General features: G+C 51.4%; 4 protein-coding genes and 1 long non-coding RNA gene across 11 annotated transcripts; 3 read left to right on the top strand and 2 right to left on the bottom strand.

The window, feature by feature from the left end:
- Positions 1-555: 555 nt before the first annotated feature.
- Positions 556-52,999, top strand: AKT2 (AKT serine/threonine kinase 2). 6 transcript variants are annotated; one of them, XM_012531185.4, is made up of 16 exons: positions 588-744; positions 3,413-3,557; positions 12,313-12,392; positions 21,626-21,755; positions 27,697-27,825; positions 29,740-29,851; positions 44,051-44,204; positions 44,761-44,892; positions 46,076-46,141; positions 47,202-47,270; positions 48,092-48,214; positions 49,204-49,332; positions 49,473-49,687; positions 50,100-50,187; positions 50,303-50,405; positions 51,401-52,999. In XM_012531185.4, the coding sequence occupies exons 4-16, from the start codon at positions 21,710-21,712 to the stop codon at positions 51,478-51,480; spliced, it is 1,446 nt and encodes a 481-aa protein (XP_012386639.1). In that variant the 5' UTR covers positions 588-744; positions 3,413-3,557; positions 12,313-12,392; positions 21,626-21,709; the 3' UTR covers positions 51,481-52,999. The 6 variants fall into 6 exon arrangements, with proteins under 6 accessions (XP_004474098.1, XP_058136238.1, XP_012386643.1 ...); XM_004474041.5 differs by lacking the exon at positions 3,413-3,557 and having other exon boundaries at positions 556-744; XM_012531189.4 differs by lacking the exon at positions 3,413-3,557 and having other exon boundaries at positions 587-744; positions 44,051-44,201.
- A 7,771-nt stretch (positions 53,000-60,770) lies between these two features.
- Positions 60,771-64,211, top strand: CCNP (cyclin P). Its single transcript, XM_058280248.1, is given in 9 exon segments — positions 60,771-60,820; positions 60,822-61,053; positions 62,306-62,395; positions 62,476-62,493; positions 62,495-62,632; positions 63,203-63,361; positions 63,441-63,592; positions 63,953-64,007; positions 64,009-64,211. Coding segments are annotated over 9 exon segments (1,005 nt in total). The 3' UTR covers positions 64,120-64,211.
- LOC139436874 (uncharacterized) lies at positions 61,308-62,632 on the bottom strand. Its single transcript, XR_011646353.1, has 2 exons — positions 62,537-62,632; positions 61,308-61,841 (listed from the first exon to the last, which is right to left on the bottom strand). It is a non-coding gene; the product is annotated as an uncharacterized lncRNA (long non-coding RNA).
- A 2,169-nt stretch (positions 64,212-66,380) lies between the features above and the next one.
- On the top strand, positions 66,381-69,057 carry TTC9B (tetratricopeptide repeat domain 9B). Its single transcript, XM_004474028.4, has 3 exons — positions 66,381-67,083; positions 67,696-67,878; positions 68,845-69,057. The coding sequence occupies exons 1-3, from the start codon at positions 66,669-66,671 to the stop codon at positions 68,952-68,954; spliced, it is 708 nt and encodes a 235-aa protein (XP_004474085.1). The 5' UTR covers positions 66,381-66,668; the 3' UTR covers positions 68,955-69,057.
- A 186-nt stretch (positions 69,058-69,243) lies between these two features.
- Positions 69,244-85,208, bottom strand: MAP3K10 (mitogen-activated protein kinase kinase kinase 10). Of its 2 annotated transcripts, none has more exons than XM_058280247.2 (10): positions 83,968-85,208; positions 80,003-80,183; positions 77,120-77,151; positions 76,350-76,525; positions 75,566-75,812; positions 73,869-73,985; positions 71,800-72,010; positions 71,593-71,705; positions 70,544-71,239; positions 69,244-69,841 (listed from the first exon to the last, which is right to left on the bottom strand). In XM_058280247.2, exons 1-10 carry the CDS (start codon positions 84,650-84,652, stop codon positions 69,519-69,521), a joined length of 2,781 nt encoding a protein of 926 aa, XP_058136230.1. In that variant the 5' UTR covers positions 84,653-85,208; the 3' UTR covers positions 69,244-69,518. The 2 variants fall into 2 exon arrangements, with proteins under 2 accessions (XP_058136230.1, XP_004474083.2); XM_004474026.4 differs by having other exon boundaries at positions 77,003-77,151; positions 83,968-85,206.
- Between the last annotated feature and the right edge of the window lie 36,688 nt (positions 85,209-121,896).

Below are 121,896 nucleotides of genomic sequence, written 5' to 3'. Positions count from 1 at the left end.
CACAGCCCAGTGGCATAATATGATGATTCTCGTGTTGTAGATGTGGAAACTGAGGTACGGAAAGCGGTTAAGCCTTCTGCCGACCGTCACCAGCAAGGAGGAAATTAAAATCTGGCTTTGTTTGGCTTTAGAGCCTGATCTCTTAACCATTACGGACAAGGGACCCCTCTAAACACCGCTCCAATGATCTTTAAGAGCCTTGGAACTCGGAGTAAGGCAAGAGCAGACCAAAATGGGATCAAGATCAAAGCATATGCAAATAAGGACATGCGGCTGCCGGGAAATAATCAATGCGGCTAGCCTTTAGGGAAAGCAGGCATCAGAATCCCACTGCGCTTGCGCAGCCCTACCTCTTCTTTCCGTCCCGCGCGTGCGCGAGGCCTCTCCCTTTACCCGCACAGGCTCAAACTTGCCTAATGTACGCAGGCGTCCTGCTCTTAGTCCGGCTCTGTCCCCCACCTGCGCTTGCGCTCTCGGATTCCATCCCTTGTTCTTTGTATGTCAGTTCCGGCTTGTGGCGGGAGAAGGCGGTATTTCCGCCCAGAGGGTGGGAGGGGGCGGTAAGCGGGGACTGGGGGGAGGGGGCGGGGGGGCCGCGCCGCTGGAGCCGTTGGGCCTGGCTCGGAGAAGGCGTCGCCCCTGCCGTTGCTTCTGCCGGGGAACACAAGAAGCGTGAGCAAGCGCAGCGTGGCAATGGGCGGGAGTAGAGCCTCGCCGGAGAGGCTGGGCGGCCGCCGGTGACAGGTGAGTGCGCCAGCGCGTGTCCCCGAGCCCCCCCACCCCATAATGGTCGCGTCCAGGCCCCCCACAGAGCCGCGCTGGGCCGTACCACCAGTGCCCGCTGGACGGGGATCGCGGTCCTCGATCCCCTCCCCCTCTTCCCGGACTGAGTGGGGGTGGCTGGCGGGGCGGTGGGACGAGCCCTGCCTGAGGGGCCGGGGGCGGGGGCGGCGGGCCGTACCATTGAGGCGGCAGGGGGAGCACACCGAGGGTGCGAGGACTGAGCCGCGGAGGGGCTGAGCCAGTGGGGGTTGGGGGGAGATCGGGTCTGGTGTGCGAGGGCTAAAGCGAGAGGACGCGCTGTACCAAGTGCAGGGAGCTGTGCCTTTTTGCGCCTCTGGGAACCGTTCCTAGAAGCCTTTAGATGGGTGGGGGCTTTTGGCTGTACCAAGTGTGACTGGCAGGGTCGTCTGGGTTACACACACTGAGGCGCTCGCGGGGAGGCGCTCTGTCAGGGCTGTGCTGTTTATATTATTTGAGAGACTGGGGGCAAGCCCAAGAGGGTATTTAGGGGCGTTTTTTGGGAGGCCTGTAATGCTCTGTGATAGGGAGGGGCTTATGCCTCGTGTATTTGGGGTCGGGGGGGTTGGGGGTTTACACTGAGCTGCTGTGGGGGAGGCACGCCCATTATCGAACTTCTCAGTGACTTTGAGGGGAACTGGGATGGTCCCCGTGCTGCTACTGTTGACCTCAGAACCCTCTCCGATTGTCTCACCTTATTTTAAGGTGTGTGGGACACCCCTCTGACAAATTCTTTCCTTCATTCTGAGGAGAGGGGAAGTGTCTTAGAAGCTAATGTGTGAGGTTCTCTGAGCTTTAGGCTCCATGATGCACCATATTAGGTAGGGAAGAGGGTATCTGGCTTGGATTTCAGGAACTGTGCTCCTGGATCTGCTTAAAACTTGGAGGAAAATAATGTTTGGAGGGACACTTCTTCCCCATAGCGAGATGGCTGTGGACATCTTAATCCTTAGGGTTCTAAAGACCCCCTTCCTCTCATTAGGAGGTGGCTTGGGGCTCCCCAGGAGGCCTGAGCTGGAATAATTTGGGCCTCTGATGTCCTGCCTTTAACTTTGACCTGCTTTTCCCTTCCCAGAGGAGCTCCCAGACTTCAGTCCTAGCCTGACCTTGGTTGGTGACTGGCTTGAAGGGGCCAGGCACCAACCCAGACCACTGCAGACCCTAGCCGTGAAGCTCTGTGTGTCTCCCTGGTTACCAGTCGATCCCCATCATGTTTACTCCCTCCTAGGCAATAACAGTTGGCAATAACAGTGAGGCTGAGCGCTGTTTTCCCAGCTGTTAGTCTCTACATAGGCCAAGGGGACTGGGGGTGGGGGCGGGGAGGGGAGAAGAGGTATGCCCCTGACCCAGCCAGGCCCAGGGGGGAAGGCCACTCTGAAGGGTTTGGGACAGCCAGATCCCCCACGGATCTGGTTTCTCAGTGTGGTCACTGGGTGGGCAGTTAGTTGGTGGAGCAACCAGTCCTAGACTTGTGGCCACTGTCCCTGCTTCCCAAACCAGCTTGTGACCTTGGCTTGCCCTGTAACCTTTGCCCTGGGTCTGGAGTTCCTGGAGGGCTGGCTGCAGTCCCTGGTGGACCCAGTTGATATGATGATGTGATGAAAGGGCAGACCGTTGTTTCTGGTACGCAGTGCCCAGTTTCGCTTTCAAGCTGACTGACTTCCAGGGACCATGGTTCCTGGAAGGAGACTTTGTATGGCAGGAGTAGCTTTGTGGAGTTTTTCTCCACTAGGGATTATGGTCCTCTGGTTTCCTCCTCCTAGCTCTTAGAGGGTCTGCCTGATGGTGGGGTTCACAGCAGCAATAACAACGTTCATGGGGGAGTGGTTGTAGCTCAATGGTTGAGTGCCTATTTCCCATGTAGGAGGTCCTGGGTTCAATCCCCTGTACCTCCTCAAAAAAAAAAATTTGTCATGAAAATGACGACTTACATTTATTTGAGCACATTCTTTATGCCAGACACTGATTGGAGTATTTTATGTGGATTAACTCACTGAATACACACTTCCTAAAGAGGTAGGTACTATTCACATGATCACCATTTTAGAAGGAGAACCTGAAGCAGAGAGAGGCAAATCATTTCCATACCATTCACCCCATGCCAAGTCCTGTGACAGGTCTTTTGTGCACATGATCTCATTTAAATCTCAAAATATACCTATGGGGTAGGTATGGCTATGCCCATTTTACAGATTCCTGTGAGGTAGGTAAAAGTTTGATACCCATTTTACAGATGTGGAAACCGAGACATTCTCTTTGAAGTGAGTTGACCTTCTTTGAGGTCTCAGCTGGAAGTGGTAGAGTTGGGGTGTGAACCCGTGGTGGGTTTGGCCTCAGAGTGATCAACCCCTTAAGGGGTAACCGGAACAGTGGCTTCCGTTTGTGAACACATACTCTTTGCCCAGTCCTGGGCTTGGGGCTTTGCACAGCCTGTTGCACCCAGGGGTAGGTAGTTTGTGTCCATTTTGCAGATTCAGAAGTTAAAGCTCAGAGCAGGAATTGCCTGGTCAGAGGTTTCTGCACTCCTTGAACCTAGGTCTGCTTGCCCCAGGTGCCACGTGCTCCTTGTCACCAGCTGCACCCTGGGCATTTCCTTCCCTTCACCCCCTAGGTGTGAGCAGTCTGCCCACAGGGGTCCAGTAGTCCTTCCTCGGAGTCAAGCCATCTTTTAATCCTGGGCATGGTGTGTGCTGGGAGCAAGAGGAAGACAGCAAGAAAGACATGCAGGGGTGGGCTCCTGAAGGCAGGATGGTGTCGTGAGTATGCACGTGGGTTCTGGCACCAGGTGGCCTGAGGCTTTCATGTCCTGGCCTGTGACCCTGAGCCACAGTATTCACCTCCTTACAGTGGGACTCAGAACACCCCTGTCCTACCGTCCTTTGGTGGGGGGGTGGGTGTTGTGAGGGTTAAGTGAGTTAATCCATGTGAAGCTCTTAGAACACCATCTGGCGCTGTGAGAATGTTCAGTCAGCAGTCAGGATTAGGATGTTTTGGGGCCAAGGCATCTGTCCTCCCCATTAGCCGCCTCACAGGCCCTGGTATCCTGCCCCTAGCCTGGCCCAGCCAGGATCCAGGAATCAGGTCCTGGAAGGAGCTGTACTGGGGATCCAGAGCACAGGATTCAGATCCATCCCCACTTTATTGGTGGCGTGGCCTTCAGCAGGTTCCTTAACATTTCTGAGTCTTTTCATCTATTTCATGGAGATGGTAATTCCAACCTGATGGGGTTATAAAGGTAAAATGAGTTAATTTGTGGAAAGCATTTATAACTGGTGGCATAACAGTAAGCGCACAGTACATGTTTCCTGTTCTCACTCTTTTTTTTTTTTTTAAAGATTTCTTTTTATTTATTTATTTAATCCCCCCCCACCCAGTTGTCTGTTTTCTGTGTCTATTTGCTGCGTCTTGTTGTCTTGTTTCTTTGTCCGCTTCTGTTGTCATCAGCGGCACGGAAAGTGTGGGCGGCGCCATTCCTGGGCAGGCTGCACTTTCTTTCATGCTGGGCGGCTCTCCTTACAGGGTGCACTCCTTGCATGTGGGGCTCCCCAATGTGGGGGACACCCCTGCGTGGCAGGGCACTCCTTGCGCGCATCAGCACTGGGCATGGGCCAACTCCACACAGGTCAAGGAGGCCCCAGGTTTGAACCGCGGACCTCCCATGTGGTAGATGGACGCCCTAACCACTGGGCCAAGTCCGTTTCCCTGTTCTCACTCTTTAACGAGTGCCTGACCCATGGTGAGCTTTCAGTGTATTTTAACAATTGTGGTTTTTAAGATTTCTGCTAAGATTTCGAAGGTCCTTGGCAGTTTACAGAGCCTTGTCTGATAATACCAGGAAGGTGGGGCCAAAATTAGCTCCGTTTTCCAGATGTCAAAATAGAGGTTGAAGGGAGCAGGGACATGATTTTATAATCAAGTAAAAACTGACAAATGCAGCTCCTGGGACCCTTCTCTCTCCCAGGTAGTTGCTGCCCCTGAGTCCCTACCAGGTAGAAATTCTCAGCCTTTCTAGATGTCAGGCCCAGTGCTAAACCCCCATCCTCTCTGTGTTTTTATTGACTCTCATCCATAGCTCAGGGAGTGGCGGGAGGGCCTTGACCCAGGCCCAGGGAACAGCACATTTGACGACTGTGAGGCAGAAGGGTTGGCACGAGCAGGCGCAGCAGCAGAATTGCCTGTGGGAGCTGCAGTAGTCAGCAGGGCTGAGTTACAAAGGCCTGGGGGGCCCGGGAGAGAAGCGTGAATTTGATACTGAGGCAGTGAGGAGCTGGGGCAAGTTTCTCATCCATCCACCACCATTCATTGAGCTCCTTCTGCGTGCCTTGCATTGCTCCAGGTGCTGGGGATTAGGTGGTGCACCCGGCAAAGTCCCTGCCCTCCTGGACTAAACCAGGTGAATAAAGGAGGAGCAGGTTGGAGCCGAGGTGCTGGGTGGTGAATTAAAATAAGGCGCAGGGCTAGAGACTGACCAGTGTTTCTTTAGTTGGGGCGTAGGGGAAGGCCTCCAAGCAGGTGCCTCTGAGCTGATCCCAGAACGACAAGATGAGTCAGTGACGTGGGACGCCATGAGCAGGAAGAGCCTTCCAGACAGGGAACCGCGGTGCCAAGGTCCTAGGGCAGGCCTGAACGTGGCGAGGCCCAGGATGGACATGGAGGTCTGTGTGGTGAGCAGGGTGAGGAGGGGAGGGGGTGAGGGGGGAAGCTGAGGCTGAGGGGAGAGGCTGAGGCTGAGGGGAGAGGCTGAGAGGGGCTAGAAATGCGGGCCTGCCAACCGCATGAGGAGGAGTTTGGAGTCTGATTGGGAGTCACTTGGTCAGATCTGGGGTGGAAGGCAACTGTGCCGTAAGGGAGGTTCTCAGGGTTTTGCATGGGGTGGGGGTCAGGGAGTTTCCCAGGCCTCCCCCTCCCCTCCTAAGTGAGGGTCACTGCCTTAGAACCAGCGGAGGCCCCAGCGGTTGCCTCCCCCTTCCACAGCTTTCACACGACGTTCCTGGGAGCCCACGCTCCCACGCTGTTACCTTTAGGGAAGGGGGCGGGGGCTCAGTGGGCTGTTTTCTGCTCTTCCTTTCCAGCCCATGGGGCTGGACTAATGACAAACAACACAGAGCAACCCTAATACCTGATAAAGAAGGGACTTGCTGACTGTGCCTTCCATTCAGCTTGGGTGCCTGAGGGCCTGTGGCATTTCTAGTGCCACTCTAGGAAGACCAGGCCTTGGGGGCTTACCAGACCGCTGAGGAACATCAGGTCCTGATCCATATTAGGGAGACAATAAATGGGGAGGAGAGGGGGTGAAATTATTATTTTACCCTTGGCGGTCAGGGAGGGCCTTCCTGAGGAGGTGGCCTTTGAGCAGAGACAAGAATGTGGTGAAGGCACTCTGGGAGTGATCTGGGAGAAGACCCTTGAGACCGAGGTGGAATCTGCTGTGATTCCCACTTACAGTGGTGCACACGAGGCCAGGAGGGCCTTCGTAACCTGGGCCATGCCCCCCACTGCAACCCCAGGAAGTGCTGGGGATGGGATCTGAATTTGGGCAGCCTGAGTGCAGAGTCCTCCCGTCACCCGGAGGCCCTGGTAACTGTTGGTGAGGGTTACTTCCACTCCCGCACAGTCACCCTGTGCCTAAGTGCTTCACACCATAAGCAGGAGCCGGGGCTGCTCTTGTTCTGGGGCTTCTCAGAGGAAACCTCCTGGGGTCTCCAGAAGCCCCCTGGGACTCAGGATGGGAATGCGTGTCTTTTGCGGCTGATCTCCAAGCCGCTGGGGGACTGAGGGCCACCCCTCCCCGGGCCTCTCCTCCCCCTGGCTCCGCCACGGCCCCCGGCCGCACGGTGGGGTGGTTCCGTGGCAGGCTCTTCTGGACAGCCAGCCAAGCAGTGAGAGGCCCAGGCGGGGGAGCAGGACCGGGAGGGAGCGAGCTAGCGTGGGAGGGGCACTGGGTGGGATCGCGGCCTGGCCCCCTGGGGTAGGACCTGCTGTCAGCTCGCCCCTGCCACCCCCACGACAGGGCCCTGGCAGGCTGGGTGCGTGGAACGGGCAAGCAGCAAGCTGGGGCCGGCCAGGGGGAGACTCCGTCCATGTCAGAGGTCCCTGCAGGAAGTTCCTTGAGCCCAGCCGTCCTGCCCGGGAAGCTCGTCTGCAGATGTTGTTTCTAAGGGTGAGGCCAGCTTTCCTTGGTGTGCCCCATCGTGGGCCCTTTTCTAAGGGCCTGGGGTGGCCGCGGGCCCCTTTGCCCTCCCTGCTCCCCACCCCTGCCCGTCCCAGCCTGGCTCATGGTTTTCATGGTCTGGTGGCTTCTCGGCCTGCTTGGGGTCCAGGCTAACCCTGCTCCTGACTTGTCCGTTGGCTGTCGCGGAACCCTGGGCACTTTATTTCAAACTCTGAGGTGCTGTTGGTGGAGCTGAAAATGGGAACCCTGTCGTCTGGTGGGCTGCGGGAGGCTCGGCACGCCCTGCTGAGGCGGTGCTGCCGCTGGAGACTGAGTCAGGCTGGGTGTGGGTGGGCACCTGAGCAGAGCGGGGGCTCTGGGGGCAGCCGGCCTGGGCCTGTTAGTTGGCAGCATGGGTGCACGTTCGGAGCCTGGGGCGAGGGTGGCGGGGCCGAGGGCGGAGAGTCCCGCCCAGGCGGGCTCTGGACAGGAATATTAACCACTCCCCCCCACCGAGCCCCGCTCTGCTTGGGCCCTCACAGCAACCTGTGAGGTGAGTGGCAAATTCCACCCCCCCCCCCCAGCTTGGTAGAAAGGAAAACTGAGACACAGAAAGAAGCAAACAGCTCCTATCCCCTCTTCCAGGTGAGGAGTCAGAGGCACAGGAGGTTACTGGACTTGCCCACAGAGTGTTAGTGAGTGTCAGAGGTGGAGTTTGAACCCAGCTCTCGCTGGGTTCCCTAGTCTGCCTTTTCACAGCAGGCTTCCTGCCTCTGATGAGCAGCATAGCCACTGTACCTGGAGTCGTTGCTGAGCTATGACTTGTTACTTGCTTTCTCTTCTACACAGAGCTGGCATGAAGGAGGCCTCAGTTGTCCCAGGAATGACTGGATTTGCACCCCTTGGTGCCCTCTTGGGTGGTGGGTGTGGCTGCCCATTCTTATTCCCTTGGCCAGTGCCCTCCTCTCCCCGGAGACCAGGAGGAAAGGGTGAGGGTGGCAGGCACTCCCACCCTACCTTGGGATCTGACTCCTCAGTGGCCTTTGGGCCACAGGAACCAACCCTTGGATGCTGACTTCGGTCTCGTGTGTATTCTCTTCGTTCAGCTATTTATCAAGTACCTACTCCACGCCATGTGTGGTTCTGGATGCCCAGGAGTGGCACCCCGTTTGGTAGAGGAGGCAGAGATGTAGTGTTTGTCCTGCAAGCATCCGATGCAGCTGAGGACGGGAACAGAGAGCTAGCTGGACTTGGGCTTGGGGAAGGCTCCTGAGTGGGGAACATGTCAGCTGAGACCTGAGGTCTGGAGGAGGCACCAGGCTGGGGCACAGTGTGTGTCTCGGCTCTGGGGTGGGAGCCGCCCAGTGTGGCAGGACTGGTGTGGGGGTGGTAGGGCCCCATCCGGCAGGACAGAGCACCATGGTGAGGAGCCAGGATTGTAACCCCAAAGACAAGGGACACATTTGTGGGCCTTTGAGCAGGCAGTGAGTGGAAGGAGGCACATTTGGGGCCTAAATTGGGGCCCTGGGATCTGGGGAAGTGGGTGGGGAGGAACTGAGAGGTAGAGGATGGGGTAAGGGGGTGGTCAGGAGGAACAAGGGGTGGGGAGCAGACTATATTCTGCTTTGGGAGTGGGGTCCCCGGCACTGGTGTCTCCTGCTCTCTGAGGGTGGGAATCATATGTGTTTTGGGGTGGTATCTGCAAGTTGTTAACTTCTTTTAGCTAAGTGTTTTCATTTAGATGATACCCTCAAAAAGTTAATGTAAGCATTTTGTGAGTCATCTGGATGTTTCCTTTATAACCAGGTAATGACTCTATTGACTAAGCTGCTATTTCCAGAGCCCCGGCTGATGCTCAGGATGCCCCTTGATTTTGGAGTTTGCCTTTGTATACCTGCTGATCATCTTCCTAGGCACTGGCTTTATCCCCAGTTGTATACAAAGTACATCTTACTGGGCTCCTGCTGCAATCCTGGGCTCTCAAAACAAACGAACAAATGTATCTTCTGAGATAAATGTATGTTTAATCAGGTAAGATCCCGGCTTTTTAGGGGAACAGATGTAGCTCAGTGGTTGAGTGCCTGCTTCCCATGTACGAGGTCCTAGGTTCAATCCCTGGTACCTCCTTAAAAAAAATCTCATTTTACAGATGAGGAAGCTGAGGTTCAGAGAAATGAGTCTTGCAACCTGTAAGTGGAAGAGTCAGGATTCGAGTTGATCATACCCCTTACCAGGATGTGAGGTGCAAATTTGAGCCTTCTCAAAGTTCCATCTTTCTGGGGTGAGCTGAGTTGGGGTGAGCTGAGTTGGAAAAGTATGGAAGCTTTTCCTTGGCAGCCTGGGGTGATCTAGCCCCTCTCAGGCAGCTGAGAGTCATGAAGCATCCATGGTGCCTGCCTCACCTCCCCCACCCCTCCTCCAGCCTTCAGGCTCTGGGTTATTTTATTTTACTTTAATTATTAATTTTTCTTTTTAAAGATTTATTTTTATTTATTTCTCTCCCCTTCTCCCCCTCCTCCACCCCAGTTGTTTGTTCTCTGTGTCCATTTGCTGCGTGTTCTTCTTTGTCCTCTTCTGTTGTTGTCAGTGGCACGGGAATCTGTGTCTCTTTTTGTTGCGTCATCTTGTTGTGTCAGCTCTCCATGTGCGTGGTGCCATTCTTGGGCAGGCTGCACTTTCTTTCGCACTGGGCAGCTCTCCTTTCGGGGCACACTCCCTGCGCGTGGGGCTCCCCTAAGTGGGGGACACCCCTGCGTGGCAGGGCACTCCTTGCGCGCATCAGCACTGTGCATGGGCCAGCTGCACACGGGTCAAGGAGGCCTGGCGTTTGAACCGCGGACCTCCCATGTGGTAGACAGATGACCTATCCATTGGGCCAAGTCTGCTTCCCTAATTTTTATTTTTAAAGAAACTTTAGATTACATAAATGTTACATAACAAAATAGGGGATTCCCATATGCCCCACCCCTCCCACACTTTCTCTCATTAACAACATATGGTGCATTTGTTGGAATTTTTTTTTTTTAAAAGATTTATTTATTTATTTCTCTCTCCTTCCCCTCCACCCGGGTTGTCTGTTCTCTGTGTCTATTTGCTGTGTCTTCTTTGTCCGCTTCTGTTGTTGTCAGCAGCACGGGAATCTGTGTTTCTTTTTGCTGCGTCATCTTGTTGTGTCATTTCTCCATGTGGGTGGTGCCATTCTTAGGCAGGCTGCACTTTCTTTGATGCTGGGCAGCTCTCCTTATGGGGTGCACTCCTTGCGCGTGGGGCTCCCCTATGTGGGGACACCCCTGCGTGGCAGGGCACTCCTTGTGCACATCAGGGCTGTGCATGGGCCAGCTCCACACGGGTCAAGGAGGCCCGGGGTTTGAACCACGGACCTCCCATGTGGTAGACGGATGCCCTAACCACTGGGCCAAGTCTGCTTCCCCATTTGTTGGAATTGATGAACACATACTAAAGCCTTGCTGTTAACTATGGTTTACAGTTTACATTACAGTTTGTACTCTATACCACACAGTTTTATAGGTTATGACAAAATATATAATGACCTCTATCAGTCATTACCTTGTCATGCAGGACAATTCCATTGTCCCAAAAATGCCTCCATATTGCACCTAATCTTTCCTCTCCCTCCTCTCAGAACCTCTGGTGGCCACTGCTTTTATATCAATGATAAAAATTCTTCCATTGCTAGAATAGTAATAAATCTATAATAGAATAATGAGTCTCCTTTAGTCTGTTGTTCATTCCCTGATCTTGAGGATTTGGGGATGGTGATGCCCACTCTGTTTCTAATGGAGAGAGGGCTAGTGTACAGATGGATGGAACTATCTTGCTTGCAGTTGCAGACACTCTGTGTTCCTTGGGATGGGCTTAGTCCATCATCATCCCCTTCTTGGTTGTCCTAGGTGAGTCCAGTGAACTGGAGAGTAGCTGTTGCAACTCTGCTGAGATTCAGGGATCAATTCTGGCACATGGATATACCAAAGAATTAAGTCTTTGAGACATATATTTAGCAAGTATAATGCTAATTATAGGTCCAAATAAAAGGGGCAGAAAAGCCATGTGTAGGGAAACTATAAATGAGTCTAACTCTGTTACACTGGGGAACATAAATTCCAGAGTAAGACCCACTGACAGGGTGCCAAATTCCTGAGCTTGTCTGCCCTGCTTATAGTGTCTGGATGTCTCTAGAGCCCTCAGGAGCCCCACCATTTGAGGCACTGTTTACTGTGGCAGTCAATGAGATCCTTTTGAGACGTGCGTAACCGTAACCTCTGGAATGACCTCCCAACTCACTTTGAAATCTCTTAGCTGTAAAATCTCATTTGTATTTAATATTTCCCCCTTTTGGTCAAAGTCTTTTTCTAGATGCATTGCTAGTTGGCTCTTGTAATAATCCCTTGGTACCAGGTAGACTCACCCCAGGAGTCATGTCCCACGCCCGGATGGGGTGGGGAAGGTAGTACGTTTACATGCTGATTTTAGCTTAGAGAGAGGCCACATTTGAAAAACAAGGAGGTGTTCAGGAGGTAACTCTTAGGCAATCCAGATTCTTTAGATCTTCCTTGTCCAGTGCGGTAGCTACTGGCCATGTATGGGTATATAAATCTTAATTAAATATTAAAGTCATCCTAGCCAAAGTTCATGTGCTTAGCAGCCACATTTGCATCACCACAGAAAGTTCTGTTGAGCCCAGTCCCTGCATTCACCTGAGTGAGACCTCGGGCACGTGGCTTCCTCTCTCCAAGCCTCAGTTTCTTCCTCTGAAGTGTGGGAGTAGTGACAGCATCTATTGCTGGCTTGGCCTTGGGGTGAGCCTAGGCTTGGCCTGGTATGCTGTGAACTTCAGTAAATACTAGCCTTGCTTAGGGCCTGCAGCCTACTTGCCCCTAGGAGCCGGCAGGGATTTGGTAGGGACTGGGGTCCACAAGGCCCTGCCTGAGGGCCCCTGGTGCAGAGGTGGGGGGTGGAGAGCAGGCAGATGATGGAGCAGCGCATCAGGTGGGTGCCATTGAGCCAGCTTTGGGGGCAGCCCAGGTCTGCAGGCCTCAGGGGTGGCATCTGCAGGTGTTGGAGGTGCAGCCATGAGAACGGATGTGGAAGAGGTGCAGGGTAGTCTCCACTCAGCTGTGTCCTAGCTGCCCTGCCTTGGGAGCTTACGTAATCCTTCCCAGGTCCCTGCATGGCCCACCCATCCCTTTTAGGCTTGTGCTCAGATGTCACTATCTTGGTGAGCCCTTCTTCCACCACCCTACATGCCGAGGCCTTCATACCCCTAACCCCCCATATGCTTTGGGTGTGCGGTGATTTCCTTATTCACTTTACTGTCTGTCCTCTCCCCCACCTCATTCCAGGTAAACTCCCCGAGGGCGTGGAATTCTGTTTTGGTGTCTGCTAGCCTCCCAGAGCAGTGCTGACCCAGAGTTGGGATTTAGTAAGTACATGTTTGTGGAATGAATGAGGAGAAGGTGCTGTGTTTCAACTTCTGGCAGAACCCTAGACTCAGAACCTGTGGTTAGGTTTGCCACTCCCATACTGGAATTCACTTCTTCGATTGATCTCCCAGTGTTTTTTGCCCTCTCACTTTGGGCCAGGCTCTGTGCTGGGTGGTGCTGGGGACACAGTGGGGGCCGGGGCAGACTTGTCCCGGCCTTTAGTGTTCCCATTCTGCTGGGGGAGACATTCCCCACTGTACCAGGGACTGAGCACAGTAGGGGTAAGTGCTATGAGGGGAGGCGAGGATGTCTTCTGAGAGTCCAGGAATCGTAGTGGGGGGAGCAGTCAGATAGGGCTTCCCTGAGAAGTCATCCTGTCAGCCGGAACCGGAAGGGTGAGGAGGATTTAGCAGGTGAAAGTGGGGAACGGTGCGCTGGGTGGGAGAATAGCATACGCAGAGGTCCTCCTCGGGTGAAAGAACAAGGAATCCTCAAGGGACTGAGGGGGGAGGGATGCGGTGCTGCTGGATGAGGCTGCAGAGTGGGCAAGGGCCAGGCCAGGTGGGCCCTTCCAAGGCCTTGGACATGATCCCAGGGGCACTGGGAGCCAGAGAAGGACAAAATGCACCTGGCCAAACTTGAATATTTGGCATGAGTTCTGTGGGAGCCACTAGGCCCTGGATGGTGGCATGGTGGAGTGGCTGCGCAGGGGGGCAGGGAAGAGAAGAAAATCTGTTTCGTGGCTTATTTTTGTCCCAGATTCTTCTGCAGCCTGCCCACGTCTTCAGCCTGCCTCCCGTCCTACCTGCTCCAAGTAGACAGATGGAGGTGATTGGGGTGGGAGAGTGCATGGTGTTTAAGAGGGGAAAAAGTATCTTTAATGCTGCCTTGTCACCAAGAAGGTGGAGTAGGTAAAAATTCCCGTTACAGAAATATATAGTGTAGGAAGTGCAGTTTCCCGGTGACCCCACCCCCAGAGGAGATCATAGAAACGCCCAAGTATTGAGCAGCTGCCCTGTCAAGCTCTGTTCTGAGGGCTTTGTGGATTGACTCATTTAGTCCTCACACCACCCTTAAGCTATCTGTACTATCACTATCCCTGATATACAGGTGCAGAAACTGAGGCAAAGAAAGGGGAAATGACTTGCCCCATGTCACATGGTCAGCACTTGGTGGGGCTTGGGACCTGAACCCCAGCTTTGGTTCCTGCGACCACCTTTACCGCTGCCCCCAGTGCACTGCCTCTCTTCATTCTTGGGCACAGATCATCCAGATGTTTTATCTACATATGTGATGTTCAAACATGCACGTTCTTGTGCTCCCAAGCCTAAGACACTGTTCCTTGTAATACCCATTATGGATTGTGTACCTGCTTATTGGAAAAGGATGTTGCAGGTGAAATTTAAAGGTAGTTTGTGAGATGCATGTCAGTTTCAATAATGTCAAGGTAAAAAAATAAGGATATTGTAGAAATGAGGTGTTGGCATTTTAGTGTTTCAGAAAAGGGATGATGTGGCGCGTCTGTTGTGCAGTGAACCTCTGTCAGCGATGTTGGTAAGTTGAGGTAGTTTTTGTCCTTAGGACGCCTGTGCTGTGTTCCTTTGAGGGGACAGACACTGCCCATGGGCTGAGTGCTGCGCTGAGCCCTTCCCACGTGTATGCTGTAAATGGAGGTGCTGCCCTCGTCCCCGTTGCCCAGTGGAGGAAACTGAGGCTTGGGGAGGTGATGAAGGGGTTGGGCAGAGTCTGCTTGACTGTAGAGCTGGGTGGCACCGTGTATGGCAAAGCTGGGACCCGGTGGCCAGGCTGCCCGGGTTGCATCCCACTGCCATACTTCTTGACCACATGGTGGGCCAAGTTGTTTAACTTCTGTACCTTAGTTTCTTTACCTTTAAAATAGGGACAATAAAAGTACCTCCCTCCTTGGGCGGCTGTGAGGGTTCTGTTCATATGTCCGGAGCACTTACATGGGCCTGGCGCGAGGGAAGGCATTAGCTCGTTCGAGGACAGTCATCATGCCAACATCGTTATACCAGGCCTGTGTTGTGGCCTTTTGGTTTGTTTCCAGCATTTCACTCTCCCAGCAGTGCTGCTTGGAATGGTTGTGCTCAACCAGGGGTGCTTTTGCCCCCAGGGGACATTTGGTAATATCTGAAGACATTTCTGACTGTCACAGCCCCCGGGGGTGTGGGAAATTGCTACTGGCTTTAGTTGGTAGAGGCCAGGGATGCTGCTAAATATCCTGCAATGCACAGGGCAGCCCCCCAACAAAGAGTTGTCTGGGCCAAAATGTTAGTAGTGCTGAGGTTGCAAAACCCTGCCCTGGAAACCGTGTGTACCAGCATGGGCATTTTCTGCGGGAGAAATTCCTCAGAGGGCTTGTGCATTTCCATTTTATCAGCTTTGCTAAAAATCCCTCCCATAACGTTGGAACTACTTACAGAGTCAGGAATGGCGAATGAGGGAGTTGTTTCCCTCCATTCTCATCCCCTGGTTGGTTGTGGGTTTTTTTTTTCTCTCTTTAGTTTATTTGTATTTATATTTTGTAAAAACAGTCTTACACGTACTGTATCACCCATATTCATATTTCACATAAGGTTTCACTGTGTTACACTGTCTCAGGTTACATTTTTTTCTGCTTTTCTTCTAGTAATGTACATAACCTTAGACTTTCCTTTTCAGCCAGTCGTACATTAGCACTGCTAGTTACAAACACTGTGATGGGCTTTCACCATTTCTATTCATTTTCAAAGATTTCCAAACAATCTTTTTACCACGTCTGCACAGATTAATCCTCAGCTTCCCATTTTCCATCCTCATTCTGTTTTCTGATAACCTGTATTTTAATTATTAACGTCATGAGATTCCACAATATTATTAGTTCATAGTGGTGCAATCGTATGGTATTTTGTCCCTTCGTGTCTGGCTGGCTTCACTCTGCATCATGTCCTCCGGGTTCGTCTTTGTTGTCATGTGCTTCACGACTTCATTTCTTCTTCCAGCTGCATAAGCCTCTTGTGTTTCTAAGCCTTTCCCTTCAAATCCCCATGCGATGCTGCCTGTCGTGCAGCAGGTTTCTGTCATCTTTCAGTTGATCTCAGTTTCAAGTCCTCCTATGGGAGCTGTAGGGAAGGCGCCAGTAAATGGCAGGGACAGACTCCTGTGAGGGAGCGGTGGGGGATGGATGGGAGGGGGCTGCTGCCCCCTTGCTGAGCCTCAGCAGTGCCTGGAAGGATCCCCCACCCCCTCTGTCTGCAACTCCTCCTTGTACCCATCTGCCACCCTTATCCAGCTGCACTATCTGGCTTGGAAACCAGGTCAGTGAGAGGCAGGAAGAGAAAGAGGACTTAAGTGGCATGGAAAGGAATTTAATTTCGAGACTTCACTGTATATGCATTCATTCCATTCATTTGTTAAGCACCCACTGTGTGCCCGGTGCTCTGTGAGGCTCTGGGAATCCAGCAGTGACCGAGACAGGCAAGAGGCCCTGCTCTCGTGGTGCTGACCTTCTTGTGGGGAGAGGCGGATAGTAAGCCGATGAATAACGAAATGTGTACAGACTCTCAGTGGTGATAAGCACGTGTGAAGAGGAGTGAAGGGTCAGGGGAGGTATGGTGGGATGCGGTTTTATCCAGGGAGGTTGGGGAAGGCTTCTCAGAGAAGGGGACACGTGAGCAGAGACTGAAGACAGTGGGCAGGGCCCAGCAGATCCCAGAAGAAGAGTGTTCCTGACAGAGAGCAGTGCACAAGCAAGGGCCCTGGGGTGCGGTGTCCCATGTCGGAGGGGCTCAGGAGGCAGGCTCCACTGAAGTGGAGAGAATTTGGAGAATGAAGGGGGGATGGTGCAGACCACACAGGGTCCTGAGGCTCCTCTAGGGCCTTTGGCTCTCGGTCTGGATGACGGAGGGCACGGGAGGATTTGAGCAGAGGATGGATGGGCTCTGGCACGAGTGTGCACAGGGTCCTAGACTCTAGGAGGGGCAAGGACTGATCACCAGAGCTCACCTAGGCCTCACAACCCCACCCCCCAGAGGCGGCTCCACAGCGGCCCTCGTTTTACAGGTGAGGAGCCTGAGGTGGAGAAGGGCGCAGTCCATTCCTGAGGCGGTAGGACAGGGTCAGCCCTGGGCCTCTCCACCTCCCTCTGCCCCTCAGGTGCCAGCTCAAGCCTTGGGTCATCGTCATGCTCTGCCCGGCAGGCACCTGGCCCCAGCACTGTGACAGGGACATTCTGAGGGGGTCACAGTGTGGAGACCATTGAGGAATAAGACCCAACAGTCAGACAGACAGAAATAAAAATGTCTTAACGAAATGTTAGAATAATTTACTGGAGTGTTTGAGACATGAAAGTAGAGTAAGTTGGGAGTGGGTATGGCTCAGTTGTTAACAGTCTGCTTCACGTGTACGAGGTCCAGGGTTCAATCCCTAGTACCTCCTAAAGAAAAGAAAAGAAAGGGAGTCAGTCAATGATACCCCTGCTCGCAGCAGCGCTATTTTAAACAATAAGGCTTTGTCAGTGCAGCGCGGGCCCTGTGGGTGCCCCCTCCCTGCCCAGCTGACCCCCGAGTGTGGTGCTTCTCCTGCCCATTCACATCATTTCTGATACCTGAGGGTACACGTGGCTTTGGCCTGAGGCCACAGTGGAGCACTCCCCTACCCTGCGAGTTCAGCAAGTCTCCCACAGGCCACCCTCGCCCTGGTCAGAGCCGCGGGGCTGGAAGTGGGCCTCCCCCCTCCCTTCTCCTTCCTCCCTCCGGAGCTCTGAGGCACTCAGAGGGTGTCGCCTGCCCAAGGCCACGGCGCCAAGGATTAATCTGACTCCGGATTCCTCCACCTTTCCCACAGGGGTCCCAGCCTACTCAAGGGGTAAGTTGAGGCAGGTCAGCCTTCCTGGGCTGGGAAGAGCCCTGCTGGGGAGCCAGGAGGCTCGCTGTCAGCTCCACTGTGTCCTCTGGACTCCTGAACCCTTGTTCTTTTTACAGTCACTTCTTTTGCCATAAGATAGAGAAAAATGTTAAATACACTTTACACAGTGCAGTGGAATGAATCACCATAAAGGAAAGCCTTGTGTAACTGCCATCCAGGTCAAGAAATAGAATTTTGTCAGCTCCTGAAGACCCCTTCTTCCCACTCCCAGCCACACCCCTCCCAAATTTAACCACTCTCCTGACTTTGAGGATTTTTGTTTCCTTAGTTTTCTGCATAGTTTTACCGGCTAGAGAGGCGTCCCTAAATAAACAGCTGTTTTGAACTCGCCGTGATGGCCTCGTACTGGGTATGCTGTTCTGTGGCTTCTTTCTCCGTGTGCTGTTCTTGCTTTTCTGTCCCTGAGCGGGTGTGTGTGTCAGGAGTTCTCTCGGTGGTACTGAGCAGCGGTCCCCTGTAGGAGCTCCCCATGGGGTGTTTGGACGTCCATTCACCTGCTGGGGGGCTCGTGGGCTGTTTCTGGGTTTGGGGTTTCTGTTAGTATTGCTACTGTGGGCATTCTAGTAGTCTTTTGGTAAACAAGTCTGTGTTTCTGCCGGGGGGCCTGTGGAATTAATTGCCGGGCCGTCAGGTGGGCCTGCACTGAGCTTTATTAATTCTTACTGCCAAACGGCTGTCCACAGTGGCTGGTCCACTTGACCCTCCCACCAGTCAGAGATGAGAGCTCTGCTTCCTCCACATTCTTGCTAGCACTTGGTGTTGTCAGTTTTAAAAATTACAGCCATCCCTATTGGGCAGTTTCAGTATGTATTTCCTCAGAACTAATGAAATTGTGGGCATCCCCTCCTGTGAAGCAAGCACCCTTGGTCTTGTCACTTGTCACATTGCCTCCCAGGCGGCTTGCTTCTAGCCTTGCACCTGCAGCTCAGGCCAGGCCCTCTGTAGCCCGAGGCCCCGGAGATCACAGTCCCATCGAGCAGGGAGGGGGCAGTTAAGTGCTCCCCGCCATGGGCTGTGCTGGCACGCTTCCCCCAGCCTGGGTGTCCTCCACGGCAGCTCCCCAGCAAACAGGCCATCCTCTTGGCTGCCACGGCTGGTATTTCATCATCACAGGGCTGCGTCACAGACACCTCAGCTGAGGCGCCACCCTCAGTGGGAGGACAGAGCAGGATCCAGTCGGACACAGGGGATCTTCAAGTTCCTCCCCTTGCCGTCGCCTGAGCGGCTGCTGGCTTCTCTGTCACTGAAATAAGAGTCTAAAAAGTGCCTCTGGTGTCCTGAGAGCAGCCAGGGCCTCCATCACTTCTCAGCTGGGAGAGCCAAGGTAAATAAGCCTTCCCCTCTCTGAGCCTGTCCACACCTGGCTGGGATCACGGCCCCTTGGTGGGGTGGTTGGGAGCGTTCAGGAGCAAATCCAAGGAAAGCGGCCTGCACCCTGCTTGGGGCACCCACCTGGCGAGCGTCTTTTGGACTCTGGACCATGACCATGCCAGGTCCCCCTGCTGCCTTTCGGTCTTTGTTTTTAATAATGGCAGCCACGTGTTTGAGTGTTTACCCGTGTCAGGCCGTAGCCTGGGCCTGCTGGAGTTGCAGAGGCCCCGGGAGGTGAAGCTGTGGGCCGTGCAGGAGGGGAGAACGGAGGCTGGACACCAGGCCTCTGTTCCTTGCCTTCCATACGTGCCCTTCCTTGGGGCCCTGAGTTCTCCATCCTATCCCTTTGCAAAGTCATCTGAGCTGAACTCGTCCCAGGGGAAAGTTTGGTGTCAGCCCCCGTGTTGAGGGGAGGAATTCCTGACGTGTGGCTGCAGCCTGCAAGGCCCTGCATGTGCTCCCCTGCCTCCTCTTACCTGGCCGTTGCCCTGCAGCCACGCGACCTCTTACAGTTCTTCCAGCTCGCCACACTCCTTCCTGCCTCAGGCCTCTCTCCATTGGCCTCTTCCCTCCATATCTGCGTGGCTCCTGTCGTCTCTGAATTTAGGCATCTGCTCATGTGTCCCCCATAGGGTGCAGTTAAAGCAGCACCCTGTTCCTCGTCATCCTTTCACCCTGCTCTGTTTTCCTTCTCAGCACCTCTCCACCCCGGGCATGGTCATAGGTTTGTTTGTGCACTGTCTGCCCCCCTGTCCAGAGTGTGAACTTCATGAAGGCAGGACTCGGTCTTAGTGACTGCTCTCCTCCAGCACCCTGGGCAGTGCGTGGCACTCAGGGTGTGCTCCAGAAAGCTTGGTGGCAGGACTAGACTCTGGAAACATTTCCTTGCTGTGTCTGATCCTGGCTGGGTGCCTGTTGGGGGAGACCTGGATTCATTCACTGGGTACTCTATAGACGCCTCTCCGATGCCTGCTCAGGGCCGGATGCTGCTGGGTTATTGAGGAGTAGCTGCAGATGTGGGGCGAGGTGCCCAGAGAACACCCAGCACAGCCACTGAAGTCAGGAAGGCTCCCTGGAGGAGGCGAGTAGTTCAGCTGAGACCCCCAGGAGGAGGGGGATGAGCCTGCAGAACGCGCAGGGGGAAGGGCCGGGTTACTGAAGCCTGGAACGGGGGGCAGGCTGAAAAGAGGGGTAGTGGCCAGCTTGTAATGGTCATTGTCTTGGTTGCTCACTTTTATCGAGGGCTTCTAGGTGCTAGGTACCGTGCTGTTAGTGCGCCGCTCAAGCAGGGCCTCCTGATGTTGTAAGGGCACGGGGACTGAGAGTGTGGATCAGAGGGGTAGGGAGCAGAGGTGGGAACCAGGGAGCAGGTGGGGGTGGGGGGCAGTGAGCCATTCAGGAAGCACGGTGGACAGGCCACGGGGACTGATGGCTGTCAGGGGATGGGAGGCAGCTGGAGTGAAGGTCAGCCGGGGCCAGATCCTGAAGGGCCCTGAATGCCAGCGGGGGAGCTTGGCTTTCTGGCTGAAGACAGTGGGGAGCCACGGAAAGGTTTTGAGCAGAAGGACAGGGTCAGATGTGATGGTCCCTCTAGCTGCTGAGTCAGGAGCAGGTTGCGGGGGGAGGCCAGGGAGGAGGTGGGCTAGACCCTAAGGGAGGAGCGCAGTGCTGGCCCTGGGCCTGGCGGCAGGGTGGGAGGGAGGAAGGGCGCTATGGAGCACGATGCCACCTTAGAGAGAGGGCTGGGCGGCAGGGTATTCAGGAGCTAGGGCTCTGACGGGCCTGAGATTGGGGTGTCAGCTGTGAGCCCCATGGGGGGCCATCATGTGCAAGGCGTGGCCTTTGCAGCTCCGAGTCCAGATGGTGATTTCTCACCCCCGGTCTGCTTCCCTGTCCCTGTCCATTTTGTCTTCTCTCCTGCTTCCTCCCACTCACCTCCCTTCCCTCTGCCAGGGCCCGGGCAGCCTGCCACCGTCACATGCCAGGCACTAGTGTGTCCGGCCCACCAACTCCCCTGGGGCACGGGAGAAAGCTGATGCCCACGGTGTCCCTAGAGCCAGCTGCCGCTTCTCTGGGGGCCCCCGTAGCTCCTGACCTGCTGTCCGCAAATAACCCCAGGCCGGGAAAGGCGCAAGGCGCCTTGGGCTCCAGGGCCCCTGTCCAGCCCGCAGCTCCAGGTAGGGCCCAGCTGGCGGCTGCCTCATTCACACCCTTCTCCCCTCTGCTCTGGGAACCTGAGACGAAGCAACAGCGTTGGCGTCCGTCAGTCTGTTGGCTGCTGGTCCCTAAGGACAGAAGTGGGGGTTTCAGGGAAGGGACCAGGGCCTCGATTGAGCCCCTGGAACTGGCTGCTGAGCCCCAGACAAGTGTGAATGCAGTAGGTTGCTTTCTCAGTTAAGATCCCGGAGCGCCTGAGGTTTGTCAGAGTCCGGCACCTGGTCGGGGCAAGGAGGGGACAGGCCGAGGGAGTGACATGGGGTGGGAGGGGTACTTGGTTTGTTGAAGGTGGCAGGCTGGTGGCTCCTTGGTTTGGAAAGGGGGTGGGGGAGAGAGAGTATGTGTGTGCTGGGGGTTGCGGGGGTGCAAGTAGCTGCCCGTGGTTTGGGGCACCTCCCTTGGGTGCCAGAGCTGCCTGATTCATCTGGGGTTACCTCAGCATTGGGGCATGGAACTGACGCCGGGGTGGAGCCAAAGCCACCTTGACGCCTTTCCAGTCAGAAGTAGAGGTGGGAGGAGGGGCTGCCTCTGCTCATCCTGCGCCTGCCCAGACCAGGGGGCTCTGCTCCCCTAGACTCTCGCCACCCTCATTGGCACTGCCCGGTGCACAGCAAGAAGAGCAGCCAGAGGGGCTTGAGAGCCTGGGCACCCTGAGGGAAGGCACTTGGGTAGCCCACCTCCCCCTCCCGCTCTGACAAGTTCCTCTTTTGTCTTGCAGGCTGTGCTCTGTCCACTGCGCCTCCTGCATGTCCTGCTGTCCTGAGCTGCCCCAAGCTAGGTGACAGCGTGTCACGCTGCCACCATGAACGAAGTGTCCGTCATCAAAGAAGGCTGGCTCCACAAGCGTGGTAAGGGGTGCCTTGGCCCACCGGGTTGCATAGCTCTCTTCCTGGCAGCTGGTGCTCTGAGGGCTGGGACTTCACTAGCCTGGGTGAGGAACCAGCATTCCATGGCCCCACCTGCCCGTGTCCAGGCCAGTAACTACTTGCAAGCCCAGTTCATGGAATTCTGCAGAGGTCTTCTGGGAGGGGCGCTGTGGCTCTCCCTGGGGCTGGACACCCTGTCCGAGCCCACAGAGTAGGGCTCGAGCTGTCTCTGCATTAGTGATCTCTTTTGTAGCCCCATTTCATAGACGAAGAAACTGAGACTCAGAGAGGAAAAGTCACTTACCTGAAGTTCCTCAGTGAGACGATTTTTTACATTCATTCATTCCTTAACTGTTTATTGAATGTGTGGTGTGCCTGCCTCACCCAGGCGCAGGGGAACGCTGTTGCCCTCACAGAGTTTATGTCCTAGTGGGGGAAGCAGGTGATAAACAGCAAATGGATAAATAACTAGACATGTCGTATAATGTCAGGTGGTGGTAGATGCTGTTGTGAAAAACAGAAACTAAGAAGAGGCTGGAGAGACAGGGTGGTCAAGGGCGGTGACCCTGAACAGAGGACTGGAGGAGGTGAAGGGGCCACACAGATAGCTGGGTGTGCCAGGGAGAAGGAGCAGCACAGAGGCCCTGAGGTAGGATTGTGCTGTGTGTTCTAGCAACAGGGAGTTGGCCACTTTGGCGGGAACAGAGCAAGCGAGGTTGAGAGGGAGGAGGTGAGGAGTCACGTGAGAGGAAACCGTCAGGCCTTGCAGGCTACTGCAAGGGCCTTGGCTTTCACCCGCTGTGTGGTGGAGAAAGCCCTGGAGTGTTGTGAGCCAGAGCTTGGTGTGATCTGATTGTACAGAGGAGGAAAACTGAGGCCAGCTGGAATGAAATCATTTACGGGGAAGAGAGTCGCCTCCCAGGGCTGTCTCCCGAGGCAGCGCTCCTGATGGGTAACAGCTAACGGCTCTGCTGCTGTGCCGCTGTGTGCCACCAGCGGGCAGCTGGGGAGAAGCCTGGGCTGGGGGTCTGCTTTGTCCGTGGTACTGGGAGGGGAGGAGATAATGTTCTGGTTTTTGTGGATCTTCCTTCTAGTGGGGAGGCGTGCCAGGCCGGGGGGTAACTCTTTTCTGTACACTCGCAGTCAGCAAACATCGATTGAGCACCTCCTGTGTTCTAGGCACTGGGGATGCAGCAGCGAACCAAGTGGGCGGGAATCCCTGTTTTTGCATTGCTATCTGACATCCTAGTGGGGAGGACAGATACCTGGGCCCAGGGCCAGGCTGTCTGAGGAGGGTGGTGGTGTGGGGCAGGGGCTGTCCTGCGGCTGCTCAGGGAGGGCTTTGCCAAGAAGATCCTTTGCTCAAGGATCTTGAATAAAGATCTGAGTGAGTCAAGGGAGGGAGCCACGTGGTGAGCTGGGGGCAGAGCGTTGGGGGCAGAGGGCACGGCAGCTCAGGCCTGAGCAGCCACAGCTGAAGAGGAGCAAGGAGGCCGACCGGGCTGGCCCTGTGTGACCGGGGCAGTGATGCAGGGTGAGGTGGCTCCTGGAGACCAGGCTGCCCATCAGCCGAGAAGGGGAGACCCGTTTCCCTCTGCCCTTCCTGGGCAGGTATGGCTGGAGTTTGGGACTGTCTGTGGAGCTTTCTCTCCTTCTCTCCTTCCCTCCCTGCAACCCTGCGCTGCTCTTTCCTCTCTGTAACTGTGGGCAAGTTCTGTCATGTCTCTGAGCCCAGATTTCACATCCGTAAAATGGATTAGCAGTACAGGCCCCAGTGTCAGCTCCCTGAGGGCAGGAATTTTGTCTGGGTTGCTGACTGTGGTGAGAAATGTGCCTGGCACACAGCGGTGCTCCATAACCGATTGTTGAGTTAATGGGATTATGTGTGTGGATTGTGCAAGTGTATTAGGGTATGCAAGGTTCTCAGGGCTCAACCTGACTTTCCTGAGGCCCATAGCGTGCAAAGAGCACTGGAGTCCACCCTGGGGGTTAGGGAACTTCTCTAGTCCAGGCCCAGCTCACGGGGTTAGATAGGCCTTGGCTTGTCCCGGGTCTTCAGTGTCTCCATCTGCGCTACGAGGGAGCAGGTGAGCGGGCCTCAGGCTGCCCTGTCTCCTGGGGTGGCTGGCTTTCGACACACCCACCTTTGGTTTGCATTGCATGCATGCAGCACGAGGGCATGCATGCAGCACGAGGGCATGCATGCAGTCCTGGGCCTGCGTGGTGCCTCTCTCTCTGAGGGCCAGCTGGCAGAGGTGGTGAGGCAGAGCAGTCCCTGCTGGCTTCAGCTGCCTGGCCCCTGTGCCATCCCACCCTCCCCCTGCTGGTTGTAATAGTAGTGGCTCCTGCTTGCTGAGTGCCCACTCCATGCCAGGCACTGGGCCCTGCTCTCAGCGAGCCCGATTTCATTGAATTTCATAGATGCGCTGTGAGGCGGGTCTGATCTTAAGGCCCAGGAAGTTGAGGCTCAGAAGGAAAAGCGACCTGGCTAAGATCGCCAGCGAGTGGCTGAGCTAAGTTTTGGGTTCAGGCCCCCTGACTCCCGAACCAGTGCTCTGAAGGCCTGGCCTCCACACTGCCGCTAGCTTAGTAAGGAGCAGGTGGAGTGAGAGCAGGACGACTGAGTCACCCTCGCTGTGCGCCGGACCTGCTTCCGACACAGCCTCAGCACCCCTCTCTCAGTGATGCACCAGCCCCGTATTCATTTGCTGGAGTAGGGGCAGAGGGCACCGGGCTCAAGAGTGTGGGCTCTGGACCTGGATGGAGCCAGCCTGGGTCCCCATCCTCAGGAATCAGCTCTGAGCCCTGGGCAAGTAACGGAACTGCTCTGTGCCTTAGTTTCCTTATCTGTAAAATGGGAACAATGACAGTATCTGCCTCATAAGATTGTTGTGAGAATGTTTTTCTCACTTAGGGTTCTTGTTTGTTACTAAAGGTATAAAGCACACAGCCAGGTGCCTGGAGCATAAACTCATCCCCATTCAACCAGCACCCACACCAAGAAAGAGACCAGGACAGCCCCTGGAAGTCCCTCCACCTCCTCCCACCCCCAAGCAGGAGGCACTTTTCCTAACTTTATGAGTATAGATGAGTTTTGCTAGTTTTTTTTTTTAAGGAGGTTCTGGGAATTGAACCCAGGACTTCTTAACGTGTGAAGCAGGCACTCAACCACTGAGCTACATCTTCTCCCAAAGTTTTGCTAGTTTTTTGAACTTTATATAAATAGAGTCACTTAGTATCTACATTTGAAAGAGTTTAATAGTTTCAAACCTGTAAGATACTTAGGAGAGTGCCTGACACAAAGGAGTCTTGTGCTGTTAGCAGCAGCATCGTAAGTATCAGTATCGCAGCCATCAGTTAATAGAGATCCCCCAAGCGGAACAAAGGCTCAGAGAAGTGAAGCGACACGGCAGGTACAGCTCAGAGTCTGTCTGCCATTCTGCCTCACTGTGTGCTGTGTAAGTCAAGGGCCTGGCACACTCTTCGATGATAAAGAACATTTTTATGCACCTATGGTGTGCTGGGCCTTATGCTGTGTGCCTCCTGGTTGCCATCTCTCTCTTTTTTAATAGCTTTATTGAGATGTAATTCCCATACCACATAATTAATCCATTTAAAGTACACAGTTCAACAGCTTTTAGTATGTTCATGGGGTTGTGCATCGATTGTCACAGTCAATTTTAGAATATTTTCATTACCCTCAAAAGAAACCCAGCACATCTTAGCTGTTACCTCCCCTGCAATCTCTCTATCCCCCTAACCCCTGCAGCCACTAGCCTCCCGTCCACCTCTTCTGATTTGCCTTTTTTGGACATTTCATAGCAAGGGAAGCATGCAATTTGTGGCCTTTTGTGTTTGGCTTATTTCACTTGGCATGATGTTTTCAAGGTACATCCACATTGCAGCATATATTACTGCTTCATTTCCTTTTTTTTTTGAGGTACTGGGACTGGGGATTGAACCCGGGACCTCATGTGGGGAGGCCAGTGCTCCACCACTGAGCCACACACAGTTGGCTCTCCTGAGTTGGCTCCCTTGTCGGTTTGCTCATTGTTTTTGCTTGTTGTTTGCTTGTTGTTTTTGCCCGTTGTCTGCTTGTTGTTTTATTTTTTTCTTTAGGAGGCACGGGCAACTGAACCCTGGATCTCCTGTGTGGGAGGAGGGCGCTCAACTGCTTGAGCCACATCTGCACCCTGCTTCATTTCTTTTTATTGTCAAATAATATTCCATTGTATGAGTAGATCACTTTTTATTTATCCATTCATCAGTTGATGGGCTTTGAGGTTGTTTCTATTTTAGGGCTTTTAGTAATAAGGCTGCTTTGGCTGTTTGTGCACAAGTTTTTGTGGAGATGTATGTTTTACCAACTGGTTGTGTTTTTAATCAATTTTAGTGATACATATTAATAAAGTAGCCAAAGTGTACAGTCCATCCAAAACTAGCAAAACTTGGGGAGTAGATGTAGTTCGAAGTGTACAATAAATCGTGTTTTGTGTAATCACATAGTTATGCATTCATTACTTCAGTTGTTATTGGGTCATTTTCATTATTCCAATAATAATAACAAAAATTCTACCCCTTAATAATTACTGCTCAATTTTTCTATGCTTCCCCTGCCATACAGAGCTGCTATTGTGTTTCTATCTTTCTCATTTATTTGTATTTATATTTTGTGTAGATGGAGTCAAATAATATGTAGTACCTTTTGTCTAGTTTCTTTCACTTAGTATATTTCCTTTTTTTTTTTAACCTTTAATGGAAGATTATTAATATAATATTATACACTACTGCCCATATTTTGCTTTGGCTATATTTTTGTCTGATACCGACATCTTGTAATATTAAGGTACATTTGTTCAGTTTCAAAGAAAGATGGGCTTATATATGCACTCTTACCATATTCATATTTCACATGAAGTTTAGCTATGCTGTACAGTCCCATGTTAACCTTTTTTTTTTTTTTTTGAGGTACCGGGGCCGGGGATCGAACCCGGAATTTTGTGTGTGGGAAGCCGGCACTCAACCACTGAGCCACATCAGCTTCCCTGACTTGGTTTTGTCGTTAGTTTGTTTTTTGTTTTGGGGAGGTACTGGGGAAGCAGGCACTCAACTGCTTGAACTACATCTGCTCCTCCGTGTGACATTTTTTAGCTTTCTCACCACCTGGTTTTAATTCTTAACAGCCCCCTGTGGAGTGGCTCATGTGTGCCCTTGCGTGTATGTGCCCGTGCGTGTGTGCCTGTCACACAGTGCTTGAATACTCACAGTCAGAGTGACAGAGCCCCCATCCAGTCAGAGCACCAGGACCAATCCTGGAGACCCCTGCTGGGCCTGCAGGGGCCCTGGGGCTCTCAGAGGACCGGGGCGGCAGCTCTGTGCGGCTCGGTACCGTGCTCTGATACTGGGTCTCCTGCATGGCCGGCCGCGTTGGCGCATACCAGCTCTCCTCCGAGACAAAGTCCCCGCCTGTGATTCTGCAGTTAGGAAGCGAGCCTGAGCTTCTCTGCTCCCTCCGCTTCCATCTCTTGAGGTCCCTCTTCTCCCCCTTCCCCTTCTTCCCCGCTGGGGTTTGGCCTGACAGGGCCACAGGGCACATGTGTTTGGAAGCCTGGGCCTCCCCTGGGTCTGGGCCACTCATTGGCAAGGCTGGCTTGCTGGCCACGCACAGAGGCAGCTGGCGCCGTGGGGCACTGTGGCAGGCGCCTTCCTGCCAGGCATGACCTCTGGATCACTAGGCCCGGCCCAGTGCTCCCTGCCTGCGTCAGCAGAGGCCGCCTCGAGGGTTTTCTGGGAGAGGCACACTCCTGCCCACCCTCCTGCCTACCCTCCTCCCACTGTGCTGTCCCTCGTGAGGCACTGTCACACCTGGGACCCAGCCCGACCTTGCTGTGACCTCCCTCCCTCCTTTCCTGCCTCATTTCAGGCGAATACATCAAGACCTGGCGGCCCCGGTACTTCCTGCTGAAGAGTGACGGCTCCTTCATTGGGTATAAGGAGAGGCCCGAGGCCCCTGACCAGACCTTACCCCCCTTAAACAACTTCTCTGTGGCAGGTGCGTCCCACAGGAATGGGCTTGAGTTCGGGTGCTTGGAATGGCCTGGCAGGTCTTGGGGGCCACATGGGGCTTGCGCATTCTTGAAGAGCTGTGGGGCTGTCCCAGGGCTTTCGGCCCTCAGATCCATTTCCCGCCCTCTTCTGCTCTGCTGTCGTGCCATCTGGCCTGGAGGGACTCTGCACTGATGGGTAGTAGAGGGCAGGAAGGAGCGAGAAGCCGGGGTATTTCCCACAGCCCCACCTGGGGCGGTGTCTGCTGGGATCAGGTGCCCGCAGCCCTCTTCCCTCTCTCTCTAGTCTGCAGGCACTTGGGGCCTCCCACCCTGACCAGCGCAGGGCTGAGCTCACCCTCCCTCCCCTTGGTGGTGCTTGAAGTGCTGCTTGTCTTTCTAGCCTGACTGATGAAAGCTTCCCAGGCCCAAAGCCCTCAGCTTGGGCTTCTCCCAAGGCCTTGCCCTATCTCTGTGCCACTGAGCCCCTCGATGGAAGGAAGGAAAAAGAATGGTAATAAATAAAAGCTGCTGTTAAATGAGCCCTTGTCCATGCCAGACACATTCTGAGCCCTCCTGCTGGGTTGCAGTGTTTAGTCCTCAGAGCACCCCGTTGAAGCCCGAATGCTTTAGCCCGTTTTACAGATGACGTGGTTGAGGCTCGGCAATGTGGAGCCTGGAGCTCTCCAGTCACTCAGTGGCAGGGCTGGCCTGGAGCTGGGAGTCATGGTCTTGCCTTCCAGCCCTGCCTCCCTGCCGCCTTCCCTCCTTGCTGACCTAATCAGTCGGCAGGTCCTCATCCTGCCTCCTGAAGACACTTCAGAGCCCCCCTTCTCCACTGTAGCCCCCACCCTCTCCCATTAGGGTTCCTGCTCCAGCTTCTTCCCTAGCCACACCCCTCAAGGTCACCCTCCGTGGCCTTGTGTGGAATGCAGCCCCAGCCACCTCCCTGTCCTGCTTAAAGCCTTTTCCTGGCTGCTTTCCCCATGGCCCTGGTGACCCCAACATCTCTGTTACCAGCCCTAGCTTCTCACCTGCATTCCTGGCCTGTCCCGAGCAGTTCTCGACAGCTCTCCCTGGATGTCCCCCGGGACTTTCATGGCCACCATGTGCCCTTGTGTCTCCCCTCCCCTCCCTCAGCTTTCTCCTCTCCTCCTCAGGGTTGGCCCTGCCACCTCAGAGGCCTGGGCATCGTCTTAGGTGCCTCTTTCCTCCTCCCGGCAGCCTGATTACCTGCCCTTTCCTCTCCTCCCCTGGCCCTGCTCTAACCTCTCCTCACCTGCTGAACCCCTGCCCCACCCTCCTCCCAGCCTTCTGTCTCACCATCTTCAGGGCAGCTAGAGAGATCTGTCTAAATCTCTTCATGTCCCTCTCCTGCCTAACAGCTACCATGGCTCCCTACTGACCTTGGGACAAAATCCAGATTCTTCCCCATGGCTGGAGCCCTGCCCACTTCTCCATCCTTCTCTCACTCCTTCTCCTTTCACACTTAGAGCATAATTTGTTGTTCCCTGAGTATGTTGGAGCCTCTCTCAGCTCTAGGCTTCTGTATGTGGTGTGTCCTGCTACCTGATGGATTTCATGTCTACCTTCAGGGCTCAACTCAGACACACGTTTTCCCCTGGGAAGCTCTTCCTGATTCCCCAGGTTGGGTTGGGTGCCTTTTTTGGGCTGTACATCTCTGGACTTCCCTCCATCCCAACCCTGACCACTGAGGAGCCTTCACTGTCTGGCGACTGTGCCTTCCACCTGCCACCCCCTTCCCTGGACCTGAAGCCCTGTGACGATGGGGCCGGGGCACTGAAGTGTTCCCAGCATCATCCGGCGTGGACCAGGCACACACGAGGTGCTCGAGGAATGTGGGCGCAGGCCGGCGGGGCTGTGGCCTCATCCTCCTTGCCCTCTCCTCCCTCTGCCTGCAGAATGCCAGCTGATGAAGACTGAGAGGCCCCGGCCCAACACCTTTGTCATACGCTGCCTGCAGTGGACCACAGTCATCGAGAGGACCTTCCACGTGGACTCTCCAGACGAGAGGTGAGCAGTCCAGGCCCCGCGCCACCGTCAAGAGCGGGGAGGCCAGGTGTGAGATGCCCCGGCACCTTGCACGGGGGTTGCAGGCTACAGCCCTGGTGCGGGGGTCTCCTGCTAGAGCTGAGAGCTGGGTGCGTGGGGGTTGTGATCTGTAGATCTGCACAGGGCCAGGCGTTTTCAGTTAGCATCACTGTTGGTTTTGAGACAAGGGGTCTGTAGACCTCACTTAAAAAAGATTTCTTCATAGTCACTATAAAATCAAATAACATAAGGAGGCATATGTGAAAAACTTTACTCCCACCTTCGCCCCATGCGCCCTGTCCTGCCCCCCTCCAGAGTTAGCCGCTGTTTTTATGTGTCCTTGAAGCGTTTCTTCGGGCACATTCAAGCTGGCACAGAGACTTGCTCCCACTCTGCCTTTTTTTTTTCCTTTCCACCAAAAGTAGCATTTTACATATGCTGTTCTGAACGTTTGTTTTTTTTACTTAACAGTAGATCTTAGGGAATCTCTGTATTCAGTATACAGACAGCTGCTGCTGCTTTTTAAAAAATTTTAACTGCTGCATATGTATATCCCAGAAGTTACTTAGCATTTCTTCGGCAGTGGCTGCCAGGGTTGTTTCCAGCCTTTTGGTCACTAGAAACAATGCTGTAGTAAAGTAATGAACTTACCTTGTTTGATATGTGTGCAGGTTAAATTTGTACATTGAATTCTGAGACGTGGGATTGCTGGGTCACAGGGAACATGCAATTGTGGTTTTGAGAGATATTTCTAATAGGGTTGTGCTAGTTTATACTTCCACCAGCAATGTCTGAGAGTGTCCCACAGCCTTAATGTTTTCACACATTTGGATTTTTTCCAGTCTGATGGGTGGGACGTGGCACCTTGGTGTCATTTTAACTTGCCTTTCTTTGTGGGTGAGCTTGAGCAGCATTTCATTGTGTTCGAGGGCCATTTTCAGTTTCTTTTCTGAGTTTCTTGTTTGTCCATATCTTTTTCTGCTGGGTAGTTGGTCTTTTTCTTATTTTTTTTCTGAAAGTTTATTTATATTAAGGAGTTTAGCCCTTTGTGGTGAACGGCAAATATTCTTTTTCTTACTTTGTTATATTGGAAATCACTTTGAGAAACATGCTTCTAGTGAGTCCATGGGGTAAGGCTTCAGCCGACCCTTCAGAGAATCCTAGAGCAGTGCCATCCAATAGGAGTTTTTGCCATGGTGGACAAGTTCTGTATCTGTGCTGCCCAAGAAAGTGACACTAGGCACATATGACTGTTGAGCATTTGAAACATGCATGGCTAGTGCAACTGAGGAGTGACACTTTTTAAATCTTAATTTTAGTTTATTTTTTAAAGATTTATTTAATTTATTTATTTCTCCCTACCCCCTTGTTGTGTGCACTTGCCGTGTCTTGTTGTCTTCCTTGTTTCTTTAGGAGGCACTGGAAACTGAACCCGGGACCTCCGATGTGGGAGGGAGGTGCATAATTGCTTGAGCCAACTCTGTTCCCTGCTTTGTTGTGTTTCTCATGTTTTTCCTTCTTGTGCCTCTTGTTGCATCATCGTGTTATGTTAGCTTGCTGTGCCTGTCTGTCACGTCTGCTCGCTGTCTTGCTTATCTTCTTCTTTTTTTTTTTTAAAGATTTATTTATTTATTTAATTCCCCCCCCCTCCCCTGGTTGTCTGTTCTTGGTGTCCATTCTCTGCGTCTTGTTTCTTTGTCCGCTTCTGTTGTCAGCGGCACGGGAAGTGTGGGCGGCGCCATTCCTGGGCAGGCTGCTCTCTCTTTTCACGCTGGGCGGCTCTCCTCACAGGCGCACTCCTTGCGCGTGGGGCTCCCCCACGCGGGGGACACCCCTGCGTGGCACAGCACTCCTTGCGCGCATGAGCGCCGCGCGTGGCCAGCTCCACACGGATCAAGGAGGCCCGGGGTCTGAACCGCGGACCTCCCATATGGTAGACAGACGCCCCAACCACTGGGCCAAAGTCCGTCTCCCGCTTATCTTCTTTAGGAGGCACTGGGAACCCCTGCTCCCCGTTTTCATTGTATCTCATTATGATTTTTTCTTTCTGTGTCTTTTTTTTTTTTTTTTAATTTCTCTCCCCTTCCTCCCCCCACCCCAGTTGTCTGTTCTCTGTCTATTTGCTGTATGTTCTTCTTTGTCCGCTTCTGTTGTTGTCAGCGGCTCAGTAATTTGTGTTTCTTTTTGTTACATCATCTTGTTTCAGCTCTCTGTGTGTTTGGCACCATTCCTGGGCAGGCTGCACTTTCTTTCGCGCTAGGCGGCTCTCACGGGGTGCACTCCTTGCGCGTGGGGCTCCTCTATGCGGGGGCACCCCTGTATGGCAAGGCGCTCGTTGTGCACATCAGCACTGCGCGTGGGCCAGCTCCACTCGGGTCAAGGAGGCCTGGGGTTTGAACCGCGGACCTCCTGTGTGGTAGAGAGACGCCCTAACCACTGGGCCAAATCTGCTTCCCTTTCTGTGCCTCTTGTTGCATTATTTTGTTGTGTCAACTTGCCGTGCCTGCCCATCATGTCAGCTTGCTGTCTTGTTTAGGAGGCACCAGGAATCGAACCAGGAACCTCCCATGTGGTAGGAACTCAATCATTTGAGCCACATCTGCTTCCCCTTAATTTTAGTGTAAATGTAGATTGTCACATGGCTAGTGGCCACCCTCTTCAGTAGCACAGTTTAGATCATACCTCAAGCAAATTTGCAAAGCTTGTTACCACACCTATACCATAATTGTCATTTCACACCATCCCAAGGTTAAAAATATATTTGCCTACTAAGGGGAACAAAATTACCATCTCAGGCCAGCTGAGACTTAAGTCACAAACTGGGGACCAAAACATAGACTATACCAGTAAGAGCCAATCAAGATTCATAGGTGCACAGGACCTCAGTGTTAGTCTGAGTTTTGAAGAGTGGGTAGGAGTGTGCCACACAGATAGAAGGTAGAATGTGACTCCAGGAGACAGAAACAGAGTGTACAAGGACTCGGGCAGGGAATAGCCAGTGCATTTCTGGGGACCACTGGTGGTGGATCAGGGAGCCAGGGGTCTCAAGGGAGGGGATGTGGAGATGCTTGAAGCTAGTTGGGAGAGATCCCCACACACTTTGGCAGGCAATTAATAAATTGGGGTTGTCAGAGGGTTGTTAAAAGATTCAGGGGACAATAAACAGGAAGCCCTTGATTCAGCAGTACCTGGCACACAACTTGCAAGCCTGAAAAAGGAGCAGCAGGGAGCCAGCAAAATGTTTTAGTGAGAGCGATGTGATCTAGTTTCCATTTTAGCAAAATAGCATGCCCTTTAATGCAGGGAATTCCTTTACTAAGACCCTAACACCAGGAAGTGGACGTGGCTCAGGCGACTGGGCTTCTGCCTACCTCCTGGGAAGTCACTTGTTCAGATCCTGGTGCCTTCTAAAGAAGACAGCAAGCTGGCACAACAAGAGACACAAAAAGAAAAAGACATAATGGAAGACACAGTAAAGCAGGGAGTAAAGGTTCCTGGTGTCTCCTAAAGAAAGATAGCAAGTTGCTGTAATGAGCAGGCACAACAAGCTGACACAACAAGATGACACAAGAGACGCTGGGGGGAAGAAAGAATGAGAGACATAGCAAAGCAGGGAGTGGAGATGGCTCAAGTGATTAGACATCTCCCTCCCATATTGGCGATCCCGGGTTCAGTTCCCTGTGCCTTCTAAAGGAAGAAGGAAGAGAAATAGACTCAGCAAGTGAAAAAAACAACAAGGGGGTGGGGAGAAATAAATAAATCTTAAAAAAAAAAAGACTCTAAGACCAAGGGAGGGGAGGGAGGCTGGAGGGCCTCTGCCCTCCTCTTCTTAGCACCTGCTCCTGGAAAAAAAATCTGCTGGGACTGCCCTGGGGCCAAACCCCAAATTGCAGATTCCTCACCTAACCCCCGGGAAAGTTGTGAGCCAGAAACCCAGTCAGAGGGAAGCCACTCTGCTCATGGCTGACTCACTGGCCCTGAGGTGGGCTGGCTGCGCTGAACCTGGGGAGAGATGGTGTGGTGGGGACGCACGAGGCGTCCTTACTGGGCTCCCAGTTGCCTCCTGTGCTTCCTCTGTCACCTCTCCACTGGGCAGCTAAAAGGGAGCCCCCTGCCCACCCCACCAACCTGTTTCCAATGGGACAGAAAAGTTGAAAGAATAGGACAGTGAGCAGATACCCAGACATCCTGCACCTGGATTCAGCAGTGCAGCATTTGCCATGTTGGCCTCATCTAGCCATGTTTTATGCTGACTCTTTTGAACTTAGGTTCACGAATCAGGATACTTTACTCCTTAAAACTCCAATAGGCATCTCTTAAGAATGAGGACTTTTTCCTACAGAGACACAATCCTGTTATCTCGTCCAAGATGATTTTTTCCCCAAAGTTGCGCTTCAGTGAAATTTAATGAACTGCTGCTTTGTAAGTGCCTACTCAACTCATCATACTCCAGGCACTAAACTGCATGTTGTATACATCTGAGTTCATTTAAGACTCATAACAAATTACAAGGAAATATTAGCTCTGTTGTATAGATGAGGAAACTAATACATATGCTAACTCACTTGCCAAATGTCCCACTGCTTGTATGTGGCAGTGATTCTACACTGTGGGTTCAGTGGCCAGAGACAAATGAACCTCCTTTCATTGGTGGCTCTGTTGAGTCTTTAGGTCATGGGTTTTTAGCCAGGGGTCTACGGACCCCAAAGATTTCAGGGGTCCATGAGCTTGAATTGAAAATTTAAAAATAACATTATTCTTATGGGGATGTGTTGGTGTGGGTGGGATATATTTATAAAGTAATACACAGTATAGTGTGGACTTAGTACGATTTTTATTTTGATGTTGCATGTTCTGAGTGCAATGGATAACTGCCTGCATAAAGGTTGGTAAGGATGGTTTTATGATGCCGCAGGAAAACTTGGATTTCTAAATATTTGCTGAAAATGACCATTTGAACAGATTTTGAACCATGTTAGGTTATCAGGCATTGAAATTATGGGAAAGTTGTAAAACATAATTTTGAATAATCCTAAAATTTAATTTAAAGACATGCTGCTGTTGAGTGTCATAAAACTATCTGCCACTACATTCTGAGATGGAGTCCATGGTTTTCACCTGACTGACAAAGGGGTCTGGGGAGCAAAAAAGGTTAAGAATTCCTGCTTTAAGCAGGAATGGTCCTAGAGGAGAGGCCATTGCCAGGTCACTTTATTTATTTTTTTTATTTTTTATTTTTATTTTATTTTATTTTATTTTATTTTATTTTATTTTATTTTATTTTATTTTATTTTTTTATTTTATTTTATATTTTATTTTTTTTTAATTTTATCTCCCCTCCCCCCCCCCCCCCGACCCCACCTGTCTGTTCTGTGTCCATTTGCTGCATGTTCTTCTTTTTGTCCGCTTCTGTTGTTGTCAGTGGCACAGGAATCTGTGTTCTTTTTTTGTTGTGTCAGCTCTCCGTGTGTGCGGCACCATTCCTGGGCAGGCTGCACTTTCTTTCGCACTGGGCGGCTCTCCCTACAGGGAGCCCTCCTTGCGCGTGGGGCTCCCCTACACGGGGGACACCCTTGCGTGGCATGGCACTCCTTGCGTGCATCAGCACTGTGTGTGGGCCAGCTCCACACGGGTCAAGGAGGCCTGGGGTTTGAACTGCGGACCTCCCATGTGGTAGACGGATGCCCTAACCACTGGGCCAAGTCCATTTCCCTGCCAGGTCACTTTAAAAGGAGCACTGTTACAGGCGATCAGCACTGCACTGCAACATCCCACCTGCACTGACACCAGGGGCAGTGCTGGCTGCTCCATCAGAGGATATAAAGAGCACACAGAAGGTACTTGTGAAGCACCATTAAGAAAGCTTTGATTTGTCTATTAGCCCATTACATAGACTGGGTGGAGGCAGTTATGGCAAGTCTGAAACAAGACCCCAGTAATTACATAAGAGAATATTCAGTGATGCAAAACCTGCCATCATTGAGACTGTCTATTTTAGAGAATCTGTTTTTCTCTCCATTCTTTTAGCCCAATTATTTGGTTGTCATTGATAAGATGTGGTGGTTACAATTTGGATGGAGTTTCTGTCTTACAAACTTCTTAAATTCAACTCATGGAAGCAACTAACTGTATTGGAAAATGAATAGAACTTGGAATGAGAAGGCCTGGATTGGGCTTCTTCACATATTATTACATATTAGTAATTAATGTTAGTTAAAATGAAATACCAGTGTTCATTGAGAAGTTACTACATGCCAGGCACTAAGTGTTATGATCCCTAACATACATATCTCCTTTTAATTCTTAAAACAACCCTATGAAGACAATATTATTATCCACATTTTTTTGAGAAGGAAATAGATGCTTAGTGAGGTCACGCAGCCATTAAGTAGCAGAGTTAGAACTTAAACCCAGGTCCAAATCACTTACTGTGTGTGTGATTTTGAGCAAGATATTTGATCTCTGAACTCTGGTTTCCTTACTTGTGAAGTGGAGATAATAATATCTGACCTACAGGAGGTATATTAGTCAGCCAAAGGGGTCCTGATGCAAAGTACCAGAAGCTTTTATAAAGGGTATTTATTTGGGGTAGAAGCTTACAGTTACAAGGCCTAAAGAGTCCAACTCTCAGTACCATAAGAGGTACTTTCTCACCAAATGCCTGTTGCCACGTGTTGAAGCAAGATGGCTGCCCATATCTGCACAGGTTCAACTTTCCTTTATCCTCTTAAGGCTCCAGGGCCCAGCTTCTTCTGATCTCAGCTGAAGGCTGGAAGGCTTCTTTCTTTCTGGGTTCAGCTGCTTTGTTCTTTTCACAAGGTCAGCTGTAAACTGTCAGACAAGTGACTCATCTGTCTTCCTGGGCCCACAGGAGCAAAGCTGACAAGTTCTCTCCTCTCCCATGTCTGTGGAGCTCTCTATTCCTCTGTGTATCTTCTTCTGTCTTCTTGATTGAGTGTCCATTTATATCAGCCCACCAAGGGGTGGGAACTCAACTCTGAGTCACCCTAATGATGTGGTACAATCAAAGCCCTAATCACGATTAATCTAAAAACCTTTGAATTTAATACAATCAAGGAGTATCATGCCCAGAGGAACATACCAGTTTACAAACATAATCAGTATCTTTATTTTGGAATTTATAAACCTCAAATTGCCACACGAGGAAAGACAGTATAGCATTTTGTTTGGCAGTGCTTTTGAATGATGGCAGCTCCCCTAACTTTTTTTTTTCCTCTCCCCTTCCCCCCCCCACCCCCCAGTTGTCTGCTCTCTCTGTCCATTCGCTTTGGTGTGACCGCTTCTGTCCTTATCAGTGGTACCAGGAATCTGTGTTTCTTTTTTGTTGCGTTGCCTTGTTGTGTTAGCTCTCCATGTGTGCGGTGCCATTCTTGGGCAGTCTGCACTTTCTTTCGTGCTGGGCGGCTCCCCTAACGGGACGCCCTCCTTGTGCATGGGGCTCCCCTATGCTGGGTACACCCCTGCGTGGCACGGCACTCCTTGCACACATTAGCACTGCGCATGGCCAGCTCCACACGGTCAAGGAGGCCCGAGGTTTGAACCATGGACCTCCCATGTGGTAGACGGACGCCCTAACCACTGGGCCAAGTCCACTTCCCATGCCTAACTTTTAATGGTATGCTTTACGGTGGTTTCTTAACCTGTCTGGGTTTCCATTTCTCCGTGTACAAAATGAGCAAAATAATTGTACCTATTCCATAGGCTTGCTTTAAGGATTAAGGATAAAAAATAAGCCTGTCAGTTACTAATGCATTTGGAGGCACAGAAAACCTGACCACAGTGGCCTAAACAGATCAGATTTTGTTTTTCTCTTGAAACAAGAAACCTGAAGGTGGTGCGTTGTTCAGCAGCCCAGTGATGTCAAGGCCATTCCCTTCACCTCTGCCTCAGGCTTTTACCCTCAAGGTATAATGTCCATCCATTGGGGTGGTGTCTTCTCAGTATCCATGCCTGTACTTGAATTGCCCCATTTGTCCTCAAATTGTTATTTTTTGAACTAGGTTTTTGAAGCAAGATTCATTCAAAGTGTATTTTGTCTCTTTGGCCTGTGTTAATCTAGTTCAGCTCCTTGTCATGACACTGATTTTTTTTTTTGGCAAGACCAAGCTAGTTGTCTTATAGAATGCCACATGTTCTGGAGCTGTCATATTATTTGCTTTTCAGTACCTTGTTCATCTGTCCTGAATTTCCTGTAACCCAGACGTTAGGTATAAAGCAGGGTTAGTGAACTATGGCCTGGCCTCCTGCTTTTGTAAACAAAGTTTTATTGGAATACAGTCCCTCCCATTCACTTATGAATTGTTTCTGGCTGCTTCCATCCTACTAGAGCAGAGTAGTTGTGATGGAAACATATAGCCCACAAAGTCTGAAATACCTACCATCTGGCCCTTTTCCAGAAAAAGTTTGCCCACCCCTGGTCTTGGCAAGTATGCTTAATGGTGCATCATATTAGTGTGATCTTCTTAAAAGTACATCTAACCATGTAATTTCTCTGCTCAGAACTCTGGGGCTTTTAGTCCCATGGAGAACAAATTGCAAAGTCTGTGCCATATCCCACAAAATCCTACATGATCAGGCCACCTCTCCAGATGCTTTTCCCACCAGGAATTCCCTCACTTTGGCCACACTGGTCTCTGTGCTGTTGCTTAAGCATGCCAAGTACACATCCACCTCGGGGCCTTTGCATTTGCCCTTTGTCTGAAGCCATTTTCCTCCGGATGTCATTACGATTTTCTCCTTCACTTCACTGAGGTCTCTGCTCGAAGCGCCTTCTCTACTCAAATGCCTGTCCTCTGTCATTCTGTTATTCTACTTTATTTTGCTTCACAGCATCTATCTGCCTGGTGTCGCATTTCATATTTGTTACTTATTTGTGCCTGGCATGTGTTTATTGAATAAATAAAAATATAATAAATTCTGTTGAGCAGGGCCCTGTTTTAAGCATTTTACATATTTTAACTCATTTTACTTGTGCACATCTCTAGGAGGTAGTTCTTTGTCTCATATAGGGATAATGGTGGTAAACTGAGGCACAGAGAGTGGTAGAAAAAAAGAACTGTATGGCCTGGACTTTCCTCACCAGGTAGGGCCAGGCCTGGACCTGCCCCCTCAACTTGCTGGAGGCTCTCCGTGGATGGGCTGGACCCCAGATGCCCTCTAGCTGTAGAGCCCTCTGGGTTGGAGAAGGGTGACGACTAGGGGAGCAGGCAGGTTGTCTTTGAAGCTGCGAGGAGGACTGGCCGGTGCACCCCAGGGCAGCCCCGCCACCTCCCGTTTCCCGGGCTTCCTCTGGGCCCGTTGCAGCCTCCTCATCCTGGTACCCAGGGCTGGGCCCATGCTGTGGTGCCACACGCTGGCTGTGCCATTTTCTCAGGGGGTCTCGGTTCCCTGGTTGTCATGAGGAGCAATTGAGCAAGTTCCTGTGGAAGAGCTCAGCCCAGGGTGCATAGAATCGTCTGGCACATGTACTTTTTGGTGCCTTCTCTTCCGTCTCCGCTGGCACTCTGTCTGGAGGACTGCCGGAGCCTCTTCGCTGCTCTCCATGCCCCCAGCCTGTGACTCATGTAGCCTCCGCTGACTTAAACCAACAATCGCATCAACTTGCCCCCTGCATAAAACCCTCCAGTGACATCCTGTGATGTTAGAGATCAAGACCCAGCTCCCTGGCGTCATGCCACATGGTGCCTGCTGTGCTCCAGCCCTGTCCTCCCTGCCCTCCTCTCTCTGGGCTCCAGCCCGACTGGTCCCCATGCCTCCTACAGAACGCTTGGTCTTCCCCTGCCTGGGGCCCTCACCACACTCCTCTCCCGACACTCTGTGTGGCCACCTCCTTCCCACCGATTCATTCACTTCACACACATGTGCCAGGTGCCTGTTCTAGACCCTGGGGAGGTCCACATTCCAGTGCCGTCCTGTAGGACTTAAATGCCACCCTTGGAGGAGGGTTGCCCTCTATGGTCCCTGCATTCCCCCCTTTCCACCCATGTCTTCCACATTAGGCTGGTGGCTCCCCTGGGGCACGCTCAGCGCCTGGATCACTGTCTGGCCCTCAGAAGGCATCAGGGATGCCAGGATGACAGGATGGATGGATGAGAGGGTGGGGCCTCACAGCGACCCTTCCAGGGCTTACTCTGGGCAGCACTGCTCCAGGCGCTTCCTACCCAGTGTCTCCTTCCCCACTTACACGGCCCCAGAGGCCCTGCTTTACTCAAATGTGAGCCACCAGAAGCCCGGGGCAAAGTCAGACCACTTGCCCAGCATTGCCCGCCATGGAAGGACAGAGCTGGGATTGTGCCCAGGCCATCTGGCTCTAGTCTGCGCTCTCAGCCGCTGTTGTGAGTCCCGATTTATGGCAAATGGGTCTGAGAAGTCGGGCTGCTCAGCGTCACACGGCTCACTGCCCTGTGCCCTGCCCTTTGGTGTGTGGCTGCTCCCATCTGGCTCCCTCCTGGCGTACCCAACAATGGGACAGGTGTCCTTGGGGAAGGGGAGGAGCTTGTGTTGGTCCTCCAGGGCCTCTGCTGACAGCGGCATAACTGGGTGCAGCCTCCTGGCCCTGCCTCTATTTGTAGACCGCAGGGAGCCCTGGGGCCGATTGAGGAGCTCCTTCACCTGGAGCACCTCTGCTGGTGTCTGCCGAGGCAGCTCTTTGGCGGGTAGGCGTTACTGTCGCTGCTGGTGTGAAGTAGGGGAGTCCTCCTGAAGGGTGGTCCAGCCCAGAACTTCCAAGGGGAGGCCTCCAGGCACTCCCGATCTCAGAGGCTTGGCGCCCCTCGGCCTGGGCTTTGGGGTTGTAGCTTCCATCAGCTTCTCCCGGTCCTGAGACTCAGTCCCTCTGGCCCAGGGAAAGGCAGGGTGGTACCTAAAGGAGCAGGGAGTGTCTGGAAAGGAGTCTCAGCTCTGCCACAGCCTGGCAGTGTGACCTTCCTGGATGACTCCATCTCTGCGTGCCTCAGTTTCCCCATTAGTCACAGCCCTCCCCCCTCCTCCCGTGCTCTTGAGAACTGAGGTTGTGCTGGAGTTGGCCACTCCATGCTGTTATTTTCTCATCCTGTCTTGGAGGTGGTGAATTTGCCTTCTTTGGGGGCGTGGAAGTCACTTCAGCTGCAGCCGTGGGTGGGAGCTCCCCTCTGCCCCAGACACCGTGTTGCAAATCCTTGAGGAGTATCCTGGACAGAGGCCCTTGCTTTTCCTCTGGAATTCTGAGTGCTGCAACCTTGGAACCTCGATCCAGTTGGAACAGGATTGGGGGCTTGTTAGGCAGGGGTGGAGAGAGCCCCAGCTCTGCTCGACCCCCCCCCCCCGCCCCGCCCCGCATCCTGTTGGGTTCCCCCGCAGCTCTGTAGGACTGGATGGGTCCCGCCCCGGGGTCTTCAGGCCCGTCCTTGAGTTAAACGCTCCCAGTGCCTGGGCCTGTGCTCGGTGCTGTGCACATGGTGGCTCACCAGTCTCAGCCCGCCTAGTGCCCGCCGGTGGCTTGGGTCCCTGCTCACGCCGATGTGCTCTGGGCCTTTGGGGTCGGCTCCCTGGGGCAGCCCCTAAGGAGCAGATGGACTGCAGCTCATTTGTTCAGCTGCTGACCACGAGCAGGCTGCGGCCTCTCGCCCTCGCTCTCCCTGTAAACAAAAATGACAGTCCCTCATTTATTTCTTTTAAAATAAATATCACATCGACATGATTTTTTTAAAAAATTTCCAAGCCTTGGCCATATTCCCTAAGTCAGTATTTTTTATATTTCTGAGAGGACAAATAGGGTCTGATAAACCATATCATGGGAGGCACCTCCCCCCACACACACCTTTTTTGGGAAAAACAAGAATATTCACATAAGGATTGGGATAAAGACTGTAACTTGCTCCAAAGGAGGCTCAAGTTAAAACAAGTTGAGAAATAGGGGCCTGGGACGCTGGGTCAGGGAGGAAAGGGCCGGCTCCGCCCTGCTCCATGTGCTTGGTGCCTAGGAGCCACGTGGCTGAGGGCTGCCCCACTCGGTCACTCCCCAGGTTCCTGCAGGGTGCCCGCACAGGTGCGGGGGGCGCACCTGTACAAGCAGACGGAAATCCCCATCCTCACAAGCTGGGCACATGGGATATGGGGCAGCAGACCCTGCCTGGGGGTGGCCCGGGCAACTCGACACCCATGTACGCATGTTTATGCGTTTGCTTTACAAAGCATGACCTTGCGGGAGTGAGACCCCTGTGAGGAGGCAGAGCCTCTTCTTCGTTATTGGGGCCCCTGAGCTCCTGGGGAGCTAAGCAGGAATTGCGTGGCCATTGGCCCTGGGGACAGGGCCCAGGCCCTTTGTGATTCCAGCTACAGGGCTTGGAGCAACCACAGCATTTTATTTGAATTTGGTTTCAGTCTGCGCCTCAGTTTCCTCATCTGTAATGCAGGAGGAGGGGATGTTAATAATAGTATGTGCTCTATAAGCATTTGGTGGTAGTGTATGGTGGGATGCAGATTCTTCTTTGTCCTGTCACTCCCTGTTCCTTTCCTTGAGGCAGCTGGGGTTCTAGTTTGGTGAGCAGACATTTTGTAACTCAGGTAGCATCACTACCTTTTCACCGTTCTGCTGCTCCTTTTTTTCACTGCTGTCTTAGAGTTTTCCAAGTCAGAATGTAGATCTTGCTCATTCTCTCCCTCAGTTGCAGAATGTCTCATTGCACAGACACTTCTCAGGCATTCTCAGCCTCACCACAGTCCTATGAGTTAAATACTGTTCCTGTGTTTCATCACCTGTAAGACACCACTATCTGGAAGCCACACTACTATTTTACATGATACTAAGACAAGTTACCACTTGTCAGATGCATCCAGATTCCAGCAATGTCAAAGCTGTGCGTCATGGGGAGCAGATGTAGCTCAGTGGTTGAGCACCTTCTTCCCATGTATGAGGTCCTGGGTTCAGTCTTCATACCTCCTAAAAACAGACAAACAACCAACAAAACCCGGCATCATAGGAGTGCAGGAAACAAGAATGAGTCACATTTGATAGATGAGGAAGCTGAGACTTGGGGCGCAGCACAGTGTGTGGATCCCATTCTCAGCCACTGGCTCCCTGCAGGACTTTGGGTAGAGCCTCTGATGGCGCGTGTGGAACAGGAGCATGGCACCTGCCTTCTGGGGTGTTCTGGAAGTTGTGTGCAGAGGACTCAGCCCAGCTCCTGGCTCTCACGAGAACCAGACGATGAAGTCAGTGGGGTGTGTTTACACAATCTGGGAGGTTGTCTGCCTGTCTTTGGATTTTCTCATTCGTAGTGATCATTTTGTTTTTCCCACTGGTCATGTGGCTGTTCTGTGGACACAAGCAAAATACAGAGGAAATTCAAACTGTCTTGGGTTGAACCACCTAGAATTGCTGTGTGGTAGGTCAAAAATGGGGGAATATTAAGAGTTTATCATTATTCACCCTAATATATGTATATATTTTGTTCTCTGGCCATTTTCACTCATTTTTCCCAGCTCCGTTTTCCTTCTCTACAGACAGAAAGAGCAATTTACAAGTAATCAAAAGAAAACTCTTTCCCAGTAAGTTCTGAGTCAGGACTAGCAGACCTACCTTGTCATTCTCCCCACCAGCCTCCTTTTTGCTAGGACCCGCCTCCCTGCTGCTGCCTTCCCTTCTACATCCTTCTACATCAGGCCCCCTGCCCCTGCCCCTGCCCCTGCCCCTGCCCCGGACTCCTCCACTCCACACAGCCCCCTCCAGGGAAGTAAGAGCGTCAGCTTTGTCAGCTGATGAATGCCTTTTTTTATTCTTGGCTTTCTTTTACAAAACATTTGTGACCTGTAAACTTGAGCTTTTTGTTTGTTCTGGAGGAATTCAGAGTCGCTTCTCTCCCTCACTGAAGGCTCAGGGGGTGGCTCCTTTCAGGGGTTGTGATGAAAGGTGGGCTCCCCTCTGCTCACTCAGGTGCTGACGGACTTGAAGTAGCTTGGAGTTCACCTGCTGGGCTCTCGGCCCGGCATCCTGGAAAGTGGATCATCTTCTGCATCTTCCACTCTTGCCCTCTCCCCGGGCTCAGACAGTTCTTGCCCAAATGCCCACAGGTGTTTGGCCACTTGCCGACCCACTGGAGGGGGTGGGGCTGTGGTTGGGTGGGGAGGGGACCCCGCACCTTCTGCCCCATGGGACCCATGGCCCCCTGGCATGCCCCGCAGGGAGGAGTGGATGCGGGCCATCCAGATGGTCGCCAACAGCCTCAAGCAGCGCGGCCCGGGCGATGACCCCATGGACTACAAGTGTGGCTCTCCCAGCGACTCCTCTGCAGCTGAAGAGATGGAAGTGGCGGTCAGCAAGGCGCGGGCCAAGGTGGTGAGTGCTGGGGGTGGGCGGTCAGGGGGTGGAGGCTACCATTCTGCCAGCACTCGGCCCCTGCTGGCCCTGCCGACCTGGGTGTCCACGCGGAGCGGGCAGCGATCCAGCTAGTGCACCTTTGTGACTGCTGTGTGGGAGGGACGACTGCAGGATGTAGCTGTCCCGGGTCCCTTCCAGCCTTGCTCCCAGGACGGCATCTGCACCCCAGCAGCCCAGGTGCTGCTTTGTGCCCGTGGGGTGAGGGCAGCCTGGGCAGCCGTGGGCAGAGCTGCAGCCACACGGGTGTTCAGCTCGCCCTCAGGGATGCGGCCCCACCTGGTCAGCTGCAGCCTCCTCCCCAGGGCAGGGTGCCTGGGAGGGCTGCAGGGAGGCGGAGCGTCAGGCCGAGGCCACTAAAGAACAAGCAGTTGCCCAGAGCCTCCCTTCCCTTCCCACCTCTAGTCCCGGCCTTGGGCACCAGTGTCCTTAGATTTTCCTCTTTTGTTGTGAAAACGTCCTCGCCTGGGGCGTGCGCCAGGGCTGACTGCTCCCTCGCCCTGCTTCTCCCGGGCAGACCATGAACGATTTCGACTATCTCAAGCTCCTTGGCAAGGGCACCTTTGGGAAGGTCATTCTGGTGCGGGAGAAGGCTACCGGGCGCTACTACGCCATGAAGATCCTGCGGAAGGAGGTCATCATCGCCAAGGTGGGCGCCTCAGCAGAGCAGCACTGAGGCTGGCAGGGAGCGCCTTCCCTTCCCGCACCATCAGGGCCTGGAGGGAGGCCCCAGAGGTGACCGTGGGACTGCTGGAGGGGGGGGGCTTGGCTCAGGGTCTCAGCTGGCCTCAGGGCCCTGCTGAGTTGGGCAGGCAATGGCCTCTTTCTCTTTTCCCTTTTAAAAAATTTGTATAATACGAAATCCCAATCATCTGTAAAATTTTAAAAAGAAAAACATAATGAACATGGTCTTGTTTCCTTAGCTCTGCTCCCCCCCCCGCCTTTTTTGTTCTAGAGTATTTTAAAGCATATTCTAGATAGATGTCACAACATTTCACCCACACACACTTAGATATTTATTTTTAAATTAGAAAGATTTTTAAGAATATAATCATGGTGCTATTTTCGTACCCAACGAAATTACCAGCATTTCCTGCTGTTACATGGCGTTTCTCAGCCTCAGCACTGTTGCTGTCTTGGGCAGGGCCGTTTGTTGCTGAGGGGGCTGCCCTCTGCATCTTGGGGTGTTCAGCAGCCTTGGCCTCCACGCACGAAAGCTTCCACTTGTGACATGGCCAGATTTTGTTCCCTGGGGGTAAAATCGCCACTGGTGTAGAACCCGTGGTCTGAATTGTGGCTGGTGGTTGAGAATTTTTAGAAGGCTTCCAGGTGATTCTGCCATACACGCATATCATACCTGTGGGTTTGTGAAAGCAGTGCCAGGCCCCACGCCCAGAGCCTGACACGGCGGGCCTGGGGTGGGGCGTGAGATCAAGCTTTTCTCCCCGGTTTGCATATGGCAGCCATCAGCGATGAAGCAACGCGCTGGTGAGGCCGAGGCTTGTCCTCTCAGCAGGAACTTCACGGAGGGTGATTCCCCCAGGCCCATGCTGCTGCTTGTCCCTGCTCGAGTGATGTGAAGATTGGTCCGTGGGTCCAGGCGGTGGCAGCCAGATCCTGCCACTCTGCACTCTTGGCTTGGGCAGACCCCGATGACCATTGTGTGGGTCCGTTATTTAACGAGGGCCTGTGAGTGGTGGCGTGCTGAGCCCGGCACGCCTTCTGCACACACGGGCTGGGAATGGAATTGCATCTCCCCACCGCAGCCCCGTTTCACCTCGGGGGCCAGGCTTGTGGGGCCAGCAGCCCCTCACCCCACTCTGTGTCTACAGGATGAAGTTGCCCACACGGTCACCGAGAGCCGGGTCCTCCAGAACACCAGGCACCCCTTCCTCACTGTGAGTCGCCCCCTCCTCTTGGGCGTGCCTTGCCCAGCCCTGAGCCGGGTGGGAGCCAGAAGCCTGCCCCTGCGAAGCCCAGACTTGGTGGGGCTGGGCGGGTGGGGAGGGAGGTGCTGGGCGCCTCAGATCGCCGGGCCCAGGCCTTGGGCAGCAGCTTCTTCACAGATGCTGGCTTCCTGGAAGCCTCAGCCGACTGATGCCGTCTTGTTGGAGGACGGCCCCGGCAGAGCGCGGCTCTTGATGAGTCGGGTGCTGAGCACAGTGGTCAAGTGGAAACCTTAGTTTTCTGGGTTTGTTTTTTAAGCTGTAGTCCTCAGAGCAGTTGTGTTGTCACTGCACTGCCTGTCACTTAGGCTGAGTAGACACCTCTGTGGTCTCCCATCAGGGCCACTGCCCATCGTTGAATGGGCCAGCGTGAGGAGGGCATGTGGGTGGTTTATTTTAGCTGCTGTCCAGGTGTCCTGTTAAGCCACAGCACTTGTTCAGGTGAAATCTCACAAGGTACCTTGGTGTGAAGACAAGTAACAGAGTAGTTGTGAGCAGAGGGTCCCCCGAGGGTTGCTGGGGAACTCTTTGTGGCTTCTTAGGGCGCACTTAGAGAAGTACTGTTTGTCTGACGTCGTGTCCATTCTGTCTTTGGGATCAGTTCCTAAGCTACTGCCCCCTCAGCTGCCTTACATCACTTGTGGGGTGTGTGTGTGTGTTTAACATAGTTTATTGTTAAAACAAGAGTTGGAGGAGGAGAGAGAAAACAGCTTCTGGTCACTCAGAGCTTGATGCCTCCCCCGGCCTTGCCTCTTACAGGCTTGCATTGAAGGTAGAGGATGAGCTGGTTCAGCACATTCAGCCTTTTCCTGTCCTCAAAGCCAGGGATTCACTTATTAATCCCCAGAAGACAAAGCTGGGATTTGAACTCCCATCTGCCTGACTCCCAGGCCCTAGGCTGGGTGTGTCCATGCAGAATAAACAGTGCCCCCACTTGGGGTCTGAGTCCCAGCCTCCTGCTTGGCAAGCCTTCCTCCTTCCCACCGCCCACCGCAGCCTTCTTTCCCCACAGGCACTGAAGTACGCCTTCCAGACCCACGACCGCCTGTGCTTCGTGATGGAGTACGCCAACGGTGGGGAGGTGAGCTGCTGCTGCCCCAGCCTCGCCTTTGCGTGTCTCCTTCCTGAGCAAGCAGGGAGGCAGAGAGGGATGTGGGAGAGGTGGAAGGGGCTGCGGGAGGGGTCAGAGGCAGCAAAGGCCCACTGATGGGCATCTCATTCCATCTCTCTCCAGCGCTGCCTTGAGGCAGGCATCATGATCTCTCTTTTGCAAGTGGGGAGAAGAGGGGTAGGGTCCAGCTCAGATCTAGAGAGGTGCAGAGGGCTGTGGGGAGAAGAGGGTGGGAGCGCTGCACAGCATTCTCCAAGGCTCCCAGGAAAGCCTGTGAGGGGTCGAGGCCCTCAGGCCTCTCTTCCCCATGTCCTCCTGCTGCATTTGAGTCCCCTCTCCCTGTCACACACTGCTCACACTCGCCCACTTCCTGCCGCTCAGTCCTCATCTCCCGCACCCTTCTTCTCTGTGCCGTTAGCTGGAGCTTGGTGGATAGAGGGCGCTTGCTTGACCTGCCTGGTTTGATCTCACTTGCCGTCACCAGCTTGTGCTGTTGTGGTGCTTTCTGCTGGCTGTCGCTCATTCCCTTGCCCCTTGTGTCAACCCCTTACTCTCCCATTGGCACCTACTGGCTGTTCCTCACTCTTTATCCCTTGCTAATTTTTTTTTTTTTTTCCTCACATGAGCTCTTCTCTACTCAACGTCCCTCACTTGGGCTTTTTCCCATCACTTGCCAGTTCGTGTAGATGTCACCATGTCTCTGGGCTGGGGCCAGGGTCTGGGAGGCTGAGGGCAGGTGAGGGGGCCGATAGTGGGGGTGTGACCCTGCCCCTCGCCCCTTCCTCTGGCAGCTGTTCTTCCACCTGTCCCGGGAGCGTGTCTTCACCGAGGAGCGGGCCCGGTTCTACGGCGCAGAGATTGTCTCAGCCCTGGAGTATTTGCACTCGCGGGATGTGGTGTACCGCGACATCAAGGTGAGCCTGCGATCGCCTCATCCCCACTGCCGGGTGGGCGGGGGGCCATGGCCACAGGGGGTCCAGGCCGGCTTGCAGCACCAACACAGAACCAGCACCAAGGTGGGCCGTGGCCCTGGGCCTGTGGCTGCTCCCTCCAGGCCCCTGGCCCTCCCGCCCAGGCCCACGGTGGTAGTTCTGGAGCAAGCAGACCTGGGGCAGGACCCTCCCGAGGCCCTCGTGGACGTTCTATGTTGTGGGTGTGGCGCGGAACATCCACTTGAGAAGGTCCTCTGGTGCCGGCCACCAGAGTGGAACGTGATGCACCTGTCCCCACACACGGCCGAACCAGCACACGTGTTCCCCGCACAACGTGCCCATGCCTGCTCCTGGCAGCCCCGTTCACGGCGGCCCGGACAGCCAGGGGCAGGAGAGAGCAGTGTGCTCTGGTCTGTTCACAGCAGGGGAAGGGAGCAGAGCATGGCTGTACGCAGCACGTGGGTGCTGCTCAGTGAGCACCAGGAGCCAGGATGGACGGGCTGAATGCGCGATTGCGTAGGTGGTAGAGCCAAAGGAAAGCCGGGGTGTGAACCTTGCTTCCTGAGGGGCAGGTGGCTAGTAACCAGGACTTGTGTTTTTTTTCTTGACCTGCGTGGAGATTATGTAGAGAGCCTACGACATGGTTTTCATTAAATTTTCGACTTGTATTTTATGTTTAATGCTCTTTCCTGATTTATATTTCAGAATTTAAAAAAAGTTTATCAAACGTAAAGCGCCCCTGACGTGTGAAGTCCTCAGTGGGAAAGCACTCGGCCAGCTGCCCCAAGGGGTGGGGGTGGGGCTGTCCCCCCAGCTTCAGAGGGCGAGGGCCCAGCCCGGGCAGCATGGAGGCCTTGGTGCCAGGAGCTTCCTGCATGACTGCCACCATCCGGGCCCCAGCCGCTCCAGGAGGGGTTCAGGGGCGGTGGGAAACTGGGAGGACGTGGCCCTGATACATTGGCTTCCTGCAGCTGGAAAACCTCATGCTGGACAAAGATGGCCACATCAAGATCACGGACTTTGGCTTGTGCAAAGAGGGCATCAGTGACGGGGCCACCATGAAAACCTTCTGTGGGACTCCGGAGTACCTAGCGCCCGAGGTGTCCGGGGTTGGGGCTAGGGGCACGGGAGGTGGGCCTGTGCGTCTGCCCTGCTTCTCCCTCTGGCAGGGCTGTGGTCCCGGAGACCCCCCACGCAGGCCCGTCTCCCCTCGGACCGCCCTCATTGCCCCTCTCCCCAGGTGCTGGAGGACAACGACTACGGGCGGGCCGTGGACTGGTGGGGGCTGGGCGTGGTCATGTATGAGATGATGTGCGGCCGCCTGCCCTTCTACAACCAGGACCACGAGCGCCTCTTTGAGCTCATCCTCATGGAGGAGATCCGCTTCCCGCGCACGCTAAGCCCCGAGGCCAAGTCCCTGCTTGCTGGGCTGCTTAAGAAGGACCCCAAGCAGAGGTGAGGGCTGGCATCTCCCCGCCCTGGGCCACCTGCTGCCACCGTCTCCTCGGCCTGGAGGGAGGCAGCACCCCCAGGATGCATACGTGTTAACTCGCGGCATGGCTGGTGCACATGGTCCCCACGCGGCCCCTGGTGACCCGGCAGCTGGCCCCTGGGGTGTGCTTCCTTGGGTCGGGAACTGTACAGGGAAGAGCTGGGATGTGAACCCGGCCTGTGGCCGGGCCGGCTGGGAGGCCCCTGGCCCGGGCTGCAGTCTCCTCGCCTCTGACCCTGGGCACATGAGCTTGTCCCTGAGCCTTACATCCTGCATGAGGTGATTTAGGGCCAGGACAGAATCATCAAAGGCCGCTCAGGGCCTGGAATGAATGCCCGTCTCGGGAGGCGGGTGCTGATGGCCGTCTCTGCTCAGGCTCGGCGGGGGGCCCAGCGATGCCAAAGAGGTGATGGAACACAGGTTCTTCCTCAGCATCAACTGGCAGGACGTGGTACAGAAGAAGGTGAGCCCCACCGTCTGCCTGCCCGCGGCAGGAGCCCCGGCCCGGGGCCAGGCTGGCTCTTCCTGACCTTGGCCAAGACCTTCTGTCCCTGAGTCTGGACTCCTCTCCTCCCTAGCTCCTGCCACCATTCAAACCTCAGGTCACATCCGAGATCGATACCAGGTACTTCGATGACGAGTTCACCGCCCAGTCCATCACCATCACCCCCCCGGACCACTGTGAGTGTGGGGCCTCTTTCGCCCGGGTGCCTGGGTTGGTGGAGGGGCGGTGCCTGCCCTGGGCCCAGCTCCCCTCTCCGTGTCGGCCTGCGGGCCTCTGGCTGTCAGTCCACCTGGGACCTGGTGAGCGTAGGGCCAGTGGGACACCAGGAGGCGTTGGTGACAGCATATTCTGGAGCACTGGGGAGAGGTCTGGGCAGCTGTGGGCACTGTCACCACGGAGGTGGCAGAGTCATAGTCGCCTCCCTAAATTGCCTGGGTCTTTGGGCCTGGATCAGTTACTTAATTTTTCTCCCATTTGAGTTCTTGCTCTGTACCTGGCCTGGAAGCGAGCAGTGCTAGAGACCCTGCAGTGACCTTGACAGCCCCGGGCCCTGCCTGTGTGCAGCTCCCAGTCCTCAGCCATTGACAGCCCAGGGAAATGCTGGCCCAGCCTGGGGTCAGGGAGGGCTCCCTGGAGCAGGAAACACAGCACCTGAGATGTGCTCCTGGCAGAAGGCCTGGCACATAGGATGCCCAGAAATGGGTGGGTAGAGGGGGGGAGAGGAAAGGAGAGGAATAACAGGGACTTTGGCTGGGGGGACTGGGGAGCCAGGGAAGGGTTTTTGTGTTGCGTTGGTTAGAGATGCATCAATTCTAGGAACTGCCCCGCCCCCACCCCAGTGGACCTTGTTTCGGGTGAATTGTAAGGGTCAGGAGCGGAGGCCTGGTGACGCAAGGGTGACACTCTGGAGGCTCAGTGGCCGGGGCAGAAGAGCCAAAGACAAGGCCGCCCAGGGCTCTGGCTTGGGGAGTGGGGCCGCGGTGGAGGCAGGCCTCGCTGGAAGGAAGTCCCGGAGCTTTCCTTGGCCTGCTCTGGAGGACAGCCCCTGCTGCAGGTTTTGCTCCTGGGGTCTGCTGCGCTGGCTCCCCCTGCTGCACCCGTGAGCCTGGGTGGGGTGCCTCCAGCCCTCCGAAGGCCGGTACCCCAATCCAGCCCCACCCTGACCCCACAGATGACAGCCTGGGCTCCCTAGACCTGGACCAGCCGACCCACTTCCCCCAGTTCTCCTACTCTGCCAGCATCCGCGAGTGAGCAGCCCCTGCCGGCGCTTCAGGAGACACGCACTTCAGGAGACACGCACGGCTGCCATCCCCTGCTGGGTGGCGTTAATTTTGCCTTTTTTGTTTGTATCCCTGTCCCTCCCCTCCTCACCCCACTTCCAGTTCTTAGGCCTCTCCCCAAAGCTGGGGTCCCTGCAGCCCTTGCCTCCAGGGAGCGCCTGGTCCCACCTCTCTCTGTACCCAGACTAGTATTTTTAAGACTCTGCACCTCTTGCCCCAGGACTGGGCCTTGGGGGTTGGGAAGATTCAGGCTCTTAATCAACACCAGCCCCAGTGAGGGCAAAGCCTGGAGCCTCGGGGCCTGCCTGAATTTCTGCCCACCTGCCGCTCCTGCTGCTCCAGACAGAGGCTGCTTCTCGTGGGACACGGCGACGCCTGGTGGCCAGGGCTGTGGTGCTCAGGCCTGGGTGGGGCAGTCCAGCCCCTTCCCCCCATGGGGGCAGAAATGCAATAATCCCCAGGGCCAGGCAGGGGCCTCTGGACGCTGTGGGATCGGAGTTTGGAGGCCCCTCGAGTGCCCACGGCCAGGTCCTTGGACCTGCCCTGTGGGGAACCAGGAGTTGCCCCGGGGGCGGGCACTGCCTCCTGGCCCTGCCTCCCTCCCCCACCCCCAAGCTGCTCTCCCGATCCCAGGGAGGAGGCAGGAGGAACATTTGGGGGCCAGGCCCCCCCCCCCGCCCCAGCCCTGTGCCTTACCAGGCCTGCCTTCAGCTGGCCTTCCCTCCCGCTGGACCTCAGGCCTGGGCCTGGCCCTGTCGGAGGGGCTGGGGCCTCCCTTCCCTCTGCTCGGGCCGGAGGCTGCCCCCCCGCGGCTGTTACACGTTGCACCAAGACAGTATTGGGCCCCGTGGACTTGGGCCGGGGTCTCTGGTACGCATGCGGTGGGGGTGCCTCTGAGAAGGGAGGCTCCCAGGCCGCCTCACCCCTGCCCACTCTCCAGGGCCTGTTCTGCAGCCTTAAGGTGAGCATGAGTCCGTCAGTGCTGTGGGCACACGTGTGCGTGCCTTGGACTGTGTCAGTGGGCATCCCTGTGTCTGGAATGCGGATGCACGCTAGGTGTGTGTGTGTGTGTGTGTGAGAGAGAGAGAGAGAGGGCGTGTGTGGGCCCTCGAGTGTGGGTGCGTGGTGCGTGTGGGCTTGGGCCCCCATCCCTGGCCTAAGCAGTTCATTCTGTGGGGAGAGGGGAGGGGAGGGTGCTGACGGGAGTGGGAGGAGCCACATCTGGGAGCCACCTGCTGCCCTGCCCACCACTCCCCTCTCCCCGCCCCCAACATCTCCAGGTGTTTGCATTTAGTTTTTATGGTTTTGATCCCCCCACCCCACCTCGTGTACTAGGCAGTTCACAGAAGGGCGTCACGGGGTGGGGTGGGGGGCCTTTTTCCTCTTTGTGAGTGTATGTTATCTGACAGTACTCCCCCATCCCCACTGGCCCTCTCCCGATCCTTGTATTTTTACGGTACAAGCAATAAAGACACTTGTTTCAGACCAGGGCCCAGCCTGAGGGCCCAGCCTGACTTGTGCTGGCCACCAGCTCCCTCCCGGTCCCGTCTGCTGTGCTCAGAGGGCCCTGAGCTCAGGGGGCTTGCGTCAGGAGGCAGGCGAGCAGGTGGGCATGAGCTAGGTGGGCAGCGGGACTTGGGCAGCTCAGCAGTGGGTGCTGGAGCCTAAGCCGGAATGGGAGGGAGGCGCTGAGGAGCTGGGGCAGGCTTCCTGGGGTGGGGTGGGGTGGACGGCGCATCCCTGGCCCCCAGAAATTGCTTAGGCCAAAGAGGTTGTATGGAGGGACAGGGTGGGAAGTTAGGGTGGCGCTGAACAAGGAGGATGTGTGATGTGTCACAGGGCCCCTGGAGGTGGGGGTGAGAGGAGGTGGACTCATTCCGCATGGCCTTTGAACACTAGCGTGGGCCCTGCCTGCAACAGCCCTCTCCCCCATTTAGCGAAACCAGGAGCCTCAAGGCCGCCTGCTTCCAGCACACCTTCCAGTGTTACAGGGTGTGTGGTCCCCGTCAGCCGGGAGCACCTCGGCGCTGGGTTACACCTGCTTGCATCAGGAATGTTCCTGCAGCATGGATTCCTGGATCTGGGGGGCTGCGTGGTCTGCTGGGCCTTGCTGGGCAGAGAGCCTGGCTCAAACGAGTTTAATTCCACATCTCACCAGAAGGCGAGGGTTTTGCATACACATGGCATCTCTGAGATTTTAAGTCGGTGGAGGAAAAATCAAGACCAGGTCACAGAACCTGCATCAGCTACAACTAAGATTCCAGGTGGTTCTCGGCCTCTCTCTTGTGTTATAACTTAATATAGACTTTTTAATTAATTTTTAAATTCCAAGATAATCCCAGCAAGTTAAACTGCAGAGCTGACTATAAAGAAAAGCCTCTTACCCCCCTCAGTCCCAGCCCACAGACCACCAAAGGTGACAGTTTTTCCACATCCCCATGTCTCAGTTCCCCCAGGGGGTACATACCTGCTCCCCTCTTCCTCTTCAGCGTTGGCTGCTGTTCCTGGCCTGGCTGGGGGCACAGCTGCACCCGCTGCTTCCCTCAGAAGCGGCCCTTAACACAGTTCCCTAGGTAGGTAGACTGCTGCTGCTTAGTTCTGTGGGAGAGCTTTTTCCAAAGAGGGAATTTTAGGTTGTAGCACTTTTCGTTAGTAAAATGTTACCAGTTAAAAAACAGAATTCCAAGTAGCTCTAGCCGTCTTTTTCAATGTGCATGTTAAGTTTTTATGAGTTTTGTTTTTGGTTAAAAAAAAAAAAGCAGACTATACAGGAAAATGTAAGGGGGAAAGTAAAAGTCACCCCCCTCCCAGGGCCTGGAGGCCCCTCGTTTTAGTACTCAGTAACTCTCACCTCCTGGTCAATACTCAGTGCCAGCCCCTGCCCCAGGGCTGATCCTCCCACTCCTTCCTCACGCTCCTGCCCGCACTTGTACATTCATAGGGCGCCTGGTAAAAATGGAATCCTTTTTAAGTGACTTTACTGCATTTTGGGGAACCCTTCGTCTTTGTTGCTAATTCCTGCTTCCCAGTTGCTGCACAAGGTCCCGTGGGGTGGCTGTGCCTCAGCTGGCTTCAGCTGCTGCCTGTTGACCGGGATTCACTCCGTTTCCAGGGTTTTTTTTTGCTGCTACCAACAGCGCTTTAATAAACCTTTTTAATGCCCTTGTGCTTTACTGCACTTCTGTTTTTTTTTTTTAATGTGTCAGATAGTTTTCCCCAAAAGTGTGGTGATTCACACATTTTTCAACATTGAACTTTCCAAAATAGACCTAAGGAAGCGTTTTAAAATCCCACATTGATGGGGGCATGACACAGGGACACAGCCCAGGAAGAGCTCCCAGGGGCCAAAGTCGGAGACAATTTGAGTAACAAAATAGATAATGTAGTTTTGGATTATACCCAAAGTATAAAAGAAATATGAGTCTATACTGATTAAATGAGGTAGAAAAGACTTCCCAAACAGAATTCCAAATAATTTATGTAAATACTCTGGCCTTAAAGAAGGGGTGTGTTATGTTCCCTTCTTCAGGCACTTAGGTTTAGAGAGACTTCCAAAGAGTGCAGTGGCGAAAGGGGGAGGGCTGTAACTTTTAGGAGGGGAAACCTGACATGATCTTAGCCGGGTGGTCAAGGTCAACATCAAGTCATGTCACGTCGATAGTGGGCACCCTTGATAGGGTGTGGGGAGAATGAGCTTCCTCCCCCATACATATAATATCAGTATTATCAAGACAAGTCACAATTGAGGGACATTTTACAAAATACCTGATCAGTACATAAACTCAAGGTAAAAATTGAACCAAGTCTGAGAAACTGTCAAAGCCAAGAGGACCCTGAGGAGACATCGTGCTTCAGTGTGCCATCCTGGAAGGGATCCCGGACAGAAAAGATACCAGGTAAAGTCTGGAAGTCTGAGTAGAGCACGGGCTTTTAGTTAACGATATACCAATACACCACACTAATGTAATTTGTAATTCTAATAGCGTATGTCTGAGTGGGGGTTCTTTGGGATTTTCTCTATATAGGATCATATCCGCAAACAGATGATTTTACTTCATCCTTTTCAATCTGAATACCCTTTCTTTCTCTTGCTTGACTGTTCTGGCTAGAGCTCCGAGTAACTAACAGCAGGCGTCCTTGTCTTGTGCCTTGTCTTAAGGGGAAAGCTTTCAGTCTTCCAACACTGAATATGATATTTGCTGTGGGTTTTTCATAAATTCACTTTGTCAAGTTGAGAAAATTCCCTTCTAGTCCTAGTTTTCCAAGCGTTTTAATCATGAAAGGGTGGTTCATTTTGTTAGAGGCCTTTTCTGCATCAATTGAAATGCTCGTGGCATCCTTCTTTCCTTCTGGTAATATGGTGTATTACATTGATTTTCTATGTTGAACATTCCTGGAATAAATTCCCCTTGGTTGTGGTATATAGTTCTTTTAGCATACTGTTGGATTTGGTTTGACAGTATTTTGTTGAGAATTTTTGCATTGATATTCATAACGGATATTAGTCTGTAATTTTCTAATGCTTTTTTTTTTCCTTGAGATACCAGGGAATGAACCTGGACCTCATATGTGGGAAGCTGGCACTCACTCAGTCACTGAACCACATTGGCTTCCCTAAGTTGTTTTTTTTCCTCTCATCCATTTTGCTTGTTTTTTTTTTTTCCCCAGGAAGCACCTGGAACCAAACCTGGGACCTCCTGTGTGGAGGCGGGCATTCAATCACTTGAGCAACATTTGCTCCCCCCTTATGCTATTTTTTATCAGACTTTGGTATCAGGGTAATGCTGGCCTTATAGAGTGAGTTACAAAGTAGTCCCTCTACTGCTATTTTTCAGAAGAGCTTGAGGATTGGTGTTAAATCTTTATTTTTTAGGTGGTACCGGAGATTGAACCCAGGACCTTGTACATGTGAGCAGGTGCTCAACCACTGAGCTACATTTGCTCTGCTAAATCTTTTTTTAAAAGATTTATTTTTACTTACCCCCTCCTCCCCCCCCCCCCCCCCCCCCCAATTATCCTCTCTCTGTGTCCATTTGCTATGTGTTCTGTGTCTGCTTATATTCTCATTAAGCAGCTCCGGAAACCGATCCTGGGACTTTCTAGAGTGGGAGAGAGGTGATCATTCTCTTGTACCACCTCAGCTCCCTGGTCTGCTGCATCTCTTATTATCTCTCTTCTGTGTTTCTCTTTGTTATGTCATCTTGCTCTGCCAACTCTCTGCATGGGCCAGCACTCCTGCATGGGGCAGCACTCTGTAGGCCAGCACTCCATGTGGGCCAGCTTGCCTTCACCGGGAGGCCCTGGGCATCAAACCCTGGACCTCCTATATGGCAGATGGGAGCCCAATTGCTTGAGCCACATCTGTTTCCCTAAATCTTCTTGTAATACATGTTAGAATTCAGCAGCAAAGTCATCTGGTCCTGGAATTTTCTTTGTTGGGAGATTTTTTTATTACCGATTAAATCTCTTTTTATACATATGTTGAGATGTTCTATTTTTTTCATGCTCTAGACTAGGTAATTGGTATGTTTCAAGGAGTCTGTCCATTTCATCCAGTGTTTCTATTTGTTGGCATATAATTGTTCATAGTACCCTCTTAGAATCCTTTTTATTTCTGTAAGGTTGGTAGTAATATTCCCATTTCATACCTGATTTTAAGCTTTTTATCTTCTCTATCTTGTTCAGATGTTTTCCTAATTTCCCTTATTTCTTTTTATTTAGATTCCTTTAGCTTATTGAACATATTTAGGACAGTGGATTTTAAAGTCTTTGACCAATAGTTCCAATAGATGAGTTCCCTCAAGGATGGTTTCTGACAAGATTTATTTTTTCCTGTGAATGGGCCACACTTTCCTGTTTCTTTTGTGTATTTAAAACTCTTTTGAGAACTGGACATTCTGAGTTACGTTAAGACTGGAAATCTAGTTCTCCCACTCTTCTGGAATCACCAGGGGTTTTGTTGTTGAGGGTTGGAGCCATCAATTTGTGACTTTTCCAAACATTTTTATTCCCAAATGGGGAGTGGAAGCAGAAAAGAGGACAAACAAAAAGGCACTGCCTCTTTAAGACTCCTCTGCCACTTTTGTCTGAGTTGGAACTTTAGCTGCCCCAACACAGCCCCAGCCCTAGCCCCCCAGCCAACTGAAGTAGCTGCTCAAAAGCAGGGATCAAATCCCACCCTCTCCGGTTTTTGAAGGACTAGATCCTCCTTCGCCAGGAGCCAGGGCTGCAGTTCCAACTGCCACCTGCCACACGGTTCGGGGATGGGGTAGCTGCTACGTGGAGGGTGATGTTCCCCAGTATTTACCACAGATTACCAGCCTCTTATATGAGGCACAGTGTCCCACTAGACTCGAGAGTTTCAAATAGTTGATTCAGACCCTATTGAATAGTTGTTTTGGTGGAGGGACTGCTTCCTGGAGCTTCCTACTCTGCCATCTGCCCAACTCCCCCACTAGTTTTACTGTCTATTGATGCCTTTTGCCTGAAACAGTTTTTATCACAGTGGGCAAATACGGTTTTCTAATCCCATCGTTGCTGTTCTAAGAAGGCCCTTGCCTTCTCCTCTTAAATACGTTAGTATAGATGTGCATTCTGACTTTATTCAATGGATTCTGATCCATTACTGCCATTTGTAGTGCTTAAATTGTGGTTCTTGTGTCTGTTTGACCTGTTCTATCAGAATACTTTCTTTCTGCCACAAAAAGATGTTTCCAGATGAATCTTGTACTTTCCTTGCACCATCCCTGGAATCACCCATTTCTCCAAGTAGCGCTGGTTCCTTTTGGTGAAGGATGGTATGGAATATCCATGATCTGGGAGCTGCAAGTTGTTTTTTTTTTTTAAACACTTACAAGATTTTTAATTTATTTTACCCCCGCCCCCCTTTGTGGCTTGCTTGCTCTCTGCTCTCTGTGTCCATTCGCTGTGTGTTGTTCCTCTTGTCTCCCTTTGTTGCGTCATCTTGCTGTGCCAGCTCTCCATGGGCCTCCGCGGGTGCAGGCCATCAGCTCTCCACAGGCACGTGGGCGCAGGCCATCAGCTCTCTGCGGGCGCAGGCCAGCCTGCCTTCACAAGGAGGCCCTGGGATGCAAACCCAGGGCCTCCCATATGGTAGATGGTAGCCCAACTGACTGAGCCACAGCCACTTCCCCACTGCATGTTTTTTCCTCTGGGGACGTCACTGCTCCCAGGTCCCTCAGTGGACTGAGCTAGGAAATACATGTGTGCATACACACACTTCTTTCTGTATCTATGTTAACAACCATGTGCTTACACAACTTTTTTTCCAACTCCATTACAACACCACAAGGTTGATTCCAACCTTTCCATATTTGTACATCCATTCTCCCACAGTGGGGGGCTTAGATCCCCTTAGCAGATTTACTTATCTGTCAGTCCTAGATAATGACTAAATTCATTAAAGAATTGCTTTGAGAAATTGTTTTTATTCAACTTTTTAATTTTTAAAGTATTGTTTATATTTTCAATCACTAAATGTACAAAATAAAGTTAAAAAAATAATTGCTAACATACCACTGTGGAAAAAACCTAGCAAGTTCAGTATTTTTTCTGTTTTCTTATCTTCAGTCAAACATGTAAAGTCAAAATAACTCTGTTCCAAATTACTTTGGTTCATCTCCCCCCACCAACTCCATGTGCGTATGTATTTGAAATTCAGTTAGGTTTATTTCGTAAGTCACATCTTGAGATGAAAACATTTTCCCCCTATGGCAATGTTCCAGTCCTCCTGAAAGTAGAACCAGTAAAATGAACTCCCATTTTCTGTGACCCACATTTTGAAACATTACACTTGGGGTCGCATCAGACTGGCCTCTGGTATCTTAGAAAAGCCTTGACCATTCTAAGGGCCTTCCCAAATCCCTAAGCTGCCTGCAGGTCCCCAGAGAAGGGGCCACTTACCCTTCCCCCACTTTCCAGAAAAGGAAACTGAGGCAGGGAGGTGCCAGCAGGCCTCCCCCAAGGCTGGGCCCTGACCCAGTCCTCCCCTTTGGCACTCGGTAGCCTCAGTCATTCTGTATGTGCTGGTTGGTGCCTGCTCTGCCCTGACAACGGGGATTCAAGGGTGAATAGGACCAGACCTGCCCTGGGGTGGTGCCCCTGACCCGCCTGGGGGCACAGACCCAAGGAGCCCTGCCCTCATTCATTTGACAATCATGCTGCATGTCCACTAGGAGCTAGGCACTGCTGTGGAGGCTGCAGTCATCGCCACCAACGAGGAGCTGAACCAAGCCCTGCTCTTGGGAGGAGATGCAATCCTTTGAATGTGTGAGATGCAGAGAATTAAGAGGATGATTTGATGGTGCCTGGGTGGCTGTTTTAGATGGGAGAGGGTCAAGGAAGGCCTCTGAGGAGGTGACCTTTAAACAGAGACCTGACAAGAGAGTGAGCCATATGGCTCCCTGGGGAAAGAACATTCAGGCAAAGGAAACAGCCGACCTGCACAGAGGCCCTGAGGTAGGAATGTGCCTATTGTGGCCAGGGAAGAGTCAGGAGGCCAATGTGGCTGGAAAGGAGTGAGGGAGAGGGGGAGGAACTGAGATGTGCTCAGAGCTGTGGGAGGAGGCAGATCAGGGAGACCTCGGGGGCCACTGCAAGGACCCTGGCCTTCACCTTAAGGGAGACTGGAGCCACGTTAGCATTCTAAATGGAGGTGGGGTGTGTCCTGACTTAGGAGTCCCCAAGCTCCCTCTGGCTGCCATGTGGGAACCAGACTGCAGGGATGAGAAAACGGAGGCAGTAAGGAGGCTGCTGCACTAGTCCAGACTCGCCGATGCGATTTGGGCCAGACACCAGCTGGGCCCTGGACCTCGGGCTTGGGCAAGGTACCAGCCTTAACCCAGTACATAGAACACAGGCCGCCTTGAAATACGTGATTTATAGTTTCCGTGTCTTGAGTTTTTACTACATCAGGCCTTGTGCTGGACAATTAAACACAATGTCCTAAAATTCTCAGGACACCCAGTTTTGAAACAATTCGTGATTTGCAGGCTCTAGGGGCTGTTCCTGGTGCTACACGTCTTAAGGGCTGGAATTTCACTCCAGCTGCCTAACCTTAAAGGGGATGAGAGGGCAGAGCCAGCCAAATCAGCCCCGGGGGGCGGGGCCTCTGTACCTTACACTCACCTTCGCACAGACACCTGCGGGGAGAGCTCAACGCGCATGCGCTCGGGTTAATTTAAGGCTCCCGCGGCGGCCCCGGGTCCAGCGCGAAGAGGCGGGCGGCCGCCGGCCGGGAGGATGCTGGTGAGAGGCCGCGGCCAGGGCCCAGCGGCCGGCTCGGGCCTCTCCGCGGACGCTGACCCCAGCACCCTCTCCCTTGCAGAGTCCGGTGGCCTCCCTCGATCAAGAGCCTTCGAGCGATCCACTCCCCGACGGCGCCCCCGCGGGCACGAGTCGCTCCCCCGCACGCCCCGAGAAGCCCCCGGGCCCCTGGGCGCCGCCGGGGCTGGAGGAGGCGCTGGGCGCGTTGGGGCTGGAGGGAGAACGCGAGTACGCCCGGGACATCCTCGCGGAAGTCATGGTGAGCGCAGCGGGGCGCCCTGGAGCCCCCGCGGAGGAGAGCGAGGCTCGGGTTGGACGCGGCGAAGGCAGCCCGCCAAGTCCTGGCGGCCCCCCGCCTCTCCCAGCTCCCCGGGATTGCGTGCTGCTCCCAACGCCCGCCCCCTCCTCCACCCCCTCCTCCACCCCCGCCTCCCCACCTCCGCAGGTATTGGCCGCCCCTCTTTGGGTGTTTCATAGCCCCTTGTGCTTGTTCCTCGCATTTAGTCGTTTACAGACATTTAGCGATTTATTTCACCAGTGTTTGTGAGCTCTGCTCTCGGCCCCGGGGATGCTGTGATGAGCGACAGTCCTCGTTGTGGGAGGCAATCGAATATATGAGAATTTCAGGAGGGCCACCAAGACCGGGCCACGGAGGTTCTCGGCCACCATGTGAGACAGGTGCCTTGGGAAGAAATACCCGAGGCATGAATTCATTTAACAGACACCCGGCGAGCACCTCTCCTGGCCGCGGTCTCTGTTAGGAACTGGACAAAAGTCCCTGCCCTGTAGTGCCCACAGCCTGGTGGCGGCAAGCACAAAACAAAGAGAAACACGGGATACCTCCAGAGTGAGAACACTGTGAGGAGAATACAGCGTGAGATGGCGAGCACTGGAGTGGACGGAGGTGGACCGGAGGTCAGGGAGCTCTTAGCGGAGGCTTGACTGGCTGAGAAGGAGCCGGCGATGCCACGAGCAGGGGCGAGGCCGTTTCAGGTAGCGGGGACAGCAAGCACAAAGGCACTGAGGTAGGAACGATCTTGGCATCGTCTAGGAATCAAAAGGAAGGCTGGTGTGGCTGGAGCGTGATTGAAGGAGGGACAGTGGGAGGAGGCGGCAATGTTGGAGTAGGGCAGGGCCTGGGAAAAATTAGGATTTTATCCTGAGGACATTGGGGAGCATGGAAGGGGTTTTAAGCAGGGAAGTCCCTGGGTCAGATTTGTACCTAAGACCCTTCTGGGTGAGGGCTGGCGCCCACGAGTAGAGTCTGGGAACCCCCAGGGGAGATGCTCAGGAGACCAAATGGCCCTGGTGGGTAGGGAGGTGCCCAGGCCAAAGCCCCAGGGTTCAAGATGGGGCCAGGGAAGAGAATCGTGTATGGGGGAGGCCAGTTTGAATGTGGCCCCCGTGCTATGTCCAACTGGTTACCAAGAAGCCGCTGTGCCCTGGGCTGGAGCTCGGGAGAGACGGGAGGCACAGGTGTGGAGAGTGAGGTCGTCCCCGCCTCACCCCAGGTGTACCGCGCGCTGCCCGGAAGGGCCCTGCCCCGCACGGTGACTCCGGAGATGCGCGCACTAGTGGTGGACTGGCTAGTCCAGGTGCACGTACGTACCGGAGGGTGGGGTGGGTGGAGGGGCCCTCGTGGCCACCCGGGACTCCGTTGGTCACACGTGCACCTCCCCAGGAGTACCTGGGTCTGGCGGGGGGACACGCTCTACCTGGCTGTGCACCTGCTTGATTCCTACCTGCGCGCGGGCAGAGTGCGCCTACACCGCCTGCAGCTGCTGGGCGTGGCCTGCCTGTTCGTGGCGTGCAAAGTGGAAGAGTGCGTGCTGCCCGAGGTACTTCCGGGGTGGGGCTAGGGAGGGTAGGGCCCCGTTGGCCCCTCCTGCTCGCCGCTGTCACGGATTAAATGCCTGTGTGTGCCAAGCACCATGCCAAGCGCTTTACTACTCTTGGGATCTCAACATATCCGTAAGGTACAGGAGCTACCAGTGTGTCCTTTTACAGAGGAGAATGAGGCCCAGGAGGAGGCCTTGCCCAGCGTCCCTCTCGAGTTGGAATAGTTAACATGCGTGAAAGCGTGACTTACCAGGACTGCCTGGTAAAGCAGGGAGTACTGTCCCCGTTTTACGGATGAGGAAACTGAGGCTCAGGGTTGAAGTGAATTGTCCCAAGTTACTGTAAGTGGTCGGGCTGACCTCGAACCCTGTTCCTTCTCTGACTCTGAAGCCCCTGCTCTCCACGACATCCAGACACAAATCAATGGCCCCATTTGACAGACCAGAAAACCGAAGTCTGGGAACGGAGCCTGAAGCGATCCCTGGGGCAGGGAGTGGAGAGCGGGGATCCCGCGTGCCCCGCCCCACGGTCCTGGTCCTCCTCTTCTCGCCCCCTCCCCGCCTCTGCAGTCCGCCTCCCTCTGCCTCCTGGGCGCCGGCTCCTACTCGCGCGCGGAGCTGCTGCGCGCCGAGCGCCGAGTCCTGAGCCGCCTAGATTTCCGGCTGCACCACCCTGGCCCGCTGCTCTGCCTCCGGCTGCTCGCTGCGCTGGCCCGGAGCCGCCCCGAGGTGCCCGGGGCGGGGCGGGGCCGGCGGGGCGGGGCCGGCGGCGCGGGGGCCTAACGGCGCTCTCCCCTGGCTCCGGTAGGTGTTGCTGCTCGCCACCTACTTCCTGGAGCTGTCCCTGCTGGAGGCCGAGGCCGCCGGCTGGGACCCCGGTCGTCGCGCAGCTGCCGCGCTGAGCCTGGCGCACCGCGTATTCGATGGTGCGGGCACCCGGCCCGAGCCCGCGCTTTACAGGTGTGGCCGAAGAGGGTGGGGCCAGGCGGTGACGGGGTGTCCCTTTAGCCACTGGAGCCCCCAAGTCCCATTAACCATGCTGCCGCGTGGCAGGATGAATTCTCTTCTAGCCCGTGCATCAGGGTGGAGCGCGATGTCCGCTTATTCTGGGTCCGACTTCTCCCTAGGGGGAGGGCCTCGCCCTGGCTGCACCCTGCGGGGGCAACCGGGCGTTTGCGCCCCCTCCAGTAACTCTTTAGTTGGGGGCTGCCCGCCCCCTCGAGAACCCCAAGTCTCACCTTTGAGCCTCCAGCCCTGAGGAAGGGTCGTCATCACTGCTATCCCCTCCCCAGCCTCAGTTTCCCCGTCTCCCTGCTGCAGCCCCGCGGAGCTGGGCCCCCTGGAGCCGTGCATGGCCCGCGCCGCTCTCCGAGGTCCCCGCGCCGGGCCGCGCCGCGGTCTTCCTCAAGTACGCGCGGCCCCAGCGCCAGGGCACCAGCCTCGCCGCCGCCCCGCCTGCTCCGCCGCCCCCAGCCCCGACGCCCTGAGCCCGGAGACCCCGTCACAAAAACCACCCCTGCTCTGAGCGTGTGTCCTGCGCCCCCCCCCCCCCCAATAAAAGCGTTTCTTTTATTCCGAGCGCTCTCGGTCCTCGTTGGGTGGAATTTCATCCCCTCGCGGTTTTGGGGCGGGCGGCTCCCGGGCCTCTCCTTCCTGGGTTGATGTTCTCCCCGAGTCTCTTAATGGTCGCTGGGAGGTGCGAGTCGCATTCCGAACGTTTCCACCAGGGGGCGCTGGCGAACTTTCCCGAGTGCAGCTCCGCGGGATGAACTGGGGACCACACACTCAAATGCTGGTGGGACATGGATAAAGCACAGTGCGAACTGAAGGACCTCTTGTCTTCAGGGCTGGGAAGAAACTGGAAGCGACGAGGGACTGTGGAGAAATGATTACTCTCCCCAGTCGTGAGGAATGTTGCCCCGTTGTTGCCAGATTTTCAAGTGAAGCTGAAAACCTGCTATTCTGCGCAGATCTGCCACTCCATAATAACGTCTGCTTTTATATGTTGACAGCCAATTCATTACATTTTAATAGTTGTGCAAGTCCAAAATATCACATCTGTGGTCTGTGAGGGCCACTACTTTGTGGTCTCTGACAATAAGGGTTTAATACGTGGGATCCGATTTACCCTCTGAAGTGCCAAAGTTTCTCCTGTAAAATGGGGCTAATTACAGCGCTGACTTCATAGTGGTGTGCTGAGGGTGTGTGAACACATATTCAAAAGGCTTAGGGCGGTACCTGGCACATACTAGCTGTTATAAAGGTAAGTGTTGGCATGGCATCCTCACAGGACGCTGAAGTAGGCATGGTTGTCCCCTGTTTGCTACTGTACCCCTCTCACCTAGCCACTTAGGTGCTCAGAAAACATTTGTTATGAATCAGTGAATCTCCACGTTTTAATACCCCCCCCCGCCCCCCGAAACACACACCTGGGGTACAGAAAGGTTACCTTGCTGCTTTGAAATTCCACCTCGGTATTATTAGACTCCTAACCAAGCCAGGTTTGGAGATGCAGAGAGGAGGAAGTTTCCACCCCTGAGGTGGAGGACCAGGGACAGAGGAACTTGCTCAACAAAAGCATTTTACAACGCAGTATAATAGGAGGGAGATGCTATTGGGCTGGAAGGTGCTCAGTTCATTTTGGGCCATTTGGATGGGACCTGCCATGGGAGGATGGAAGGGGTGGGGAGGGGAGAGTAGAGATCCAGGGTTGAGGTTGGGACTGAGGCCAAAGCTAGGTTCTTTGAGATGATGGTGGGGTTAAATAAAGCTGATTGTTCACCCATTCACTCAGCAACTACTTATGGTGCCAACTCAGGATTTATGTGCATGTGGTTCCCAGTCTAACAGAAGATGAGACGCAGCAGTTGTTAATTGCCCGTTACTATAGCAGGGCCCGCGCTAAGGGCTTCACCTGCGTAGTGTAATTTATCTGAACAGCCTCTGAAGGACACTTGCTTGTTATCCCTCATGTTACACGGATGGAAATTGAGGTGGAGGGAGATGGAGGAACTTGGCCAAGGTCTTACACCTAAGTAAGCGGCCAAGGAGGACCGAAGGGAGATGACCTCATTTGCCTTCAGTTTTTCTCTTGAAAATCTCCCACTTATTTCCTCCCTTGTACGCTCTTTCACTATTGTGCTGCTCACTCTAGGTTGTCACTGAGGGTGGCTTGTCTGGCCTCCCACTGGTTTTCCTATCCAGGCATGAGCTTGATGAGGGCAAGAAGCAGATCTTCCTTTGTCATGAGTTATTCCCTCCTCCAGGAAGCCTTCACACAGGCGGCCTAGCGCAGGTACCTCCTCTGGGCTCACAGCCTGTTGCACCTCCTGGGTCCTAGCTCCAACCTCTCTGCCTCTGCTTCTCTTGACCATTCTGGGCTGTCACTGCCTGGTGGCTGGTCTGTCTCCGCCACTGACCTGGGAGCCCAGGGAGGGCCTGACCTGAAGTTCACGCAGGGTCTGCCATGTCCCAGCACCACCCAGCACAGAGCCGGGCACGGAAAAGCTATCAGGGAATATTTGTCCCATAAACGAATGACCTCCAAGGTGTATATTGTCCCATGATACGGATAAGGATACAGAGTTCCAGGTAACCTAAATGACTTGTCCAAGTCATACAACTCGTGAGAAAATAAACAAGGATTTGAATTTTGGCAGCTTGAGTCTATATCCTGTGCTCATATCCAAAATGCCAAATGGTTAGTGGGCAGAAAACCAGCTTTCCCCGGGGTTGATATCTTCCTGCTCTTTTTTCCCCCAGACACGTCCATTTCTTCTAAAAAAGCTTCAGATTTGGGCATGGGGGCGGAGAGCAGGCAGGAGGATCGAGACGGTAAGGGGAGTGGGAAGAAGGGAGAGGCCGGCTGGAGAAGTAGGATCGAAGGAGAGAGGGGGAAAGTCTTGAGGGGTTTCTGTAGACCCCTAGGGGGCAGCCGGAGTCGGCTGCCGGAGGTGCGGGGGCGGAGAAAGGGTGGGGACCGGCCCCGTGGGGGGCGATGCGGTAGCTGCAGCGGCGGCCACGGGAGTTTCCCACAATGCAGCGCGGCGCGCTGTCCCCGGTGCTGATGCTCAGCGCGGCCCCGGAGCCTCCGCCGCGCCCGCCTCCCGCCCTCTCCCCGCCGGGCCCGGGCCCCCACCATGGCTCGGCGCGGCCCGGCCCTGCCCCGGAGCCGTCGGGGGGTCTGGCCGCTGCGCTCGACAGCAGCCTACGGGCCGCCGTGGCGTTCAAGGCGGAGGGCCAGCGCTGCTACCGGGAGAAGAAGTTCCGGGAAGCCATCGGCAAGTACCACCGGGCACTGCTGCAGCTGAAGGCGGCGCAGGGGGCCCGCCCTGGCGGCCTGCCCGCCCCCGCCCCCGGGCCCGCCGCCAGCCCGGGGCCCGCCCGCCTCAGCGAGGAGCAGCGGCGCCTGGTGGAGAGCACGGAGGTGGAGTGCTACGACTCGCTGACGGGTACGGGGCCGTCGAGGGGGCGCAGAGGGGCGCGCGTGAGGGGAGGGGAGCTAGCGGCAGCCGTGAGGACTTGGAAGGGTCTGCAGCTTGGAGGGGCGAGGGCTGCGGCCTGGGGGGCGGACGTGGGGGCGGGGAGACCTGAGGACTTATCAGGGAGAGGGGTTGGGTGTGCAGGGGAGCACATGAGGGTCTCTGGATGGAGGCGGCTGGGGTTCAGGAAATGGGCTTTGGGCTCGGTCTCCTGAGTCACTCTTTCCTCCCCGTGCCACGGGGAGCCCAAGGTGAGAAAAGCCTACCCTGGGTGAGCCACTCAAGGCCGCGTCCCTCACCTCTGCAATTACCCGTAATACTTCCCCCTCCTGAAACCGCCGAGGAATCGCCCCGTCTCCCTTGCCTGTGTCTTTGGCGCCCTCTGGCGGCCGCGCAGATTGAGTCTATTCTGATTGGTTAGTAGATGGGCGCCCCCTGGAGGTCCGAGCAAGCCCTCGGGCAAGGCTCGGGCTTGGGGAAGGGTGGGGGTTCCCAGCAGACGCGCAGCCAGGCTGGCGGAGGTCAGGTGGGGTCTGGGGGCGTCAGTAGACTCTGAGAGTACCGGCCCCGGCGCCCCCGCAGCTTGCCTGCTGCAGTCGGAGCTGGTGAACTATGAGCGCGTGCGCGAGTACTGTCTCAAGGTGCTGGAGAAGCAGCAGGGCAACTTCAAGGCCACCTACCGCGCCGGCATCGCCTTCTACCACCTGGGCGACTACGCACGCGCGCTGCGCTACCTGCAGGAGGCCCGCAGCCGTGAGCCCACAGGTGAGGGGCGGGGCTGGGCCCGGGGGCGGGGAAAGGGGCCAGAGCAGAGAGAACCGAAGCAGGGCGGCAGAGCCCTCCTCTCGCAGAGCTGCTTCCGGGGAACGCCATACATCCACCTCTCCATCCGCCTACTCTCCTCTCCACCCAGTCACTCGTCATTCATTCACCCGTCCCCGCACGGGCCATTTGGCCATCCAGTCGCTCCTCATTCCGTGCCATTTTCCCAGCCACCTCGCAGGGATTCCGTCTTGGAGCGATCCATGATGCCTGCCATTCACCTCCCCAGCCGGCCACCCATCTGCGCACCTGTCCCCCGCTCCGTTAGCACTCCCCTCCACACACTCATCTGTTCCGTCACCCACCCGCACTCCCCTTTTCTTTCACCTGTTCACCCGCACACCCATCCTACACTTGTGTACTTGGGTGGCAGAGCCCAGGGGAGGCCCTGCCAGGAATCTGGGAGGTGTGGTGGCGGAGCTGGAGAGGACCTCTGGGAGATCGGAGGGCTTGTGTGCGCGCACATGCGTGCACAGACAGACACAATAATGTTCTGTATTTCGAGCAAATGAAGAGGGATCCCACCAGGTGCCTGCCACAGGGCTGGGGGAGGAAGAACAGGGCTCATCTGGCTCAGGGATTTGGAGAAGAGACTTCTTGCAGATGTCACTGGAGGATGAGTAGGAGAGGGGCAGGCAGCTCTGAGAAGAGACAGAGGGCAGAGCAAGCGCAAAGGCCTGGAAGCAGGCGCTGTCCCCACTCTGCTCATGGCGCGGGGCTTCTGGAGTGGGGTTCTGGCCAGCTCGGCTCTGCCAGGCATATTGGGTATGGGACAAAAAGGGGATGGATGGCCATCCACCTCCGGGGAGCCACTCAAGTCTGGGGACAGTGGCATGTGAGCCGAGGTGGTGCAGATGTCACCTGCCGTCCCAGAACACCCAGATAATGCCCCGCCCACCTCCCCTGCAGACACCAATGTCCTTCGCTACATCCAGCTGACTCAGCTGAAGATGAACCGTTGCAGCCTCCAGCGGGAAGACAGTGGGGCAGGGGCCCGGCCTCGGGATGTGATTGGCTAAGGCCACACTAGGGCAACTGTCCTTACCCCTACTCCCTCCCACTTTGTCATGAAACGGCCCCCCTGACTCATGTGTTCTATGGTAAAGCAATTGTCACTGGTGACTGTGGCCTCTCTGTGTGGTGTTCTTGTGGGAACAATGGGGGGGGCATGACACTGGGTCTCACCCCTGGACCTTAGAAACCGAGAGGTCCAGGAAAGAAGCGTGGGGTGGGAGCATCCCCCTCCCCGGCGATGACCCAGCAATAAGCCCTGAGCTGGGGACAGAGACACTGCCAAGCACAGTAGGGGGCAGGGGTCACCTTTAATGCTGTAATTTTGTGCCAAATCCCCCATGATGCCCTGTCCCTGAGTATCCCTGCTCACCCTCCCCCCCACCGCAGGGTGGGGACAGGGCCCCACCCCCTGGGGTACAAAGGAATAACTTAAGTGGCCTCCCTCCCCCCTTCCCCAATAAATAGAGCGAGTACCCTGCCCAGGGCCTCCCCGCCTCGTGGCTCGGCAGGCTGGGGGAGGGCTGGGGCGCTACATTCGTGGCTGCCCAGGCGGGCGGAGGCGGGCAGGCTCAGGGGGAGCCATGGGTTTCGCACAGGGGCACCGTGCTGTCCTGGCTCTGCCCCTCCATGTCCATGTCGAGCAGCGTGGGCTGCATGCCGGGGGGCCCGGGGCTCTCCGGAGTGCCCGGCCTGCTGGGAGGCGAGATGCTGAGTGTCCGGCTGAAGGAGACCAGCTTCCAGGGGTCCAGGCGGGGGCGGCTGGCAGCCGGCCGAGGTCGCGGAGTGAAGGTCAGGGTGGTGGGACGGCCAGAGAACTCGGGGGGCCGGCGGCGGGCTGGGAACAGGGCCTGGGGGTCAGGCAGGCGGGGGAAGTCCGGGGGCTCTCGAGGGCCTGGAAAGAGAATCGGGAGGTGAGTGGGCTGCGGTGGAGGGTGGTATTTAAAAGTCAGGCGCCTACACACAAAAACCAGAGTTTCTGACTTCTCTGGAAAAAACCTGCTGACTTTGCTGGACCCACTTTCCAGCGAGGTGACAGCCATCTGCAGCCGAGCAGCACCTGGGCCGACTGCTATGCTCCCACCATTCCCAACTGCTCCCGTGTCTGGGTGCAACTCGGGGCAAATAGCTCACCCTTTCGGGTCCTGTGTCCCAGGTGCCATCATCCCTTCCCACAGCCTTTCACTGGGTGGTTCACCCAGATCTGCCTGGGGCCCTTCGGCCAGGCACCATCTCTGAGGGAGCCATCACAGGTGATGACCAAGTGGGATCATCTCCCGCCTAAAGCACCAGCACCCTGCTGGGTCGGCGGACCTGATAAACGCCGGCCCTTGCCACCAACCCTGGCCTTCCTTGCTGGTGACTGTCGAGTCTAAGAGCCCGGCCTAGGGGTCATCCCTGCCCCGTTCCTGGCACCTGCTCCTGGAGGCTTTACAGCCTGTGAGCCCTGCTTCACGGGGTGTCTCAGTTCCCCCAGGCCTCAAAGCCCCCAGCCGGGAAAGGAGACACACAGACCCCGCCCCCCCCCATGCCAAGCAGGAGTCGCGGCATTGGGGAAGGGCCGTCCTCGCAAGCCGGGGGTGGGGCCCTCACTCACCAGGGCCGTGGCCCGCGGCCCCCGGCGCCCCCCGCGGTCCCAGCGCCCCGTCCGACGGCGTCCGCCGGTGTCCGCGGCTCACGGCGCGCGCGGCCGTGACGTGGGTGGGCGTGAGCGACTGGCGGGGGTCCTTCTTGAAGCTCTCCAGCTCCAGGTCCACCAGGGGGTTGGCGCTGGGCGAGGGCACGAGCGCGGGCGGCGAGGGCGGCGGGGAGGGCGCGGCCGGCGCGGCCTCGTCGCTGTCCGAGCGCAGGAGCGAACGCGTGGAGTTGCAGTCGGACACGGACGACAGCGACACGAGCGTGGCCGAGGGTGCCAGCCCCGGGCCGGGGGCCGAGTCGTCGCGGCGGCCCGGGGGGCGCCCGGGCGGGCTGAGGCCGCGCGGGAGGCGGCCGGCGCGGCTGAAGAAGAGGCCGTCGAGCCAGCGCCGCTGCTCCTCGCCGTCGGCCGCGCGCGCCTCGGCCACGTCGGCGCCCAGGCCCACGGCGCCCAGCAGCGTGGCGCAGCCCAGCAGGGCCAGCTCGCAGCGCCGCCGGGCGCCGGGCCCCGAGCGCGCGGGGGGCGCGGCCGCCGCCGGCTCCCACGGCGCGCGCGCCCCCGGGGAGGGCTGCGCGGGCAGCGGCACGTTGAGGTAGGACGGGGTGCTGTGCGGGGACGCGGGCACGCTGCCGCCGCCGTCCACCTCGGCGAACTCCTCTGCAACCGGGAGAGGGGGTGGCTCGGCGCCGGGGCTGGTCCCTGGCCGCGCGGTCCCCGGCCTTGGTGGCAAGGGAATGCCCCCCATGAGCCCGCCCACGGGGAGACCACCATGTCCTGTCCCGGTGGGCATCATTCTTGAATCTTCCTCCCCCAGAAGCCTCGGAAAAGGGAGGCTCCCCCTTGCCTCCGGGAATGACCCCCACAGCCCAGGGAATGGCAGGCGCCCCCTTTTCAGGAGTGCCTCCTACCCGCGGGCCCAGGGAATGCTCCCCACTTCTGCCCTGGGCTATGCTTCCTTCTGGCTAGGGAGTGTCCCCCCTCTCCCGTTGACAGGCACCCTCACCCCTTACCCATCTCATTGAGGCTGGCGAAGCCAGGGGCGATGGGAGTGTGTTTGGGGGATTTGCCCAGGTTGGGGGCGCTTGATGACCACTGTTTGCTTCCTTCCCCCAGGCCCTTCAGCCTGCAGGGGCACCGAGAGATGGGGGCGGGAGTCAGCCCTGTGGCTGCCGAGGCGGGGTGTCGGGTGCGCCCGCTGGGCACGGCAGTGCCAGTACCTCTCCTCTCCTCCAGCCCGCTCCTTCTGCAGAGTGGAGCTGGGCCCCCACGTCCGGCCCTTCTTCTTGCCCCCAACCAGTTCTTCCTTCTTTGGGGGCCCGCTGCGGCCCCATGTCCCACTGCTCCCACTGCCCCCACTGCTGTTGCCGCTGCCGCCGCTGCTGCCGCCGCCGCCGCCACCGCTGCCACCACCACCATCCATGGGAGTCACTGGGCCGAGAAAGGCCACTTGGTTACTGGGTCTTGGACAGTCTGCCCCCATTCAGTTCCCAGCTTCCACCCTCCCGACCCCAGAACCCACCTGGGAGTTGGGGATCTTTTTAACTCTAGGCATGACCCTTCCCTGCCATGAAGCCTTCTGTGGCTCCCCAGCCTAGCACAGGACAAAAAGTCTGGCTCCTTAGCCTGGCTTTGGAGGCTCTTTCCTGCCTACTACCTCAGCCTCCCCTCCTCACTGCCTAGCCCTTTGTCCCTTCATGCATCACATGTTTACTGAGCACCTACTATGCACAAGCACTGTGGTGGGGGCTGAGCAGAGAGCAGGGAGCAGAACAGACACAAACCCCTGCCCTCATGGAGCTTACATTTCAGAAACACAGACAGATAGTGAACAATAATCACAACAGATAAGTAATACCTCTAGGAGGTTAGAAGGTGACAAGTGCTGTGGGAAATATAAAGGCAGGTCAGGGGCCTGGGCAGTCATATTTGAGGAGGTATTTGAGTGTAAACTTGAAGGGCATGAAGGAGTAAGTGAAGGAGATGTGAGCGGGAAGAGCGTTCCAGGCATGGGGACTTGCCTGCAGTGGTCACAGAATGGCCAGGTGGCCAGTGTGGCTAGGGCTGAGGGAGGGAGCAGGCAGAGGGGGGAGAGGGTAGGAGGAGAGAGGGGGAGGGGAGGGGAGGGGGCAGGAGGGGAGGCAGGAGGAAATGGAGCAGAGGCACTGCTGGCAAAGATGGAAGCTGTGGTTGAGACGTGTGTCTACCCGTCCCTAGGTAGGTGCAGTGACGCCGCCAAGTCTTTGCCCAGGCTGTCCCTTCGCAGGGAATTCCCTCCCCTCAGTCCCTTTCCCAGCCAGGTTGACTGCCTGTCCATCAAGCCTCCAGGCCTGGAAGAGTCAGCTCCCTGGAAAGTAGGTCACTCTCGCTTCTCTGTTCCAACCACAGGTGGGACATCCTCTGATGATAGTATTTACCACACTGTAAGGTTCTTATTTGTCTCAGTCCTCCACTAGTCTGAGCTCCTGGGCCTGGAACAAGGCAGGTGCCCAGAAGGGAGTGGGGTTGGGGTGGGCAAGGCCAGGGCTGCCTGATGGGGCAGCAGGGCCTCGAGTCAGCCTGGCATCCTTCTATCCACCACCAAACCCGGATGGCTTGGCTTTGGCCACATGGTCCCCATCTGAGACCCTCTCTCCCCTCCAAGGCTCCCACTCTGGCCTGCCGCCATCATCTCACTGGTCCCCCCGCCACTCCTCCTGTCCTCTTAAAATCCATACTCCTCACTGTAGCCAGAGGGAAAAGTTTCATTTGATTTCACCCTGCCTTGCTCACGGCCCTCTAGGGATTGCCCATTGCATTTAAAATAAAACCCATATTCCCCACCCTGGCTTAGAGGGCCTTGTGTGATCTGACCCCGTACCTAGTGCTCTCCTTGTTCACTGTCCTCCAGCCAAACTGGCCTTCCTGGCTGAGAAACGTGTCCGCTTGACCCCTCGGGGCCTTTGCCTGCAGTTCCTGCTGCCATCCACACTCTTCCCTCAGCTCTCAGCAAGCCTCGCTCCTTCTTGCCACGCAGGCCCCTGCTCAAGCCTCACCTCCTCTGAGGGTCCCCCTGATCTAAAACGCAACCCTTCTCTCTCATTCCCTTCCCTCATTTCCTTCATGGAGCTTCTTGCTACTGGGAAGAATGCTGCTTCCTGACTTGTTTCCGTGTTTACTGTCTGTTTCCCGGGGTGAGAACAAAGAAAGGGACTCGGCCTGTTTTGTCCCCTACTGAACCCTGGCTTGGAGCGAGGTATGTGCTCAGGGAAGTCTGGTGACGACTGGCAGGGGCGTGGGAGCTACTCACGGCGAATGGCCCTCAGCCGGGGGATGATGCTGGGGCTTGCGGGGGGGCTGGCCCCGTCGGATCCTTTCCGCTTGTCCAGAGTTGGAGAGGCCTGGACTGTGATCTTATGCTCAAAGCCTGCAGAAAGGAAGGGAGATTTTCGTAAGCAAACTGTTCCATGAGGTCACCAGAGATGGGTCCCTTTGCAGAAGGAGTACCAGAAGGGGGATGCCCCTGTGCCGTGTTCCCCGCAGGGTGTCGTTCTCACAGCGCAGGCCCCAAACCAGCAGCAGCGGCATTAGCTGGAAGCCCGTGGGACACGCAAGGCCCCGGGCCCGCCTGAGTCAGCACCTGTGCGCTTTCCCAAGGCTCCCGGCGCCAGGGCTGCACACGCACGTTGGAGCGCTGCTGCACTAACAGCCTGAGGACCTAGGGCCAGTGTCCCATATGGTGCTCGCGTGGCCCTCGAACACTTGAAATGTGGCTGGTGCAACTGAGGACTGGATTTTAAACCTTATTTAACTGTAATTAATTTAGTTAAAAATACAAACAAATAAGAAACTGATGCTCAATTTGATTAGTGCAAACATTTAAGAATGTTTGGAACGTGGGTATCTGAATCTACCTTTTCTACTATAAATGTTATGAAATTTAAATACAGATCACACATTTTTAATGAAAATTTAGCATCCAGATTGAGATGTGTTCTAAATATAAAATACACATTGGATTTCAAAGATTTAGTGAGACAAGAAGGAGAAATCTCTTGTTAATGGTTTTTTGTATGGATTACATGTGAAACCATAATTTTTTAGATATACTGGGTTAGATAGAAAATGTTACTAAAATTAATTTCACCCATTTCTTTTTGGCTTTTTAAATGCTACTAGAATATTTAAAAGTACACGTGTGGCTTGCATTATCTCTCTATGGGACACTGCTGCTAGGCATTAAGGATGGATGGTTTGTAACACCACGAAGAGAGCAACAACCCAATATATGTGCCTGCTGACGGGTGAAACCACCACCTGAGAAGCGGTCTTTCCACACACACAAAGAAGTGAAACCTGGGCTGGAACCTGACTAAACCTTGAGATCCAACTATCAGGTTGGTCCATGCGAAACGACTGTTTTTTAGGCCCCAAATGTCAAGTATCAGCACTTTCATAAGGTTTAACCTAATACTAAAATATAGGAAGTCCAGGGGACAGCGAAACATGTTAAATGGGACCATGGGGATCCAAGCCACAAAATCCTGACTGCAGGAAATTCTACAGAACAAACAAGGCTATTCCTCAACAAATTATTGGCAAACGGTAAAAAGGAGACAGATTAAAAGGACTTTTAAGACATATTAAAAAAATAATTGGGTAACATAACAAGAATGAAGAGTAAATAAGTGATTCTAAGAGTCAAGGAGGTGATTACTCCTAGGGGGTGGCCATAGGGGGCTGTGTTTGGGAGGGGGCTTGTAGAGGGCATCTGGGGTAGCTGCCAGGTTCTTTTTGCTCTCATGGGGGGGTGACTATAATAATCCATGAGGCTGCACATTTTTTGATCATTTTATATATCTACAATATATTTAGCAATAATAAATGTAAAAATGAAGGAAAATAAAGAATAAAAATGAATGCATGAATGAATAACAAAGAGAAACCCAGAGCTGGGGATGCTCCCAGCAGCCCCCTGGAAGATGCGCAAGAGACACGGGCGGGTACCAGAGGGCAGGCTGATGTGGCTGCCACCTTCCCGCAGCTTGAGCAGGCGGTTACGCTTGAAGTTGCCCTTGCGCTTGCGGACCCTGGGCTTCTCCTGGCTCAGCTGGCACATAAGCAGGTGCAGCTCACGCTCCACGATGTCCATCTCACGCTCTGCCAGCTCCTGCTCCCGCCGCCGCAGCTGCTCCTCCTGGAAGCGCTGCTCCTGGGCCGCCCGCAGCAGCTCCTCCTCCCGGCTCCGGAGCTCCTGGGGAGGAGATGTGGTGAGTCGTCTGGCCACTCTGGCCCCTGGGGACAGACCCGGGGCAGCTGGGTCTGGCTGGTGCCCTACACAAGGGCACCCCACTACGGGGTGAGTTGGGTGCCAGAGCAGGGGTTATCTAGCCCAAAGAAAAGAGTACCTTTTCTTCTTTCTTGTTTCCTCTTTTTTCATTTTTTAACTCTTCATTTTGGAAAACTTCAAACATCCACAAACACAGAGAGTGAAGCCCCACATAATCCAACTTCAACAATTACCTAGACTTTGTGAATCTGGTTTCATTTTTGCTGTAGTATTTTAAAGCTGATCCCAGACCTCATGTGGTATCACCTGTAGGTACTTTACTACAGGTGCCTTTTTCTTATTAATCCACCACTGGAAGCTCTTTTCTTAATGTGCAAAAAAGACTCCCTTGGCCCTGAATGGACCTAGAGCTGGGGCTCAGGGGAAGGGCCTCTGACCTGCCCAGGGCATCAGAACCCAGGGTTCCTGCTCCACCCCTCCCACACTGCTTCCTGCTCCCACCTTCTCCTTGGTCCGGAGGTCATCAAACATGTGCTGAATTTCCAGCTTCCAGTCTTCCTGCAGCGAGTGGAAGGACTCCAGCGGCATTTGGAACAGAGCTGACTGTTCGATGACTTCAAGCCGCTTCAAGATGCTGCTGAAATCTGGCCGCCCGTGGGGGTCTGGGTCCCAGCATTCTGGGGTGGCATGGGGAGGGGAACAGTGGTGGGGGGTGGGGGTGTCAGTGGCCAGACTCTGGAGAATCTGGGAATCAGTGGAAGGCAGGACTGAAGGGGACAGTGGGCCAACAGCCTCCATGGAGTTGGGGGGAGGGGGGAAGAATTCAAAGGCAAGCTCCTGGCAATATTATTTCACTCAGTGGAGAGAAACCCAGAGACCTGCTCCCCTAAGGAGGGGCTGGTGGTAAAAGCATGGGTCAGGGAGGAACCCCAGGCTAATGGATCCTGCCCAGTTGCTGTCAAGAGCTCTGGGCCTGGCCAGAACAAGGATCTGGGGCCACGGAGCCAATTGTGGAGAAGACTGTTCATGGCTCCAGTGCCTGCTCCCTCACCTCTGGGCCCACTGCTATGGATGGGTGGGAAGGTGAGAGGTTGGGCCCAAGGGTCCCTGGCCCTACAAGCTGAGCCTACCCCCTCCACAGGGCCCTGGCTCACCCTCCAGTAGGCGGGCAAAGGGCTCGGGGCACGTGGAGGGGATGGGCAGCGTCAGCTTGTTCATAGCCACGCCATATGCCACAGCCAAGGCGTCGATTTCACGGTAGGGGACCTCACCCGTCAGCAGCTCCCAGAGCAGCACCCCGAAGCTGCAGGTGGAGAGGAAGGGGTGATACCACAGCCCAACCGCAATCCTCATTATACTTCGGTCCTGTCCCTATTCCCATGGCAGCCCCCCCACCATCCACCCCTGGCAGACGAGGCCACAAGGAGCAGATCTGACCTCCACTGGCTTCTTCTCCCACCAGTGGGGCAGGGCTGGTTCTCTGGCATCTCTCCTTGGTTCTGCCGCCTTTCCCTCACCCCTGCCCAATATCTTCAGTGGAGCCCGAGCCTCCTGGGCAAATCCACCCTCCTTTGTATGACACCCAAAGCCCTGACCTTTGATGACCCCTACAACTTTCCTGGTCCCAGACCAACGCCAGCTTCATCTTGCAGCCACACTGGAGTGGAACAAGCCCTGTTTTCTAACCTCTGGCCTTTGTACCTCTGTTCCTTTTGTCTAGAACACTCTCCTTTGGGTAATCATTTAAAATGTCCTTCAAGTCTTAATGTAGGTGACTCCCCCTGCTAGGAAGCCTTCCTTGATTCCACAGCCTCCAAAGCTGGATTTAAGGCCCTTCCACTGTGTTCCCACAGAACCTGTGACACTTACTTCTACAGACACGTAACATTTATAAAGCACTCACTCCAGGCCAGGCGCTAACACCCTCAGTAATCCTCACAACAGCCCCATAAGGTAGAAGGCTTTGGTATGAACCCCATTTACCTGATGAGCAGGAGCAGGCTCAGGGAGGTCAAGCTGCTTGCCCCAGGTCAAACAGCTAGTGACAAGGCCACACTCAAACTCCAGTCTGCCTGACACCCATGACTGTGCCTTTGATGGCCGCACAATACCAGAGCATGCATCACGGGTAACAATCACCTGGCGTCCATCTTTCCCGGGAAACGATCCTGTTCACCATTTCATGCAATGCCTACCATGTAGTAGATCCCCTTTCTCTTCCAACATCTACTCATTCATTCATTCATATTAATTAATTCATTCAACAATTCAACATATACTTAAAAGCACCTACTGTGTGCCGGGCATTGTTCTAGGCACTGGAAGTACAGCAGTGAACAAGACAGACACAATCTCTGCCTCATGCAGTTGACATTTTCTCCTCTCTCAGCAACAGCACTGGTGAATCTGAGCTGGGCATATGCTGCCTGAAATAATTTTCCATCCTCCTTTACAACTAGGTGTGGCCAATGAGGATGTGCAGTCCTTAAGGAGCATGCCCTTTTCTTCTTTTTCTTTCCTACTGATTGGAATGTGTACCTAAAAGCTGGAGCTCAAGCAGCCATTTTGTATCAGGAAGAAAACTTGGGAATGGAAGCCATACAAGGAGGAAGAAAATAACAATGGTTTTCAACTGGAGAGGACATATCCCCCAACCTCTCCCATATACCTGGAAGCCTGTGGGTACATTTTGATTATCACAATGACTGGTGATGTTTGGTGGCTGGGAGCCATGGATACTTAGGATCTTGAAAAGCACAGTAAAGTACCACGCATGGAAGAATTATCCTGCTTAAATGTCAGTAATACTTCCATGAAGGAACCCTGACATAGAAAGAGCATGAATCCCTGTCCTGGGCTTTACAAGAGAAAGGAAAAATTGTAGTCTTGTTTTCATTTTAGGTTTCCTATTCCTTGCAGTAGAAATACACCTCCACTAACTGTTTTGTGCCATAAATGAACACTTTGATGGAAAGTCAGCCAGAACTTCTCCCGAAGGGCTGCTCTGTTCTAGGCTGAGTCTGAGACTTCCTGTCTGATTTGTCTCTGCCCAAAACTCATTAATTTGACACGTGGCCCATCTGGAGCCTTGGCTGGGAATTGACAGGAACAGTAAGTGGGGCGACCTGGGTTTGGCTCCAGCTAAGCAGAAGGCCCTGGGCTGCAGTTTCCCTCACCACCAACTTACTGGTGACTACAACAGCCTCTTCTTTGGCCTCCCGCCTCCACTCCTGTCCCTGACAATCCATTCTCCACTCAAGGGAGCTTTTAAAATGCTAAACCAGATCATGCCATTCAGAAATGCCTTTTATGGCTTACCAGGGCACTTGTAATAAAACCCAAAGTCCTGTTCCTCATCACAGGGCTCTCCGGGTCTCTCTCCTACATCATTTCCTCCCACTCTTCTCCTTGCCTGCTCTGCTCCTGCCTCTCAGGCCTCCTGTTTCTTGAACACACCAGTCCCACTCTGACCTCAGGGTTTTTGCAGTAGATGTCCCCTCTGCCTGGGAAGTTCTCTTCCCAAACGTTGCATGGCTGACGCCTTGTCACTCAGAATTCAGAGACAGTATCACGTCTTACATAAGCCTTTTTTAATCATCCAACCCAAAGGAGCCCTCTACGTCCCTTTCTATCAACCTTCTGGCTCTTTAAGCTATGTAATACTTTTTCTCGTGTATTTACTATCTTTTAAAAAAACTACTTTACAATTTTCTTAACTTAAAAAAAGCTGTTATTTACCTTCTTGTGTATTTATTTAGTATCCCCAAGGGCAGGAAACATGTCTACTTCTGTTCACTGCTGTATGCCTAGAGCCCAACAACGTTGGATGGACGGACGGATGGATGAATGAGTGAATGACTGCCTCCAGAAGTCTCAGTTTCCTGGTTTGACAAATGGGGGCATTCTACTGGATGGTGTCTGAAGCGCCTTTTAGTGCTCATGTTCTAAACCTACATCTTTGAAATTTTTAATTCCATTCCCAGTTACTCCTCATTTGCCCCTACCACTAGCAGAGAGGTAACAGCCTTGGCCCTTGTCTGGTGGCTGCCCTTGTCAGCAGGCCCCTCTGCCAGGTGACCAGGATTCGTTCCTCCCAAACTACCCTCAGCACCCCCCTGCCTCCAGGAAGCCTTCCCAGTCCCGCCGCTCAGCACCTCCAGACATCACTGCTTTTGGAGAAGAGGGAGAGACGGATAACCTCCGGAGCCATCCAGGCGTAAGTGCCCGCGGCGCTCATTTTGGTGGTCTTGTACCACTCGCGGGCGAGGCCGAAGTCCGTGATCTTGAGCACCGTGTCTGCGAGGTTGTGGTTCTCAATGGCCTCCAGGATGAGGACTGCGGGCAGGAAGAAAGGTGGGTCACCCCGGACCTGCGGCTGCAGCCTGCTGCGGCGGGACTCTCCCCCTTGTTCTCTTCCCTTCCCCGGGCTGCCCCACTCTTTATCAGCGCCTTTCCTGGCCTGGAACCTACTCTGAGCCCTTCTGTGGGGGTCTAATCCCTGCCCCAGGCTCTTAGGAGGGGGTAGGGAGCTTCTGCTGGGTTCCCCACCCTCTTGATTCCAGCTTGAGCTCTGGTGAGCTCGATGAAAGGTCCCTGGCCAAGGCCTTGGTCCTCCTTGGTTCCAGGCCTCGAATTCCTGACCACCTCCAAGGTGGGAACTGCAAATCAGGAGCAGGAGGGTCGGCCTGTTTGGCCTTTTGTCTGCGATACTCCCACTAGACTGCATTAATAGCTTCAATTCTTTCCTCCTTCCTGTATCCACTTTCTTTGCCAGGTGACTTTGCACTTCTTCCCATTGGAAAGGCAGAATATATTTCCCCATCCCATCTTTGGGTTGGCTGTGTGACTTGATCGGCCAATAGAATGAGGTGGAAGTGCAGTATACCCATTCCAAGTCCAGTCCTCAAGAGGCCTCACATTGTTTGTGTGCCCTCTTGTGCTTCTGCCATCATTGGGGGAACATGCCTTAGCCAGCCTGCTGGTCCAAGGAAGATGGGATACTTGGAGCAGAGCCTCCCCAGCGGAGCCTGGTCTAAGTCAGTTTATCCCCCAGCTGGCCTACAAATGTATGAGCAATAACAAAGATTGTGTTTTAAGCCACTGAGTTTTTGGGGGTGGTTGGTTACACAGCATTATTGTGACAAAACCTGACTGATACATCCCCTAAACATACTGAATGCTTCTAGCTTACCTGTTGCCTATGGTTATTAACAATAAATATCATAATTAATGTTTATCAGGGGCGTATTATAAGCCAGGTACAATGTTAAGCCCTTTACATGAATTAACTCACAAGCTGCCCATTTCGTTGACATGTAAGTTGAGGCTCAGAGAGATGAGGTTACTTGACCAAGAATACACAGCTAGAAAATGGTGGGACAAAGACTTGAATGTTCGGTCATCAGAGCCCAATCTCTTAACTGCTATGATATCCCACTACCTTCTGTCAAACAGAGGCCCTAAAGTACATAGAAAATTTCCTGGGTTTGAATCTCAAAGCTGCCACATAATAGCTGTATAACCTTGTATAGTCTATTTTCTCTTTCTCAACAAAAGTTTTTTCCTCTCTTAAATGGGGATACTAGTATTTACCTTGTAGGGTTGTGGTAGAGATTTATTTCCTATGGTAGGTTCTATAAACACGTAAGCTATTATAATTAGTGTGTACTGTCTCCATCATCATGCCTTGTTTCTGCACCCTACCCTTTACCATTCCTAGATATTCCTCCAGGAAGAATAATGAGGTAATTCTATTTTCAAGTCCATTTGGTAATAAAGAGAACACTCCATGGTCTTACACTTTTTTCTGCAAGACCCAGGCTGGGTCTAAATCAATACCCTTTAACGTTATATATATCTGATCATGTCTCCCACATCTTAAAACCCTCCAGTGGCTTCTACTACATTAAAAAATATATCCAAAGTCCTCACCATGGCCCTCAAGGTCCTATGGGGCCTGGCGCCTGCCTTCTTCTCTGACCTCATCTTACCTACTGCCTTACTCCTGCTGCTCCGCGGGGCTCCTTGCTGTGCTCCCAATAAGGGAGGCCCATTCCCACCTCAGGACCTTTGTCCTTGCTGTTCTCGCTCCCCCCCAGGTCTCTGTAAGGCTCCATCTTCTTTGTCCTCTGCTCGAATGTTGCCTTCCCTGACCACCCTATCTAAAAAGGCTCCTTCTTCCCTATCCTTGATCTGCTCTACTTCCATCAGAGCCCTTGATATTCTCTGAAATCTCTCTCTTGTTCTCTCCACTGGAATTTAAGCTCTATAAGGATGGGAATCTTGTCTTATTCACTTCTGTAACCCCAGAAGTGCTTTTATGTAGTATGTACTTAAGAATTATTTGTTGAATGAACCAATGAATGAATAACATCAGATGAAGTGCTCCTTGGGGAGGGATGAGTAGGGAAAGCGGTGCTGTGGAGGCCCCGTCCCTGCTGTCTCAGGCAGCAGCAGTCCTTGCCCCATCAGGAAGTCCTGGCCTTAAGCCCTTTGTCCAGGTGGCACTGGCTATGGAAAAACTTGGGACATGGGGATCTGTATACCTCACCTGCTGGCTGAGAGTCAGCAGGGGTGAGGAAGGGCCAAGAAGGGGCTCCAGCTTTCAAGAGGAGCATGCCTGGTGGTCCTGCTTCCATTTACCTGGCTTTTCAGAGGAGCTGGAGCATCACGAGCATCAGTGAAGGCAGGGACCATGTCTGTCTTGCTCAATCCCCCAGCCCTGGCACAGGGTTTGGCACACTGGGGGCACTTGGCAAGATAGCGAGTGTACGAATGGTAGGGGTGGTGGAGGTTCAGTTCACTTGGTGTTGGTGGGATTTACAGAAAGAGCAAGACTACCACTTGTGTGACACTGGGCAAACTTTAAAAAATAATGGGGTGGATTCAAACAAATTTCAAGATGAAGAATCGACAGGATTCAGAAAAAGATGAAATGTGAGGGTTGAGGGCAAAAGGGGCCCCTCACATTTCTGGGCATGGGTGGGAGCTATGTGAGGGTGGGCACACAACAAGCTGGCCTCGTTCATTTTCGAGTCCCCTTGCTTAGCACATGAGCAGGCTTGGTAAATACCTAATGAGAGGATGAAAAAATCAACACAGAAATGAAAGGGAGTGTGATAGAGCAGAGGAAGGATGGGAGAGCCAGGAAGGTAGGATTTCCCCTGCTGTATCCCTAAGGTCCAGGACAGGATCTGGTGTACAGCAGGCACTCTGGAAATATGTGTGGAATGAATAGGTGAAATTTCTAGTTTGTGAGTACTATAAGAGCAGAAACCATGGCTGTCTTGGTCCCTGTCCTACTAAACTGATAGATGCTCAGTTAAAACTTGCTGATTCCATGAGAAACTTCTTGATCTAGATGTGGGTCCTGGAGAACCTTCCCTTCCATTTGCCACCATTCATTCATTCATTTATTCATTTATTCTTTTAACCAACCAATCAACTTTTGAGAGTCTGTGATAGGCCAGGCAGCCTGGGAGCTTTCACATAAGCCTTCCCACATCGTTTTCCTCATCCCTATTTTTTCCAGTTTGCCTCAGCAGCCTAGTAGGACTCCAGGCAACTAGGGGCAATTTTGCTCCCTCCCCCTTCTTCTAGGGATATATGGCAATGTCTGGAGACACTTTTGGTTGTCACAACTGGGAGGCGGGGGTGGGGAAGAGGAATATATTAATGACATCTAGGGGTAGAGGCCAAGGATGCTGCTAAACAACCTACAATGCGCAGGACAGCCCTAACAGAATTATCTGACCTAAGATGTCAATAACGCCAAGATTGAGAAATGCTAGGTTCTTTTTGTCTGCCTGGTGGACTCTGACACCATGGCTTGGATGGTGAGCATCTGTCCTGCTCATGGCAGGGAACACAGGCCTGTCACAGTGTTCCTTGAGCTTCTGTGAGTCTGAAGCTAGGAAGGCAGGTAAGTCCTTTACTCTCTGAGCCTCCTATTCCTCCCTCAAGGGGGCAAGGCCGGCCCCACCCAACCCTGAAGGTATACAGCTGCCTCTTCCTGACCTAGGCAGATGGACTTCTGGTGCCCCTTGCCTGCTTCCTGGCACCTCTGCTTGGCCTCACAAAGTTCTGTGGGAGGAAGTTGTGGGGGGAGTACACCACTTACTGTTGATGGACTTGAGGTCCCGGTGGATGATGGGCACGGGGGCCTCACTGTGTAGGTAGTTCATGCCCCGGGCCACCTGCACAGCCCAGTTGACCAGCACGTGAGGGGGCACCCGGCGACCGGCCAGCACCCTGCTCAGTGCACCCCCCCTGGCATACTCCATGACCAGGCAGAGGTGTGGTGGGCTGAGGCAGGCGCCCCTAAGGGCAATGATGTTGGGGTGCTGCAGGGCTCCAAAAAGTCGGGCCTCCTGGCGCACCTGCTCCGCTGTCACTGCCGGGTCCCGCTCAGGGTCCAGCCGGGCGGCCTTGACGGCCACTTCCTCGCCATGCCACAGGGCCCGATAGACCTTGCCAAAGCCCCCCACACCGATGATCTCCTCCAGCTGCAGCTCGTGGAAAGGGATCTCCTGGGGAAGCTGGAGGCCCGCGGGTGCGGCGGGAGCCCCGGGGGCCACGTAGTTGCTGGGGAAGACGCCCACACGGCCGCTGGGCAGCTGCCCGGTCCACCAGCCCTCGTCGCCGGACACCGCACAGTCCTGGGAAAGCACCTGGACGCGGTCTCCCCTCCGCAGGGTCAGCTCCTCGTCGCCTGCCGCCTCGTAGTCGAACACCGCCGTCCAGACGGGCCCCGCGGGGGTCGTGCCCCACTCCTTGCCCGCCGCCCCCCCCTCCTCCTCCTCCATGGGGGAGGGGCCGGGGGCTGCGGGAGGCCGCTTCACACAGGCTGCCCCCGGGATGCCGAGGGCGGGTCCCGGCACCCAGGATGGGGGGCAGTCCCAGTGGGCCCTGGGGGGCTCCTGGGGGCCATGGCTGGGGGCCCGCGGCAGGAGCAAGAGGCCTCTTTAAAAGGGCAGGGTCGCCCGCTCTGATTCGGCCGCCCGGGCGGGGCGGGTGGGGGTGGGGCAGTGGGCTCACCCGTCCTCCCCAAATGTTAGGGTGCTAAGAGCCTGGCCTCACGGGTTCCGAATTTCCGCCGGGGCCCGCCGGTGGGGGACGAGGGCGAAGGAAGCTGGCCGCCCCCTTCCCCGCACCTCTCACCCCGCGCAGCTCCACCGGCGGCCCCCGGCTCCGCATCCCGGGTCACGGCCGCCGGGCAGGGCGGGGCGGCGGGGTCCCGGGGGCGCCCGCCCCGGGGTGGGGTGGCGCGCCCCTCGGCCTCCTCACTCGAGGGGCGGCCGGGCGGCCCCCATCCTCCGCGCCGGCCTCCCTGTCAGCCCCAGCCCCTGGCCCCGCCCGCGCCGCTTCCCGGGCCGCCGGCGGGGCCTGCGTGACGTCATCGCCGCCGCCGCCGCGGTGCCGCCTGGGAGTTGTAGTCTCTGGCGGTGCGGCCCCGAGGCCCGCTCCCAGACCCCGAGGCCCGCTCCCAGACCCCGAGCTCCCGGAGTCTCACTGCGGGTCCTGGGCCGCACTGGGGACCCCGCGGGGCCTGGGGAGTCCTCAGGGGTGAGAAGCCCGGCTTCGGATCTGAGGGGCCTGGCGCCTGAGGAGAGAAGGAGGGGGATACCATCGCTCCCCCCAGACGCTGCGGGGCGCGGGTCCTGAGTGGGCTTGATGGTGACAGACGCGCTTCGCAAAGCAAACGGGGTTTACGGCCCGAAGCACCAAAAAAGCGACCCAGACTAGGACCCGGCGGGTGTGGGGACCCCGAGGTGCACCCTGGGAATGTAGTCCGCCCTCGGCACCCGGCGCTGAACGCTAGGTGGTAGGTCCGGTGGCGAGGCCTTTCCGGGGAGAACGCGTACAAGATGTATTAACCAGCCTTGGGGACGTCGCAGCCACGTCTGCTTTCCCTGCCAGCTCTGGGTTCCTCTGCTTCCTCGTAGTCTCGAGGATCCCTCGCCTCCCGTGATGTGAATTTGAATTTTGGGGGCCTTACTGGGCATTTTGGGCAAAGTGCTTGGTACATATGGTGTCATTAAATCCTCAAAAAAGCCTCGTTTCACAGAGGGGGCTTGGAGAAGTTAAGTCACGGAACTATAAATGGCAGAGCAAGAACTCAACAGCAATTCCTGTTTTGTTTTCATAAAAAAAAGAGGAACAAACCACGTTTTAAAAAAACAAAACACTAAAGTAAGTAACAGCACCTCCCTATTTCAAGAATAAGGAAACTGAGTTCCACAGAGGTTAGTGATTTGCTCAAGCTCTGTAAGCTTGTAAGAGGCACCATTCTGGGTCTTCAAATGGTCATAGGAAGAGTTAAGAGAAGAACTGTGATGGGCTCTGGTCCCCAGACTCCAGAGAACTTGTTTCCACAGACCCTAGGGAAGTTGTCCCATCTCAGAGAAATGTGGGTACCTGGCCTCTCAGCTCCCTCTCAGAGGAACTCAGGACTGATCCAGAATGCTTGCTGGAAGAGAGGGGCCCCACTTCATTCAGAGTACAGGCATTTCTGTGGTACATGCCTTTCTGAATAACCTGGAGTTCTGCAAAACAGCACACTAAAAATAAGACTTCATGGGGAAAAAAAGTTACGGATGGACCACTTAAATGCATGCAACTTTATAATCAGAGAGCCAACAAAATCAAAATGATCCTAATAAAAATACTAGTGCAGTTAAATTTTGAACAGGCATCTGCACTTAGCAGCACCTTCAGTTCATCCTTTGCAGCCTGAAACCCTGGGGCCTGTGCTTCCTCCTTTGAGATGCAGGTCTGGAGGATATTCTAATCAAGACCATTTTCATCAAAATTAAAAATCTGATCCAAGGTGTAGCCTTCTTCATTAATCTGTTGTCTTAACATGGGAGAAATATCTTTGCAGTTTCATCATCTGCATTCACAGCTTTGCCATATAGCAAAACATAGTGGCAAGGGTGGTGGTCTTTGAAGCCACTAAATCAGCCACTATGGATCTAAAGGAAGGGCACCTGCTGCAGAGTCACAACTTCTCCCCCTTAACATTAGGGCTGACTTTTAACTGTGAGAAAGCTTGCCCAGGATTGCTTCCAAGCATTAATTTCCTAGAGAATTCTGAGTATTAATCAACATACTTGTGTTATGCTGACATCATTACTCTGTTTACTTCTGGGGAAATTCATGTCAAAGAAGCAGGTGGGCAGCAGAACAGGTTGTCCCAAAGCAGGCACCTATGTGTAGTGAGGAAGGGGCTCTGGCTTGGTTCTAAACCTGGCTGGACCCTGCAATAGGAATGGAAAGGACTGGAGATGGAACTTGTCAATTTTCAATTCCATGAAAAATCTTTTGGGTTCTGATAAATTATTGACTTGGGGAGGATTTATATCTTTGTAATACTGAGGGCTTTTTTTTTTTCAATCCTTGGACACGTTTTTCAGGAAAGTTGCATAACTTTCTCCTAAGATATTTTGTACATGGTTTCTTTGGTTTACTCACTGGGACTTTTGCTGTTGATTTTTTCACACTGATCTTGGATCTAGTACCTTGCTGAACTCACTCTTACTTGTTCTAGAACAGCTTGACAGATAATTCTCCTAGATGATTCTGGCAAGATGATCCTGTTGGAAGCAAAAATATTGACAGTTTAATCTTTCTTTCCAAACTTTATAACTTATTTCCCACCCCTCCCCACTTTGCCTAGGAGTCCAATACAAGGTTGAATAGTGGTAGTGGGTACTCCTTGTCGTCTTCTAGACTTTTAAAGGAATGATTCTATATTTCACCACCAAGAATGAAGTTTACAGTAGATTTCTAGCAGAAATCTTTCATCAAATTCTATTTTAATTTGCTAAGATTTTTTTTTAAAGTAGATGTTGAATTTTATCAAATGCTTATGTAAATTGCCCTGAATTCTTTGCTACCCCCAAAAATCCTGCAATCAACAATTTTGTACCTGTATCCTTTGGAATTTACATGACACTTTCTCTGGTTTATATGCCTAAAATTGGGATTGCTGGATTGTGGAATATAAGCATACTGAATTAAAACAGCCAGGGCTGCATGAAAGTTTCAAATTCTACGTCTGCACTAATACTTGTTACTATCTGACTTTCTAATTTTTGCCACTCTGTTGGATTTAAGTTGACAGGTTGTAATTTCCTAACTGATTATTAGTGGGGTTGGGCATCTCTTCAGACTTGTTGGCCATTTGGGTTTCCTTATCTGTTAACTGCCTTCTTTTTTGTCTCATTTACCCACTTTTTACTGTTGGGTTTCCTGTTCTTATAAATTTGCAGGACTTTGATATTTTGGATATTGATCCCTATTTTATTTTTGAAACTAAAAATATTCTTTCCAATTTGTCATTTTTAGTTAACTTTTTCAATGATGTCCCTCTTTAGACAGAAATTAAAAAATTTTAATATAGTCAAATCCATCACTTTTTCACCTTTTGGTTTATGCTTTCTGAACTCCAAAGTCATAAAGATGTCCTCCATTTGTTCTGCTAGCTTTATAGTTTTATTTTTCATATTTAAGTCTCTAATCTCTTTCTTTCACCTTGATATTATAGTGAGATATAGGGAACCAACTTTACTTTTCTCCTGAAAAGGAACCAATTTTCCCAATACTATCCTGTAATAATTCATCCTTTTCCTTTTAATGATGATGCTTATTCTGAAATATTCCTTTTTTTTTTTTTTTTTTTTAATGAACATGTGTCTATTTCTGGCCTCTCTCTTCTGTTCCTTTGTTCAGTTTTTTCATGTGCCATGCCACATTTGTTTTCTTTTTAAATAGTTCTGACTTTTTAGTATATCTTACTCGATTGGGATATTTTCTCTTTTTTGCCTTTCTTATCTATTTGTCAATCTTGAGTCTTCCACATGCATTTTTAATCACTTTATCATATTTCTCAAAATTTTTTTCTTTTAGAATTTGGCCTTGCATTGAATTTATAGATATATTAGGGAGAGACATGTTAATAATATTAAATTGTTTCATTCATGAACATGGTTTGTCTCTCCATTTATTAGGTTCCTTTTATGTCCTTTAATAGCATTAAACTTTTTCTTCACAAATGTCTTGTGGCTTGATAGGTGAATTCCTAGATTACTCTGTAGCTTTCAGTGCTATTTTGAATGGGATCTTTGTGTTGTTAGAGTTTCTAGTTGTCTGCTTTTATGCAGAAGAATATTATTCATTTTTTAAAGATTTATTTATTTATTTATTCATTTCTCTCCCCTCCCCTCCCCCCGCCCCCTGCCCCAGTTGTCTGTTCTCTGTGTCTTTTTGCTGTGTGTTCTTCTTTGTCCACTTCTGTTGTTGTCAGTAGCACAGAAATCGGTGTCTCTTTTTGTTGCGTCATCTTGTTTTCAGCTCTCTGTGTGGGCAGCACCATTCCTGGGCAGGCTGCACTTTCTTTCACGCTGGGTGGCTCTCCTTACGGGGCACACTCCTTGCGCGTGGGGCTCCCCTAGGCAGGGACACCCCCTACGTGGCATGGCACTCCTTGCGTGCATCAGCACTGCGTGTGGGCCAGCTGCACACGGGTCAAGGAGGCCCGGCGTATGAACTGCGGACCTCCCATGTGGTAGACGGACGCCCCAACCACTGGCCAAGTCCTCTTCCCTGTTATTCATTTTTCAAGGTTGATCTTTTATTTGGTCAATTTACTGAATTCTCTTGTCACTTTTAATGGTTTGGTGTTTCTTTGTAGAATATGAGATCACATCCAAAGAATGGGATCATCATACACGTATTTATACTGACTTATTTCAGTGGCCGGGACCGGCAGGTATGAGCAAACAGTAATGTGATAGTGGCCACTGCGTCTTCTTTCTGCTCTTAAAGGGAATGAGGCTAAAGGTTCTCTGTTAAGCGTAAAGTTTGTGGTAGATTTTTGGTAGATTGTTCCCATCAAATTATGGGAGTTCTCTTGTATTTCCAGTGTTCTGAGAGCTTTTTATCATAAATAGGGGCTGAACTTTATAAGATACTTTGTATCCAGGGAAGTAAGCATGTGACTTCCCTCCTTTTTTTTCTAACCAAATGCAACACATTGTTCACTTTCTAATATTTACCAAAGCTTACTCTGATCATGTCTCATTTTTATTTTTAATACATTATTGCTATTTGATATTTTATTTAAGACCACTGTGTATACATTTAGAAAATAAAATGAGCCTCTAATATTCTTCCCCCAAATAGCCCCTTTTGAGATTCTGTTTAGGAGTCAAGGACATATTAGCTTCATAAAATGATTTTTTTTTCCTTCAGAAAGTTGTGTAAGGGTCTTTGTCCCGTGAAAGTTTGGTAGAACTCCCCTGTTAAACTTTTGGGGACTTTTTAAAATTACAATTTCAGGTTCTTTAATGGTTACTGGTCTATTCAGAGTTTACTGTTTTTTGTTTCAGGGTTGGTGTTTTATATTCTTGCAGATATCTGTCCATTTCATCAAAGTTTACAAATTTATTGGTTATCTGGTTCAAAATTTTAGTATTTAAAAAGTATCTATGCCTGTAGCTATTTTTGCTTTTTAGTATGCATTTTGTTTTTCTTTGCATCTTCTTCTACTTTTTTCCTTGATCATTCTTTTCTGAAGTATTTCCATCTTATTAAAATTGCAGATAGCCAACTTTTGGTCTTGTTAATCTTCTCTACTTTTTCCTACTTAATTGATTTCTTCTTTTACATTTTTTCCTTCTTTCTTATATTTTCTTTTTTTCACATTTGAGTTCTTCAATTAAGACCTATCTCATTCATTTTCAACCTTTCCTTTTTGCTGCAAATCCAAAGCAGTAAATTATCCTTGAAATGCTGCTTCAGGTAGTAAAGTAGTACATTCATTACCATTCACTTAGAAGGACTTATTTATTTTATGTTTTCTTTTTTAACTCAAAGTTTGTTTGTGTTATATAATTTTTCACACTTCTGCATTTTCAAAAAAAGCAACCTATATTAGGGGTTGGACTAAGGTGCAACAAAAGGAGAAGAGAGCACAGTGTCTCTGAAGACATTTATTTATGTTACAGAACATCCCGGAGTGCATATATGGCCCTGCTCCAAGGGTTTATCAGGTTCCCAGGTCCAACCTTTCTCATTTCCCTGCCTTGAGCATTGTCCTGGCCCACATATTTGAAGCTGTTGCAACAAATTCAAGTTCTAGTCTGTGGGAAGAGGGAAAGTGGGCGTGTGGTACAATGAGCTTCTTCTTAAGGAATGACCCAAACTTGCTCACATTACTTCTGTTCACATCCCACTGGCCAAAAACTAGTGCTGTGTCTACAGGAGGCAAAATTTATCAATCAGGGCTCAGCTAGGAGAGCATACCTTGAACCAGAGCATTTACTATAAGGGATTGGTTAAATTGGTGATGGGAGACTGAGAAGATGAAAGGGGAATACTGCATTAGCCAGAGTAGTAGATGCAGGAATGAGCTTTCACTCCTAGGATTGGGGCAACAAAAGGAAGTTGGGGCCATTAGAGTCTAGAAGGTTGGCAGAACATCCAGACCTCTGACAAGCTGGTGCTGATGTGTCCGAGAGAGCAAAAAGAGGCTGGGAGTGTGGGGAAGACAGGAATCAGCTGCTACTGGGTGGGTGGAGAGCCACCGCTAGGGTGATGGTAACAGGACAGGAAACACAACTGAGAGAAGCAAATGCGTTTTTCTTTCAACCTTTTGGATTTTCTTTCTGGTGCACCCTCTTGGCAGAACCTATTAGGGAAAAATATGTTTGCAGATTCCCAGCCTCAGCACCACAAAGCAGAGTATAAAACGGTGGATTGGGCTAAGAAACCACAGCTTTAATAACCAACACAGTCCATCCACCCTTTTGACTACTTGGCATCCATGGTGGATTGAACCATGTGCCCCACAAAAGACATTTTCAAGTCTTAATCTGCATTTCTGGAGTGTGAAACCATTAATAAATAGGGCCTTTGAAGATATTAGTTAAGGTGTGGTCACAGTGAATCAGGGTGGGCCTTAGTCCAGGCGGACTTTGTTATAGTAGCCCTAGGAAAGGAATACACCGGGTATCTGGTCCTTGGGAAACACACTTCACAGCCAGAAGTTGTATGTCCTTCACTGATTGTTTTTTTTTCTTCAGCAAATGATCACTTTATTTATTTATTTTAAAGATTTAAAAAATTTATTTTTCTCCCCTTCCCTCTCCCCCAGTTGGCTGCTCTCTGTGTCCCCTCACTGTGTTTTCTTCTTCTATCCTCATCAGCGGCACCAGGAATCTGTGTTTCTTTTTGTTGTGTCATCTTGTTGTGTCAGCTCTCCGTGTGTGCGGCGCCATTCTTGGGCAGGCTGCGCTTTCTTTCGTGCTGGGCGGCTCTCCTTACTGGGCGCACTCCTTGTGCGTGGGACTCCCCTATGCGGGGGACACCCCTGTGTGGCACGGCATTCCTTGCGCGCATCAGCACTGCACATGGGCCAGCTCCACATGGGTCAAGGAGGCCCAGGGTTTGAACCGCGGACCTCCCATGTGGTAGGCGGACGCCCTATCCATTGGGCCAAGTCTGCTTCCCTAAATGATCACTTCATTACTTACACAGCACAAAGGGTCTAAAATAACTTATTCAAACTGTGTGCTCAGGAGACAATTCAACTATACCTCTGCTCAAGCATACAAAAACCTTTATGAGGGAAGCAGATGTAGCTCAAGTGGTTGAGCGCCTGCTTCCCATGTATGAGGTCCTGGGTTCAATCCCCGATACCTCCTGAAAAACAAAAAACAAAACAAACAAATGAGAAAAACAACAACTCTTCCTGGGGAGTGGATGTAGCTCAGTGGTTGAGTGCCTGCTTCCCATGTAATATTCTCGTTTTTAGGAAATGTACGTGGATGTATCAAGTGTTAAAGGAGCATGATGTATACAACCTACTCTCAAATGTTCAGAAAATAGAATGGCTGATGGATAGAATGATATGGCAAATGTGGCAAAATGTTAGAAGTGGTGAGTCCGGGTAACTGGAGGGGCTTGGAGTATGTTGGAGTTCTCTGTTTCAGGTTTGTATTAGTTTTGGAACTATCTTATAAGTTTGAAATTATGTTAAAGTAAAAAGTTTAAAGAAAAAAATCATATGATATGGAGAACTTAATCCTTTAAACCTCACAACCAATCCTGCCATGAAATGTATAAAGATATTTTCTAAATTTTCCATGTACATAGCACAACTGTCCCATACAATGTATCATAAACCTGTGGAAAAAAAGAGATGGAAACCTCCTTAGGGCTAACGCTAAGCAAACCTAAGGCTGATGTGTGTTTCCTTTGCGATCCTCCACTCTTGGCAGATACTGAGCTGTACTGCTCCTTAAATAAGTTTTATGCATCAAATTTTCTGCCCCATCCCTCATCAAAATGTGCACCGCAGTGCTCCTAGGTGGAAGGTGAAATTCTGCTTTGCACCGGATGCTACTACTATTTTTATCATCCTGTCCACCAGGCCTGTTTCCTAGTTCCACAAAGGATTTGAGGCTGTTTTGAGATTATAATTCCTGCAATTTGGAGCCCTTCTCCTGGATTTCTCTTCCAGGTCTCTTTAAGGCACAGTTTCTCCTTCAATTGAGGCACAACCGAGAGGAAGAACCCAGGTGTCCAGGCCACCGGGCCTCCCTTGCCCTCCTTCACTGAATTAGGGAACTAGTTTACTTATAATTGATTGTATCTATTTACTTTATAAATTGTGCCCTGTCTCTGCCTTATTTATTCACTCATTTATCCAGTAGTTATATTTTTTATTCAGAAAACTCTGAAAGACTGGTAATATCCTGAAACCGAGGAATGTCTGCAATGCTATAATTTCAGACACCATCTTAGCCTAAAGGGAGGAAGTCTGACTTGACATGGGGGAGGGGCGTGCCTTTCCAAAGCTGTTCACATCACACCTGGCAGCACAGCTTGGTTTGGCAGACAGAGTTAACAACCGAGGCCTAGCATGTGTCTCACTTCTGCATCCTTATATTTTCTTTTTCAGGGTGTTATTGAAGAGGATTTCAAGTCCTTATGCCCAGGAATGAATCTGAGAACAGGCAACATCTGGGTGATGCTCCAGATTTTTCCAAACGTCTTGGCTTAGAGGATCTGTGGGAGTCTAAGGGTGGTTTAATGCTGAGAACTTGGGGATGGGCTGAGAAGGAGGACTGGAGGAGAGGTGGGAGCCCCAAGAGTGAGGGAGGAGGAGGAGGGCCGTGAAACAGGATTTCTTTTAAAAGGCATGGGTAAGGAAGGCATTTTATGAGGTCTAGGAGCATAGAAGGGCATTCCGAAAGGAAATGACGTTAGATGAGTTTAGGACTAACAGTGATTTAGAGGTGGCACAGGTAGCTCACCTCCCAGCCCTCCTCTGCCTTTCTTTATTAAGTCAGGAAGTGAAAATAGTCATAGATAATTGTATCTACTAACCATCATCCATTTCCTTCCCCATCCTCTATGTATGACAGATTCATTCTCTCATGAATAAAATATTTACTGAGCATAATCACTGTATTGGATCCATAGCAATCAAAGAGGCGATCCTTGCCTTCATCAGGCCTGTAGTCTGGGCATACAGGGGAAGCACCGAGCAACTACTGATTAGGTGCATTGAGCATTTCAGAAGGGGAAGTAGAGGGTGCCATGGAAGTCCATGAACAGAAAGAACCAACTAAGTCTGAAGGCATCAGTGAGAAAGTTGAGACTAAGGATGAAGTGGAGTGGGAAGGCAGTGTTCCAGGCACAGAGAACCGTGCTGTGAAAGACCTAACCCAATTAGCCTGTGAATTCACAGCCCGGAAGAAGCCCAGGGTGGCTGGATTGTGGAGTGACCGGGAGAGTGGCAAGGCCTCAGGCTGGACAGCAAGTAGTGGTCTACTGTGAAGAGCTTCTAGGACAGGCTCAGGATTTTAGACTTCCGCCTGAGGCAATGGGGGACCTACTGAAGAACTGAAGCAGGGCAGGGCCTTGATCTACTCTGGCTGTTGGGCAGATAGTGAATAAATTGTAGGAGCCAGACTGGAGGCAGAGACCACTTTGAAGGCTCCTGCAGTTGTAGCTCAGATGAGAGATGCTGGTGGCTTGGAAGAGATGCAGAATCTGCAGGAAGTGACATATTTAGAACCTCCAGGACATTCTAAAAGATCTGATAAGGAGGTGAGCGAGAGTGAGCAGGGAGCTAAGTACAACTCTGAGGTTTCTGGGAATACTATGAAAAGCAAGAAGACAAGAGGGTCTAGATGTGACTCTGGAAGTATGTCAAGGATGTACTTCCCCAGTGTAGTTCAATAGCATAAACTTCAATGGGGCAGGGTTGTTTTATTTTGCTTTTTTAAAATAGAAGTATGGAGAAGAAATAATGTCTCGAAGAGTATTGGGGTGCCAGGGGATGGCAGACTGCATTGTTGTACAAAATGTTGCTGTTGCTCTTGAACGATAGCCAATTATTATCAAGCTTGGCCATGTGACTCACTTTTGTGAATGATACTGAGCTCAAGTGATGAATATAATTTCTGAGATAGTGCTTCAAGAACCAGTTCATGGCGGTCCATGGCTCTTTTCCCTCTGCCAGGAGATTGGCAATGTTTCAGAGGTTTCTCCTTGAGCCTGTGTCTCTGAATGAAGAGGTGGAGTAGAGCCTGCAGACCCTGCATCTCTTCCAAGCCACTTGACTCATGAGGGGCGCATGACCTGAGAGAGTATACACTTTTGTGAAAGTCAATGAGATTTTAGCTCATTTGTTTCTATAGCAAATGCTAAATGCCCCTTCCCTCCTCCAGACCTTGAGGTGTTTCATGAGTGGGGTAATGAGGAGCCTTCATTTAGGATTGTGGGGGTTATCTTCTGGGATGGAACTAGTTTTAGTTAAGAGTTGAAGGGAAAAAAGAAGGGGAGGCAAAACAACATTGAGTGTTTTTATGGAGATGAGAGAACCTGAATTGATTAGAGGGTCTTGTAATTGGGGGATTGCCAAGGATCTGAAGCACAATGAATTTGGTTGTGGCATCCCTTGGAGGGCAGAGGGCTCTCATATTGGTAAGAACCATATTACCATGAAAAGCCGCCTCCCAGTCCCATCCACCCATGCTCATCTCACCCTGTTAATTTTCATCATCATTCTTACCGTACTTGTTTTAGTTCTCAATTGTTGGTGTCCTTCTAATAGAATGTAACATCTTTGCTGTAAGATTCTTGCCTGAGTTGTTTATTACTCTATCTTGAATATCAAGCACAGCAGCCTACATATTTGTTAAATGAATGAATGAAAATCATGGATCCATCCTTCTCTTAACCATCTCTCCCAGCAGTCGAGCAAGTCCCTCAGCAGTCTGTAAACCTAGATTTGATTCTTGGCTCATCTTTTACGATGTTCAGGACTTTGGGAAACTTACCCAGTCTCTTTGACCTTGGTTTCCATAGCTTCAAAAGGGGATAATCATAGGTAACTCAGAGCGTTGTTCTTTAGAAATAATGAGATAATGCATATTAAGGATTCAGCATGCTAAGAAACTAGCCGGTCATTTTCTACTTATTTTGTCTTAATTTATCAATGACATCTGTGCTGATGCCCAGTGCAGCAAATATGCCACTGCTTTCCACTGTAACCGCATCTGGTCAATCCAGTCTACTTGCTCTCAGTCTTAGTAGAGAGGAAAAGGGTCTCGTCCAAAAACTCACAGGACAGATTCAGGCCCCATCCAAGGCTTTTTCTACTATACCAGAGAAGGATGTGACCTTCTCAGTCAATGAGCCATATGACTCAAATATCCAGCAGGTAAGAGGATGCATTAGTTTCCAATTGCTGCTGTAACAAATTACCACAAACTTATAACAGCACAAATGAATTATCTTACAGTTCTGGAGGTCAAAACTCTGACACGGGTCTTACTGGGCTAAAATCAGGGTGTCTGAAGGGCTAGGTTCCTTCTAGAGGAAGGGGCAGAATCTGTTCCAGCTTCTAGAGGTCACCTGCATTCCTTGGTTCATGGCCCCTTTCCATCTTCAAAGCCAGTCATCACAGCACTCGGACATCTCCTCTCTGTCCGAGTCAGCTGCCTCTCTCTTTTAAGAACCCTCGGCCAGCATGGGCAAACCAGGATAATCTCCCCATGTCAAGATCCTTAACTTAATCACAACTTCCAAGTCCCTTTTTTCATGTAAGGCAACATATTCACGGATTCTGGGGATGAGGATGTGGGTATCTTTGGGTGTCTGTGTGATTGTACTGCCTACCACAAGGGGCAAATTAGAAACTGGCCGTCAGGCATCTGAGCACTCTTTGTGTCTCTCACCAGTCTCCAGCTGTGGGCTTCTCTTCTAGTCCTTTCCCTCCACTTCCCAACTATTCCCGTTCTTGCAGCTCATTTGAAAACAAGTATCAGCAGCTAGCAGTATGTGCTCCATATCCCTCAGTCCCTGTGAATGGTCATGCCCCTCGAAGGAGCTCGCTGTGAGAGGGTGTCCAGGTTGAGCCTCTAAAACGGTCCAAGAGAAACAGGCCGTGAGCCACAGACATGAGCCACATGTATGAGTTCAGAATTTCTAGGAGCCACGTTAAAAAAGTAAAAAGAAGTGAACTCTAATGTAAATTATGGACTATAGTTAATAGTACAATTATAATAATTGCCTTTCATCAGTTGTAACAAATGTACCACACTTGTGCAAGGTGTTAATAACAGAGAGGGTATATCAGAACGCTATATTTTAGGTATGATTTTTCTGTAAACCTATACTCTAATTTTTAAAAATTTATAATCTATATGTATAAATGTATTTGTTATTTATTTTTAAAAAAGATTTATTTTATTTATTTCTCTCCCTTTCCCCCCCTGTTGTCTGCTCTCTGTATCTATTCGCTGTGTGTTCTTCTGCATCCGCTTTGCATTATCTGGCAGCACTGGGAAACAGTGTCTCTTTTTTGTTGCATCATCTTGCTGCGTCAACTTTCCGTGTGTGCAGTGCCACTCCTGGGCGGGCTGCACTTTTTTCATGTAGAGCGGCTTTCCTTGTGGGGTGCACTTCTTGTGCGTGGGGCACCCCAACACGGGGGCACCCCTGCATGGCACAGCACTCCTTACATGTGGCAGCACTGCGCATGGGCCAGCTTACAACATGGGTCTGGAGGCCCTGGGGATTGAACCCTGGACCCTCCATATGGTAGACAGACACTCTATCAGTTGAGCCACGTCCACTTCCCACTCTCTCTAATTTTATGTACACACACACCATCCTTGGCAATAAGAAGTGTGCAGATCTGCAGTTCCTACCAAATGGAGATCTTTGGATAATGGAGTGTGGTTTGAAAAAACTTCCCCTTTCACCTAGTACTCAGCAGTCTCCACTGCTGTTTATTCTGTTTGTGAATAAATCCTATAAATATATGCTGCATAAAACTCTAAATATATGCTTATTCTAATGATTATACCAAAAAGTTAAAGGAAACAGATGAAATGAAATTTTTTGGAATTAATTTTAATAACATTTTATTAAAATGTTTCTAAATAATTTATACTGATTATAGTGCAATTAATATAAAAATACTGAGCCATTTTAGACTATTAAAAAAAATACTAAGTCTTTGAAATTTGGCTTGTATTTTATTTAGTTTTTAGGAGGTATTGGGGATTGAACCCAGGACTGCATACATGAGAAGAAGGTGCTTAATCACTGAGCTACATCTTGTCCCCCGTGAGAGTTGTTTTTTTCGTTTGTTTTATGTTTTTTTTTTTTTCAGGAGGTACTAGGGATTGAACTTGGTACATTGTATATAGGAAGCAGGCGCTCAACTACTTGAGCTACATCCGCTCCCCTGGCATGCTTTTTTTTTAATCCCCGCCTTTGCAGCTATTTTTTTGCTTGCTGTCTGCTTTCTGTGTCCATTCTCTGTGTGTTCTTCTGCGTTTTTTTGCTTGTCTCCCTTTTTGTTGCATCACCTTGCTGAGTTGGTTCTCTGCGGTGCTTGCGGGCCAGCGGCACCCCGCGGCGCTTGCGGGCCGGGCTGCTCTCCGCAGCATGCAGCGAGCCTGCCTTCACAAGGAGGCCCCGGGATGCGAACCCAGGGCCTCCCACATGGTAGACGGGAGCCCAACTGATGGAGCCACAGCCGCTTCCCATCCTGGCGTGCTTTTTATTTGAGCACATCTCAATTTGAACCAGACACTTCTCAAGTGTCAAAGGCTGCATAGGTCAGTGGCCACCACAGTGGACAGTGCAGGCCTAGAACGTAAGCTCCGTTAGGGCCCCAGGGCTTAGAACGTACCTTGCACAACAGACATTTAGATTTGGCAAATGAAGAAATTAATGGACTACTATGCTCTCTAGGGTGTGGGCTGTTTTCTGAAGCCCGGGGCAGCTGACCCAAAGGAAAAAATCCAAATATGTGGGTCATTTGTATCTAATCTGTATGCATTTCTCCCAGATGTGTTTGCTCCCCAGGCAACTTGTCTCTAATGATCCCCACTGGGTCCAGTCTTACTAGGCAACCTCGAAAATAAGTGTTCAACCTTGCAAACACTGTGCTCAGTGTTTAGTCCTGTCTGGAAGGTAAGGGACAGGAGGGGAGTCTCCACAGTCAATTCCCAGGAGACCTCTGGGGGGACTGGGCGAAGAAGAACGCCCCGAACGCTCAGTTGTCTTCCCACCCCCTTTGCGATCTGGTTCTGGTCCCTGCTCATGCCCCTGCTTTCTCATTTCTCTCCCAGTCCTCAGTCTTGCCCTCCCAACTATATATTTCTGTTCCTTAAAAAGTCAAACATAGAGTTGTCACGGGACCGAACAATTCCACTCCTAGGCAAACACCCAAGAGAAGTGAAAACATGTGTTCATGAAAGTTCATAGCAGCATGATTCATAACAGCCCAAAGTGGATACAGCCCAAATGTCCACCAACAGATGAGCGCATAAACAGAAGGTGGCGTAGCCACAAAATGGAATACTATTCATCCATAAAGAAGGGATGATGTTTTAATACATGCCACAACACTGATGAACCTTGAAAACATTTCAGGCGTTCTTAACAAGGGGTCCATGAGCTCGAATTCAAAGAAAAAAAAACAACCCTTCTTGTGGGGACATGTTGGTGCAGGTGTGATAGATTTATTAAATAATACACAGTATAGTGTGGACTTAGTAAGGGGTTCCTGGATTTTACCTGACTGGCAAAGGGCTCTGCAGAACAAAAAGATTAAGAACCCCTGCATTAAGCTAAGTAAAAGAAGTCAGACACAAAAGGCCACGTATGAAATGCCCAGCACGGGCAAATCCGTAGAGACAGAAAGTCGATTATAGTGGTTGTCAGGGGACGGGCTGGAGGGGCGGGGGAGGAGGGGTTGGGAGTGGTTGCTGATGGGTAGAGGGTTTCTTTTTGGGGTGATGAAAATGTTCTGAATTATATAATGGTGATGGTTGCACATTTTGAATATACTAAAACCCACTGAATTGTATGCTTTAAAACGGTGAATTTTTTGGCATGTAAATTAGATCTCAATTTTTAAAATTACATTCTTCTATTGAATTTCTTGTAGTTCCTTGAATATGATATATTGTGTCACCCCTGAATCTTTTCAGATGCAATTCATTCTACTTAGGAACATATCCCTTCCTCACCACCTCCCATTTTCTTTTCTTCCTAATGACAAAATTCAGGCTTTATGTAGCCTGTGTAGGAGAGCTTCCACCACTGAGATGGAGTTGTCGTAGGTCTGTAATTTACTTGAAAATATTTCAGCACAGTGATAGATATGTGGGTGTTTTTGTTTTAATCTACACACTCCAAGTCGGTTAGTTATCATTTGAAAGACCCTAATTAGAAGCCCTCTGCTCCAGAAGTAGCTATTACAATCTTTCAATTATCTTTATCCCCAGGGAACATAAAGGACCTTTGAATTCATATAATGGCTGTTTTCTTTGGTGACTTGAGTGATGGTGGGGATGGGGATTGGGTAGAAACACTCCGCAGGTTCTCCTGCCCCAGCGTGAACAGGGCGTTGGAGCCTGTGAGCCTAGAAGCCTCTGGCCTCCGGAGCCCAGCCCTAGAGTTCTGCAGTGCTCCTGCCTGCCAGGTACGGGGGTCCTGCCACCTGCTCCTGACGCAATGAGGGGAGCACAGCCGCTAATCTGTTGTTGCATGTTTCCAGTTCATCCAATGCCCAAAGGATCTAAGTGCCTAGAGTGACTGAACCTAGGACTTCACAATCTTACAGAACAGGCTGTCCGGCTGTTTCGTTGCGCGTCTGCTAATAAGCATCTATATACGTGGGGGAATTTGGACGGAGCCTTGTTTTGGTCGCAGCGCACTACGTGGCAGTGAGGTTTGGGGATGGAGACCGATGGCTCTGCATGACTTGAGGCTCCTGATAGCTCTAAGAAGTATGGATGACCAAACTGGCTTGGGTGAGCTTGAATCCAGCTGAGGCCTGTCGGCTTTGCCCATCCGGCTGGCGAGCATCTCAGAGCCCGGCAATGGCTCCTTCTTCCCCATCTCAGACCTCGCCGGGTGGTGCTGGCGGAGGGCCTGGAAGCCAGCGCCTCCCTTTCTGACAGAGCTCACCGGCCTCGCAAGGCACTGAGGCCTCTGGAACTGTCCGGCTTCCCCCAGACACAGAGGATGATCCGTGTGTCACCACTGAGGCAGGGCCCTGCCGAGGCCACAGAGCCTGGAGTGGCATGCTTTGTGAAAGGAACACAGGGGCCAGGACTGGATTGGCTGCAAAACTAGAGGGGCGACTTGGCTTTACATCTTTGAGTGTGTGATGGCTAATTTAATGCACTACCTGGGCTAGGTTATTCTGTCCACGTGTTTGGTCAGACCCTGACCTGGTTGTTATTGTGGAGGCTTTTCCTAGACAGGATTAGCATCTACAGTCCATTGACCTTAGGTCAAGGAAATGACCCTCAGTACCATGGGTGGGCCTCTTCCACTCAGTTGGAGGACTTAGCAGTAAGAACTGAGGGTTTGGGAAGTGGATGTGGCTGAAGCGACTGGGCTCCCATCTATCATATGGGGGGTCCAGGGATTGATACCCAGGGTCTCCTGGTGAAGGTGAGCTGGCCTGCATGGAGTGCTGGTCCACACAGGAGTGCTGGCCTGCGTGGCAAGCTGGCCTGAGCAGCAAGATGATGCAATAAAAAGAGACACAGAGGAGAGACAATAGGAGACACAGCAGACCAGGGAGCTGAGGTGGCACAAGAGATTGAGCACCTCTCTCTACTCCAGAAGGTCCCAGGATCAGTTCTCAGTGCTGCCCAAAGAGAAGACAAGCAGACACAGAACACACAGCAAATGGACACAGAGAGCAGACAACAGGGGGTGGGGGTGGGGGAGGTAAATAAACAAATCTTAAAAAAAAGAAAAGAAAAGAAAAGAACTGAGGGTTCCAGAGATTAGAAGGATTTCTCTCTCAAGACTACATTCTCCACTCCGTCCTGAGTTTCCAGACTAAAGAATTCAGACTCAAGAATTCAGAATCGCTTTCACTAGAATTTCCAGCCTTCAGCCTGCTCTATGAATGTGGACTTGTCAGGCCCCACAGTTGCATAAGCCAATTCCTTAATAATAAACCTCTTCCTATATATTCGCACATACACGCACACACACACATATATACATGCATACCATATAAACACACACACATATCCTACTAGTCCGTTTTTCTGGAGAGCCCTGACCAATACAAGTGGCATTTGCCACTAACAAGTCCAAGGCCAGCACTCACCCCCACTTGATGAGCTCCTTTCCATGAGATGTGACCCCAAGGTCTGGGAAAGTTACTTCACAGCAAGAATTGGGAAGATGGAGGGTTGTGGCTGGAATGGCTCTGAGCTCTCTGGCAGAAGCCAGCGCTTCTTTTGGAGAAGAACATTTGACTTTTTGGATGATACACAAGAATTAGCAGAGCTGGCTAGGCAGCTGGGTACATTCTGGGGAGATGGAGTTGCCCCGGAGCTGCTAATGGAGACAAGCAGGAGCTTGAAGCGAGGGTTTATTACTAAGCAAGTGCTCGTGCTATATGCCAGGTAATTGTCAGTCACCAAACATTCCTCTAGTTAATCTTTGGAGCCATATTTCAAAGAAAATAACTCAAATGGCTAACATTTAAATTCTGTCTGAAGTCTCAAATGCTGTACTTGGGATTTAACACCTATCAGGTTGTTTTTGGTCTTACTCCCACCCTGTGAGGTAGGTATTATTATCACCACCCCTGTTCCCTATAAAAGCAATTGAGACACAAATCAGTTCAATCCTTGCCCAAGGCCACACAATTGGCAACTGTCCAGCAGGGGACAGTCTGAGCCCCAAGCACCCAGGACCATTTTACCCCATACGGCCCCATATGAGTCGGCTAAGACTCGGCAAGGATGAACTCGACCAGGGTTCGATAGCTGATCCTTGACTGCCGCTGCATTTGAACTCAGTTTATCAAAAGTGCGGTTACATCCATTCAAAAGACATTTGGTGAATGTCTACTATAGAAAAGATACTGCGATAAGAATGCAAATCCCGAAGATCAAAAGCTGTAGTTACTGCCCCAACAGAGCTTCAGCAGGGTGGAAAGAGTCATACGAACAGTTATGGTCCAATTCATTGCAAAAACTTGTAGAATGCGCAGGGAATCTGCTTCAGGGACTCACACAAGACTTCACAAAAGAATTAATGCCGGAGACAAAACACACTTGTCAGAAATCACTGACTTTTAAAAAATGCTGCAGTAGACAGAGAAAAAAAGCAAAATCTCTCTAAAGTATATAACCACACAAGCAGCTTAAATAGCCTTCGAATTTAAGAAAAAACTTATTAAAATGACTGCTGACTCATTTAAATCATCGATTTGATTTTATGAACCATCACTAATTTTCAAACCAAGCACTGCTTTGAATTTATGTAATTCATCACAAAACGATTAAAGCCTTAAAAATAATTCAAGTATAAATATCTTTAACAGGAAAGGAAAACTAACAAGTTTCATTAGCACTGAGAGTGTTCTTATCTTTTTTTTTCTCCTTGGGTGTCAGAAGCTTGAGAACAGTAAATACTGTGTAATTCAAAAATACATTTGCTTTGAGATTTCCTTTGGCCTTCAAATCCAGCTAACACCCTACTGTCTGAAAGCTAACTTCCATTCTTAAAGGCGAAGCACATATTCTAATCTCATAATTTTCTTTTAAAAAGGGATTTATTTTTTCATCTAGGTGAGGGAGTGGTATAGTCAAAGCATAGAAACTTAGGAAACACAAAGATTTATGTATTTCCAGAACGTAACGTTTTATATACAACTGGGCAGTAACTGGGAATAACTTGGAAGCATCTTTTCTGCTGTACTGAAAGTTGAAATTTCACTCTGGTTTGCAGCTATTGAAATTTTATTTTACTTTTTTAGCAAGCGGCTGACACGATCAGTTTTACTTATTATAAAGCTGCTCTTGCTGGCAACCCTGAGGGGCCCAGGAAGATCAAGAGTCAGTATCGCCGTGAAGGTATTGTCTCTCAGCTCCAAGGCCACTTTACAATGTGGAGCTGGAAAACCACCTTTCTGCTTTGCCAGCTGGTTCTGTCAGGCTCTGGCAGTAAAGTATGCCGGGACACTGCAGGGGTGGAGGAAGCAAAAGTGGGGTGACCAGCTCATCTTGGTTTGCCCAGGACTTTCCAATCCCAGGTCCCCAGTCGGCTGGAGGACTTGCTCCTCCCACCTGTCGGCTGTTCTTAACAGCGTTACCCCAGCAACGCATCCTTACCTGGCGGCAGCAAGCGATAGCAGCGCTTTCCCGCGGCAGCAGCTGAACCCGGTTTGTAGTTTTCTGACACTTGTGAAGTCAGCTTCCTCAGAAACCTCAGCTCCAGCCACCTGCTGGCTCTTCTTCAGAGGTCTTTGTTTCCTCAGCCCTGGGAGAAGTAGCTGCTACTCTCATATTTTAGAGCAGTGGTTCTCAGAGGGTGCTTCACCTGGGAACTTGCTAGGAAAGCAAATGTGCAGGCTCCACTCCAGAAAACTCAGCAACTCTGGTAGCCGGGCTCAGCAATGTGTCCTAACAAGTTCTCCTGGTGACTATGTCTTAGAACTGTTGCCTTAGAGTTCTCTTTTTACCTTTCAGTTATCTAGATAACAACTTTATACCACGTTAGCCATTCCTTACATGGCATCCCTTAAATTAGCTTCTCACTGTTAAAACAATTGGTGCAGGTTCTGTCTCCAGGCTGGACCCTGCCTGGTCCAGCACCAACTGCAGGAAGACAGGTTGGAGATGAAGAATGGTGAAAGCAGAATAGTGGGAGTGGGGTTGGAGAAGAGGTGACAGAAGATGCTTTAAAGGCCTTGATTACTATTTGGGAAGAGGACGGCTTCCAGATTCCTAGCCTGGGGTTCTGATGGACTGTCGTGGCCACTGACGAAATGCAGGTAGTGTAAGAGGCAGGCTGGGGTTGTCGCTGTGCTCTTGGGTCTGATTGGGTTCTGGTTGAGATGCTCAGGAGCAGACATCCCATAGGCGGTTGGCTGTAGGGTCTGGATCCACTCTGGAGATGTCTGGGTGAAAAGAGAGATTTGGGGATGACCAGCAGATGGGTGGCAGCTGAAGCCATGGGCCCACCCAAGGAGAATATGCAGCATGAAAAGAAGATCCCCTATCCAGGGGTCATAGGGTTAGAGACCAGGGATGACCCTGAGAAGGGAGAGGCAGGTGGCTGGGAGGGGAACCAGAAGGGCGAGACGTTCTAGAAAGCAAGGGACAAGCAGAGTTCCAGAAAGTGGGTTAATGTCGTGGGGAGGTCAAGGACAGTAGGGGCTGAAGGTTTAGCAATGAAGAATTGGTGATTTGGGTGGAACAATGAAATTAGTTTTCGAAGCAGTTCTCCAACTTCTGCAGTACAAGAAGGACCACTGGAAGGGGTTATGGATGGGGGTCAAAGTAACGGCTGATTCAGCAGCAGAAGAGTTGAAGTGCGAAGAGGCTAGTTTGCTCAAGAGTTGTGTCTGGAAGGTGTAGATGCTTGGGCGAGGAGAAATGCATGTCAAAAAATTAGAAAAGAAAATTTAGGGACGTGAATGATGTAGCCTGAATTAGACATGTTCTCGGTCTTGAGCCACATTCTCGTGGGTGTGAATCCATCGTCAATCTCTTAAAGATGTTGTTTTAGTTAAGATGTGGCCCAAATGAATGGGATTGGGCCTCATGCAGGATCGCCAGAGTCCTTTATAAGCAGAATAAAACAGAAACACACTGAGAGAAAGCCTCGGGGAGGAGCTGGAAGCCAGGGGTCAATGAACCAAAGAGAAAGAGAGGACATCGTCATGGGACAGGAAAGCCAAGTAGCCCAGGGATCACCCGCCGGCCAGAATGCAGCCAGTCCTGGGGGGAGCAAGACTTCCAGCCTCTGAAACCACGGGCTAATAAATTCCTGTTGTTTAACCCAAAGCCAATTCCTGGTATTTGTCATAGCAGTCTGGAAAATGAAGACAACAGTTGTTGGAGTTTAACAAATGAATTAATTCGGTGTTTCAACAAATCATTAACTGAGTGCCAGGTACAGTTTTCAGCAGTGCAGCTACAGTGGTGGATAAAAGAAAGACAATCACTACTTTCATGGAGCTTATGTACTTGTGGGAAAGAGACCCAAAGTGGAGATGCAAACCTATAATGAAATGTCAGTGCTGTGGAGAAAAAGGATACAGAACCAGGGGATGTCAAATAACCATGGGTGTCATTTGGGACAAGGAAACCCTCTCTGAAGAGCCGCCATTTGTGCAGATACCTGAATGCCATGAGGGCAAGAACCACATGGAGATCTGGGGGCGAGTGATCCCGGCAGAAGGCAGAGCAGGTGCAAAGGCCCTGAGGTGGAACTGATTGAAGTTCTTGAGGGATGTCAAGGAGGAGCCCAGGGAGTGAAAGGAAGGACGGGAGGGCACGAGGTTGGAGTGGTACCCGGGGGCCAGATCTAGGTCCTCGAGGGTCATGGCGGGGGCTTTGGGTTTTATTTGAAGTGTCCTGAGGAGCCACAACCATGAGCTTTGGGCAGGGAAGGAACATGAGATGATTTACAAGTTAAAAGGATTACATGTGTTGCTCTACAGAGACTTGCTGTGGCAGGAAAGGGGGAAGCAGGGAGAGAGCATGTAGGAGGTGAGCGCAGTTACCCGTGAGAGAGGCGGTGCTGGTTTGGATACTGAAGATCTTAACTGTTTGATTTTTTCCCCCTAAATCACATTGATTCTCCTCACTGATAGTACTAATCTATTGTAACAAAGTTTCTGTGGCAAAGTTTTGTTAAAATCCTCCATTCTTACTGCACACATTAAAGTATTTACACTGAAAACATGATTGTTGTATTTCAAACAGAGGGATGGGTCATAATTTTGACATCAACAAGTTTCTCAGGCTCTGGAAAGACCCCAACTTAATAGCATTTCTGTACCACTCAAGAATATATTTTTTTAACCTTTGGTAGATATGATCTACTCACTTCTTGGAATCCCTCTAGTATTCCTTATTTGTCAGTCAAGGACAGGGATGTCTTCCCTGAACTGAAAGATGGTTTGTTTGTTTAAAAATTTTTTTTAAAGATCTATTATTTATTTATTCCTCCCCCCTTGTTGTTTGCTCTCACTGTCTGCTCTGTGTCCATTCACTGTGTGCTTGTCTTCTCTTTAAGAGGCACTGGGAACCAAACCTGGGACCTCCCATGTGGGAGAGAGGCACTTGATTGCTTGAGTCACCTCAGCTCCCTGCTTTTGTTGCCTATCATGTCTTTCCTCTTTTGTCTCCTTGTTGCGTCATCTTGCTGTGTCAGCTTGCCATGCCTGCCCATCGCACCAGCTCTCTGTCTTGCTCCTCTTCTCCAGGAGGTACTGGGAACCGAACCCAGAACCTCCCATGTGGTAGGCAGGAGCTCACTCGCTTGAGCTACGTCCAATTCCCAGATGGTTTTGTTTTGAAGCATCACTGCCTACGTTTTGTGATTTAAAGACTGTCCATCGGAAGCAGTTTCAATTGTACCACTGTGGTTCGAAACTATAAAGTTGCTTATCACATTCTTTTTTAACTTTAAGAGCAGTGTTTTAGTTGGCTAAAGGCTGCCAAGTCTATATACTAGACATGCGTTGACTTTTCAATGGGATTTTATTAATGTATAAACTTACAGTTCTGAGGCTCTGAAAATGTCAAAATCAAAGCTTCCTCAGGTGAGGATTTTCTACTTGCAGACCAGCTGTGGGCTTTCCTGGACACCTCTGTCGCTGTCTGCGGCTCTCTGCCTTCTCCTCCGGCTCTGTGGCTGTCAGCTTCTGGCTGCTCCACCCGTGGCTTTCTCTCTCAGCCTCCGTGGGTTCCCCTCTGAGCTCCTGGGTCTTTCTCTCTGCTCTGTCTCTCCGTATTCATCCTGTTTATAAAGGATTCCAGTAAGGGGATTAAGACCCGCCCTGGGCCACACCTTTCTGAAGTAACCTAATCAGAAGGTCCCCTGTAATGGTTCACACCCACAGGACTGGATTAGCGCGAGGACATGATCTTTTCTGGGGTTCAAATGACCACAAAGAGCAAAAGCACTCGCTGAGGGAGCCACAGCGCCGAACGAGAATGCTTGTGAGTTAAACTTCCTGTGAGCCTGTATCAACTCCCTGCTCCCCTGCCTTCCTCTATTTTAGAGGCTGGAAGAGTAAACACTGGCTCTCCTATTTTCTCTCTTTTTAAAGATTTATTTATTTATCCCCCACCCCCCGCCCCTTGTTCTCTGCTCTCTGTGTTCTTCCTGTGTGTTCTTCTGTGTCTGCTTGTCTTCTCTTTAAGCAGCACCACTAACTGATCCTGGGAACTTCCAGAGTGGGAGAGGCGCTCAGTCTCTTGTGCCACCTCCGCTCCCTGCTCTGTTGCGTCTCTTATCACCTCTCCTCTGCATATCTTTTTGTTGCGTCCTCTTGCTGTGCTAGCTCTCTGCATGGGCCAGCTTGCCTTCACGTCATCTTGCGGTGCTAGCTCTCTGCATGGGCCAGCTTGCCTTCACGTCATCTTGCGGTGCTAGCTCTCTGCATGGGCCCTGGGAATGGAACCCTGGACCTCCCACATGGGAGACAGGAGCCCAATTGCTTGAGCCACATCCGCTGCCCCTATTTTCTCTTGCAGCTAGGGATAGCCGTGAGACTTGGTCCTGGCAAATGAGATGAGGTTAGTTGTCTCTGAAGAGGATTTCCCTTCCAAACAATAAGATGAAGACTTACATGAAGAAAGTTCTGCCCCTTTGCCCTTCACCCCTCCCTCTTCTTCCTGCCTGGGACACAGATGTGAAACCCAGAGATGTAGCGATCATTTTGCAACAATGAGGAGGACAGCCACTTGCCAAGGATGATGGAGCAGGAACATAGAAGGAGGCTGTTTTAAATGCTATCTCATTATAAAGTAAAACATGCTAACAGAAACTACACAAAACAAAGCCATACCCTAATGAGGAAAAGCAGCACCCATTTAACATCCATCCGGTTCAAGAGCTAGAATTTTGACAGGCGCCTCAGAGGCCCCTCCCTGTGCCCTGCCCAACCCCATCCTCTTCCTGTCCCCTGTGGGTAACTGAATTTTACAGTAATCACTTCTTTATGGTTCTTTCTAGTTATCACCCCAGTATGCATTCCTAACATTGCGTAACAGCATAGCGTGTTTTCACCCATTACAAAAACATTATTAGGTCCCTTATGTCTTTTCATCTACAGGTTTCCCCTTCATTGCTTTCTTTATTTTGATTTATCTCTTGAAGGACATGGGAGAGTTCCCTCCAGCCTGGGTTTTGCTGACTGCATCCTCTGCCCCTGTATTTCCCGCAAACAGGCATGGGGACCCAAAGGGTGGGGACCCCTAGGAGACTGTTTTTTTAGATGATATTGAGCCACCGAGCGAGCCAGTTCTGGACTGCCTGCCTCTGGACTTTCAAAAGGTACCAGCTGAATTTCTTACCTGTTTAAGCTAGTGCTTACAAGTTGTGTGTGTGTGTTTTATTGCAGCCTAAGGCATTCCTTACCGATATGGCTTATTACAACTACCCTTCTAGATAGTGTGTCTCTGGCCTGAGTTCCTTTGGATGGCTTTGCTTCTCACAGTCTTCAGTGCCCCAAGCACTCACCCCCGTGCTGACATACAGGCCCACAAGGGCCCAGCGCAGGGAAGCACCCAGAACTGGCCACATGGGTCTAGGTGTGGTCTGAGCAAGCGTAGGGTGCCTCATTTTTGGTGAATCTCCTGATCTGAGCTGGAGGCTCTGAGCATAGTGGCTTTCCTTTCCTTTCCTTTTCTTCCACCTCACAGTTAAGGCTTTGGGCCAGCAGCTTCAGTTCTGTGTGCCTCAGTTTACTACTCTTTAAAGTGGGTTGATAATGTCACTTGGGCGGCGACTATGCATTGGTTTGCTCAACACCATCCCAACCGCCTTCAACGACGCCTCCCTGAACTTGTTTCTGGACTTTCCCTAAAGACATATAAGTGGAATGTCTGTGTAACTTCCAGGAATTCATGTTGCAAAGGAGAGGCTGTGCCCTTCTTCTTTCATTGTTTCTGTTGTCTGGAACTTGCATGTGATAGCTGGAGCTCAAGTAACTCTCTTGGACCATGAGGAAATGTGCTAAGGGTAACAGAAGAGCACGTAGATTCCAGGTTACTGACGATTGTGGAATTCCAAACTGTCCCTGTTTCCTACCCCTGGACTTTTTGTTTTTCTTCATGGTAACAGCTTTATTGAGATAAAATTCACACACCATAAAATTCATCCATGTAAAGTATACAATTCAGTGGTTTTAAGTATATCCACAGAATTGTGCGACCATCATCACAATTAATTTTAGCATATTTTTGTCACCTCAGAAAGAAACCCCATAAATGCAGAGACAGAAAATAGATTACAGGTTCCCGGGGGGTGGGCAATGGGGAGTTATTGCTTGATGGGCACAGGCTTTCTGTTTGGGGTGATGGGAAAGTAACAGGGGGTGGCACAACTTTGTGAATGAAATGAGTACCTATGAATTGTACAATTAAAATGGTTAAAATGGGAAATCTTGTGTTATATGTCTGTTACCACAATTATATATATATATATGTGTGTGTGTGTGTATTTTAAATGCAGAGTACAGGCTGGGAGAGATGTCTTGCTAGGCAGGAAGTCTGCCCACACGGGTGTGTCAGAGTCACTGAGAAAAGAACCTGGACCTGGGGATTTGGGGAAAGGACCCGGCACAGTTCTCAGGGCCCTGGCTTATCTCTATCATCTTTCCTTCTCGTTTTTCCTGGAGGTACTAAATAGGTCTCAATCCGAATTATATCAGTAATCTTTTTTTTTTTTTTTTTTTTAACATTATTGGTCATTTCGAATTTCTCTCTCGGGCTTTTCAGTAGCTTCCATGTTTTCTATACTGAATATGAACTACTTTTATTAGCATAAAAACATAATAAACATTGTTTAAAATGTTTCAGGTACATGCGGCTACTAATGGTAATCACATCCCCAATTCCAGAATGCTTCCTGGGTACCAACCGCTGACTCATGCCCTGTTCCTTGAATCACAACATTCTCAGAGATTTGCTTAATTAATTAGAAACAGGTCCCATTGCATATTAGGGTGGGGGTGGGGAGCTGCATGACCAAATAACAGTGGATTAAATGAGATGTTTTTTTTCCCTCTCTTATTAAAAACAAAAACCCAGGAGTACAAAAACATGTGCACAAATATACATGTTTATTACATGTACATTATTTACAAAAGCCAAAAGGTGGAAACAATCCAAATGTCCATCAACGGATGATGGGTAAACAACATGTGGTATATATTCATACGGTGGAATATCATTTGACCATAAAAAGTGCTGACACATGCTACAACACGGATGAACATTGAAAACATTATGCCGAATGAAAGACTCTAGTCACAAAAAATCACATATTGTATGACCCTAATTATATGAAACGTCCAGAATGAGCAAAGCTATGGAAGTAGAATATGGGTGCAGGTGGGGGGTTGGGAGGTGATGGCTAGGGGTGTAGGGTTTCTTTTTCTTTTTTTTAGGAGGTACCGGGGATTGAACCTTATGAGCTGCATCCATTCCCCTTTTTCTTTTCCTCTTTTTTTTAGAATAGCTTTAGATTCGCAGAAAAATTATAATATAAAGCTAGTACAGAGTTCCCATCCCAGTTGCCCTTGTTATTTATATATTACATTAGTATGGTACATTTATTAAATGTAATAAACTAATATTGATACATTATTATTATGAACTAAATCCTTACTTATATTTGTTCAGGTTTTTGTTTTTAACCTAATGCCCTCTTCTGTTGCAGGATGCCATTGCAATTACCACCTAATCTTCTTGGGCTCCTCTGGGCTGGGACAGTTTCTCAAAACTTACCTTGTTCTTTCTGACCTTGACAGTTTTGAGGAGGACTGGTCAGGTATATTGTAGAGTGTCCTACTGGTTTTTTCTTTATTATGGTAACCTAAAATTTCCCCTTTTCACCACTTTCAGATATATAATTCAGTGGTATTAACTGCATTCACAGTGCTGCCAATTCTAGACATTTCATGTAAGTGGAATCATGCAATACTTTTCGTCTTGTATCTGGCTTCTTTCACTCAAAGCCTAATGCTCTCACGGTTCATCCATGCTGCAGCATGTGGCAGAACTTCCGTCCTTCTGACAGCTGGATTGTATGGCTATCCCACCTCTTGTTTATCCATCATCTGTTGATGGACTCTTGGATTATTTCCACCTTTTGGCTGTTGGGAATGATGCTCTATGAGCATGGTGTACAAGTATCTGTTCGAGTCCCTGCTTTCAGCTCTTTAGGCCACACCTTGTGTTTTGAAGGCCTAGAGCAGACAGCAGTGATTCCACCAGGCGAGGGGACCCCAAGCTCTCTAGGGCCTCCCTCCCTTCCAGAACATACCAGGACATGCCACCTTCTTGTGGAGTCTCATTCCAGTACTCCAACCTTCTGCAGGTTCCAGAAGTGTTTGCCATTGGCCGAAGGGCTCTGCGAAGTCCTGGGCCAGTCACAAAGGGTTTCCCACCAGTACCAGGCAAGCTTGCAGGGGCCAGGCTCCCACGGGAAAGGCTTGGACCACACGAGGCCCTCCAAGCCTGGCAGATGGAAGGAGCCACAGCTTCTCAAAAATGCGAGTGGTTTCAGATCTGGGAGGCTCTAGGGTTCTAGCAAGTATGAGGGCAGCAGAGAAGTTTGTGCAGATCTAAATTATGTAGAGAGAAATAAGAATTGGACAGGGGCATGTTCCCTCAGGGTTTTTTAAAAATAAGGGTGAAGTGGGGGAGTGTGCCCTAAAATATGGTGGTATATAGGTTGTGCACTGGACAAAGTTTTTGTCCAGATGGCACGCGGAAGCTGAAGTGCTGCCTGTGCTCTTTTCACCAGCCTCATGCCAGGTGTGGGGGCTTGTCCACCCAGCAGAAGGGCGGAACACCTTTTCTAATCTGCACGAAGGCATCATGTAGGACAGTGCGGGGCTGCGGCTTGCGAGAGGAAGAACGGCTTCCTGTCTCCAGACTGCACCCAGAGGGGTAGATTAGGTCTGAGATCTGGAGAATTAAAAGTCATTAGGGTAGAATCAGACCACTCGGAGGTTGTGGTAAACAGAACAATGGCCCTTCAAAAGATACTACGAAAAAAAGAGAGAAGATGCAAATACACAAAATAAGAAATGAGGAAGGAGATATCACCACTGACCCCACAGAAATAAAGAGTATTATAAGAGGGTACTTTGAAAAGTTGTATGCCAACTAGATGGACAATTTAGAAGAAATGGACAAATTCCTAGAAACACACAAGCTGCCAACATTGACGAAAGAAGATATTGATGAGCTCACCAGACCAATTGTAAGCAGCGAGATAGAATCAGTCATCAAAACTTTCCAACTAAGAAGAGCCCAGGACCAGACGGCTTCACAGGTGAATTCTACCAAACATTCCAGAAAGAACCAACACCAATCCTGCTTAAAATCTTCCAAAGTTAGAAGTGGAAGGAACATTGCCTAACTCATTATATGAACCAACATCACCCTAATACCAAAGCCAAACAAAGACACCACAAGAAAGGAAGACTATAGACCACTTGTAGCAGTTTAATATTATTGATGAATTCCAAAAAGAAATAATGGATTATGCTTGTAATCTGATTTATACTTGGGCATGACTGAGTTATGATTAGGGCATTGAGTCCCCACCCTTTGGTGGGTGGGACTCACAGATAAAAGGTGTGGCAAATAACAGAGTTAAGAGTTTCTGATGTTGGAGTTTTGGTGTTGGAGTTTGATGCTGAAGCCTTAAGCTGGAGCACTGGGGAAAGAGACAGAGCTGTTTGCCTGATAGTCTACAGCTGACCTGATGGAGGAAACAGAGGAGCTGAGCCCAGAGGAACCCAGAAATCAGGAATCAAATACCATTCACAATAGTAAATAGGAATAAATTTAACTAAAGATGTAAATGACTTATATGCAGAAAATTACCTAACACTGTTAAAGGAAATCAAAGAAGACTTAAATAAATGGAAGAATATTCCCTGTTCATGGATAGGAAGATTAAACATCACTAAGATGTCTATCCTACCCAAACTGATATACAGATTTAATAAAAATCAACACAGAATTTTTTACAGAATTGGAAAAATGAGCTATGAAATTTATTTGGAAGGGCAAGAAACCTCAAATAGCCAAAGACATATTGGAAAAGAAAAGAGAAATTGGAGGAATCATACTACCTGATTTTAAAACATATGACAAAGCTATAGTGGTCAAAACTGCATGGTATTGGCACAAGGATAGACATACTGACCAATGGAACTGAATCGAGAGTTCTGATATAGATCCTTGCATGTAGAGTCATCTGATACTTGACAAGGCCACAAAGCCCTTCCACTGGGGGAGAATGGACTCTTCAACAAATGGTGCTTGGAGAACTGGATTTCTATATCCTAAATAATGAGAGAGGATTATCAACTCACACCTTATAAAAAAATTAACTCAAGATGGATCAAAGATCTAAATATAAGAGCCAAGACCATAAAGACCTTGGAAGATAATGTAGGGAAACATCTACAGGACCTTGTAATAGGAAATGATTTCATGAACTTCACATGCAAAGCATGAGCAGCGAAAGAAAAAATAGGCAAATGGAACTTCCTCAAAATTAAAAATTTTTACACTTGAAAGGAGTTTGTCAAGAAAGTGAAAAGGCAGCCTATCCAATGGGGGAAAATATTTGGTAACCATATATCTGATAGGAGCCCAATATCTAGCATATATAAAGAAAGCCTACACCTTGAACATAAAAAGACAAATAATGCATTTAAAAAATGGGCAAATGATTTGAACAGACACTTCTCCAAAGAAGAAATACAAATGGCTAAAAAGCACATGAAAAGATGCTCAACATCACTAGCTATTAAGGAAATGCAAATCAAAACTACAATGAGATACCGTCTTACACCCATTAGACTGGCGACTATGAAAAAAACAAGAGAACTACAAGTGTTGGAGAGCATGACTCACTTGCGTAGGCACTGGCTCACTGCGCGGGCTCAGCTTGCTGCGTGGGCACACCTTCTCTTCGTCTTTTTCACCAGGAGTTCACAGGGATCGAACCCAGGTCCTCCCATATGGTAGGCAGAGGCCTTATCACTTGAGCCACATCTGCTTCCCTTGAAGTATCTTAAAAAAAAAATGATGCCTATGCCCTAATCCCTGGACGTGAGAATATGTGACCTTACATGGCAAAAGGGACTTTGCAGACATAAATGAAAGACTCTGAGATGAGGAGATTATCCTGGATGGTCTGGTTGGGGCTGACTGCAATCAGCAATCACAGGGTCTTTAGAAGAGGGAGACAGGAGCCTCAGAGTCAGAGAAGGAGCAAGGGCTTGCTGCCTTTGCAGATGGAAGGGGGCCACGAGCCAAGGACTACAGGTGGCTTCTAGAAGCTGGGATGGGCCAGGAAGTGGATTCTCTTGTACAGCCTCCAGGAAGAACAGGGCACCCTAGTTTCATCCCAGTAAGGCCCATGCCAGACTTCGGACTTCCAGAATTGTAAGGTAATAAGTTTGTGTTGTTGGAAGCCATTGAGTCCATGGTGATTTGTTACAGCAGCAATAGGAAATGAATCTGGAGGCGCTGCTCGTCCTCGTCCTTGCTTGCATGTCACAGCAGGGCCATTCGATATAAAGGGCTGGGGTCTGAGATGAAGCTTCCTTGGTCCCCTGACCTTGTAAAACTCCAGGTAGCATGGCCCTGGTCTAAGAGCTTAACCTCTGTTAAATCAATCCATGCTCATGGCAGCCCCTATGAGGGAGGCACTGTCTGTATCTCAGTTTTGTGGGTGAGGAAATAGAAGCACAGAGAGGCTAAATGACTTGATTGAGGTCACAGAGCTAGTAAGCAATGGATCAGGATTTGAACTCAGGCCGTTTGGACTTGTCACAGTTGTACTTCTTGCCTCTGTCCATTGTCCATTCATCTGTGGATGGACACTTATGCTGCCTCCACCTTTTGCTATTGTGTATAATGATGCGAAGAACATTGGTGTACAAATATCTGAGTCCCTGCTTTCAATTCTTTTGTGACTATGTCAAGGAGTAGAATTGCTGGGTCACATGGTGCTTAACTTTCTGAGAAACCACCAAACTGTTTTTCATAGTGGCTGCACTATTTTATATTCCCACAGCAAAGCATGAGGGTTCCAATTTCACTATAGCCTTGCCAGTACTTTTTATTTTCTGTTTTTCTTTTAATTACAGCCATCCTAGTACATGTGAAGTGGCATCTCACTGTGTTTTAAATTTGCATTTCCCTAGTGACAAATGATGTTGAACATATTTTCATGTGGTTATTGGCCATGTATATATCTTCTTTGGAGAAATTTCTATTTAAATCCACGTTCTATTTTTAAATTGGATTGTCTATTTGTGGTTGAGTTTCAGAAGTTCTTATATATGTTGGATATTAAACACTTTTCGGGGAAGTAGATGTGGCTCAGGCAGTTGGGCACTCATCTACCACATGGGAGGTCCTGGGTTTGGTTCTGGTGCCTCCTAAAGAGGCCGAGCAAGACAGCGAGCTGATGCAATGGGTTGGTGAGCCGATGCAACGTGATGCCATGTAATGACAGGAGGAAACAGAATGAGAGACAACAAGCAGGGAGTGGAGGTGGATCAAGCTCTTAGGCACATTCCCTCCTACATGGGAGGTCCTGGGTTCAGTTCCTGGTGCTTCCTAAAAAAGAAAAGATGAGCAGACAGAGTACACAGCAAGCAGGTAGCAAGCGCAAACAATGGGGGCGGGGAGAAATAAATAAAATAAACCTTTAAAGAAGCCCATATCAGTTATATGATTTGCAAATATTTTCTCCTATTCTGTGGGTTGCCTTTTCACTATTATTATTATTTTTAGGAAGTATCGGGGATTGAACCTGGGACCTCCTACATGTGAAGCAGCTCAACCACTGAGCTACAACCATTCCGCTCGCTCTCTTGATAGTGTCCTTTGATGCACAAAAGTTTTAATTTTAAGTGAAGTCCAACTTATCTATTTTTTCTTTTGTTGTCTGTGCTTTTGACGTCATAGTTGAGAACACATTGCCAAATCCAAGGTCATGCAAGTTTGTCTCTGTTTTTTTCCAAGAGTTTTATAGTTTTTGCTCTCATATTTAGGACTTTGATCAATTTTTAATTAGTTTTTGAATATGATGTAAGGTAAGGGCCCATCTTTATTCTTTTGCCTGTGAATGTCCAGTTTTCCCAGTGCTATTTTTTGAACACACTGTCTTTCCCCCTTTGAATGATCTTGGAATCCTTGCTGAAAATCAAGGATTTATGAGGGTTTATTTCTTGGCTTTCTGTTCTATTTCATTTATCTATATATCTACCCTTATGACAGTACCACATTCACAGTACACATTTGGTTACTGTAGTTTTCAGTAAGTCGTGAAATCGAAAAGTGTGAGTCTTTCAAATTTGTTCTTCTTTTTCAAGATTGTTTGGGCTATTCTGGGTCCCTCAAAAATTTCATGTGAATTTTAGGATGGAATTTTCCATAAAAAAAAATGCTGTTGGGATTTTAATAGAGATTACATAGAATCTGTATATTACTTTGGGTAAGTTACACTGTTATCTGTAACTCAGTTTTGTATAGTGGAGTTTTTGACATGCAAAAGGTTTTTATTTTGTCAATTTTTTCAATATTTTCTTTATTGCGTCTGGGTTTTGATTAATAATTTGGAAAATTTATGCAACTCCCATCTCGTAAAATATTATTAAGTATTTTCTTTTATCATTTGTGTGATTTTATTTTTTTTTTTCATTTAGATCTCTGATACACTTAGAATTTAATCTGGTATAGAGAGTAACACTTCCAAGGTTTTATTTTGAATATGGTTATCTAGTTGCCTCCAAACCACTAAAATAAAAAGTCCCCTTTCTCCTTTATGATCATGTAATACACTTCCACAAGCAATTGTTTCTAATCGGGATTTTCTAGTCCTTTTCATTCATCTGTCTATTTACTCATGTTCCTATAGAACACTGGTTCATATTGTTTCAATAGCTCATAGAGTTTACTCTCTTATTTTCTCCATCCCTCCCCCCCCCGACTATCTTTGCTTGTTCTCCTTCCAAACGAGCCGTATAATCAACTTGTGAAGCTCTAGAAAATTCCCTGGTATTTTCATTGGAATTGCCAGAAATTTGTAAATTAAGTCGGGGGCGATTGACTACTTTTTGATGTTGGCAGCCTCTTTGTTTCTAGCCTTGGAATCCACGCGCCATCTGGTGGCCACGATGCGCAACAGTAATTTTTCTCGATTCACCGCAAAAAAAAAATTGCTGTGCAATAAATCACCCACATACTTACCCGCCCAAAGCAATAATCATTTGTTAGCTCACACAGTTTCTTTGGGGCGGGAGTTGAGGAGCGGCTTCAGCGGGGAGTTCTGGCCTGAACCCGCGCAGGAGGTTGCGTGAAGGGCTGCGGCCGCCTGCAGCGTCCCGGGGCTGGAGGGCGGCGCAGGCCCAGGGCGCGCACGGCGCAGGCCCAGGGCGGGCAGCCTCGGGTCCTCGCGAGCCGGCTCTCTGCGTGGGGTTCTCCAGACATGGCAGCTGGCTTCCTGCAGAGTGGGTGTCCCAAGAGAGCTAGGCGGAGCAGGCCCGGGTCATTTTAGCCTTACAGGAGAAGCTGCCAAAATCTTCCGGAGAGTACCCATAGGTGTCTCACCTGGCTCTCCCTGATGCCAAAGCCACAGTACAGTGACCAGGCAACTAACACTGGTACCCTGTTATGAACCAAACTACCAACCTTATTTGGATTTTACCAGTTTTTCTAGTAATGTCCTTTTTCTGTTCCAGGACCCCAGCTGGGATCCTGCTTTACGTTTGGTTATTTTTCTCCTTAGTCTCCTCCGGCCTGTCACACTTCCACAGTCTTTCCTTGTCTCTCATGACCATGACACTTTTTAAAAAAGATTTATTTAATTAATTTATTTCTCCCCACCCCCTCACTGTTTGCACTTGCTGTGTCAGCTTGTCTTCCGTGTTACCTTAGGAGGAATCAAACAAGGGACCTCCCACGTGGTAGGCGGGAGCCCAATCGCTTGATCCACAGCTGCTTCCCATGACGCTCTTTGAAGAGTACCGATCGGATATTTCGTAGAATGTCTCAGTTTGGGTTTGAGGAGTCCAGCTCCTGGCCCAAATCCATGTATTTTTCAGGCCTGCACCGCGGCAGTGACAAAGGCCTCGCCCGCAGGCCTCCCGGCCAGCCCTCCCTGTACAGTCTGAGCAAGGCCGCTGCAGCGCCCTCTCGGAGGCGGCGGCAGTCGTGGACTCAGCCCGGGTGGCGCTGGTCTGCTTCACCCTGGCTGCAGTCCTAGGCCTTCCCTGGTGCCCCCGCCGAGACCTCCTCACTGGGCGCTGCAGGGGAGGAGGACACCGTGGAGACTCCTGCGCTCTGACTCCGCCCGTGTCCACTCGCAGCCTCCCTGCTGCCCCCGCTCCCGGGTCCGAGTTGCTGCAGGAGCCTCGGGCGCGCGGGCTCCCTGGGCAGTGGACGCCCAGGCCTGCTCTGACCACCGCCACCCTCACCCACCCGGCAGCTCCGTTCAGCTTGGCTCTTAATGGCGTTTGTCCCATGTTCTCTCATGATTGGAATAAAGTTAGTATTTTTGCCCAAAATACCACAGAAAAGATGTGTTGTTCCCAGTGCGCGCCATCCAGAGGCGCGCGGGGTGGGCAGATCTTGTCCCTGGCGGGGGTACCCTGGGTCCCTTGGTTAAGGTGGTGTCTCCTCCTCTTCTCCACTGAAAAGTCCGTCTTTCCTTTTATAGTTCATGAAGATGGTGAGGGAGATACTTTGAGAATATACAAGTACTGTTTCTCCTCAACATTTTTGCCCACTAATTTTAGCATCCCTCAGTGCATCTTACTGGCAACAATTATTACTGGGGTGTTTGCCTCATGGTGATTTTTCCTTTCACATTGATTAATTGGGATTCTACTGAAAGAAAGAGCTGCCCCCTATTTATTAACTTATTTGATTACTTATGTATATAAGTACAAATATATTTTTTTATTTCATGGATTAAAATTGTGAAATCAATATGGATTACAATTGACATGACACTGAAGTGTTTAGGGGAAAAAAAGAGAAAGCAACAGCACTGTGGGGATGTTGAAAGGACACAGGAGCTGACAGAAAGTTTCCAGTGGCCAAGGCTTGAGCAACAAAATTAAGTAGTATTGGATTATAACCTAACTTGTAAAAATAAATATCCAAGAATTCATACTGCTACAAGTCAATAATGGAGTGAATAATAAATGGGGAAGGACAAATCTCTTAGGCAAAAGAATTCTGAATAATTTGTGTAGATACTTCTCCCTCAAAGAAGTGGAGCAAAACGCTCCACTCCTAATTGTGGGCAGCATAGAGTGATTTCCTTCCAAGAAATACAGGGAAGCAGATGTGGCTCAATTGATAGAGCATCCACGTACCATATAGGAGGTCCAGGGTTCGATACCCAGGGCCTCCTGGCTCATGTGGTGAGCTGGCCCATGTGCAGTGCTGCGCTGTGGGCAAGGAGTGCCATGCCACGCAGAGTGCCCCCTGCATAGCAGTGCCCCACGTGCAGAGTGCACCCCACAAGGGGAGCTGCTCTGCGTGAAAAGCTCAGCCTGCCCAGGAGTGGCACCACACACACAGAGAACTGACGCAGCAAGATGACGCAACAAAGAGAGACACAGATTCCCACTGCCGCCTGACAAGAATGCAAGCCGACACAGAAGAATACACAGCGAAAAGACACAGAGAACAGACAATGGGCAGGAGGGGAGAGAAATAAATAAAAAGAAATCTAAAAAAAAAAACAACAAAGAGCACAGTATAGAAAGGGGGTAAAAAAGGGTAACTCTACAGTGGAGAAACTTGTAAACCCAACCTTAGCCTGGTGATCAAAGTCAGAATCAAATGTCAAATGTCCTGTTGCTAGTAGGTACCCTTAGCAACATCACATCACACCCTTGATGTGATGAGAATGGGACGACCACTTTACCTCTGTGGTCTTCCTCTCCCAAACCTGTAATCCAGTCTAACCAGGAGAAAAACACTAGAAGAATTCCAGTAGAGGGGCATCCTATAATATTCCTGACAGCACTCCTCAAAACTGCCAATGTCATAAAAAATAAGCAAAGTCCGCACAACTGTGTCATCATCCAAGAGGGGTCTAGGGAGACAGGACAACTCTGCGTTTCCTGTGGCTGCTGAATAGTGACCACAAAATGTGGTGGCTTGAAACAGCAGCAATGCGTTCTCCCTCCCCTCTGGAGGTGAAATCAAGGTGTCGACAAGTCCAGGGGCTCCAGGGGAGAATCCTGCCCTGCCTCATCCCGCTCGCGGCTCCTGGTGCTCCTTGGCTTGTGGCTGTATCACACCCATCTCTGCCTCTGTCGGCCCACGGCCTTCTCCTCGGTGTGTCTGTGTCTTCTCTTCTGTCTCTTCTAAGGACACTTGCCATTGAATTTAGGGCCCACCCAGGTGACCTCCTCATCTCAAGAGTCTTAATTACATCTGCAAAGGCT

The sequence above is a fragment of the Dasypus novemcinctus genome, chromosome 18 (genome assembly GCF_030445035.2).
Source record: "Dasypus novemcinctus isolate mDasNov1 chromosome 18, mDasNov1.1.hap2, whole genome shotgun sequence".
Taxonomy (NCBI): domain Eukaryota; kingdom Metazoa; phylum Chordata; class Mammalia; order Cingulata; family Dasypodidae; genus Dasypus; species Dasypus novemcinctus.
Note: the sequence above shows the minus strand (reverse complement) of the source record. Positions and strands in the feature narration are given on the sequence as shown.

Excerpts from the sequence above, each read along its gene's own strand:
- MAP3K10 (XM_004474026.4), bottom strand. The coding sequence starts at position 84,652 with ATGGAGGAGGAGGAGGGGGGGGCGGCGGGCAAGGAGTGGGGCACGACC. Across the intron at positions 72,011-73,868 it reads CCGGCTGAGGGCCATTCGCC|TGACTCCCATGGATGGTGGT; the intron begins GTGAGTAGCTCC and ends TTCTCGGCCCAG. Across the intron at positions 71,706-71,799 it reads CGGGCTGGAGGAGAGGAGAG|GCTGAAGGGCCTGGGGGAAG; the intron begins GTACTGGCACTG and ends GTGCCCCTGCAG.
- TTC9B (XM_004474028.4), top strand. The coding sequence starts at position 66,669 with ATGCAGCGCGGCGCGCTGTCCCCGGTGCTGATGCTCAGCGCGGCCCCG. Across the intron at positions 67,084-67,695 it reads GTGCTACGACTCGCTGACGG|CTTGCCTGCTGCAGTCGGAG; the intron begins GTACGGGGCCGT and ends GCGCCCCCGCAG. Across the intron at positions 67,879-68,844 it reads CCGCAGCCGTGAGCCCACAG|ACACCAATGTCCTTCGCTAC; the intron begins GTGAGGGGCGGG and ends CCTCCCCTGCAG.
- AKT2 (XM_004474041.5), top strand. The coding sequence starts at position 21,710 with ATGAACGAAGTGTCCGTCATCAAAGAAGGCTGGCTCCACAAGCGTG. Across the intron at positions 44,205-44,760 it reads GCAAGGCGCGGGCCAAGGTG|ACCATGAACGATTTCGACTA; the intron begins GTGAGTGCTGGG and ends TCTCCCGGGCAG. Across the intron at positions 46,142-47,201 it reads CCAGGCACCCCTTCCTCACT|GCACTGAAGTACGCCTTCCA; the intron begins GTGAGTCGCCCC and ends CTTTCCCCACAG.